Below are 144,179 nucleotides of genomic sequence, written 5' to 3' on the forward strand. Positions count from 1 at the left end.
TGGATCTCCTCAGTCATATCCAGAATATTCATGCCAGCAAAACTGTACTGAAGTTGGAATTCTTCACATGATTTATCTGGATGCATGTGGGTATCTCAGCCAAAAAAAGGCTTCAAGTGAGCTCCACTTGAAAACCCCATAGTACAAAGTTTGGGAGCCATTGGCTGTAATTTTTCCAGTTTCTGCTGAGATATGCATTTCTATTAATCTCAAAAAGATGACAAGCCATGCTTCATTCACTCATGAAACACTGTTGAATGCAAAGCAGTCATAGCATCCTCCATTTTTACTAACCAGGAAAACAAAATGCCGTAAATCAACAAAGCAATCATGCTCAGTGTATATCACAGCTCATATTCTAGCGCATACCCACATATGTGACAAGTATGCATATTTCTGACATTTGTTATAAATAATACCCAGCACAATAAAGCCGGGATCTTTATTTTTCAGATGGCATCATATAAATATCAGTTCTGAAAATTATAAAATAAGCACTTGCAGAATAGAAAGCAGGTAGGCTTCATTTCAAGAACAACACATGTGCCCCATATGTCCAACTTTATAGGGCTGGATTTTGTGCAAACTGGAATTTTTTCCTAGTCATTTGGAAAACATTGCATCATAAAAATGGCAAAGTCAGCATATTAGCAATAAAACAGCTAAACTTTATTAGGGCATATCACCTCGTTTCATTGAATAAAGGCTGGGCTATAGGTGAAAGGGAGTTGGAACAGAGAAGTTTGTAGAAAGTTTTCAAGTTGATGACCTAATCCAGTAATGTCATCAGATACACAGAAATAATGCTAACAGTTTAACACACTAGGATCGTCTATACCCATGATTCCGGTTTAATTTTGTTTCATTAGCCCTGGGATATACTATGCTAATAGTCTCATTTTACTACACAGTACTATTGAAAGTCAGTGTAAATCTGTTCAAAGTTGGGTATGGAAAGGACCTGACTTTCAAGGGCTCAATAAATGCATGGGGCTGTCATCTGCACATGGGACATGCAAATTTAAATTGACAGAGTGGGGGGGGGGGAATGATGCTGAGACTGTATATGTAATACAGGGTATACAAGATGGACACCAACATCTCTTTACCCCCTTTTATGGCTTATTCACAAAGTGACTTGTAGTACTAGGGCAGCCTAATCCTAACTGGTGAGCTCAAAGGGGTTTGGAGCCAGCGTGACCTCTGTGCTGGTGTTACTGCTACTTGCACCGGAGAGCCAGCATGGTGTAGTGGTTAAGAGCAGTGGTTTGGAGCGGTGGACTCTGATTTGGAGAACCGGCTTTTATTCCCCACTCCTCCACATGAGTGGCAGACTGTAATCTGGTGTACTGGATTTGTTTCCCCACTTCTACACATGAAGCCAGCTGGGTGACCTTGGGCTAGTCACAGCTCTCTTAGAGCTCTCTCAGCCCCACCTACCTCACAGGGTGTCTGTTGTGGGGAGGGGAAGAGAAAATGATTGTAAGCCAGTTTGATTCTCCCTTAAATGGTAGAGAAAGTCGGCATATAAACCTCCTCCTCCTCCTCCTCCTCCTCCTCCTTCTTCTGTGGAACCAACAGCAATGCAGGGGCACTTATGCTGGTTTGGGGGAGCCACGCAGCAACGCAAGCCTTGGGCACCTGGTGGAGCCTCGACTACTGCTTTTTCCTGGTGCCAGCATCTAAGGAAGCATTCCTGAGGACAGAGCTGATGTCCAAAAACCCTTTTGGCCCTGGAATGCCACTTTTTGGAGGCACAAAATTATGCCTGCAAAAAGGAAGACGTAGCCCAGTGAAACTCTATGGAGAGTTCCACCGGATTTTCTTGGAAAAGGCATTTTCTTGGAAAAGGCATTTTCTTGGAAAAGGCTCAGGAGATGGTGCAGCTGTGCCGGGCCCAGGATAAGTACCCCCCCCCCTCAGTTAGGATTGCACAAGAAAGTTGACCATCCAAGAATCAGAATATTGAGCTTAGAGTCAAATCCCTGATTTGGATGCCACTATCTCTCCTCCTCACCTACCATACACTATCAAGAACTCCTAAGACTTCCCTAATTATATCTAGATTAGATTACTGCAATGCACTCTTTGTGGGGCTGCCCTTGAAAAGTGTTCAGAAACTTGAACTGGTGAAGAATGCTGCAGCCAGGATTTTGACTGGAGTGGGTTGTAGGGACCATATCACTGCAGTCTCAGCCCATCTACACTGGCTCCAAATCTGTTTCTGGGCACAATTTAAGGTGCTGGTCTTGACCTTCAGAGCCCTATATTGCTTGAGAACATCTTACCTGAAGGACAGCTAACTCCTTTATGATCCTACTTGACTGCTATGGCCATCCTCTGAGGCTCTGCCTTCCAATATTAGGTGGGTGACAACCTTGGAGGGGGACTTTTTGGTCATGGCAACAAAACACTGTAACTATCTCCCCAGAGAGACTTGCCTGTACCTTTCTGTTTCCATCTTCCACCAGCAGGTGAAGATTTTTTTGTTTCACTTGGCATTCCTTCAGTGATGCTTCCTTCCTAATTAATATTTTATATGTTTTTAGCATTGGTTTTAGTTGTTTTAATTATGTGTTCTTGTTTGATTTTAATTGTTTTTAACATGTGTTTTATTATGCATGCTTTTTCATTTGTTAGAGGGAGAAATAAAAGGCTCCTTTAATTTGTTAGCCCCCTTGGTGGCCCTGATGAGGACAGGAAGGTGGGGTATAAATTTTGTAAATAAATAAAAGTAAATTAATTCTTTTATTCTTAGTGTTTATATTCCAGGGACCAAATCTCGGTGATCCTTGCTCAGATTAAGCAACAACCCCCGACCATTTTTGTGATTAACATAAAATTTCATTTTGTAACATTGAGCACTTTGGGAGACGCTTTCAGTAACTTCAATAGGCTTAGCATAGTGTCTCGTACCATGGAAAACCAGGTTTATTGAGCAATGCTTTATTCTGCACATTTGAGAAGTTATTAAAGGGATAATTTACTATCAAATGCAGTCTATTTTTTGGACCCCACATGTTTCAGAAAGGGAAAAGGTATTGTTTTATTAAAACTCAAGGAGACAACTTGAAGCCAAGAAAGTACGTGTTACTTGCATGTGTAATGCCAAAGTCACTGTAGAGAGTATGCTTCTTCTTTAACCTCTTTTAATGTTAAAAATCCATAAGAAAATGTCTTCAATCAAACAGATTTCAAACTAAAGCTACTTCCATTATCCAGCGTGGTGTAGTGATTAAGAGCGGTGGTTTGGAACGGTGGAGTCTGATCTGGAGAACCGGGTTTGATTCCCCACTCCTCCACATGAGTGGCGGAGGCTAATCTGGTGAACTGGATTTGTTTCCCCACTCCTACACACAAAGCCAGCTGGGTGACCTTGGGCTAGTCACACTCTCTCAGCCTCACCTACCTCACAGGGTGTCTGTTGTGGGGAGGGGAAGGGAAGGTGATTGTAAGCCGGTTTGAGTCTCCCTTAAGTGGCAGAGAAAGTCAGCATATAAAAACCAACTCTTCTTCGTCTTCTTCTTAGAACAGATTATCATACCAAACAGTTTTTAAATGATCCACTAACACAGGATGAAGTAGACAAGACAGATATGGACATTCAGTGCCACTGAACAAATACTAGAGTATTCTGCTAGTTGTTCATTTTTCTCTACCTTTAGGAGTAGGAAGAAAAACATTGGTTGATCTCAATGGACTGTAACTCTGCTCAGGATGGTACCATAAGTACGCTGATGAAGCTGGCCTATCCCCACTAGAATTGCTGTGTCTCAGGCCCTGAAAGGTTTTGGAGCTCAAACCTCAGGGTAAAAGTTGAAATCTCAGGGCTATCAGCTAACTCACATACTGGATAGCATCTTTTAAAACTTCTTTGCATGTCTGCTCATGATAACTAGTGTCCTTGTACACTGGTAGTGTTGCCAACCTCCAGGTACTAGCTGGAGTTCTCCTGCTATTACAACTGATATACAGCCAATAGGGATCAGTTCACCTGGAGAAAACGGCTGCTTTGGCAATTGGATTCCATGGCATTGAAGTCCCTCCCCTCCCCAAACCCCACCCTCCTCAGGCTCCACCCCAAACACCAGCAGTGGTGAAGAGGGACCTGGCAACCCTCTACACTGGAGATGGGAAGCAATAACCTAACTACGTTTGATATTTAGCACCAGCTAATCTCTGTGTTACTATTGTTTTGTATTCAACAAGGTTTGCAGCTTATCTGGCTATTGCCGTAATAATAAAATCATTCATTCATTCTATTGTTTTGTATTCAAAGAATCTCAGGATGATAGAACGGCCTAAAAATCTAATAAATTATCATCATCATCATCAAGAAATATCCAATGAGTAATTTATTTAATACTAAAAACTTGGTAGCAAAAATGTGTTAATTATTTTTGAATCAGTACGAAGCATATGAAACTCATGTGTCCAGACTCTTCTGCGTCCTTTCTCACTGACAGCACACAACCTTTTATGTTTCTAGGACCTCAATATAGGAGTCCCCCGCCCCTTCTTCCTCCTTACCACCTCAAAGCCTAGCTCTCAGATGCCTGCCTTCAAAAGCCCCATATTTCAGCTTCTGGTAGCACACAATGCCGCTTGTCCCTGAGCGGTACGAAACAAACCGCTCAAAAAATATACTTGGGCGAGAGAGTCCACAAAGAATGAGAGAGGCCTAGTTCCAAAACACTCTGAATGGTTTGCCAAACTTTCCCTGTCATTATTCCTTCCACTGTAATTTGTGCTGAAGGGAGACTATTTGCTACTGAGTCTGTGTGTATCAATTTGGACCTGAGACAGCAGTGCTCAAGTGAACATTTAAATTTCAAGGCAGTTTACATTCCAGAACCTTTGACAAGGCCCCAACATTAGCCTTTCTGTCTTTTATTGCTTGCCCAAAATAATGGACAACAAATTAACGGATACGTTAGGTAAAGCCCTGGATATTTCCAGTTCCAGTTCTGCAGCATCCAGATGTGCCTTGGGATCCAATAAAGCTTTCAGGAGAATAGCAGACAGATACTTTCTGCTTCACTGTGTAGAAAGCAAGATTTTAAAAATCTCAGGGTTTATCAACCTTTAAAGTGTTTAACACTTCAGGTGAAATCAATGGAACTTACATGTGCTTAAATTTGGTTGGCTACATCCTTAACGTACTGGCAGTACACACATAGGAATTAATGATTGTCCACTATGCATGCTATGCATGCTTTTGTACTAATTAGCATGCTGTTACACAGAAGAATATAAAGCTTACTAGCCTACAACAGTTTTACTAGCCTGTCCTTTCATATTTAGATTCTTCAGTTGTGGCACACCAGCCGCTGAAAAGCAGAAGTAAAACAAATATATATTTATTTTTTCACTGTACAAGTTTCCCTGCCTGACTGATTAGGAGAAAATATTGCTTGCTGGCCAAGCTAATGGATGCACATGAGCTTGAATTCACAGATATCTCTAGAGAGGCTCAAAAGCTACAAAACTGTGTCCAGTTATGTTCACTTAGGCCTGCCAAAGTACACTATCATAAACATCTGTAATTAAGTGCGGGAGTGTAGCCAAAAAAATCAGCAACGCGATACCTTTTATCAGAGAGACTTCTTATTATTGAAAAAGAATGCAACCTTTCCAGCTTCTTACTTTTCTTCTATCACGGATCTCAACTCAAAGTGGCATATATTTCATTTGCAGAAGGTCTCCCATCAGCCTCACAGCATGTGCCTTCTGACCACATACACTACTGGTATTAAATAACTATAAATATCTTGTAAAGGGTGATGTATTTTCTGTTTCACAGCATTTATAAAGTCTATTTTTTTAAAAAATATGTTGAAATGTACATTTGGAAGAACAAAATAATTATACTTATTATATGGTGTACACAAGGGTAAGCTTATTATATGGTGTACACAACGGTAAGCTATGTTAAAAACATAGGGCCTGGAATGTTTCAAAAATTCAAACACAGTTGATGATATGCTCATTATAAATGACCAATACAAGACCATATGCATTTCAGCCTATTGGGCATTACTTAGTTGCCATAAATGCAAAACATTATTATTAAAAACTTATCTGGAAATAAACCTTACAAATTGGTTCTTGTAGGTTATCCGGGCTGTGTAACCGTGGTCTGGGAATTTTCCTGAACAGATTTCCTGAACAGGAAATCAGCAGTGGCTGAACATGGACTGACACAAACAGGTCACAGGGTCTTATTCCAAGACACTGAAAGACTGGACAATTGTACCAACTATTTTGTCAGATTGCACAGAGAAGCCATTGAAATTCATAAACATCAGCACAACTTTAACAGAAAAGAGGAGAGTTTAAGAATGAATAAGGCTTGGCTTCCTGTTCTAAAAAACTCCAGACTAACAAAGACAACATTCAACAATAGCCATGCAGATTAGTTTTGGATTACACACATTAACAGATCACTTCAGGATACAATGGTTCCATATTAACATACCACTCTTTAGCACATTATCTTGATACTTACAGGACAATGATTAGCACATTACTTTTGCAGGACAATACTCAGCTCAAACCCAACCCCTTTCTGACTATATATTACTCTTCCTACACCCTTGACACTGAGAGACACTGTCCTTCAGTGTTACTACTCTGAAGATGCCTGCCACAGTTGCTGGCGAAACGTCAGGAAAGAAAATTCCCAGACCACGGTTACACAGCCCGGATAACCTACAAGAACCAATGAACTCTGACCGTGAAAGCCTTCGACAATATTTTAAAACCTTACAAAGTATTTTTAATCTGAAAAAAAAAAAAAACCTTAAAAGGAGCGAGAAAAAAGAGAGCCTAATTAATATGACCAATATCATTACAATAACAAAAAATGTTTGGAAATTTTTGGGGAAAATTTTAAAATCATTGAATATAGCCCATATATACCTTATGTCTTGTGTGACCTGATGTTCACTATTAACACAAACCATGGGTTTTGCAACATGGAAACTTGCTCACACAAAAATCTAGATGACAAAAATATATCCATAAACTATGCTATAATGGGGGGGGGGACTTAAACCCTCCCCACAGCAGAAATATGAATGAATAACCAATTAGAACTAACCTGGTATGACCTGAGGTATGTGGGTCTGCCCTTCAACGGCTGCGCTCATTCCTCCAAGATCGGGGACAGATGAAGGCACTAGGGGAGAGTTTCAGCACTGTACCCTGAAGTATGTTAGGTCCCTCAGGGGTGATTCCCTCCCCAATGCTGCTTAACATCTATATGCACCCCCTTGCCCAGCTATATCTGCTGATGGACAGCTGGCCAGATACCATCCCAGATACTCTGGCCAGGTGTCTGGAGGCTGTTGGTGAAGTGGCTTAAACAATGCTGGCTGAAATTAAATCCATCAAAGAAGGTCCTGTGGCTAGGTGGTGGGGGGTGGAGATGGGACACCTGCTTCCAGCTCTTGACGGGGTGCAACTAACACCAACACCTACAGTGAAGAGCTTGGGCATAGTGCTGGATGCCTCCTTATCAATGGAAGGCCAGGGCAAAAATGTAGCCAAAATGGTCAGTTAATGCTATAGTTTTAATTGATTTTATGACTTAAATGTACCTATCACAATAGGTAGTCTGCTGTAGCAGTAGGAAAGAGCAAGAGTCCAGTAGCACCTTAAAGACTAATGAGCTTTCATGAGTCTCAGCTCACTTCTTAAGAAATGTATCTATGTCGGATGTGAGCCACTCTGGGCCCTGCCTTAGCAGAGAAAGGTCAGGATATAAGTCTAAATAAATAAATAAACAAACCAATGTTTTCTGGATGTGTGTAACATTAACCATTGTATTTGGTACTAACACACTAATTAAGTCAGCTATTATATGAAACGAAAGGATGATGTAATACCTCCCATGTGATACATCTTACAAGGAGGGGGAGGGAAGACAGAGGGAGAAAGAAAAAATGGAATGGACAAATGCTAATCTGAAAGCCGCAAGCCTAATCATACACAGCACGTCCAATCTGCTGATTCATTCAGACCTTGAGGTGTCAACATTTGTAGATGGTGAATCCAAAAACACTTCTCTTTTCTTGTAGACGTCTTGGTAGTTGTGGAAGATCCTGCTGTAAGTTCTCCATAGCTGTTTCTCTGTGTGGCCAAAGCTAAGATAGTGCTTGTGTAGTGGAGCATTCAGTCTCTTTAATTTTGTGCAGCTCTTGTGCTAGCTGATTCTTACCTTAACAGGTCTGGTAGTCATTCTGACATACATTAAATTATGGGGACACTGAATAACATAAATTACCCCCTTTGAATTACAGTTGTCGAATGAGTTTACATAGAAAGTCCTGGTATTGCATGACTTCTGGAAAGTTCTTTTTGTTTCTGCGCTCCCACACATAATGCAGTGGCCACATGCAATAAAACCTTTTGGTGCTGTCCTACCCCTCTTACTTGTATTATCTGTTATCTTAGGCAGTATGCTGCTCACTAACCTATCTTGGAGGTTTTCCGCTCTTTTAGCTGTAAAAAGGAGAGGATTTTGGCACCTGGGGATGTTAGACAAGAGGTGTCAATGTTTTATTATAATTTCCTGAACCGGTTTATATGTGGTATTATATGTCAGGGGAATTATCATTCTATCCCTACTTTGTTCTTGGGGGCAAGCAATTGGTGTGTTGTTGGTCCTGAACTATGCTCGTTCTAATATTCTTGAAGTGTAACCCCATCCTGCAAGTTGGTTCATTAGTACCCCAGCCTGTTTTGAAAGTCAACAACTGCGAAGCAATTCCTTTTTAATCTTAATAAATGAGAATATGGTAAATTCCTTTTTAAATGATATAGATGGAAACTATCTCCTGCTAAATAGGAATTGGCATCTGTGGGCTTTCTGTAGACATCTGTGTGCAGGGTAATTCCAATTATTCTGATTTCCACATCCAGAAAATCACTTCAGATTTATCAAAGGTCATTTCAAATGTAATTGTGCTATGTATGGTATTGATGAACTGGCCAAAATTAATAAGAGATTCCGTGGTTTCCTTCCAAATCATTAAGATATCATCCAGGAATCTTTTATAAATGATAATATGTTTTCTATAGATGTTATTACCTTGGAGAATGTATTTGTTCTCCAATCTGTCCATTAACAAGTTGGCCAATTCAGATGCAAATTTGTACCCCATCGCTGTGCCTGAAATTTGTTTAAAAGAATTCTTATTGGAATTTTTTTCTTTAACTCAGCAATGTGACAAAGAAAGGATATTGGGGGATTGGGGTGTTGATCTCTTTTTCCTAACTCCTCCCAAAGTACCTGCAGATGTTATTATTTTGTTACAGGTTTTATAGTTCCCAGCTCAGCCATTATTGATGGGAATTAATATTTTCAAGTGTTATGTTCAATGTAATAGCACAGAATGTTAAGAGCATCTGGCTCTTTACAAGGAAATATAACAGCAAAGGATAAGAATTACCTGTGTAAGGATTGTATTGATGAGGTATATGTTACAGATATATCTACTTGATCTAAAGGGCTATATTGAAACATAAACATGATTCTTTTTCAGGTTCAGCAAGCAATAATAGATCCAAATGATCACTTTATTATTTTGATAGTGAAAAGCTATCTAATAATATTGTTATAATTAAAGTGTTTGGTCTAAATATGGACTCTCCGATGTTGTTTTTTGCCACCAAGTCACAGCTGACTCATGGTGACCTCATAGGGTTCTCAAGGCAAGAGATGTTCAGAGGTGGTTTGCCGTTGCCTGCCTCTGCATCACAACCTTAATATTCCTTGAAGGTCTCCCATTCAAATACTAGCCAGGGTCAGACACGTTTCACCAATATTTCAGCTACTTGGTAAATGTTACATTTGACTATCTGCTGGTGCAGTGCAATTTTAATGACATACTAGACACAACCTTAGATCAAAGCACACCCCCATGCAAAGAATATCCTTTGTAAGATCTATGCTCAAAGGCTATATGGCTGAATTAGGTTAGATTGATCCTTAGTGCATCTTGCACCCAAGGTAGAGAGATTATACTTTTATTTCTTCTGTGCATTATAATTGTTTCCAGTTAGACTGTTTTCTTTTTTCAGCTGGCCTGATGCCCCAGATTACTGCCTGTGATAGATGGTATTGTTATTTCTGACCACACCCCCAGTCAGTTTCCAGACTGGGTTAGACCACCCAGTTTATGGCATTGTAATGTTTCTCTTCTTAATGAATCTATTGTGAGGTGTTTAGTTGTGTTCAGGAGAAAGGCATACAGATATTTTAATTTAATTAACATAAATGAAATCCCTCTCTGCAGTCTGAAATCTTCTGTCTTTCACAGAAACACTTTCATCACCTCATCAATTGCCCACGTGAACTAGCGCAACACAAAAGCAAGCTGTGAAGCAGTGAAGCCAGGCTTTGTCAGAGATGAGGTCAGGAACAGATAAAAGACAGAAGTAAGCACAAGATAAGAGAATCAACCAATATTTGGACCAGAGCATAAAGGAGACAAACAGATCATGGTTAGGGTCCAAGTCTAAAACAGAACCAGACATTACAGACAAGGAAGGATAGCAGCACATAGTACAACAGAGTAGTAAAGATTTTAAAAAAATATTCCAGGGGAACAAGCAAAGTATATTGCTCATAATGGAAATTAATCATAGGTCATGCCACAGCATGGATGACAGACAATGAATCAGACATCCAAGACACAACATTGCCAGTGATTGATGGTCTTATGGGAATCATTTGTCATACTGAATTTCCCCACAGACTCTTCTCAGCAACTGATACAGGAGGCCATAAACCTAAGTTATGGAGGCCCTTTAAATAACTAATTCAGAGAGTTGTAGTCCTGTCTAAGGGTTTATTGTATCTGCTATTGTGCTATTACTGCTAGCATTATTGAAGAAAAAGTTAGGATTTTTTCCCTGCAATGATTAGTGAATGTACTAATCACTGTTCTCTATATGCTTCATACAGAATATTTTTCATTGCATATTTTCCGTTGTCTACTCAAAATGGATTGAAGGCATTGCTTTCATTAAAGTTCTTTTCCCACAACAGTATACATGAAAATGTCTTGGTAGACTATCAGTATTGATTGGCAGAGGTTGTCTAAACTCTTGTGTTACCGAAACTGCTCTTTGATTGGGGAAATTAGCATGAGCAGCGGCACTAATTTATTTATATAGCAGAATCACCCAATGTATACCAGGGTTGTTTTCAGTGAATCTCAGAATAACGACAGACCAAGGATTTCCAGAAGAAAAGTGTTTATATATTCATTCATTCAGTGCTGCAATACATACATACAAGAAACTAAGAATAAAAGGAGGTAGGATTCGAGACATTTCTCAAGAAGAGGATATTGTTGATTGGGTGATACGTTACCGATCTAGAAGTGAAGATGTCCAAAATCCGTGGCATAGAGGTACAAAATGAAATATAGCTGGGAATGGGAGACGGATGTATCGGAGACTTGAGCCAGCCAAGTCACCGGAGAGGAGGGGTGTGTGTGGAGCTCCGCAAAACTCAACACACACGATATAAGGAGAGGTAGGGCAGGACCAAGAAGAACCTTACTGCTCTGTCGGGGAGGGCAAAATATACCCTTCTCTGGGGGGGGGGGGTTGAGATTCCCCAGATGGCTCCTATCTACAACAAAAGGGATCAAAGACTTCAGCTACAGAGAGTGGGCAAAGTGGCAATTTGTAAACTAAGCTGGTACCAATGATTTACATATCTCCGGGATGTCTTGACTCGATCTTCTCATGTTCGACAGTACCTCAGGAAGGTGTGAATCTTTACACTCCAGGGGTGCAGCAGAGGAGTATTGATGCAGATTGCAGTGGATGATTTTCTCTCAGGATACTGGGGGGGGGGACTGCATGAGAGAGAGTGACGGTATGCTCTCGCTTCAGTGTAATGGCTTCCCTTTGGATCAGGAGACAGTCAGGATCATGGCTTCCCTTTGGCTGGTTCTGCAGGGGTGACCCGATCTCTTGTCCTGGACAGCCTGGTTATGCAGCAGAGCGCTAGCCCAGAGCAGTGGGCTATAAACACTTAGACAGTACAGTGAGTCTCTGATGTGGTTGCCATGACCAGGGCGGGAGGTCAGGCAGTGCATATGGCAACACTCGAGCCTTTTACCTAAGCTACCACCTCATCCTTTTAAACAGGACTGTGTAGTGGTTAGAGTATTTGACTAGGATCTGGGAGACCCAGGTTCAAATCTCCACTCTGCCATGGGTGATATTGAGCTAGTCACATGTGTGTGTTAAGTGCCGTCAAGTCTCTTCTGACTCATGGTGACCCTATGAATCAATGTCCTCCAAAATGTCCTATCTTTGACAGCCTTGCTCAGATCTTGCAAACTGAGGACTGTGGCTTCCTTTATTGAGTCAGTGCATCTCTTGTTGGGTCTTCCTCTTTTCCTGCTGCCCTCAACTTTTCCTAGCATGACTGTCTTTTCTAGTGACTCTTGTCTCATTATATGACCAAAATGATGAGTATGCTAGTCACGTACTCACAGCCCAACCCATCTCACACGGTTGTTGTGAGGATAAAATGGAGGATGGGAGAATGATGTAAGTTGCTTTGGGTCCCCATTTGGGGTTGCCAGGTCCCTCTTTGCCACCGGTGGGAGGTTTTGGGGGCGGAGCCTGAGGAGAGCGGGGTTGGGGGAGGGGAGGGGCTTCAATGCCAGAGTCCAATTGCCAAAGCAGCCATTTTCTCCAGGTGAACATATCTCTAGCGGCTGGAGATCAGTTGTAACAGCAGGAGATCTCCAGCTACTACATGGAGGTTGGCAACCCTATCCCCATTGGAGAGAACGGTGGGGTATTAATGAAGTTAATAAGTTAACTAAAATGCCAGGATTTGAATGTGGGACTTTCTGCAGACAAAGCAGGGCTCTCACACTGAGTTATAGCCCTTCGGTTAAGATCGTGCCAAAGGCTGCGGTGATGTCTGAATTAGGCAGCAGTTGTTTAATATTGTAGACAAACAGCCAATTCCTCAGCTACTGAGCCACAGACCTAATAGTAGCTCTGCAGTCTATAGCAGAAAAATGTTTTTGAAGCGTCAAAGAGTTCCGTAGGACTTTAAGGTTAATAAATGCTTTGCAGCTTTTGTGGGCAAGTGGCTATTAGCCCCAGAGAGCTCCATCAGTGTGCAGACTTTCACCTGATGGCTACTGAAGCGATTCATATAATAAATTAGCTCCTGGTTCACACATGAGCAGGTTTAAATCGTACATTGTACCAGGAAGCATGAGTTCTCAGTTATGTTCTAAGCAAACTTCAGGGACAGCAGAATAACACAGTGTTGGTGCTGTTGAATGAGAGCACTGTTACATGACTCATTAAAAGCCTGTGGAAAGGTCCACAGTGAGTGTTAGGGAAATAAACATAGAGCTGGCTACGGCCATTATTTCTTCACCTGATTTTAACACCATCTGACATGTAGAAATTTATCATAATATTTGTTAAAGGGGGAGAAAAATTTTAACTGGGTTTTTTTAATTGATGAAACTATATGTTTGCTGGTCATGTTCTTCATTTGTATAATGTGCCCTATTTTAAAGTTTTATTCAGGATGGCATTCCATTAGTTTCGTTTTCTGCCTATCCACAGTTTTAAATTGTGATTTTAATTCGTCTTTTATGTATTTTTATGTTCTTTTTACATTGTAAGCCACCTTGAGTTCTGTAAGATAGAAAGGCAGCTAATAAATGTTTTAAACAAATGAAGAGGGATAAAATTGTGAAATGAACTCATCTGGGTAGATTTATTAAACTGCATTTCAAGTCTATTAAAGACAGAGATAGATGTTTAAGGGATGCACACATGGACTTTCATGATACAGTGACTTCTTTGTGTGTGTGATTACTTGACCAAGAACCTACACAAAACTGTGAAGGATTTAGCCTTACACAAGTGATGCAGCTAATTCCATTCCTGACTACCCCATTGTATCTTGGCATCATAAAGTTTACAAATGTTGCTGTGTCATGAACATGCATCTTGCTACAATGTGGGCAGGCACGTGGAACAAATCAAGCATGACTAAAGGGTTGCATGATTCACAAAGCATTTAACTTCAGAGGTATCCCATCCCAAAGAGAATTCACAGAGCTCTATGGGACTGCTCCATAAGTAGTTTGGATTTTTCATGATGGAATGTAACTCAACAGCAATTTCTTATCACAAAACCAATTCCAGATCAGACCAATTCATGAGTTCCTAAGCCTGTTTCTGGGTCAAGGAGATACATTAAAAAAAAAAAAACTCAAAGGGAAATTATTGGTGAGTAGCATCTGGCAAAGATATCCTAGAGACTTTCCAGAGAAAATGCAGTCATCTAGCTGCCAGCCTAACTCCATTTTGCCTTGAATTTATTAGTTAAAATATTGACCTTTTTATTACTTCTCTGATCCTCGAAGGAGCTAACAATAATGTGCAAGGTTCCATTTAACACACACACATTGACTTTTCCCAACAACTGTGTGACATAGTAAGTCTGAGATTGAGTCTAAGATCACTCAATGTGTTAGGAAGGTGCTTCCATTTTGCTTCTGCTCCATAACCCCCACCACACACCCCACCACACTGCCCAGTCCCAGTGCCAAGATCAGCGTCTGTGTTTGGCACTAGGATGAGGCATTAAACAGACAGCAGAGGAAGCAGGTCTGCACCTAATTCAATTGAACTAAATGGAGTATGCCCTGACCTGGATGGCCCAGGCTAGCCTGATCTCGTCAGATCTCAAAAGCTAAGCAGGGTCAACCCTGGTTAGTATTTGGATGGGAGACCACCAAGGAATACCAGGGTTGCTGTGCAGAGGAAGGCACTGGCAAACCACCTCTATTAGTCTCTTGCCATGAAAACCCCAAAAAGGGGTCGCCATAAGTAGGCTGCGACTTGACGGCACTTTACACACACACACAAATGGAGTATAATTGATATCCCAGGGTGGAATCTCACTTCGCCCCGCGTTTATCAATCAAGGACCTCCAATAATTAATCAGTGTGCCTTTAGTCACTTGCAGAAACTGTCATATTAGCTTTGCCATTGTTCAAGCACAGGAACTATCCCCATATATGGGTATGCCTTAGTTTTGTTTCCTGCCTTGGGCTATTTGACCAGCAGGTCCAAATTAATTATTAGGCTGAGACTGGCCCAAACACTCACCCCTCTCCACCTTTTACTTTATTTGGAATTATTCCCAAGAATTTTCTCCACCACCACCCTTAACCAGTCAGTTTCCATACCTGTTCTCCAAGTTTAGCAATTTAAATAACCTATTTTGACTTTTGCACTCTGTTGCTACATTATAATTGGGCACAGTATCCTTACCCAAATTGTGTTTTCTTGCTCAGAGACCTGGCTGTGCACACACTTGATAACTTCAGGCAGTCTGGATTTGTGGAGCTGGCTAGGTCCTAAGCAGTTGCACTGATGCATGGCTTTGCCTAAAGGAGGAATCCTTTAGAATTATTTGCTTCTTGGATATTTTGACCCTGTCCAGCATGCTTGCACCCTTCACTTGGACCTTCAAGGATCAGTAGCATTCAAGGATCATTGCATTCTCACTCTTTGGCCTCTCACTTCCTTCTTAACACACATACACATAATAAATGAAGATGTCTTATACTGAGACCAATGGTTTATCAAGGGCAGCATTATCTATTCTGACAGGCAGGCAGCTCTCAAAGGTTTCAGGCAGAGGCCTTTCATATCACCTGCTGCCTGATTCTTTTAACTTGAGATACCAGGAAGTGAACCGAGAACCTTTTGCATACTAAGTAGATGGCTGCCTCTGAGCCATGGTTTCTCCCTGAGTGGAGCAACTTGCTTATTGGTTGGATGCCTGGAGTCACATGCTATTTCGTGAGTGTTTAGTACTGGACATTGACAGTGAGTGCTTCATATCATTTTGATTGCTTACAATTTGCTAATTCCCTGCCCCAGAGATTCCTCTACACAGGTCCTGTGTCTCTGAAAAATTCTTGGGGTCAGCAGGGGCTGCAGGAACAGATGAAAATTCCACATTCCATGCGCAGAGCAGTAGGACACATGGTAACAGTAGCTGATGGCCCAGTGAGGATTTAAATCCAGATCTTCATGGTACTTGTTCAACACACTAATCACTATCCCACACTGGAAATTCTTTCTGTACTGGCCCAATATAGAGCCAATTTCTCAGAAGTATCCTTAGCAAACAGTGAGGTTCAATTAATCATATATCATCTGATTATGGTCAGCAAATGTGATAACCAAGGACCAATATATCTTTATGACAGATCTATGACATGATCCTAGCCTGAGTTCTCTAATTTCTTCTTCTCCATCACCATCATCATTACTACCACCATCTCCTAACTGTAGCAGGCAGATCCATTCTGGGTTTCAGTTTTATACTGGAACAGAAAGTAGGAGGTATTTTGTGTCTGCAGAACCTTTTAAGTACAAAACTTCAGTATTATTTCTCATGGTCTCAGTGCCCAGCGACACCACAATCTCATAAAGTCCATTTCTGTGAGCTGTGTAAGAGACGATACTAATCATAGATATCCAGCCATGGGTCTTCAGATAGCCCAGCACCTACTATCTTCTGGTAACTTCTAACTAGTGGCCTAAGATTTGCATTACATAGGCAAACACTGTTCAGTGAAAGCACTGAACCTCAAGAACCCAGTATGAAGCCATACTGAAAGTCAATTTATGAGGACCATGGGATATCTTTTAACCATGCACACACCTCTTCAGCCTAAAGTGGTTCACTCCGAGAAAAGAAGAAGAGCTGGTTTTTATATGCCGACTTTCTCTACCACTTAAGACAGAATCAACCCGACTTACAATCACCTTCCCTTATCCACAACAGACACCCTTTGAGGTAGGTGAGGCTGTGAGAATGTGACTAGCCCAAGGTCACCCAGCTGGCTTCATGTGTAGGAGTGGGGAAACAAATCCGGTTCACCAGATTAGCCTCCGCCAGTCATGAGGAAGAATAGGGAATCAAACCCGGTTCCCTAGATCAGAGTCCACCGCTCCAAACCACTGTTCTTAACTACTACATCATGCTGGCTCTCCTCCTATCAAGGCAAGATGCAGAAGGGAAAGAAGGGGAAGAGAGAAAAAATTGCATCCGTTCGCAGTAAACAATATTGTCTCAATCATTAATATACACACATAGTACCAAAATTATACCTACTACAGCTGATTCAGAATATTGGTTTCTATTCTATTTTTGCTCGATAAAAAAGTAATCAGATATATTTTTATGCATATTAGACAGCCGGTCTAAATAAGATAGTATTAAAGATACTATCAATTTCTCTAAAGTCAATTTCTCTAAAGATAATCGTCGTTAAGGTGTTTATACATAAAGAGAACTTTTGCTCACATGAAAAGGAGAAAGATTAAGCTAGAGTTAAATATTTGAATACATATAGATAAACCATGGTAACCATTTCTCATTAAATTGCTCGACATTTTGCGTGTCGTCTAAGTTCATCAAGTAAGTCATCTTAGCCATATATGCATATTCCAGCACCTTTTCTTTCCATTCGTCTATTTCTGGCAGAGCCATTTGTTTCCATCTCCTTGCAAGAACTACTCTTGCTGCCATTGTGGCATGTTTAAGCAAGTCTTTATATGTTGCTGGTCTGATGGTACTATGCTCAATAGAAAAAGTTTTGGATCCAGGCTGAGTTTTAAATTGAGCATTGCCTGTATCTCGCCACGGATCTTTTTCCAATACATTTGTAGTTTCGGGCACATCCACCATACCATTCCTTAAAACAAAACAAAAACTTTTTTTAAAAAAAAGGCAAGATGCTTTGCTATGACTCGATCACAGCACATTCATAATGCTGCCATGATCATGTCCCAGCCTACCATTTGAGTATATTTGCCACAAAGTCATTAGGGTCCTTTAGGACCTTAATGTGAGGGTCTCTGTCTTTGTGTCTCTGCTTTCCATCACCTGCTGTGTTATCAGTGAACTCGTAAAAGCAGTTCACACCTTCTGGTCTCAGGCGCCAGGCCTGATGGCCCATGTATCTTCCCCCCCCCCGCTGTTCTTCCTGCCAGTACTCCCTCAGGCCGATGCGGCCTTGGAAGTGTGATAGCCGCCCAGACTTCCTGGGATCTGTCTGATGTTTTGTATTATGCCAAGCTTGTAACTTCCCATAACAATAAGTGTGAACCCCAGTGCCCCAGTGCCCTGGAGTCAATATATTCTGTAAACCCGTATAGCCCCTCACTTGCAACTTTCTACCTGTGCCTGTCTCATCTCCTGAAGGCTTCAATAAATCGATTGTTTCTGTATCAACGTCTGAGCAACTGATTTGGAGAAGCAAACTCAGAGAGGGGGATCTCTCACATTAAGTTGCAAGTCCTTGCCTCTCGGACTGCAGCTGTACCGCTTTGGACAGAATGTCAGCCGACGAGGACACCACCCCTAACCCCGATGCCCCCAAGGAACCGGACGAGCCGGAGAAGCCGGACCCTAAAGAGGAGGGAGCCAAGCCAAAGAAACCGAAGGGTCGCGCCCCCGACCAAGATCGGGACGGACGTCCCCGGGGGCTCACTTATTGGCTGGACTCTCCCAAGGGCTGGTCGCTCTCGCGGACTGCGGCGAAGGATCGCCGGTTGGCCTTCCCCAGCACGGGACTCGAAGGGGACCCGGCCCGCAAAGAGGCCCTCATGGAGGAAGAACGAAAACAGTGGCAGGAAGACCGCCGGGCTATGCAGGAGCAGATGGAGATCATGCAACGCGTAATGGGTGAGATGGCCACGACCCTAGATGCGCTGAAATTGCAACCTCCAGCCGGTGCTCCCCCAGACGGGGCGCCAGTAGTTCCGCCCGCAACCCCTGCCCCCCCGGCCCGTCGGGACCTGAAAGTCACGTATGACGGGTCGGGAGACCAGTTGACCTTTTTTATGGTCCAAGTAGACATTTTTATGCGGGAACAAGGCCGAACCTTCGTTTCTGAGGAGTCCCGGGTGCAGTACGTGGCTTCCTTACTGCAAGGGGAGGCGGCTGCCTGGATGGTGTTGCAGTATGAACTCCGCTCGCCGGTGCTGCGAACCCTGGACGAGTTCATGGTAGCACTCCGAAACCGTTTTGAGGACCCGACTCTAGGTGAGCGGGCTAAAGCCTCCCTGATGCAACTGCGCCAAGGGACTAAGTCGGTGGCGCAGTATGCAAGTGAGTTCCAGTCACTGGCTAGCCGAATTCTGGACTGGAGTGAGGCTACCTTGGTACAATGTTTCAGGGAGGGTCTCAACCCAGACCTCCAACATTGGGCCTTCATGCAAGGGAACCCCCCGGATGTGGAAGGTTGGGTTCGCCATGCTGCTGACATCGAGAATCGCAAACAACTCCTGAACTTGTCCAAGCAACGGATTGGGCGAGACCCCAGGCCCCGGGGTGACCGTGGCCGGGAACTCCGGCAAGGGGGTGGCGGGGTCCTCTCGGCCGCGGAACGCCGCAAGCGGTTCGAGGCCGGCGTCTGCCTGATCTGCGGGGGAAAGGGTCACTTTGCATCGCAATGCCCCTCTCGCTCAGGCCGTCCGACCCCTCCCCGCCAAACCCAGGCCGAGCCGACGAAACCGGCCGCCGACAGCCAGCCTCGCCGCAGAAGTGGACCACTGAGCCGGCGCTCCGGCGCACCCTCCGCTCTCCACGCACGTCCCCAGGATGGGGCATCCGACTCTACGGTCCCATCGGGGTCCCGGATTACAAATACCGTCTTTGATTCGGACGGCTCCCCGGAGGCCACTACCCCGTCCCCCTCTTCCAGCGAGGAGGAAGAGTGGGAACAGCCGGCAAAAAACGCCGTCGGTCTGCTGTAGAGGGGGCTCCGCAGCAGACCGTCCCTATCGTTGTGCAAGGAGCTCCACCGATGGTAAGCGCCCAAGAGGACAATGTATTTGTGCGTGTCCATCTGTCCCTACCCAAAGGGGGTCCCCCGTTAGAGGTCCCCGCGTTGGTCGACTCGGGGTGTGCCCGCACCATGATAAATGAGGAAACTGCCAAGAAGTTGGGTGTCCGGCGCAAGCGGCTTCCGGGACCTCTCCGTTTTTCCCAAATGGACGGGAGTGACTTTAAACGGGGCCCGGTGACCCACAGAACTGCAGCCGTGATTATGTCCGTGGGGGAACATTGGGAACGGTTGTATTTCACTATCGCCCCTATTGTAACCCCTGTGGTGTTAGGGATGAACTGGTTAAGGGGGCACAATCCCTCCATTGATTGGGTTAAACGGGTGCTTTCCTTCCCCGAAAACCCCTGTGGGTTGCATGACAAGGAACGGGTACTCAGGACTCCAGCCGCCGCACTGGTAGGGTCCCCCGCCCCAGTCTCTCCTCAATTACCCTCTGAGTACTCGCAATTTACTGATGTTTTTGATGTTAGAGAGTGCGACGAACTGCCTCCCCACAGAGAAACGGACTGTGCCATCGAGATTGTAGGGGAAGGCAAACTGTCTAAGGGAAAGGTTTACCCCATGAGCCCTAGTGAAAAGACAGTGTTGCGAGACTATCTGGATGTCAATCTGGCGAGGGGTTTCATACGCCCCTCCAAGGCTCCTTATTCAGCCCCAGCTTTCTTTGTAAAGAAAAAGACGGGAGATTTAAGACTGTGTATTGACTTTCGCAGACTGAACGCAGTCACCCAGTCTAATGCTTACCCCCTCCCTCTTATTCCTGACCTTCTAGCACAATTAAAGGAGGGCCGAATCTTCACCAAACTGGACTTGGTAGAAGCCTACCACCGCATTCGCATCAAAGAAGGAGACGAACCCAAAACGGCCTTTTCCAGTTGTTTTGGGATGTTTGAGTACCTAGTCATGCCGTTCGGACTTTCGGGGGCTCCGAGTGTCTTTATGCAATTAATTAATGAGGTTTTGCATGATTTGCTGTTTCGGGGGGTGGTGGTATTTCTCGATGACATCCTTATTTACTCTGAAACCATGGAAGACCATGTGCGCCTAGTGCGAGAGGTGCTCCAGCGGCTGCGGGAGCACAAACTGTATGCTAAGGTGTCCAAATGTGAATTCCACCAACCCTCCATTACATTTCTGGGGTATGTGATCTCCCACCAAGGGTTGGAAATGGACCCCGCCAAGGTCCAGGCAGTGCGGGACTGGGAACCCCCCACTACCCGCCGCCAACTTCAGCAGTTTTTGGGGTTTGCCAATTTTTACCGGAACTTCATTCCTAACTTTGCCCAAGTTGCGCTTCCCCTCACTGCCCTGTTGCGTACCAAGGACAAGGGGGCTAGCGCCGCGCTTCCCTCAGCCCGTTTGCAATGGTCCCCCCAATGCCAGCTAGCTTTTGAACGTTTGAAGCTACTTTTTTCATCCGAACCCGTTTTGGCTCACCCAGATTGCACCAAGCCTTTTGTGGTGCAAGTGGATGCCTCGGATGTAGCCATGGGCGGGGCCCTATTGCAGAGGGATGAGGGGGGAAGGTTGAGACCATGCGCCTACTTCTCCAAGAAGTTTTCCCAGTCTGAAATCAACTGGGCCATTTGGGAGAAGGAGGCAGCAGCGGTCAAACATGCCCTTACCATATGGCGACACTTCTTGGAAGGGGCCGAACTGCCATTCGAAGTGTGTACCGATCACAAGAATCTTGAGGCCCTCAAGGGGGCTAGAAAACTCAATGCCAAACAGGTTCGGTGGGCCCAATTTTTCGCTAAGTTCCGGTTCACTCTCAGACATGTCCCTGGCAAAGAAAATGCCCTAGCCGACGCTTTGTCACGACTTCCCCAGTATCGCAACGATTTCGATCGCCCAGTCGACTCCCTGTTCACTCCCGAGCAGCGAGGGGAAGTTCCTAGCTTAGCCGTCACCACCCGGTCCCAAGCCCGACCACCGGAGACCCCCCCTACACTCAAAGGCATCCCGGAAGCCTTCCAACAGCGACTCCGGGACGCCTCCTTGCAGGAGGAGGAGCATCATCTCCTCCCCACTGGTCTGGAACGTACCAACACTTGGTGGGTGCAAGGGGGGAAACTGTACGTCCCCTCCTCTCTTCGCAAGGAAGTATTGGGACTTGTACATGGTGCCAGGCTAGCGGGTCATTTTGGTTTCATAAAAACGCTTCACCTGGTTCGAAGACAATTCTGGTGGCCCGGTATGAGATCTGATGTAGAGTTGTATGTGCGCAGCTGCCCCACCTGCGCCACAGCCAAGAAACGGATGGGAAAACCCCCAGGGCTTCTCAAACCGCTTGAGAGCCCCTCCCGTCCCTGGGAAGTCATCGCCATGGATTTTATCACCGACCTACCTCCGAGTCGGGGAAAAACGGTTCTTTGGGTTATCACAGACCTCTTTTCCAAACAGGTTCACTTCGTTCCATGTGCAGGCCTTCCTTCAGCCCAGGGCTTAGCTAAACTGTTCATCACACACGTCCTCAGGCTACACTCGATCCCGAGGAAGGTCCTCTCCGACCGGGGGGTCCAGTTTGTTGCCAAATTCTGGCGGGCCTTCCTAAAGTTAATGGGAGTGGAAGAGCAGGGCCTTTCTTCCGCCTATCACCCCCAAACGGATGGTCAAACAGAACGAGTAAATGCGGTGGTAGAATGTTATTTGCGTTGCTATGTAAATTTCCACCAGGACGACTGGGTCGACCTGCTGCCATTTGCCGAATATGCGTATAACAATGCGCCTCATTCCTCTACCGGCTTTAGTCCCTTCCAAGTTATATACGGGACGGATTTCGGCCCTTTCGGTTCTGCCCCCGTCTCGCCAGAGCTCCAGTCTACCCCTGACCTTCAGGAGTGGATTCAGGTGGTCAAATCCACCTGGCCATGGTTGCTCAAAAATCTGGAAAGGGCAAAAAGCAAGTACAAGGAACAAGCAGACAAACACCGGTCTCCGGGATGGGAACTCAAGGTGGGGGAGCAAGTCTATCTGTCCACCAAAAACCTCCGCTCTCTTCGCCCCTGCAAAAAACTGAGCGACCGTTATGTGGGACCTTTCCCCATTACCAGAGTAATCAACGAGGTTACTGTGGAACTGGACCTCCCAAAAACTTTGAAAGGAGTCCATCCAGTCTTTCATATAAGCCTCCTCAAACCCTATGTGGCAGCCCCCCAGTTCCACCCCCCTCCCGCACACGAGATTCCTACCGTAGTAGGAGGGGACACCCATTTGGAAATATCCAAGGTTTTAGACTCCAAATGGAAGAAAGGGAAACTGTTTTACTTTGTTCGCTGGAAAAACCTTGGCTCCGCTCATGACGAATGGGTGGCCGCACCCCACATGGCGGCTCCTCGCTTAGTCCGGGAATTCCACCTTGCTTATCCCGATAAGCCTCGTCCTCTCGGGGACCCCGGGGGGGGGCCTTAAGGGGGGCAGAATGTGAGGGTCTCTGTCTTTGTGTCTCTGCTTTCCATCACCTGCTGTGTTATCAGTGAACTCGTAAAAGCAGTTCACACCTTCTGGTCTCAGGCGCCAGGCCTGATGGCCCATGTATCTTCCCCCCCCCCGCTGTTCTTCCTGCCAGTACTCCCTCAGGCCGATGCGGCCTTGGAAGTGTGATAGCCGCCCAGACTTCCTGGGATCTGTCTGATGTTTTGTATTATGCCAAGCTTGTAACTTCCCATAACAATAAGTGTGAACCCCAGTGCCCCAGTGCCCTGGAGTCAATATATTCTGTAAACCCGTATAGCCCCTCACTTGCAACTTTCTACCTGTGCCTGTCTCATCTCCTGAAGGCTTCAATAAATCGATTGTTTCTGTATCAACGTCTGAGCAACTGATTTGGAGAAGCAAACTCAGAGAGGGGGATCTCTCACACTTATAAGATGTAAATATAATATTCAAACACCAGACACTGAAATAGAAGTTCTAATTCTGAATAGAGCCTTTGTCAAACTGCCATAACTCCAAAAGGACCAGGCAAGGACAGAAAAGCAAGCACAGCCTTTTTAATCTGTGTAGCCAAGTCCCGAAGAACTGTTTTAAATATAAGGAAGCATGAGGTCACTTTTCCTGGCAGACAAGCATGCACAACTTCCGTCAACTTCAGTAGCTATATTAGTGTCCTGGGGAGAAACTGGGCACCGACTTCAGTGGTGTCACACTGGGGACAAACCAGATTCAGCACAGCACATTTTGCTCTTATCTACGCTATTGTGCATGTGCCAAAAAAACTGTACTTGCATGATCAAATTGTGTATGCCCACAACAGCTGTACACTGGGATTAAGCTGCTAGATTATGTACATTTCTGTTTACATACATGCACTACTTTCCTACCCAAAAAAAAAAAAAAAATTCAGAGGAAATTCACTATAAAAATCGGTTTCCATTGATGTCTTAAAAAATCCTGACTTTGGAACAGAGCCTGCTGTAAACGCTCAGGTCTTCATGTGAGTGTGACACATGCAGACCTGTTTCCTTTGATATATCCTATACCGGCTAGTGAACTGCAAATCACTTAAACCAGTTTCTTTCTATTTAGCCCAATGGAAATGTGTCATAGACTGCAGCCACATTCTAAAAGCCAAGGAAAATAGCTGTGTGTAAACTAAGTATCAATTATGCTTTAGAGTAGGAGGCATTGCTTGCTCAGCTGTGCCAGTTGTCTCCTGCAAAACCCCATCAGGGAAATTAAGAATTCTGGAAAGAAAAACAACTCACAGCAATGTCATGACTGCCACTTTTAGCCACCTACTCCTTAATATTCCTCTCCGCTGCTCTACAGTTTCCAACAGACTGAAGAAACTGGGTCTTTGTATTATTTCAGGGCCTATATTTGTGCAGCTGCACAGCTTCATGGGAGTGAGTAGTAGCAATAGTAGCAATTTTATTACCGTGGGGATTAGAAGCCCTAGCCAGGGCCCCACTGTACTGGCGCAAACGTGCGTGGGCTCTGAGCCTTGAAAAAGGTTCATAATCTAAACCAAAAACAAGAGACAACAGGTGGCTATGACAGATGGAGAGCACAAGGCAACATTGAGACGCTGCAGCCTTAGCATGCCAGCTACTTAACTGTTCTTTCACTAAGGATCAGTGCAAGGGTATTGCTAGCTCTGTTATTCTTAGCTGGGATATCTAGCAGTTTTCTAACATTTCCAAAATATCGCACATTCTGAGTTTGTGAGTCAATTCATCATACAGTTCCAGAATATCAAGGCTAAATCAAGGTAAAATCTCACCTTTTTTTTCTTCATTTTTCAATAGTCGTTCTACGAACCCCACTAACAATAGTGTCCTATAGCAACCCCTCAAAGGGAAAAACTCACAAACATACTGAGGTGGCTGTAGTTTTTAAAAAAATTACTTCTGCTACTTTCTTTAAAGACCATATTGTTTTAAAATTGTGACATGCCGGGGATTTAATAGCCTTAGGGCCTGTATAATCGAACATTTATCACTCTACGTGGAAGGCGTAACTTCTACTTTCTGTCAAAACTCTTCTAGAAGAAAACACGTTATCCTGTAACCCACAGATATTTCCCCATCTTTTCCCACAGATACTTTCACATTGTATGTGTGTGGAGGTGGGGGTGGTATTCCTATCTAGAGAGATGTCCACCATCTAGCTCCAGGTGTGCCAGCTGACATGGCCCCTCTGTTCACCAACTGCCACCATCTTGCCTTGATAAGAGGAAGGGAAAAACAGAACATTATCAGATAACCTGACTGAGAAGAAGATAAAAGTTGCAGATATCAGCAGGTATTTAAACTGTAAATGAATCTGTAACAGTATGTACAGCCAGTATTTTTACTGTACATTGCATGGTGCACTTATTTATGCATCAGTTTAGTGGAGTGATTCCTAAATGAAATAAATTTACTTGGTACAGCTCCAAACAAGCAAGAGTAACAGTGTATAATGGATACTAATTCCTTATGCAACTTTCAATTTCGCAGCCTGATCCTTTGCATGTTTACTTGGAAGTAAATCCAAGAAGGGCTTATTGACATATAATGCATAAAAATAGGATGCTCTGTAGTCAAATGAATTAGGCAATCAATTTGGAGGAAATCAGAATGGTCAATGTGGCCATATTTTGGAATTCAGCTGTCCGTTCCTAGCCCAGAGTAGGGTAATTGTTTTAAGTAGCTTTTGGCCAGGAAAAACTGTAATTACTTTACTGCAGCACAGTGCAAGTCAGTGTCACTCACCTGGCAGACATTCCTGCACCACACAGCTATTGATGGGACACGAACCCGCAACACATCTGTCAAAGAAACCTAGTGTTGTGCCTCTGTCCACTTTGGGGGAGGGGCTAAACAGCATATACTATCTTCTGCTGTTTTCAAACACTACGCAAGAAATGGTTAGTTCCAGTAGGAAATGCAAACTGATAATTCTCCTGTTATTTTTGCGAAGGTTACCAAATGTTCCTTCCTTTGTGAGAATTTCTGCCAGGAAACCAAGTCTACCAAACCGATTTGTTCCTGATTTATCCCTTGGTTAGCTGCCCAAATAATTTACCTTTTCTCCTATAATAAACCCTACGTTTCTTCCTATTCTTGTTCAATACTAACATCCTGTTAGGAGATATGTGTTTTACTGTAACCCATCTACTGTGACTCCTGGATTCAGTGACACCCGCTAACAGCTGCCCTGGCATCTGCCAAGTGTTTTTTGAAAGTGTGTGGGGTCAGGCAGGGGTTTTGCCCACCAGGGCTTCTGATGAGCCCTTTGGGATCTGATTGGCTCGGCAGATTCAAATATAAATTGCCTTGGCAGCAGCTGCCGGCGCATGATCTTCAATGCATGACTGAAGGTAAGGTGTGTGGAAGCAAGAAAATATTTGTAAACAATATGTTCATTTAAAAAGCCATCCTGTTAAGCAGAGTTTTGTGTTTGAAATGTTGAAGAGTTTCTATGAAAGTTACATATATCCTCACTCCCTGACATTTTGCTGTTGGCCCCACCTCCTGTGGTGGCCATTTTGTGGTTGCATCCACCACACTGTGTCAGAAGTCCAAAGGTGCCTGCAGGATCAAAAGGTTGGGGATCCCTATATTGGATGGTGGGCTACATCTATCATGGAGGGCTTAAAGTTGTGCAGTTCATCACTATAATATTACACTTCCTTTGCAACAGGGGATTTGCTTTTCATCCGGACTTGGCATGGCGTTCTGGCCCAACGTCAAGCCCTGCGCCGGTTCCAGACAGTCAAGCGGCTAGCCAGTCAGCACACATATCCTCCAAGACAGCTACAAGATCAACTACAACCTACCAGGAGATGCTACTGCTTAAGAAGCAGGTGTGGAAGTGAGCACCACAACCACAGCGCAAAGAATGTGGGCCTGTGAACAGGAGCCCCACAGACCCTCAGCTGCCTTCCCAAAGGCCTGAATCACAAAGGAGAATGAACAACTGCCCCATACCACATTACTGAGACTCAGCTGGCAGCCCAGATGGGTGTGGGCCAGGCTAGGGAAACACAGGGAAGGGGCATAAGGCTGGGATCAAACCAGTGGAAAGGCAACAGGGGTGAGTGGTGTGGGAACCACCAAAAGGCTATGTCATGGATCTGCTGGCTGACACCTCCTCAGACGAGGAGGAGGTGGACGAAGTCAATCCAAGCCCTAGGCTGGTAACAGAGGACAACTTGCAGGAAGAAGTTATAACAGAGGAGCTGTCACAAGCAGAAGTTGTAGCACTGTTCTGTCAACCCTCCAGCTCAGGAACTCAAGCCATGCCTCAAACCCAGCAGCAGTCAGCCTCACCTTTAGGGTCCTTTTAGAACAAAGGGGGACACATTTACAACAAGAAATCCAAGACAAATAAACATAGATCAATCCCTGACAGCAGCGCTGAGGCAGATGGATTACCTGGCTTGGAATGCCAGAACAACCTAATTAACTGCAACTGGTTTATCTATCCCAGAGAGATAATTCCCTAACCAAGCAGCCAGCAACAAGAACCTTGCATGGGAGCAACACATCACCATCCATTGTGTTCCTGCCTTTGTAGCTGTGCTATACTTTGGACTCTTTGCAAACATGACTTTCTGGATTTGCCCTCTGCTGTTTCGACGCTTTGGATTCAGAATTATTTGACCTTGGACTACATCCACTGACCATGTCTCCTGCCATAGTCAGCTACCTGACTCTGGACAGCCTAGCACCCAGGGGGGAAGGGAAAAGTCAGGGATACAAGGGAGCAAGGTGGGCAGAGAATGGGTAGAGGATAAAAAGGAAGTCCCAAGAACAGGCCACGGAGGAAATTGGAGCTGGCGATTCCAGGTTGTGGAGGAATTGAGACCAGTCAGGAGGTGGAGGAATCAGGTGGCACAACCCCCTCCCATTCTGAGGCCTGCAGGAACTTTCCTCCAGAAGTAGGGCAAGACAGCAGACCAACAGCCATTGCAGGTAGAGCAGGCAGAGCCTCACACTTTCCCCTTAAAAATAAATGTTTTGAATGAAGTAACTCAGCACAGGCTTTTCTAACCAGAGAAATTACCCTCTTTTGTACAATCAGGTTTTGTCTATCTTAACCAATAGATATTCTAGGTTTTGTCTATCTTAACCAATAGATATTCTGCAATCAAATGAGCACTGATGCAGCGGGGTTGTTGTTTTTTCTATAGGCAAATCAAGTTACATCTGTTTTTGATATGATTGTTTGCACTTTGGCCTGGTTATTATTATTTATGTGATACAATCCATATATGATGCAAAGCAGAAACGGGCAGGGCATGTAGGTTTCAGGCTCAGTAACAAGTAAAAATCTCATATCATTGGCTGGATTCCTACAGATCTGAAGTGGCCAGACGGAAGACCAGAAAGGCTGAACCAATGACACAATCCTTTTGCCACAAATGGAAAGAACGTGCTTGCAAAAGAACAGAGAACAGTGGCATCATCTTGCATTCACGGAAGGATGGACGGGGACAAGTGAGATAAAAAGAGTAATTACTGGACATGGATTCCTAAACTAGAAAAATCAGCTTTAAATGCCCTTGTTTCTAAGATAAAGCACAATCCTAAGTAGAGCTATACCCTCCTAAGTGTGGTGATGCTTAGGACTGCACTGTCCATCTAGCATAATGGCTTCAGAGCAATGAGTGCTGTGTCCTCATCACAGGGAGATATGGCAGTGATATTACTCTACAGCAGCAGTCAGCAAACAGTTGAAGGCTAGAAGTCTCGAGTACACAAAATGCAAGCTGTAATTTTGAAGAGCGTGCAACCATTTTTCAGTTCTCATAATTATTTTATTACAATTAGCGTACGGAAAAGGTCATTTTCCAGTTGTTTCTGCCAAGGTTATTATGACATTTAAACCTTATTCTGAGGTTTAAAGGAAGTGTTAGAAAGGCTGCAATCTATTCACATTCCAGAACAGTCACAGTGAATTTTCAGGCTTTAAAAAAAAAAAAAAGTAAACGGGGTTGGCTTGAAACCCTCAGATCAGTTAGGCTGCCTATAGATGGCAGCATCCCAGTCTGTGGTCGCTTAATTTAGCAGAAACCAGAATGGAACATACAGACACCCAACACAACACATTTGGACTGTTCTCATTCATTTGAATTTTCCAAATGTTGGCGTTTACCAATGACGGGCTTCAGAGAACAAACAAAGCTAGCTGATACTGAAGCAGACCCTTAATATGTCCAGGTCAGAACTGCTAGATTCATGTTCAGTAACACCTTAGAGAGCAACACGGTTTTCAGAGTAAAAGCTTTCAAGAGTCAAAGTGCTTTTCTCCATGGTTCTGTCCCCATGTGTGTGTGTATAAAGTGCCATCGAGTCACAGCAGACTTAAAGAGACCCCTGGTGAGGTTTTCAAGGGAAGTGATTAAGGAGAGGTGGTTGGACATTGCCTTCCTCTGCAGAGTCTTCCTTGGAGGTCTCCCTTCCAAGTACTAACCCAGCTTAGCTTCCGAGATCTGATGAGATCTGTACTATACCATTCCATATCCCATCTGGCCCCATACTACTTTGGTTTATCCCCAATTTCCACATACATCTTTGTGCCTTTAGTTTACACTTCAGGTTTTTTGTTTCTCCCCAGGTTTTTTTCCCCAGTTCTCTTGAGATGACTTTTACCCCAATGTTTTTCTAGAAGCCAATTCTGAGTTGGCTTTTCCCCCCCGAGCATATTTCTGTTGGGTTTGTCCCACCCACTCCTACCCACCTACAGCCTACTATTTGGTTATTGGAGTGTAGTGGTCACATTGCTCTCTCCTCCCCCAACCCTGAAGATGACTGATTTTTATTTCATTTTTAAAAAAATGGAACCAAAATATCAATATATTATTGGAGTGTTGTAACAATAGGCACAGCAGGTTCTCCAAATTTGCAGCTTTCTTTAAAAAAAAAAAAGCTATTCTCTATCCCTTTCCTTTGCAGAGATATACCTTTTTCCTTATATCTCTGCAAAGGAAGCAGTTAAAGACTTACTATCCAGCGATATATTATAATTTGTCTTTTTTTTAAAGGGAGAGTGTTGTGACACCACCCATGATGACAGCACCCTCCCTTGAAAATCCTCATTACTGAAAGCAAGTGCAGAAGAAAATAAACTGACCCCACAACTGTGAAAATGGAGAGGAAGGGCAGATGTGTGGAAGAACCATACCCAAACTTATTCTAGTGCTAGTGGATCAACCGCCAAGACAATCAGAAGTTGAGCACGTGAAAAAGCTCAATGCTATCGTCGTCAGATACTGTATCTGACAAAGGAAGATTGGACTCTCTAAAGCCTATACCCCCAAAATCATGTTGGTCTCTAAGATGCTACTGGACAGACCAACACAGCTAACCTCTAGAACTATCCGCAGATCAGATCTGTCTACTCTGACTAAAAGTGGGTCTCCAGGGTCTCAAGCGGAGCTTTCATGTCACTCATCTGATCCTTTTAACTGGAGATATTCAGGATTGAATCTGGAACCTTCTGCCTGCCAAACAGGCTCAGAGAGGTCCACAGTTCCTAATTAACTTAAAGGGCTCAATGTTCTAACCCAGACCATACTCCTACCAACAAGAGAGATGGTCATGTTAAACTGAAATCTCACAGAAGCTGCCCGTTTGTATGAAGCGCTTGTTCCATGGCTTTGTCACTTGGATTTTATCCTGCCACCAGAACCTTTTGCCTAAGGGAGTTGTCTGCTCGCACCTATCCATGCCTTGGAAGTATAGGCTATATGCAAACAGAAAGTCTACGGAATGATTTTTAAACCTTTTTTTTAAAAAAAAGAGGGAAAGCAATTTGACGAGACAGTTTCCCAACTTCTAACCTCAGTGCGCACATACTAAATCCTGCTGTTTCTGTAGATGTCTGCCTTCAAAATACATTTCCTGGCGTCCCTTGGAATTTCTTCAGGAAATACTGCGGACATTTCTTTCCAAACTAAAGTAGCATGGCAAGAACGTTCCCTTGTTCAACGATCTGCTGGGATTCCCACCCCCCCCCGCCCTCCTTTCCTATAAACCTCAGCTTCGGAGGGTGTGTTTTTTTTTTTTCCTTTCCTCCACCTGACTTGACGAAAGGGCCGAGTCCCAGAGAGATGATCCTGCCGCTTTAATAATGACACTGCGCGGGACGCCAGGCTTCTTTCCAAACTTGGTATTTGGACTCCGGCATCCGTGATGGGACCGGGCGGTGTAATTTGAGACCGGAGAGCAAACCAGCCGCCAGCGCGATCTTAGGGCCAAAAACCCAAGCTCCCTCCTTACCACCAATCCAGATGTAGTGGGGGGGGGGAGAGAGAGAGTAGTAGCAAGCGGTCGCAGCAGCTCCAGTCAATCTAGCTCAACCCCGGCTCTCTATTTCTCCCCCCACCCCACCCCCGTTTTGCTTGTAAATTTGAATAGCTTGGAAGAGAGAAGAGGGTGGAAAGGAGGGGGGGGGAAAGGGGGTAGAGGTGGCCGGGAGAAGCCGCCGAGAAATAAATCAGAAGCAACTCCCTGTGCAGAAGAGAGGGTTGCCGGAGAGCTCCGTCGAGGGGAAAGGGGGGCTCTCGGTTTTAGGGAGCTGGGCAGGGGCTCCCCCCCCCAGCCCCGATGAGACCCCCCCAGAGGACTTGAGCTGCCTCCTTCGGGAGGGGGGGCGAGCCCCAAAGCAAAGGGGGGGCTGCTCTCCGTCTCGCCCGCCGTCGGGATGCGGCTGCGGCTGAGCTGGGTGTGGCTGCTGAGCTGCCTGGCCGGGGCGGGCCGCGGCCGCTTCGAGGGCCCGCTGCAGCCGGAGATGTCCAACGGGACGCTGCACCACTACTTCGTGCCCGACGGCGACTACGAGGAGAACGACGACCCGGAGCGGTGCCAGCTGCTCTTCCGGGTGAGCGGGGGCCCGCGCTGCGCGGCGGGGCGGCCGGCCGGCCCCGGCCTGAGCCTGCGGGAGGAGCTGACCCTGCTGGGGCGGCAGGTGGAGGACGCGGCGCGGGCGCTGGACGGCCTCCGCCGCAGCATCTCCTACGACCTGGACGGCGAGGAGAGCTACGGCCGCTACCTGCGCCGCGAGGCCACGCAGCTGGGCGACGCCTACGCCAGCTCGGACCAGGCGCTGGGCGAGCTGGAGGGCAAGTTCCGGCAGGGGCAGGAGGCCGAGGGGGGCCGCCCGGGGGGCCACTTCCTGGGCATGCTGGGGCGCGCGCGCGGCCTCCTCCGCGAGACCCTGGCCCTCGCGGCCGGCCTGCGGGAGCAGCACGAGCTGCTGGCGCTCGCCGTGCGCAGCCACGGCACGCGCCTCGGCCGCCTCCGGGCCCAGTACCTGCAGGGCTGAGGCGCCGCCGCAGGGCGCCCCTGGCGGCGGGGGGAGGAAGCCACTCTCCTCCTCCTCCTCCTCCTCCTCCCCCCCAGCCGGCCTTCCTGTCGTCGGCCGGGCAGCTGCTGCACCCGGGGACTTCATCGACTCGTGCCATTTGCATCAGCTTCCGAGGAACCGCAGCCAACCGCGCAGGAGTTTTTCATCTGATCTGATCTTTTTTGCTTTTTTTTTAAATGATGCACTCGTCGCTCACGCCCGCAGCAAGCGCCATCTCGGAAGAGGCATTCCCTCCTGTTAGGGCGAAATACCCGTGGGGAGGCTTTGCCTTGGGGCGAAAACGCGTGGTCGCTTGATCCTCCTTTCATCCCTGTTTTCGCCAGGATCGGATGCACGTTCGGTGAAACCGCACGCGTTCGATCCAGGCTGAAACAGGGATTAAAGGAGGATCAAGCGACCACGCGTTTTCGCCCCAAGGATTTGCCGCTCTCTTAAATGCGCGTCTTCCCCAGCCACGTTCTGCGAACTCGACAATCAGCCTCTCCCCCTCCGTGCAGAGTTTTGAGAATTCAGATGGGGGAAAGGTGCATCTCGAGAGCGGCGCATCCAAGGCAAAGCCTCCCGTGCGTTTTCGCCCTTCTTCTCCGAAGCTGGCCTTCCTTTTGTCCTTGATGCCGCTGCTAGACTCCTGGAACTGCATCGACTTGTGACATTTGCATCAGCTTCCGAGTGACTTCAGCCAACCTTTCTGAAGTTTTTCATCTTATTTTTTTTCCTTTTTTTTAATGTTGCAGTGAAACAGGGGTTCGCGGGGGAGAGGGAGACCCGAGATCGTTATCCAGAAAACATCTGCAGCTGCTGACTCAGAGGCCCTAATGGGCAGAAATCTCTTGAGTCCCGATTATACTGGGGAAGAGATGTTTATCCAAATTCAAGTTACGACGATACATCAACAAGTTGTGCATATCTGGTTGTATTACAGACAGAAAGGCGACTCGGCACAGTTGCAGTTTCATCCAGTTTCTCCTATCATGGTTTATCGTTCACTCTGACGCTCCAGGACTCTTAGCCCAGTCACCCAGGGCACAGAGCAGGCTTGTAGCTAGGCAGAAATTCCTTCCCTGGCAGTCTAGAAGCCAATGATTACCGGGAGATCTCTGGGGTACTGTCACATTAATGATGCACTCATCGGTCACGCATGTAGCAAGCGCCATCTCGGAAGAGGCATTCCCTCCTGTTAGGGTGAAATACTCATGGGGAGGTTTTGCCTCGGATTTGCTTCTCTCTTAAATACGCGTTTTCCCCAACCACGTTCTGCGAACTCAACAATCAGCCTCTCCCCCTCCATGCAGAGTTTTGAGAATTCAGAAGGGCGAAAGGTGCATCTCAAGAGCGGCGCATCCAAGGCAAATCCTCCCATGCGTTTTCGCCCTTCTTCTCCAAAGGTGGTCTTCCTGTTGTCCTTGATGCCGCTGCTAGACTCCAGGAATTTCATCGACTTGTGACATTTGTATAAGCTTCCGAGTAACTTAAGCCAACCGTTCTGAAGGGGGGGGAGTATTTCTTCTCTTTTTTTAAAATGATGCACTCCTCAGTCATAACACAGCAAGCGCCATCTCGGAAGAGGCATTCCCTCCTGTGTAAGAGAGGAGGAGTAATGCTTCTTCTCAGATGGCACTGACATCCCGTGAATGTCTATTAAAACAATTAACAATTTTTTAGGGGATGAATCACGGGCCTCAATCTATCGAAAGGTTTTTTAATCAGTGGTCGTATATACCTACAGTTGCAATCCTATGCAGAGTTTCTTCAGTCTACACTCATTAGGGTTGCCAGCCTCCAGGTACTAATTGGAGATCGGCTATTACAACTGATCTCCAGCCGATAGAGATCAGTTCACCTGGGGAAAATGGCCGCTCTGGCAATTGGACTCTATGGCACAGAAGTCCCTCCCCAAACCCTGCCCTCCTTAGGCTCCGCCCCAAAAACCTCCCCCAGTGGCGAAGAGAGATCTGGCAACCCTAACACTCATTGATGTCTGTGGATTTTAGGCTGTGCATAGGGTTGCAACTTTATTACTATTGTTACTATTATAAATTGTTTGTCATCAGTGGTCTAATCATTCATGTGTAGCACTTTGAAATACTGAGTCCAGGATTTGATCCACCATCTTGATATGGGCTGGAAGCCCCCTTCAGCGGAGAGAGGCAGTGGTTTGCCATAGGGGACAAATTTGGGGGGATTATTAAAATAACTTATTTAGTTAAGTATTTTTAATCCTCATGATGGGTGCCACATCTGCCAGGGATAAGTATGACCAAAATGTTCTGCCTCCTGTATCTGCCACCTTTCTGACAAGCAGCAGTTCAACATGTGACTTTCCCTTACTGCTGTATCACTGCCAGTAAAAGCTTCAGTTACTGGATTTCCACCTGCCTTGAAAGGCATGATAGGCCTATGAAGAAAAAGGGGGATGCTTTTATTGTGTTCATCCCCACAAATAAACTAAGAAGCAGGTAATTTTGATGTTCCTTTCCCAGCTGGAGGTATAAAAACGGAAAGAATGACTTGATTTTTAAAGACTGTATATTGTCATAGCCAAATGTAGCCCAGTTTTAAATAACTTGAGGTCCCAAAAGTTTTATTTATTGTGATGGTATAATAATGTATGTAGCATTTTCCATATTAAAGAGTTTTAGCAGCCTTACTGGTTACAATCCAGCAACATTAACCCATTGATTTTTTTCTATGCTGGTTTGTGATCAGTATGTTAACTTTCTCAGTATCCTAGGAAATAAGTGAGTGAGGTCAACAGAGAGCGATTTGCCTGCAGTTTTTGCACGTTGCTCTCTGCTTCCTCCCCACCTCAGATTTGTGGAACCTCCTCGAATATATGTAAGATGCCATAGTATTACAAAAAATCTTGAAATTATTAATAATAATTTGTATAGCATGTCTAACTTTACATACCACACCTCTAATAAATATAGAACAGACTACCATGGCTGCTTCCACAACAAGGATTTTTCATGTTTCAGCTACCCAACGGGAGTAGTTTTTCATGTTTCCACATGATGTCATTCTCTGTTTGCCTACGGACCATTAACAGCCCATTCCTCCCCCTCTCCAAATGCTTTATTTTAAACCTGTAAAAAAATGATGTTTCCTTGGCAAGATGCTATGCAGCAGGAGCAGTTTCTTCTTGTGTCTGAAGGGAAAACAGCTCATTGAATTTCAATCAAGTGCAAGTCAGTAACCATTCATTTGTGAATGATTGCAAGGAGCTAGTCCCCAGAAAAAGTTAACAGAAGAGAATCGCCCGCCTTTTAGACAGAGGGGAGGAGATTTATTTTAAGGTTATAAGGGTATTGCATTATTCCTATGCAGTTTTATTCATGCTCATGTTTAAAGAGAGAGAGAGAATCACTCTCTACTTAGCCTGCCTTTCAGGGAGTGGGGAGGGAATTGTCACCAGTGTCTGCAAATATGCTTAAAAAAATTAAATAGGTATTGTGTTATTTCTATGCAGTGTTACCCATCTTACTCAAAATAATAATAAAAAAAACAAGGTGGGTGGAGAATACTGAGGGTCACATGAGAAGACAGTGGGGGATGGGCTTCAGTGCTCATCAGCTTTGAAAGAGAAACCACAGCTAATAGTGGAGATAAAATAGATTGCCTTGGACTGTCTGGAATCTCTGTTGCAAGAATCACATTGGTGTTCGACTACCATGGAAAATCACCCTGGTATGGAAGCCACTGACCTGGATGGCCCAGGCTAGCCAGATCTCAGAAGCTAAGCAGGGTCAGCCCTGGTTAGTATTTGGATGGGAGACCACCAAGGAAGTCCAGGGTTGCTGTGCAGAGGAAGGCACTGGCAAACCACCTCTGTTAGTCTCTTGCCTTGAAAACCCCATAAGGGGTTGCCATAAGTCAGCTGCAACTTGACGGCGCTTTACACACACACACATGGAAGCCACCCATAGTGTGTCGCCAAATGTAAAATTATTCAGAAGAAATCAGGGAATCTATTATATCAATTATAGATTTGTATTACTGGCTTTTCAAAACAGGCTTTTTTAAGCTAAGATGTTTCTTGCAACTATAAGCACTCCCCCCACCCCAAACTATCAAATTTGACCCACCCCCCTCCCCAACCTTCCCCTTCCCTCTTCTTTCTGCAAGAATTATTGTAAATGCTGCAGAGGGATTTGGTATAGTTGGAAGCTACTGTTGAGCCTAGCTTGGCTTTCTCCCAGATTTAACTCGCCCGCCATGTGGGAGAGATCTCCACTGAACTGCCAGCAACCAACACTGGAGTCAGCCACACTCTTCAAGCTAGGAGTGCCAAATCTGAATTTGAAAAGTAAGGGATGCTTCATAGCTGTGGTGGCCACAAAGGGGGAGTTCTGTTGGAGCTGGGGCTCTCTAATAGTAATAGTCCAAAGAATTCTAAAATAACATTTATTTCATTATACAGAGTGTCAGTATTCCAGTGCTTAGAAATGAGGGACAGAAATAAAGCAGGAAGGTTGTAGAAATCCTCTCTCTGTGTGTGATTGTATGTGTGCCGTCAAGTCACAGCTGACGTATGACAACCCCAAAGGGTTTTCAAGGCAAGAGATGTTCAGAGGTAGTTTTGTGTTCTTTGATAAAGGGAAACTTTTAGGAACAAAGTATAATAGTAGGTGTTATACCACCTCCAAGAGAAGGTGATAGAACTGTTGTTTCTTGCTTGGCACCAGGATTGTAAGACATTCATATTCTGGTAAAAAGTGAGATTCAAATTGTTTAGACTTCCAGGGGACTTGGTGGACATCCTAGCACCAGCAGGCTGAGGGAGGCTCAGAAACTCAGAAGACAGAGCAGGACAGGCAAAGAAAGCATCCACAGAAAAAAGTAGAGCATCCCCTTCCTTGGGATGGCCTGATATCCTGTCTCCCTGTTTCACCTTGCAGCTACTTGAACCAAAAAGAGAGAGGAGTTCCCATCAGTAATACTGGAGTAACTTTCCCTAGATTTACATACTTGGAAACCTCTCCCCTTTCTGTCTGCATCATCACATATCACTATCAAAGGCTGTTTCCCAGCAGCAGCAGCTCTTCCCTTTTATGACTCTGTGTACCAGAGTTGTCAGATTAAGCCTTTATCGAATTCTACAGAACTGCAAGTCTATGGAAATAGATACATGCATTATGTGCCACAGAACTATTTCATGTGGAATAAAAGACACTCCTGTAAATAAAAAAACACCATAGACTGCTTATGTTCATCTTCTGAAAGTCCACAGAATATACTATATACTTCATGACAATTCTTGCTTACTTTGCATGCACTCTTCACCTTTCTGAAATCTTCCGGTTTTCCAGGCCCTTCATCACTCACAACTCTTCACAACAAACCTTAAACTTCCAGCTCACACCCTTCATTCCCAAATGAACCCAATGCAATAAACACATGGTTCATTCCAGCTCCTTCTATCCACTTTATAGTACTTCCCCCTTTCGATTGGTACACAAATAGGATTTTATTATAGCCTTTTGGTGATTTAATAAATTTAAAAGTGCAATTTAAAAGGTTTGGGTATTAAATCATTTTAAAAGTCAGCTGGACTATTCAGACTATAAGATGTTTTATATTTCCATATATCAGAAGCCAACTCTCAGGATGAGAGCAATTTTTTCTTGCATGGTTCTATTTTGTGATTCAGAAACATGATGTGATCTCTTGTAAGAGTGCAGAAGCCTGGCTCTTCCTTTCCCCCCTTAATTATCACATTTTCCCCAAGTGGGACAGTTGGCCTGGCTGAAATATAAAACAAACCTCTTGACATACAATAGCTTATCCAGTGTGAGACAGCTCCCCTTCATTGAAAAAAGTGTTTCAAATCTTTCCTAATTTGCCCTAGTCTAATATTATCAAAGTAAAGCTTATCACAGTGGTTGATTTCACTTTGCTTGCTTAGTAAACACCACCCTAATCTCCCCAAACCTTTTAGTCAGCTGAGTTTCTTATCAAATTAAAACCATCTTCCCACTGATAACATTAGAAAACACTGTTGACTACTGTCAATGAATACATAAGATGTATGGGGAATTTTGCCTGATTTTTCAAAGGATGCTACACTGAAGATCCATGATATATTCAGTTTCTAAAAGGGACCCACAACTTTGCTTTCAAAGATGGCCTTTATTAAATTTACTTTCTGATTTTTTTTATTTCTCAAAAGTACACATTGTAAATTGTATGCAATACATATATATGATGTTGAAGTCTAGAGGTATTAAGTATTCTAATATTTAAGAACTGTTTTGTATTCCATTGTGTATCTTTAATTGCAGGTGATGTATCCTTACCATTTTAGACTTTCTATTGGTATGTTTTAACACCTCCCCAAATATTAATCCACTACAATGCTTATGGATAAACCAAGAAAGCTTGGGTCTATGTTCAAGTGTGTGTGTGTATGTGTATATATTTGTACACTTGTTCTGGTTTGCTTTTGTTTGTTTGATAGGCTTTTCAGGTGTGGATCTTCTGTAGCTCGCTTCAGCCAGTACACTTAACTAGTATGGGTTGCAATCCTTTGCATACTTTCTGACGGAGAAAGAAAAATCAATAGTGACAGCAATAATGTGTTTGATTAATGGGACTGAAGCAGTTTACCTCTGCAACCTTGAACCTTTTTTTGGATGAGTATACCAGGAAGAGATTTGAATGAAATTTCCTCAAGGACTTCAGTCCTAAACATATTTTTTGTGAGAAGGTTACTTTGTAAGAATGCTAGAATTGCAGGCTAAACCAGTAAAAAGAGATTGTTTGTTCCGAAATACTAGTAATATTGTTACCTCTATACTTTTGCTAGCTTTTGTTTCATAAAATGATTTATTCTAGACAATAGCAAAAGGATGTGGCAGTAAACTTATTGAAAACAAACCATTTTCTATTTAATTATAAATTGGAGGAGATATTAGATACTACATTATAAGCAGGACAGTGACTTTCAAATTGTTTTACTAAATAAAGGGGAAAACCTGAAATGTTTCTTTTCTTTTCTTTTTAGCATTTTCATTTTAATCATAGCTTTTTGAAAGATTCTCTTCCTTGACACCACTGAGAGGATTTGAGAGGCCTACCTAGCAAGAGCTTGCTGTCAACTACAATAAGTCAGTTTACCTCCGTTGTGGTCAGCGTTACAAACATGACAGTCCTTAATGCAGCTTAAGGACTAGCAAGAGCTTTCTGTCAGTTAAAATAAGCCAGTTTGTTTCCATTGTGGGTCAGACAGGCTGGTGTAAGGAAAAGTGTTTCTTATGGTTAATTTACAAAGTTATACATTTCCGCAGACCTGGAAGAATCCTCTGAGTAAACATAGTGGCAATGGTGTCTGCATTGTGCTGCTTTTGTGATGGGCATATGGGCCAACCCCTTCACTATTAGATATAGTTACAGAGGCATCTTTTCAATTACTTTGTAAATTAACCAAAAGAAACACTTTCCTTACATCAGCCTGAAGAGAACATAAAATTGTTGGAATAGGCAATGTCTGGTGTACAAAGAAGAGAGAAGGAAACCCTGCAGGGAGCAGTAAGAGGGCAGTTAGATAGTCAGCACCTTCCCTCCTGTTAAATGTCATTCCTTGTCTGTCTCCAGATTACTACTCTTAGGGCAATATGCTCCTTCTTCTCAGAAGTTCCTCTCTCACTCTTGCTCTCTCAGCTAGTCATGTAGTGAGGACCCTATCTCTCTCTCCTCTTCACTATCAAGTATATTAGTTCATGAATAATCCTTTATCTGCTCTTTAATCAGGTTGTGCACCTTTGCTGTGAGGTTTTGCCTTGGATTTGCCGCTCTCATTTTCCCCATCTGAATTCTCAAAACTGTCCTTTATTTTATTAAATGTATATCCTGCCCTCCCCAGCAAATGCCAGGCTCATTCTACACTCTTTAAGATGTAGTTGGTTAGGGTTTGCCTTTTGAAGCAGCAACTCTCTTTGAGAGCTTCTCCCTGAAAATCGTGTTGGTCTGCTAAGGATGGCACCATTAATTGACCAATTGCATAGATAGGTTTTGAAAGTGCCACATCTGTCGCAGGATCCGTCTGAGTCACAAGATGGTAATCTTGGGGAAGTTGATGATGGTTCAGTTATGTGTTTCCCGCTGAAATCCACAAATTTCACAGATGAATCATATGCACTTCTCCATGCAAACTGTAAGAGCATGTTCCTATGGTTTTAAGTGTTACACATTGCATATTCATAGAGGTACCTTCCCATGTAAAGCTACCTGCATATTTAAAACAAACAAAAAAGACACTTTGTCCACGCACGGGAGGTTTTGCCTTGGATTTGCCGCTGTCTAGATGCACATTTTCCCCATCTGAGTTCTCAAAACTCAATAATCAGCCCCCAAGCACAGCTTTGAGAATTCAGATGGGGAAAATGAAAGCGACAAATCCAAGGCAAAACCTCCCATGCATAAATAGCTAATATCCAGACCTACATTAGGAGCTTTAAGAGAGGCCATTTGAGAGGCCATATTCTTAAACGGGGTGATCAGGTCCTGACTAAAAATATAGTATATGAACAATACCTCTAAAGGTAAAGGTCCCCTGTGCAAGCACCAGGTCATTCCTGACCCATTGGTGACGTCACATCCCGACGTTTCCAAGGCAGACTTTGTTTGCGGGGTGGTTTGCCAGTGCCTTCCCCAGTCATCTTCCCTTTATCCCCAGCAAGCTGGGTCCTCATTTTACTGACCTCGGAAGGATGGAAGGCTGAGTCAACCTTGAGCTGGCAACCTGAAACCAACTTCCGTCGGGTTCGAACTCAGGTCATGAGCAGAGCTTTTGACTGCAGTACTGCAGCTTAACACTCTGCTCCATGGGGCTCCTACATACATACATACATACATACATACATACATACATACATACATATATGTATACACACACACACACACATATATATATATACACACACACGCACCTCTACATCTATTAAATATATGAACTATGCAGCTGTCTCAACAGCATAACTTACAAGGTTCAGAATATCTAATCAGTTTACTATGCAATACGTTTTGTTCACTGCAAGAAAAAAGTACCCGTGTTCAGAACCGTATTATTAACATAATAAAGCATTTTAATGCTGACTGTTATATAGAACCCTACATCTTTATGCCCTCGAAAGGTCATTTTGTTCATACTTTTCCCAAGGTATCCAATTTTTGAAATTTCTCTTTCAAAAAAGAACGGTTTCAGATGGCACTAAAGTGTTATTAGTGCGAATGAAATACCAGCTATGATTATAAATAATGAAGCAAGAGTGTTGTAATTTACCTCTGACAGAAGCGTCTGCAGTTTTTCAAACCATGAAAATGTGGCTGTGCCTGCAGACAGTAAAATAAATTTATTTCTTTAGCCTCTTCCCTTACTTTGATCTTTTCCCAGCCAAATAAGAAGAAAACTGGGGCCTAAGTTTATTTCTTTGAAACACAGAGAAGCCTTGCTTGTATTAAAAGTGAATCAGACACATGGTTTTTCAAACACTGCTTAACATAAGGGCCAAACTACATGTGTTGCTGGAGTTCCGTGACATGAAAAAGCAGTTGCAGGAACCCAGTCTGGATTGGGGCTGTGGCCCGTCGGAAAGGGATTTAATTCTTCCTTGTGTCATTTCAATGATCCAAAATATCCTGCCACCAGGGTTGCTGTGCAGAGGAAGGCACTGGCAAACCACCTCTGTTAGTCTCTTGCCATGAAAACCCCAAAAGGGGTCCCCATAAGTCGGCTGCGACTTGACGGCACTTTATACACACAGGATGCTGTAAGCAGAATATAACAGAGAGCCAGTGTAGTATAGTGGTTAGAGTGCCATACTAATATCTTGGAGACCCAGGTTCAAACCCCCACTCTGCCATGGAAGCTCACTGGGTGACCTTGGGGCCTTCACGTACCCTCAGGCTAACTCTACCTCACAGGGAACATTCTGAGGATAAAATGGTGAAGAAGAGGAGAATGATGTAAGCTGCTGTGGGTCCCCATTGAGTAGGAAGGTGGAGTATAAATAAAATAAATAATAAACAAACCACAATACGAGTACCTGTCTTTTTTTGCCTACCAAGGCTTTGTGCCATCATGGGGGGGAGGGGGTTTCCAATCAGAGAAATGGTGTAGGGAAAGAGTTAAATCCCTGTTTCCTCAGCACCAGAGCCCCCAATGCAAGTCAGGCTCTTCATGTCTACTTCTTAGAGACAAATCATTGTAAAACAACATGAAATGGAGCCATAGAGATGGGAAGTGACAACCATGACTCTTCTCTAATATAAGAAAAGAACTGGCTCTTTGTCTACGGCTTTAGCCAATTGCTGCATAATTCAAAAATCATAGAACCTCATAGTTTTACCAAATGTTAAATTTAGCAACTAGGATTTAAGATTTTATCTGTCACATTCCCAAAAGTTTAAGATTATTAAATTATAAATTATATGATAGGCCTTAAAACGTTCAGCATAACCTGTCCATAAAAGGATCCCATTCATTCACGGCCACTGGATGCTCTTCCAAAGAAAGTACTAGACACCACGATGTGCAACATGATCATTGTTGGGGACATAATCATTTTGTAGGATAAAATGTGTCACTATGTGCAATCCTGTGGGTACATCTGAGGCTTCCTAGTGGCAATTTTGCTATTGCCCCTGCTTGAAAATGTGTTATGGTGATTACACACTGATTCTGGGAAGCTGAGACCAGGTAGTACATTATGTAACCAATGTAGTCTTGGACCAGTGAGCTGGGTATTCAGATGCAATCCCTCCTTTTTCAACCATGAAGGTCACTGGCAGCACAATCCTAAACAGAGGTACTCCAGTATAAGCCCATTGATTTGAATTTATTTAGATCAAAGTAACTGCACAGGATTACACTGGGGGTGGGTCGCTGGACCAGTTACTGACTCTCAACCTGATCTACTTTCTGGGTTTATATTTACTAAGGATGAACTAGAAGAGTAGAGAAACCACGTACACCACCCTGAGTACCTAGAGGAAGGAAAATCAAAATGTAATAAATAAAATTATGTGCACAACTGTGGGCACATGTATAGCTGAAGATAGCTTGGACCTGTGTCAAAAGCTAGTGTGGGATTAAATACCCTTAAAATCAAAATCCTTCAGTTTAAATGGTTTGTAATGATGGAAAGCCTGGAAATGGAAGGAACAAGTAAATTAACTTAATGGTACATGTTTCTGTAAAATGATATTGTGACAGTAACAGAAACATGAAATACGTCGTTAAGGAAACTAGTTCCAGATTTTCATTATAATTACTTTGGAAATTACTATTTTAAAGTTCCATTTTATAGGCATTCAGAAAATAGAAGAATAATGTCAACTAGTCATGTTTTTGTTGAGTTATTATGTAATCTAGAAAGGAGTATGCTTTATTTCAGTTAGACAACCCTTTCCACTTGGACCTCATGCAGTACCCATTATACATTTCATAGGATGCATCAATCAAGCAAACACTACTGAATACTTTACTTGCACAGGGAATAATTCTGTTTTAGGATTAGATTGGCAGCTGCAAACTATGTCCAGGTGTCCATTTTCATGCCATTCTTCTTGCATCTGTCAAAAACTATTTTTAATTTAATTTGAGAGTGCATTCCATTGTTTAAAATCACCACTTTTTCTCCAATAATTTACAGTTACACAAAGGGTAAGAAGCACAATGATACTGAGCAATTTATTAACTAGGTGATTTTAGCCAAGGTATTACCTCTAAGCCTCAACCCCACCCCAAGTCTGCAGTATAAAGGTAAGGATATTTATGTGCCTAGCAAGATTGTTATAGATTACTAATATAATGTCAATGAAGTCCTTGAACACACTATATAAATGCTAATTATTATTACTTGCACAATACTGTTCATATGCTGGATGTCTTAAAATTAACATATCTACACACTATCAGTATCCATTTTACTGATATACCCCCCAGGTCCCTTTGATGTGATACTACCAGCTTGTTTTCAGCTGTTTTGCTGCGTTATTTTTAATGATGTTATTATATGATCAATGTGTGTAACACTTTAAAGAGTACATGGTCTCTATCCTAAAAATCTTACCATCCATCGGGCACAAAGAAGAGATAAAAACAATGATACAGTTACACGTATGTACTTAGCCTTCGGTTCAATAGGGGTGGGGGCTACAGGGATGTAATAAAGGGTACATCAGAACAACAGCCACAAAAATAACCTACATCATTCAGTTAGATCATTTCTCCATAAATAGATTAGACCATTTTGAGGGCTTGAGCCCCAGAACCTAACAACGCAGGAACTCTGTTCCAAAAAATATAAATGGATTTTCTATCTTTGCCTAAATGTACATGTGTATAAGCCATATATATATTTCCACTGAAAAGGGACAAAGTGGACATCATCTACTTTTCAGCTTAAAAAATGGCTGCTAGATTCACCCTGGCCAAACTGCATCATAATTTGAGAACTCCTGCTTTCCACAGCCTCAGCTAACAGACTGAAGTTATGCACAAAACAGAAGGGCTGAACATGTTTGATCTCTCTAACAACTTGGCAAGGAGCAAAAATCCGTGAGAGGAAAGATGAAAAATGGATATGGAACATAATTTTAAAAGGAATTAAATACTACTTTCTTTGGCCTTTGGAACAGAATTAGGCACATTGTTTTCATGGATTACAGCACTGATTTGGCGCTTGGAGTCTCTTATAGAATAAAGCTACCAACACAAATATTCAGTTTCCCATATGTCACAAAACTCAGTTTGAGTTCATTCGTCATTCTGATTGCCAAAACGGTTGTAAAAACCTAATTCACAAACCAGCCTTTTAACTTTTTTATTACTTTTGCTAATAATTATTTCCATCAAACTAGCCAATATTTATTTCAAGAAATGTATTTATTTATAAGATTTATACCCCGCCTTTCTGCCCTCATCAGGGCATACTTAATAAAGATGCTGGCTTGATAACATTTTAAGATGGCAGTTCTCACATGTACTTTTTCTAGTATTGAGCTGCTGCTGGACAAAGCAATGTTACACTTGGTGGTGTGGATATTTGGACAGATAGTTTGCTGTTTGTTACGTCTGCATTTATGTAAAGCCACAGTAGTTTGTTTGCTGTGAAATCCAAGCCATCTCGTGTATATATAAGAAAAAGAGAATTGTGAAGTCACAACCAATGAATTCTCAACTGCATATTCATGACATGATCACAAGCCTGTGATGTTTACAAATATGACAAACATTTTTGCATTTTGCAAATCTTTTTAATTCAGTGGACATATGCTCTTCATATTTGTAGCTATACTATATAATGATCTCCCTGGACAACTAAATCATATCTAGCTTAAAACCTGTTGCAATCTGAATATAGTATAAGCCTCAAAGCATCGGATTTCCAGAGTTATCTTCAGAGGTCACATTGGGACACATTTAATGTGGACACTTTCATGAATCCTTATAGCAAGTGACAGCACCTGCTCTGTGAAAGTAACATAGCGTTGAAGTAATCAGTCATGGGGTAACAGCTCTTACTGATGACAGCTTCAGAGTCCTTTTTATGCTTGACCAATTCCTTCAAACATTAGAATGAGGCTTTATTTGATGCCATTTTAGATGGTGTTTTTTTCTTCTTTACATCATACCTACATCCAAATATATATCCATAAGCATGCCAGTTCTGACAACTCGAGATAGTAGGCCAATGCTAAGATCTTTGCTTTCCATTTTTCCCAGTGTTTCCACTACAGTAACCTTCTCAATCAGCAAGATAACAAACAGTAGGGACAGAAAATGAACCTCCAATCTATCTGTCCAGTACTGTCAAGAGATGCATTCCACACACTATGTAAAACAGAATTGTTCAGGAGGGCATTTTTATAAAAGTGATGAGGCTATATGGTAACAGAATGGCTCAGATGTTTCAAGGAAGGGAACAGGACTGTGGACTTTACTACTGTATATAGTATATGCCTCCATGCTTTCCGTTTTATCATGTTTTGACTGGATAAGTGCAGCAAATAAATTATCTATCTATCTGGTATATGCCTCTGTTGCTGTATGTATTATTTTGTTTTCAGTGCACTATTTATGCAAATCCATTTACTGTTTAGCATGTCATGTTTAATACTTGTGCTTTGTTCAGACAGCTGCAGTCTCAGTCCTATTATAATGTTCATTAGATGTCTTATCCTATTGATTGCATTTACACTGTAATCTGCCTTGAGTCTCAGAGAGGAAGGCAGACTATAAATCATATAAATAAAAATACTTCTGCCCCTTTCTCCAAAACTTTGTGAAAAATCAATAAAAGTGATGAATCTCATTCCAGTACCTTCTTTTCTTTTTAGGATGACAACTATGGGAATCACTGAAGGAGGAACAATCTACTTGTAGTCATTCCTCATGATTTTCTGTTTATACTCTCCAGCTTCAAGGATCCAGTGGCTTTACTCTCCAACATGAACTTCAACAAGATGAGTGGATGGAGATGTGCTGTTCTTCTCCTTTTGACAAAAACCTCTTTGCCTGAGTGTTTTAGCATCTTTTCCACAGCTCAAAAAAACTGCTCATTTTGAAAGATGACAGAAGATTGTGACAGCATCCTCTACTCTCCACTGGAGGAGTCTTAAGAATAATAGTTCTTTTGGAAAAGACTACAGAAGAGAAGAATTACTAAGGCATTTTCATAATGGCATCTAAAATCAGTATTTGAATCTACCATGACTATAAAATGAATGTAAGGGCCACATTAATTAGAACATATTTTGACTTGAAATATTGGTTAGCTGTAGCTTTCCTGTATTTAAAACATAGGTGAAGAGTTGGAGGTCTAAATGTATCTTAAAAGGCAAAGGTCCCCTGTGCAAGCATTGGGTCATTCCTGATCCATGGGGTGATGTCACATCCCAGCGTTTACAATGTATCTTACCTCTCCCATCAATGCGCCTATAACTTTCTTAGGTTGTTTTCATAGGATACTTAAAGCATGCCTGAGCCTTTGCTGAACAATTTGTGTGCACATGTGAACTATCTATAAAGCATATTTTTATTCTGCCCTTCCTCCAAGGAATTCAAAGCTGCACACACAGTTCTCTCTCCTCAAGTGAGGTAAAGCAGGATGAGAGGGACTGACCTGAGGTTATCTAGGAAGCTTCATGGCTGAATGAGAATTGGAGCCCTGGTCTTCCTGTAAGTAGACTCAGCAAATACTCTAACCACTTCACCACAGTGAGAACCAAAAAGGGAATACAGAACAGTTTGAACTTGATTAAAACTGACAAAAGTGTTACAATGAAGTTACAAAGATGGAAATGCAAAAAACAATTTAAGCCGCCTTCATGTATAAAATGGCCTTCCTGATCCTGCAAATAACTAGATATAAACTAAGTTGTCTATAGGAATCTGGCTTGATCCTAATTATTTGTAAAATATTATTATTATGTAGAAATATGTCATGATCTTCAGCAGGCAAATAGATTGTACCAACATTTCGAGAAGATATATTCAAACATATACACAAGGCATTAAATAGAAAGAGCAAGAGTTCAGTAGCACTTTAAAGACTAACAAAATTTCTAGCAGGCTATATGCTTTCGTGAGCCACAGCTCACTTCTTCAGATACTGCTAGAAGAGTGAATTAGACACACAATGGCAATATAAATGTCAAAAGTAAGTAAATGACATTAGCATTGGTAATGAGACAGGAATCCCAGATCTCTGTTCAGTCCAGGAGAATGCATTGTCTTGAGTTTCATTATTAGTTGTAATTAGATTAGAAAGAGAGTCTGTAATTCAGCAGACTCTCTAATCTTCCTTTGAAATCCCTTTCTAAGAGAACTGCTACTCTTAAATCAGCAACTGAATGTCCCGGAAGGTTAAAATGGAAGCTCCACTGGTTTCTGAATGTTGTGTTTTCTGCTGTCATACTTCTGTCCATTCAATCTTTTTCGCAGGGACTGGCCCACTTGTCCAATGTAGGGTGTGGAAGGGCATTCATTGCTGGCATGTGACATTAAGGTTACACATCTTTGGGTGGCTAAAACTAATTTTTCCCAAGACCCAAATTAATATCCTGCATCAGTCTTAAAGCTTTCTAAAGTCTGCTGCATTGTTTGTTGCTAACAGGAAGAAAGTAGATTTCTTTGAAATGTGATGTTGGAGGAGTGTTACAGATACCATGGACTGCCAAAAAAATAAATCAGTGTGTTATAGATCAAATGAAGCCAGAACTGACCCTAGAAGCGAAAATGACTAAACTGAGGCTATTGTACTTTGGTCCCATTATGAGAAGACAAGAGTCACTGGAAAAGACAATCATGCTAGGAAAAGGCAGGAGGAAAAGAGGAAGACCCAACAAGAGATAGATTGACTCTAGAAAGGAAGCCATGACCCTCAATTTGCAAGACCTGAGCAAGGCTGTTAAAGATAGGATGTTTTGGAGGACATTGATGCATAGGGTCGCCATGAGTCCGAAGCGACTTGACGGCACTTAACACACAAACACAGATGTAGGTAGTTCCATGGTTACTGGAAACTGTTAGGACATGACATGGTGATGTTCCGAGGCTTGACTGATAATACTACACACCCATCCATTTCAGAGCTAATATCTTTGTAGATTGCCAATAGTCTGTAACAGGTGAGGATGGATGCGTCCAGCACAAATTCATGCACTGTCACAGCATAATTTGCTTTTGTGGCAAGCCAGCAACAGGGGGTGCCTTATTGATACCATTTGACATATAGATCATCAATGAATTCATGAACCTGAATTTAGTTTCTAATAGGAGAGGTGCAGAAGCTAAAATAGCCAACTGCCTGGAGAAAAAAAAAAGTCCTGCTGCTTTAATGGAATTCATGAAGAACTTCAGCTGTCCATTTCTACACACACTGTTAAACGGACAGGACATTTTTGTCCAGGTCTGCTGGGGACCCTCTGTAGGAAAAGGCAGGAGGAAAAGAGGGAAGACCCCACAAGAGATGGATCGGCTCTAGAAAGGAAGCCCCGGCCCTCAGTTTGCAAGACCTGAGCAAGGCTGTCAAAGATAGGACGTTTTGGAGGACGCTGATTCACAGGGCGGCCATGAGTCGGAAGCAACCTGACGGTGCTTAACCAGGGCCGGATTTAGGTTTGATGAGGCCCTAAGCTATTGAAGGTAATGGGGCCCTTTATACGTCCAGATAACAGGTACAACAGCTTGACCTACATTCAACTGTGCTGCACTGCAGTCTGCAGCTGCATGCTACATGTTGCCATGCAACCAGTCCATGCAGAACGTAGGCACCCTATATACAGAAATGAGCAAACCAGTGATATTTTAGGGAGCAGGCTAGCAGGCGGGGCCCATTACTGACATCATAGGAGCCTACACAACACAAAACATTGTTGCTGTATGTAGGTTTTATTTCATTTGTTTTTTTATCTTATATTTTGGAAATGTGCATTGTAGCGGCAAACTGGGGTCCCTGGGGGGGGGGGGGGAAAGAGACCTGAGACCGTTATCAAGAAAAAACAGTTTTATTCCAGCTTGTCACCCAGTGGCTTTAGCAAGCAAAATTAACTGGGCCCCGATTATACTGGGGCGCACACTTTTAACCAAAATCGATGCCTCGAGAGGACGTGTCAATATTCCACGCCTATCAGGTTGTTTAACATTGTCTGGAGCCTCTAAAGCTCTGGCCGTTTATTCCGGTTTTCGATATCATACAGCGTTCACCGTGACTTTCCCTGACATTTCACCTAGTAGCATACACACAGAGCTAGCTAGCTTGTATCCAGGCAGACTTCTCCCCCTGCTGTCTTAATACATTTCAATACATGTACAGAAAGGAAAAGAGGTTATTACACACTGTTAAATCAAACTGCTTAAGCCAGGGGTGGGGAACGTCAGGCCCGGGGGCCGTATAAGGCCCGCGGAATCATTTGGTCTGGCCCTTCATGGGTCCTCGCAGATCTCTAGCTCAGAAGGATGCTGCCCTGCCTGAATCTCTCGGGCCCAGCTGGGAACAGCAGAGCTCCAAAGCGAGTCGCTCTGTGTGGCAGACCCTCAGAGCCGTCTCCGGTCGCACCTCCTGGCTAAATGTCTGACCAAATATAGCAGGCTAATTTTTAAGTTGATAATTTTGTATGGCCTGCAAATGATGTTATAATTATCCAAATGGCCCTTGGCAGAAAAAAGGTCCCCCATCCCTGGCTTCAGTGGATCTTCCATATTCAGGGGAAATCTATCTTGCTGTCTCAGCATCCAGGGTTTTTTTTGGGGGGGGGGTTGGGGGGGCAAGAGAGTGGGGCCCTAAGCTATAGCTTGTTTAGTTTATACGTCAATCCGGCCCTGCGCTTAACGCCAGCACAACTGTCGAATAACCTGCTTCTGGCAGCACGCCTGTGGCCTTTTGTGCCGGGAGGGGGAGGGGGAGGGGGGGCGCTTTCCCTTCCTTTCCAGTCCCGCTCAGGCACACCTTCCCAAACGACGCGCCCCCCGCCGTCCACTCCCCTCCGGCCACGGCTCTGGGTGGGCGAGGCCGACCTTCCTGCCATCATTGGCTTGCCGACCCCGCCCGCGCCGGCTCCCCTTCCTCCTGCCCTTTCCGAGCCGAGCCCGCCAGGGCAGCACCTGGGCCGCTCGTCATTAAGGCGGAGGCCCGGCAGGTAAGGAAGAAGCCGCCCCCTTGTCCCCCCGTCGGGGCATCGCTGCGCGGGTCGGGAGGCGGCTCTCGGGGAAAGCCGCCTCGGCCGCGCGTCCTCCTCCCCTCTTTCCTTCGCCTGGGCCGGGAGCGAGGAGGCGGGGGCCGCTCCTCGGACCGAGCCTTGCGGCCGGCGCGACCTGGGAGGTGGAGGACGAAGCGGCTTTGGCAAAGGCGCCTCTGCAAACAGGCACCCCCTCTCTCCCTCCCTCCCTCCCCCGGGGGGGGGAATCTTTCTGGACAGGACCCCCGGAGAGGGCGGTGAGGGCGACGTGCCAACGCCTTGGAGAGGGTGCAATCGTCCTTCCATAGATAGGCGTCTCCGCGAAAGGCCTGCTGGGTTAGGGAAACCAGCCATATTAGGCTGCGGGTCAAAGCCGGCGTGGTTCGATGCACGCGCGCTCGTGCCTTTGCTGGGAAGCCCCGCGTCAAAAACCTCGCCCGTGAGTCCCATGAAAGACAATCGAGAGGAGGTTGGATGGATTACAGCTCGTTTGTTTGGCCGAAGAACAGAACTGGATGCCCAGACTCCCCCTAAAACACATGTAGGGGTCTGGCAAGGGGCAAGCAGTTAGCTTTATAGACTTTAGGCAACTACGCATAACGTTAAAGGTTACTTTACAAACATGTGAGAGTCCATTCTTCATTGTCTTAACATTAACGATACAATGTTGGGAAATACCTGGCTATTTAGGAGGCAGGACTTGAGGGGAGGGACTTCAATACCATAGAGTCCAGTTGCCAAAGTGGCCATTTTCTCCATGTGAATTGATCACTGTCACCGGAAGGTCAGTTGTAATAGCAGGAGATCTCCAGCCATCACCTGGAGGCTGGCAACTGTAGCTAGATCTGTTTTGCGTTAATCCTGCTTTGCCCATCTAGGATAACCCTATATCTTGTTAACGTTTCAGCGCGCCCCACCTTTGCAGAGGTGAATTACTTTAGCTGTGCTTCTGTGTTTTGAAAACGATCTGTAATACCATGGCTCACCCTGCACTCGATTAGGGTTGCCAACCTCCAGGTACTAGCTGGAGAGCTCATGCTATTACAGCTGATCTCCAGCCAAAAGAGATCAGTTCACCTGGAGAAAATGGCCGCTTTGGCAATTGGACTCTGTGGCATTGAAGTCCCTCCCCTCTCTAGACCCTGCCCTCCTCAGGCTCCACCCCAAAACCTCCTGCCGATGGCAAAGAGGGACCTGGCAACTAGGGTTGCCAACCTTCAGGTAATAGTAGAAGATCTCCTGCTATTACTGTTGTGATCCAAAATTGTCTGTAGAGTCCAATGAAAGAAAATTGAGAGGAGGTTGGATGAATTACAGCTCGTTTGTTTGGCCAAAGAACAGAACTGGATGCCCAGACTCCCCGTAAAACACATGCAGGAGTCTGGCACCCCCCCCCCCCGAGGCAAGCAGCTTTATAGACTTTAGGCAACTACGTATAACGTTAAAGGTTACTTTACAAACACGTGAGAGTACATTCTTCATTGTCTTAACATTAACGATACATATTTCAGCAGTCAGCAGTTCCCAAGCAATAGCGCGTCTGTACTTTCCTTCAGATAAGATTCATTTGCGAACAGGAAAAGAGGGAGGGAGAACAGCCTGGGAGAAGGGCATCTGATCGGGAGGTGCCTGCATGAGTGTGTGTGTGTGTGTATGCTTGCGTGCTTGGTGCTACTGTTGCAATGCGGAAAGGGGAGAGTGGGCTGTGTGTGACTAGGATCTTCGTGCAAGAAAGGAAGGGGGCGAGGGAGAAGCGGCTTGCTTTGCGTGTTAGCTTTTGCGTGCATCTGAACGATGCAGGTATGATTTCTCAGGCACAACATTACAACTGATCTCCAGTCGATAGAGATCAGTTCGCCTGGAGAAAATGTCTGCTTTGGCAATTGGACTCTATAGCATTTAAGTCCCTCCCCTCCCAACCCCGCCCTCCTCAGGCTTCACCCCAAAAGTCTCCTGCCGTTGGTGAAGCCATTTTGAGCAGCCTTCTGGCGCAGTCAGACTAAATATTTTCATTACATTGCTATTATTGCATCTACAAAGATAAATGATTTATTATTTATGAAGATGCCAGCTGATGAAGCTGCAATTTTGCAGTGAAAACGCTAGTGAACATACAGACGGCGTTACTGTTGACTTTTCCATCTCATGTCCAGCTTTCCTCATGTTATTCCTTGAAGAAACACCTAGAGATAAGACTTTCACTCATTTTGAAAGAGACTTACCTTGAAAGAGACTTTTCATTTTCCATTTTGGATACACTTGTATATATTTTTCATTTACGTTTTCACTTGTTTGTAGATGTATAAGTTTCACAATATATGTTTGCATAGTTTGCTTGTGCATTGTTTGATTTTGTTTGTTTGAGCCCAGTACTAGAGTTGTTCTAATCACCTGGAGGCTGGCAACTGTAACTAGATCTGTTTTGCGTTAATCCTGCTTTTCCCATCTATTAACATTTGAGAGTTCTCATCCACTTGGAGTTGATTGATTACTGTTTTGATTCAATATTGTGTCAAATTAACCTCTGTTTTGTACCATTGTCCTTCAGGTTTCTGACAGACTTGGAGAGCTTGGGAAACTGCTCCTTAAGATGCCACTAGACTCCTGTTTTATTACTTCAATGTTATAATCAAGCAATTTTTGTCCTTGAATTTGTGAGTGTTCAAGATAGGAAGCAAAAGAATAATTTTCAGACAATTTTACCACCCATTCTACTGCTTATGTGCCCTTGAAAATGATAAACTCTTCCTTTCCTCTTTGCTGAATTTCCTTTGCACAGGTTATGCCTTGGTTAAGACAGCTGACCCTGTGATAGTTTAGACCAGTGGTTCTCAACCTTCCTAATGCCGCAACCCTTTAATACAGTTCCTCATGTTTCCTCCTTTCCTCTTTGCTGAATTTCCTTTGCACAGGTTATGCCTTGGTTAAGACAGCTGACCCTGTGATAGTTTAGACCAGTGGTTCTCAACCTTCCTAATGCCGCAACCCTTTAATACAGTTCCTCATATTGTGGTGACCCCCAACCATAAAATTATTTTCGTTGCTATTTCATACCTGTAATTTTGCTACTGTTATGAATCGTAATGTAAATATCTGATATGCAGGATGTATTTCCATCACATAGGGAGACATTTTAGATGTTACGTTAGGTTTGCGTAAGGCAGCTAATTGTGCTCATGAACATTCAGCAATTCAGGGGAACCATATGCTCCGCCTGGGATCATTGGAGAAGCCAATACAGTAAATAAAAACAAAATACACCAATAGGAAAGAAACACCCAACCCCAATTCGTTCACAATCAAAATCTCCCTGCCCTTGGAAGGAGTGAGCCGTGAAGAAGGTGAGCTGTGACTCACGAAAGCCCATATACCCTGCCAGAAATGTTAGTCTTTAAGGTGCTAGATTCTTGCTCTTTTCTACTGCTACAGACAGACTAAGACCCATCCCGATCTTTCTCCTTGGAAGTTTTGCAAACGCACAAAGCTGCCTTCTACTGAATCAGTAGAAAAGAGCAAGAGTCCAGTAGCACCTTAAAGACTAACAAAAATATTTTCTGGCAGGGTATGAGCTTTCATGAGCCACAGTTCACTTCTTCAGATTCTACTGAATCAGATCCTCAGTATTGTCCGCTCAGACTGGAAGCGGCTCTCCAGGGTCTTAGGTCAAGGCCTTTCACATCACCGAAATGCTGATCCTTTAACTCAGCTGTTTCGTAACTGTGCTCCATGGAGCACTTGGTGCTCCGCGAAACATCTCCTAGTGCTCCGTGAAGAGACTGGAAAGAAAAATGCTACTGTCATTGATAGGTGAAAATTAATGACTAATTTCTCTCTTAAAAAGTGCTCCATGATGCAAAAGGTTTGGGAACTACTGCTTTAACTGGGCATTGAACCTGGGACCTTCTGCATGCCAAGCAGATGCTCTACCACTGAGCCATGTTTTGCTCTTCCTTCCTGAAGTACCGAGACTTTGAACAGAATGTCCTGAGGGGTTGCAACGTCCCCTTTTGTGAATGCTGCCATCGCCCCCCCACCCCCAAAGGCAGTTTTCAATGCAGAAACCGCGGCAGGGAAGAGAAGGCAGAAACCAAGCACAAAAGCTGAGCCCAACCTAAGCCTCTCTCACGGAGCCCGCAATGGCTCCCCCTCAGACAAGAGACCCTGGGGAGGGGGAGGAAATGCCGGAAGGCTCCAATTTGCCCAACTGAGCCTCCTCAGGGGGCGAAACTCATTCCCGGCATCCCCAGCGCAGAGCAGCCTCCCGTCGCCCACGCTGCATGAGGAAGAACCCACCATGGCTCCCGCCAGCTGCGCAAGAGGGGATGAGGGAGGGAAGGGGGGGAAGGAACGTTGGCCTCACGTGACACGGCGTGGCCAATGGCGAGGTGGGCTTCGGGCCTGGTGGGGCGGGAGGGGGAAAGAGTGAGAGAGCAAGTTGCTGACTGAGGCGGCTTCTTCCCTTTCCTCGTCTGGGGAGCCTGAGAAGGGGGGTGGGAGGGGGAAGAGCCCTGCGCGGGGTCCGAGGGAGTTTTCCGATGGTCTTAGGCGACCCCTGAGAAAGGGTCGTTCGACCCCCAAAGGGGTCGCGACCCACAGGTTGAGAACTGCTGGTTTAGACAGATTGCAATGTAGGGAAATGCAAGCCTTACAGCCTGTTTGCAGTAATTACTTTGGGTCCACCCTGGGACATATGAAGGAATAATGAATAAATGAACATTTTTGAGCACACAGAAAAGTGTCTTCAACACTGAGTAGTTGATTAGAGAATAAGGTTTTCAAGTGAAAGGATACGATTTCCAAGCAGGCTTGATCTCTTTGTTAGGGTCCCTAGCAAACCTGGAGAAAAACATCCTGTCCATTTAAGAGAGTGTATAGAAATGGGCAGCTGAAGATCTTCATGGCATGGAGGTAAATAACAGCCCATTACACCTTCATTAAAAGAGCAGGACATTTTTTTTTCTCCAGACAGTTGGCTCTTCTAGCTTCTGCACCTCTCAGAAACTAAATTCAGGTTCATGAATTTATTGATCTTCATTGATGATCCACGTGCCAAAGGGTATCAATAAGGCACCCCCTGTTGTCGGCTCACCAAAAAAGCAAATGATGTTGAACACATGAAGCTGGCTTATAATGAATCAGACCCTTGGTCCATCAAAGTCAGTATTGTCTACTCAGACCGGCAGCAGCTCTCCAGGGTCTCAGGCAGGGGTCTTTCACATCACCTACCTGCCTGGTCCCTTTAACTGGAGAGGCCGGGGATTGAACCTGGGACCTTCTGCATGCCAAGCAGATGCTCTTACCACTGAGCCACAGTGCCTCCCCTAATGCATGAATTTGTGCTGGACGCATCCAGCCTCACCTGTGATAGAGTGTTGGCAACCTACAAGGCTATTAGCTCTGAAATGGATGGGTGGGTCCTATTATCAGTCAAGCCTTGGAACATCACCCATGTCATGTCCTAACAGTTTCCAGTAACCGTAAAACTATACATCTAAACGACCTAATTTATGCTAATAAAATGCATGGACTATATTTACTGCAGGTTATATTTTAACACAAAAGGGACTTCTTGTGCCCTTTGGTTTGAGTGTCTTCTTAGGGCAAGAAACTGTATAAGATAAGTTGTTTGCAGTGCAAGACTATAATGCAAAATCCTTTTATTTCATAGAAGTTCTGGTAGAGTCAGTATAACTGTTCCACAACAAGTGGGTTAAGGATTACCTTTAACTCTGTAAAATTATACAAACAATGATTAGGATCACAAGCTATGTAATACTCTGATCCTAAACAACTTAAAATTACAACCCTATGCATATTTTAATCTATTTAAAGGCTACGTTTGCCCATGAAAACTGCACAAGTTGGCATACAATATTGAAACATAAAACATTAAGATTAAATGTAGACCGTTCATCTTAATCACACAGCTAAAGCAGATATAAACAGCATCTTAAAACAAACATTTACTTATGCACACTTATATGGAAACTAATGGTTCCATCATGCTAATACGTGTGATTGGGATTGGGGTATGAATGGTCAGGGTTGGATTTACTTTCATGTAAGCTACCTTTATATACCCATTCTAAATGTGCCTTATTGGAGGGACTGTTCATGTATTCATGATTGTTGCTTGGGATGATATGAACTGAGCAGAAAGGCACATGATGCAGCTGTGCACTTGTACTTTGTTGTGTAATGTGAGGACATTTTTCTTTGCTGACCCCATCAGCAGTTGGCTTGTGCTGTAAAAGTGTGAGATTCAATTTATTTCTGTTTAAATACAGTATAACTAACCATAAGATTATTCATACCTATAACAAAACTTGACGTTCAACTGTTCTCTTATAAAATAAAATTCCACAGTCAATTGAGTCTGGGCTGCCTTTGCATACTCAAGGCATAGGTGGTCTCCCAGGTCAGTATGGTTCTGATCTAATGAGAGTAAGAAATTCTATAGTAGTCTAAGCTTGCCAAGCGGAGCCTTGTAGAGGATTTCGTCTTGAAGAAATTTATAGCTACTGCAGAAGGAATATTTAAAGCATATTTCAAGAGAACATTTAAAATCTCACCTCATATATTTTGCATTCTCACTTTCTTTATTAGTCATATTTTGGCATCCTAGCTGCATTTTTTAAAACTTTACCCATAACATTGTGTATTTTGTATTAAAGTTAATGTGTTTGTGTGTGTGTGTGTGTGTGCAGGGCTACCAACACATGAAATATGCTAGTTGATTAACCATTTGGCTTTTAATTATTTAATTATTTGTTTTATTGGATTTTTTGGCAGCTCTTCCCGACTAGGTTGGGCTTAACTGATTGATTGTATATATAGCTGCATATTAGCAACCCCTTAAAATATAGATGCCTTGTTAAAGATATCAAGCAAAATAAAGTAACCATACAATTTACAAATTACAAAACATTGTCTTTCTTCAGCTTGAGCTTCTGGAATATAGTATTACAAAGCCAAAATGATTCCAGAAATGACATGTTCAGATCCCATCTGACTTATGGAAGATCCACAACAGAGTGACATTGATTTGAGTTGAGCACTGTGAGCTTCAGTAAACTGTAGTTCTGGTGGCTAGAAGGAATGAGATGGTGGTTCTACCCAAGAATGCTAAGTATCTCCCTGCTTTGGATTTACCAGGAGCAACCATTTTAAAGCTCCTTTTCATCAAAATTGGCACTGGGAAAAGAACACTAACATATGTGAGGCTGATTGAAGAAGGATGACACAACAGATTTGAAAATATGATTAAAACTTGTAACTAATTACTAATCAAATTAACAAACTCTTGTCATTCTAGAATACTCTGTGTTTGTTTTTTACAGTATAGAATAAACCTCCAGATAAATATGTTTAGGATCGATCACACTATTGGAATATTATTTCTGTTGTTGATAGTGTGGAAGCCACTATAGCACAGCTCTTTCCAATGTTACTCAGGTGATACAGGAAGCCCTGAACACATAAAGCTGCCTTATGCTGAATCAGACCCTTGCTCCATCTAAGTCAGTATTGTCTACTCAGATCGGCAGCAGGTCTCCAGGGTCTCAGGCAGAGGTCTTTCACATCACCTACCTGCCTAGTCCCTTTAACTGGAGATCTTGGGGATTGAACCTTGGACCTTCTACATGCCAAGCAGATGCTCTGCAAACTGAGCCATGGCCCCTCCCCTGAGACACATGGTGTGACACCGCTTCTCCACTCACACAGATTACCTACCACCATCTACACCTCTCTCTCTCAGGTTCAGGGTTACAAGTAGGTCACACATTACTACCCTTCTTGTCTCTTAAAATCTCTTGGGAGCCATGACCATTTCCAGTGGTGGATCTGCATTTTTGGGACCCTGAAGCTTGAACTCTTATGGGGGGCTCCTTCACAATCAGCAACAATAGGGCAACATCCAACAAAGTCCAAAGGGTCTTGCTGCCCTTACAAGGACCTCGAGGTCCAAATGGAGGAGAACAGGGTGGTGGGGTGTCCTTGAAAATGGGCCAGTAGACTGGCCTCGCCGCCAGCGTAAGTGCATGTAAATCCGTGATTACACGCACGTACGCTGGTGGTGAGGTCACACCTCCTCCTAAGAGGTTTCGACCAGAAACCTCAGGAATGCGCTGTTAGTGATAGAATCATAAGCCAATGGGTTGAAGTACTTAATATTGACCTTAGAATATGCACTAATACCCATTTCATATGACCTCAAAATGTCCCTGTAATTGGTCGAATTTCAAAATTTTCTCAGGGGCTTGCAGCTCCTGAACCCCCAGCTGTATGGGCTTACTGAGCTCTCCAGAATCATAGCCTACATTTTGACAGCTGGATCCTCGAATTCTATCACTAACACCGCATTCCTGAGGTTTCTGGTCGAAACCTCTTAGGAGGAGGTGTGACCTTGCCGCCAGCATAAGTGCGTGTAATCACGGATTTACATGCACTTACGCTGGCGGCGAGGCCAGTCCCGCTGGCGGCCGAGCACCACAGGACCGTGCCTCACCCCTCTGCCAGTGTGGCCTCTCTGTGGTGCAGGCCATGGCATAGAGTGGCCGCGCCGGCACAGGGGGGCGTTCCGGGGGTGTTCTGGGGGGAGGAGCCGCCAGTTAGGCAGCTGCCTATCCTGTTTTGGCCCTGGCTGCCGGCGGCAAGAACAGCACTGCTGCACCTGCTTTTGAGCAGGCACAGCCTCGATGTTTTCAATGGGATGAAAGGCCCCGTTAAAACAAAACAAAACAACAAGCCTCAAAACAGCTTTTTTTTTGTTTTCCGGCATACGCGAAACAGCTTAGGAAGAGGCGCAGCTGCCGCTGTGCCTCTTCCTTGACGTCTCTGTAAGCCATCAGCTCAGGAATGGGCTGTAAAATAGCCTTATTTTATTATAATAATAATAATTTATTAGGTCTATGACCGCAGTCTTGGACCAAGGAAAGAGGGAGGGAGGGGAACACAAAGGAAGGATAGGAAACATAAACGTAGTAAACATAGTAAATACAAGACAATATTAAATTAACAGTGCTAAAAACCAGGCGTCAGCCCGATAGATAAAATTCCTAGCTAAAATAAACTAGGGGCGGAGCGAACTGACTAAAAGTTGCCAGAGGTAGGCATTGAAAGTTCTTTCTTCTTAAGTGCAACCACTCTGGCCAAAAAACGAGCCACACTCAACGTTACCAAACCATTGTTTAAATCGCCAAGCAAAAATGGCAACACCCAGGCATGTGAAGGGAGGTTCAAGCTAGTAAGAATTGGAGTAATAAAAACCTCTCTGTCCTGAGACCAGCGAGGACAACGGAGCATCAAGTGGTCCAAAGTTTCAATTTCGCCCGTATTGCATAAGCAGAGACGATCTGGGTAAGGTATCCCACTAAATCTGCCCAACATGACCATAGATGGAAGGATAGCCTTATTTTAATAAACACTTTAGAAACTCCATTGATTTTGTTAAAAAAAAATCACTCATTAAAAAAAAAAGTTCTTTCGGGGCCCCTCTAGGATTAGGGGCCCTGAAGCTTAAGCTTCTTTATTTTCATAGTAGATCTGCCACTGACCATTTCATCTCTCAGGTCCTCTCTGTCACAGAGACATCAGCAGACAGGGTAGCCCAACACCTTTTAATAGCAGGCCCTCGCTCAATCACTTCACTGAGTTATTGGGGTTGGGGAGGCCTGTAACCAGATTTTTTTTGTTAGGGGGCAATTTTTTTTTTATTAAGGGGTATGGAGGAGAGCAGCCCATTATGTGTCTGTACAGAACTGCCATGCTTATACTTCTAAATAATTAAATAAGTCAAGTGATATATAGGTTGAGTATCCCTTATCCAAACATCTGTTATCCAGACTGATCAGAAAAGGGGACGTTTTGAGCCAGCATGCAGGCATTACTCACAGGCCCTCTGCAGCGCCATTGATGGTTCAATGTACACAAAATTGTTAAAAATATTGTGTATAAAATATCTGTATAAAACATAAATGAATTTCATGTTTAGACTTGGGTCCCATCCCCACGATATCTCATGTATTTGCAAAAATTCCAACATATTCCAAAATATGGAAAGATCCGAAATATGGACCACTTCTGGTCCCAAGCAGAAGGGTTATTCAACTGTCTCACCCAAAAATATTTCAGGTTTATTACAAATATATTTACTTGTAGAATATATTGACTACTTTAGCAGGTAACAGACAACCCAAATTTTCAAAGCATATGGTCCCTCTTTGAAATAAATTCTGAGAAGTGAAAGTTGGTGGGAGACAGGGACAAATAATGAATCAAAATACATAACCTGAAGTTGGGAACTGTGATGCTGAACTTGGGGTTCCTCAATGTAATCAGAAATTTCAGCATACTTAAAACCTACAAAATTAAAGGTCTCTGTACCGATGTAGCAATGCATTCCTAAAGAGAGTTACTCCAGTCTAAGCCCATTCATTTCAGTGGAATGCACTGTTAGTTACCTTACCTAATTTCCCTCCTCTTCATCAGGATAGATCTTAATTTTAAAGGTGGGGGAGGGGGAGAGAAAGATGTATTTCTGCCTGTCACACAGTTACCACCTGAGGGGAGAGGGAGAGTTATTGGAATATTGAGTTGCAATGTAAACACTTTGACTCTGTGATATAGAACAATTCCCAACTAGTATATTGGGTCTGTACACAGAAATCTCAGTTTTGAAGCTTACTGCATGGCTTTTGGCAATTCTCCAACTCAAAGAGTTGTTGGTAGGGCAAAATGAAAATGGTACAATAGCCTCTATTGTGCAGCAGAGTGGGGTAAATTAAAAAAAAAGAAATTGTCTAACTTCTAAATCTTAACAGAGTAATATAGAGAAAGTTAATATTTTAGGCTGTATTTCTTGATTGCTTTCAATATAAGGCCAACTCAGAGTAAGACACCCATAGTGAGGCATAGTGGTGTGTGCATGTGGAAATGACTTGCAAGGTGGACTCTATGGCAAATCACCCATAGTAATTTTATGCCAGGAGTTACAATTGGAAGCTGTTTGGGTAGCATAATTTACGTAAGGGAAGAACAGAATTGTTTAAACCAGAGGTGTCCAATCTTTTGGCTTCCCTGGGCCACATTAGAAGAAGAAGAATTGTCTTGGGCCACACATAAAATACACTAACACTAACGATAGCTGATTCATAATGTTTTAAGTAAGTTTACGATTTTGTGTTGGGCTGCATTCATAGCCGTCCTGGGCCGCATGTGGCTCGGGGGCCGCAGTTTGGACAAGCCTGATTTAAACCATGTGAAACAGGCAGTGTACTTGTAGTGGGTTTCTGATTCAATTGATAGCTATGAAGGAAAACTGATTTACAGTTGAATCTATTCTCCCTGTGCTTTACAATGCAGATGTGATCGCCATTTTAGATTTTCCAGTGACTCTTGGCTTAAGACACTTGGATTTTTCATTTCATGCAATGACAGCTGTAAATTCAGTATTTGTGTAGAGTTGTGAAGGGTAAGGGTACCTAAAGAAAAAATTGCAATGTTAGGGTATGAATTCCCCAAGCAGCAGTGTAACATGTAACAAGAGCCTAAATTTCCAGTATCTTGAGGCCTGTGAGAGAACACGTCCCTGAAAACCTTGTTCAGTGTTGGGGGAATAAACAAGATTATGGACCGAGACCAGATACAACCGTTTGTCTGGTACAATGTGCTGAAAGGGGGAGGGGGCAATAGGGAAAGGGATCAGAAAGTAGAGTCTTCCTTCAAATTTTAGTGTACTAACATTTTCTCTGATGTGCTTTATTTTGCAGCAGTTGTTCAGTGCCTGCGATTGAAAATCTTGGTTCTGTCAGCTGCCTCTAATTGGGGTCCAAGTTGATGTGCTCCTTTTTTTTATTTAGTTGGTCTAAACTTTGAAAACAATGTCAGAACATTTGTGCTAGAGGGAACAAAGGATCGAGAGTGGAAGGAACACCGCTTGGAACACTGTCCTTTTCATTTCTAGCCTTTCAACTTTGTGCTTTTATCTTACAGAGCCATCCTGAAAAGCACATTCATGGTGCAAAGGCCTTTATGTGCCAGAGATTAAACAAGGGAAGGCAAAGATGTGGACAGCTCTGGCGAAATACTTGTTAAGGACCAAAGGCCATCAAGACTATTTTCATACTCTGCTACAAGCACAGAAGAGCAGAAGCATTCATCAAAAGCATTTCTCTCTGAGCAGGAGGCCTTGGCAACATTCAACTGGGACAGCACAGGCAGTTCAGCCCTTCAACCCAAGTGCACCCATCCAGAAAGTGGAAACTCTGAATATGAATCAGTTGGTCTGTGTTCACTGGGAAGACGGGAGTCAGAGCCTTTATCCTTCTGTGTGGTTACGAGACAATTGCCAGTGCCCTGACTGTTTTTTGCACTCTGCCAAGGCACGCAAATTGCCGCTTGAAAATCTGGATGTCAATATTGTGGCCAAGAATGTCACTGTGACCGAACAAAAAAAGGTAACTTTCAGTTTTGTCAGAAAAAAGAAGATAATGTTTTCTCATTATAACACATAAAATGAAATACGTACAATCATGTCACTGTGTTCATAATAATACTTAAGACTTTCTGTTTCTTACACAAATTGTCTTACAGAGTAGAGCTGTTGATTCGGTTCGGCCCGAACTGAAAATCAGCCGAATTTCCCCTGATTCGGTGGTTTTTAGTTCGGGAGGAACCGAACTCAAAACTGGTGGGCAACCGGGGAGCCGAATTCAGCGAGTTCGGGAGTTCACGAATAAATCCGGCAAATTCGGGGCCGTCAGTAAGCACCATAACCGTCAGTAAGCAGCATTCTCCTCCCCCGGCCAATCAGTGGCCAAGCTGGGTCTTCTTCTGGCCAATCAGTCAAGATTGAGTATTGGAGGAATCAGCTGATGTGCGGCCCGGCTGGGGAGAGAGAGAGAGAGAGGGAAATCCTCGTGTGTGTGGGGGGGTGCTTGTGCACATTCGCTCCTTTCTGTGGCTGCAGGGGGCGTATCTTTTGGGGTACAGACACAAAACTTTCAGCAGAGATTCATACAAGCCTTCTTAAGAGATCACCCAAGTTTTGTAAACATTGGGTCAGGGGGTCGCGAGATATGGGCTTCCCCCCTTTTTTCTTTTCATGGCTGCAGGGGGCGCATTTTTGGGGGTACAGACTCCAAACTTTCAGTGGAGCTTCAGATGAAGCTTCTTAAGACACCCCCCAAGTTTTGTAAACATTGGGTCAGGGGGTCTCGAGATATGGGCTCCCCCCTTTTCCCTCCCCCCTTTTCCATTTACGTGGCTGCAGGGGGCGCTTTTTTGGGGATACAGCCCCCAAACTTTCAGCATAGCTTCAGACAATCATTCTTAAGATACCACCCAAGTTTTGTAAAGATGGGTTCAGTGGGGGCAGAAATATTGGCTCCCCCCTTTTCTCTTTCCGTGGCTGCAGGGGGCACATTTTTGGGGATGCAGATCCCAAACTTTGAGCGGAGCTTCAGACAAGCCTTTTTAAGAGACCACCCAAGTTTTGTAAATATTGGGTCAGGGGGTCCCGAGATATGGGCTTTCCCCTTTCCCCTTTTCCCTATTGGGATGAATGGATCACCCCAGCCTGGTATGCATCTCCAGAGCAAAACGTCCGTGCCTGAATGGAATCATCTTGGATTACCCAGTCCTCCTCCCACCCCTCCTGATAGAACAGAAGACAGCCACAGTAAGACCCCTTTGGGGGCTTTAATCTATAATTTTTCTCCTGTGTGTCTGTGTGTGTGTGGGGGAAACAGAATCTGTGTGTGTGTGGGGAGGGAGCAGTTTCTGTGGGGGGGGGAAGCCAAAGGGGGCTTTTGCCGGTTCTGCCTGGGGTGTGTATTCCCCCTCGAGTCTCTCTCTCCCTGGTTTGAGGGGGAGTGTCAGTTGTGTGTCTGTTTTCCCTCATTCATAAGAGCGGTTAGGTCTATTTGGATGCTTGCTCAAAACTGGTTTTCAAATGGTGACTTAAAGAATGCATTTGCCTGGTCCCCAGTCTGATGCAAAAGGGGAAATTCCACCCCTCCTGCTCATTATGCATAGCTAGCCTCTGTTGCTTTCCATGGTTTGCAAACTCCCAGGTGTCAGGTGTTGCTTTGCACAGTTGCAAAGGTGTTGCTTACAAGGTTGTGTTGCTGTGCAGTCGTGTTGTTTTGCATTACTGTTGCAATGCTTTGCAAACTTAGCTGTTTGTCGGGGCTGGAAGCTTTGTGTGTGGGCGGCAAGCTCTGCTCAGACATGCTCATTAAGGGTGGGGGGACCCCTTTCGGGGCCCATATCTCAGCCCCCCCGACCCAATCTTTACAAAACTTGGGGGATCTTTCAAGAAATGTCCTTTGAAGCTCTGCTGAAAGTTTGGGACCTCTAACCCCAAAAATGCCCCCCCCCAGAGCTGCGGAAAGGCTCGGTTGTGTTTTTAATGGCTTTATTCGGCCGAATTTTTTTCCCAAACTTTGAATTCCCGCCAAATTGAACGGACCCGAAGTGGGGGAGTTCGGACTTCGGCATATCCCGAATCTAAGCGGGCTGAATTCGGCCGAATCCGAACTATACCGAATTTTTTTTAATTCAACAGCCCTACTTCAGAGTTAAGATACTAACAAAAATGTCAGACACTTTAGTGACATGAAGACTTTTCTGACTCCCTACCTCCAAAAGCTAACAAAGCAAATAACATGGCTTCCAGATTTTTTGATGAGTAAGTTTTCTTTAATCTGTTTTCAGTGTATGTTTCATTGTTTTTATGGACTAAGGTGTACATTATATGGCCAGACAACCACAACAGTGAATTTGAGCCTGAATGGTTGAAGAAGAGATGTTTTTCTGAGCAAGCAAGAACAAAAATACAAGATGAATTATTTCTGTCAGGTAGGGATTCATACCATCTCTATGAAAAAAATCATTCATTTATTTATTTAAATATTTTATTACGATTAAAAAACAAACCAAATATAAACAAGGATCTAAAATGCAAATTACTGAATACGGAACTGCTATCAACATCAAATTATACAAGCGCAAATGTAACTTCTCATTCTGGGCAGAAAAACATTCAATTTCTCAAACTTTCCTAACATTTGGCCATGTAACAAACAGGTTAGTTTACATAGATAAATGCACTCCACTAATTTCTCCAATCACTCCTCTTTGGGATTATATTCTTTAAATTTTGGGTGAGTATTAACTTTGCCAATGTTACAGCATTGAGCACAAATTCATTGACTTCTTTAGGAAGAAAATCCATGCAATTCAACAGGAAAAACGTTGGGGATACTTTGAACGAGCACCGTAGCCTGGCAACCAGCAGGAGGGTTGGGGGGCAGGGATATGGGGGTCATGTGACTTTGGTTACATCACCTATGTCACTTCCGTATATAACCCAGAAGAGACAATGTGTAGCTCTAGGAATTGGCAGAAACTCTTTGGTAAACTTTATCCTCACAACAACCCTGTGAGCTAGGTTAGGCTGGGAGTATGCGACTGGCCCAAGATCACACAGTGAGCTTCTGTGGCAGAGTGGAGATTCACTTCAGGGTCTTGCAGAGTCTAGCCTGAAACTGTAACCACTACACCACACTGGCTTTCATGTAGTGGCAGTGGCTGCTGTTGCATAGTTACGAGCAGCCAAGCCTGCTAGTGGTTGCTGCAATGGGTGTACTGTTGCTAAGTTTACCATTTGCCGGGTGACGGTGGGCAATCTCCTACCCCTGTTCTTAGAACTATGACCTTGATCATTTGAGGCGCAGGAGATAAAATTGGGGTGGGGGCGTTGATGGTGATGCTCTAGGAATTTTTCTAGACCTGGAAGCGATATCAGATTCAGTGACCCTCCATCTGGAAGTGACATCACAGCCACCATGCCACTCTAGGAGTTTCCCTGATTTCTATAGTAAAGCCCATAGAGACTGGGAAAATCCCTAAAGCAGGGGTGGGAAACCTTTTTTTCGCCAAGGGCCATTTAGATAATTATAACATCATTTGCAGGCCATACAAAATTATCAACTTAAAAATTAGCCGACCAAGCCCCAATCAGGCAGCTGCCCCCCCAGCATGGGCAAGCAGGCAGGCATCCAACCAGTGGTGCACTCGCCCACCTAATGGCACAGGATGGTTTGTTGCACCAGCTGGGTGTAGCCATCCAGCTGCACGCCGGAATTGCTCCTGCTCCACATGATTGATAATTGTGTATGGCTCTTGAATGATGTTATAATTATCTAAATGGCCCTTGGCGGAAAAAAGGTTCCCCACCCCTGCTTTAGGGATTTTCCCAGTCTCTATGGTGGCAGAGGATGGTCTGTTGCACCAGCTGGGTGTAGCTGTCCAGCCACATGCCGGAGTTGCTCCTGCTCTACATGGTCGGGGCCGGATTCTACAGCCGGCTCCTGCTACCTTCACCTGCAGGGGTGAAATGAGGACACACTGGCTAAGAACTGCCTCCCCCTTTGCACATTCTGGCCCTGCCCCCTTTAATCACTCCATTGTCGCCACCTCCTCCCCCAGCCCTCTTGTAGTACAGAGGGAATACGTTTCTCCACGGCCCGGGTGGGAAAGGGTTAACACAGTTTCTTGGGCAGTCCTAACAGTTCCATAGCTAACAACTCCTCGGCAAGGTGGAAAAAAAGGTTCCTTTTCTCAGCAAAACAAACTCACACCCGCCTTGAATAGAGGCTATTTTTGTCTGTGTGAGGGGGCGGATCGCCAGTCTTAGATCCTTCTAAGCTAGAGATCTGCCAGGACCCACAAAGGGCCCGACCAAATTATTTCACGGGCCTTAAACGGCCCCCAGGCCTGACGTTACCCACCCCTGCCCTAAAGCATCACCTAAAAGTGATGTCACATTCCCCTGAAACGCCACCCTCCTCAAACACAGGCCCAAAAATCTCCTCGTATTTGCTATAGCAGGGCTGGCAATCATGCACTCTCAGTTGATGGCTTGTGACAGTGAAGCCCAATAGCAGTGCAGTGCATGGGCAGAGTTTGTGTCCATTTAAAATGCTACTAAAAGTTTAAAACTATGTGAAAGATTTTTGAACAGGTAGAGTAGAAACATATTTTCACATTTGGTCAGTAAACTTTGAAAAATCCTGAAAACAGGACTTATACCAGAGTTACGACTCTGCATTATGCAAACACAAACACACACAGCAATATGCTCAAATTAATAATCTGCTATTACACTGTTATTCAGAGGAGAGTTCTGCATTTTCGTTTTGCTGTGTCCTTAAGGTGGGGGAGTGGAGGTGGAGTTCTTAGGAAATTAGAACACAAGAGCTGTTTTGTTCCCTTGACAGAGCTGCTCACAATTCAGTATGCTGGTTCTCCCTTGAGAGAGATGAAGAAAAGAGTTCATAAATGTTTTAATTGAATAACATAAACTGGCTCTGGATAACCTGGGCATTAACACCATGTTTTTAAACAAGAGTTCTAGGCAAGGAAATAGTTGCTTAAAGTGAGGAGCTTTGTGGGATTTTTCTCAGATTTTGCACTCAGATGGAAGCTTGAATTATGCAGTTCAAGTTTGAGATGGCGAGAACCAAACAGTGCCCTCGCCCTACCAGCCTTATAGCATTGATCTTTGTCTGCTTACGTAAGCATGGAGAATATTGTATCCTATCATTCCACTGGAAAAAAGTCTGAAGCCTTCTTTCACACTAAGGAGCCTTTTTCTCCCATAGTAATGCTCTGCCTCGGGTAAAAAAGGCACTTCTGCTAGAGGATGGCTGTTTAGACTGGAGGAGTTCTTCAGACTTTGCCAAGTAGAGTGGCAGTATTCGAGCCAGAATTTTGACAAGTTTACATTGCACTAATAGCTCCTGAAAACAGTTACATTTTAGCCACTATGGAAAATGAAAATTTCTGGTGAATTTTTGTGGTATGAATTTTCTATAATTTCTAGATAAAATATAGATCATCTTTGCTTTTCCTGGAATCTTTGTACCATTTGCATCAATATTTGGCTTTCTAAAGAATTTTCACAGTAATTACTCTGACATTTTATTATTTACTGCTTCTACCTATGGTTATATGCAGGTAATTGCTTTTCGCAGAGCCAGAGTTCTGTAGAGCTATCAACTCCTGTAGCATGTATGTTGAGGGCGGGGGATATGTTCCTTGATGGGCTCTAGTCAAATTGGTTTGGGAAGCTGTTGTAGCATTTCAGGGACTGTTAGTGAATTTGAGAATGTGGACTTCTCAAACCCAGCTGTGTGTGTGTGTGTGTGTGATGATGATGATTTTGCCATCAAGTCACAGCTGAGTTATGGTGACCCTGTAGGGTTTTCAAGGCAAGAGACATTCGGAGGTGGTTTGCCATTGCCTGCCTCTGTGTGGGCTAAGAGAGTTCTGAGAGAACTGTGACTGGCCTAAGGTCACCCAACAGGCTTCATGTGGAGGAGTGGGGAATCGAACCCTATTCTCCAGGTTAGAGACTGCTGCTCTTAAACACTACACCACGCTGACTTTCCAAACCAATCTTCCCCAGTTTAAAAACTGAGCCCCATTACAAACCAATGCCAAGCCTCTCTGAAGTCCATAACCAGCATATAATAGGTTCATTTCCAATCTATACTTGTTGCCAGTCCTAACCCCCTTCTTCTCTCTGCCTCTTGCCCAAGTCTATGAGACTCAGGCCTTCAATTTCCCTATGACAGGCAAACCCAGGACATCTATTTTCCCCTAGCAAGACACATATTTTTCCTCATTCTACTGGCTTTGCCAGTTAGGACAGTCCCCCCCCCTTTTTTTTTACTCTGTTCTTTTAAGTTTGTTCGTTCTTTAGAACTTGACATCTTCAGATGTATCTTTTCCTAGACTGTACCACTTTGAGCTGTAGATGAGGTAATCCTGTGCGTTTGAAAACTGCCCATATATAAAAACAGTGTCAAGGAAAAAGAAGTATTCTTCTTGACATTCTAGTATTTGTATTCTTCAGTCACCATTGGGCAGATGGTATCCAGAAGAGCAGGAAACCTTGATATAATCAGTTTATCTAACAAATATAATCAGTTTAGGTAATCAGTTGATATAATCAGTTTATCTAATGACTGACACACTCTACTTGTGAAATGTGATTGATAAGTCCACAAACCAGGCAGTTTCCTGGAAAGTTCTCGCTCCCCCCTTCTTCCCTCTCCCTCCCTCCTGCTTTCTCTCTCTCTCTCTCTCTCTCTCTCTCTCTCTCTCTCTCTCTCACACACACACACACACACACACACACACACACACACACACCCCTTCTCAAAGTGCTTAGATCTGTTTTTCATCAGCAGTGACAAAACTGATTTTGAAAGACATGAATGAGCTCTTTTGAACTTCTTTCTGTAATCTAAGCTATTCACGTTTCCTGCAAATTGTTTGCAAAATAAATACATTTTCAAACAAGTATTTTAGAGCAGCCTTGGAAGTGAGATGTAAGTTGGAGCAGTCGTGCCTTTTTAGCATATCTTAACAATTTCAACCCTGCTGTGCAGTAGTAAAATGGAAATAATGCCAAGCTTGGTTAAGTAATAGAAGCAATGTATCCTGCTGAAATGGTAGAATAATGAATAACGTGAGTGGTACAGTTTACCACCAGGATACACCAGGAAGCCATCCCTGTTTAGAGTTGCGGCTTAATAGATGTTCAAGCTCCAACTCCCATTTGATTTTTTTAAAGGAGTATGTATGCGACGAAACATAAACTCACGGGTAAGTACAGAAACAAAAACCTCGGGGGGCACAAAAACCATGGATTCCGATGTCTGTACACTAATGCGTAGAGTATGGGAAACAAGCAGGAAGAACTCAAAGCCCTAATACAGGAAGGGGATTTTGACCTAATGCAAGATCCAATAAATTCCTGACTTGTCTTGCTTCATATTCCAGAAAGCGGACAGGGAAACAAGGGGATCCACTATCTTAGATTTGATTCTCACCAGCAGGGAAGAACTGGTTGATGAGGTTAAAGTATTAGGCACCTGGGTAGCAGTGACCATGTAATCTTGGAATTTACAATCTTGGGGAAAGGAAAAACTGTACAGAGTCAGACATATAGGTTGAACTTTAGGAAAGCAAATTTTAACAAACTTAAACTTATGCTGGGTAGAATCCCATGGTCAGAAATACTTGAGAAGGGAATTCAGGAAGGGTGGGAGTTTTAAAAAATGAAATACTGAAGGCGTAATCACAAACCATTCCTATGAGAAGGAAAAATGGTAGGAGCCTAAAGAGGCCAGGGTGGCTCCATAAACAGCTTTTTAAAGATTTGAGAAATAAAAATGACTCATTTTGGAAGTGGAAGGAGGGCCTTATAACTAAAGATGAATATAAACAAACAACTAGTGCTTGTAGGTAGAGTGTTAGGAAAGCTAAAGCTCAGTATGAGTTAGGCTAGCGAGATATGCTAAACACAACAACAACAAAAAGGGATTCTTTTCCCGTGTACAGAGTAAGATTAAGAACAAGGACATGATAAGCCCATTGCAGGGACCAGAAAGTGAAATTGTAACAGGAGATGAAGAGAAGTCAGAACTGCTCAATTCCTACTTTTCCTCAGTCTTTTCTTGTGAGGGAAATGGTGCTCAGCATGGCATAAACAGAATGCATGATGAGGGAAGAAAGTTGCAGCCTAGGATTGGCATTGGAGTCATGCACAAAGACCTAGTTTGTTTAAATGAAACGAAGTCCTCAGGGCCAGATTAATTGCATCTAAAGGTACTTAAACAACTTGCAGATGTAATTTCTGAGCCTCTGTCCATTATTTTTGAGAATTCTTGGAGAACAGGGGAGGTGCCAGAAGACTGGAGGTGGGCAAATGTTGTCCCCATCTTCAAGAAGGGGAAAAAGGAGGATCCAAGTAACTACCGACCCATCAGCTTGATGTCTATACTGGGAAAAATCTTCAAACAAATCATCAAACATTCAGTCCTTGAGCATTTAGAAAGGATGGGTCTGATTACTAAGAGCCAGCATGGGTTTCTCAAGAACAAGTCATGTCAGACTAATCTCATGTCAAGAGCCAGACTCTCGTACCAGACTCTAGCCGCTTGTACGGGCTAAGCCAAAAGAGAACCAACACAGTACCTCACAAGTATAAGGTACTTCACCTAGGCAGAAACAACATAAGGCACAGGTACAGGATGGGAGAGAGTTGGCTTGACAACAGTACATGTGAAAGAGATCTGGGAGTCTTAGTGGACCACAAACTGAACATGAGTCAACAGTGTGATATGGCGGCTAAGAAGGCCAATGCAATTCTGGACTGCATCAATAGGAGTATTGTGTAAGGAAAGTAATACTACCACTGTATTCTACATTGGTCAGACCTCACTTGGAATACTGTGTCCAGTTTTGGGCTCCACAATTTAAGAAGGATGTTGACAAGTTGGAGCATGTCCAGAGGAGGGCAACCAGAATGGTCAAAGGTCTGGAATCCATGCCCTGTGAGGAGAGACTTAGGGAGTTGGGTTTGTTTAGTTTTGAGAAGAGAAGGTTGAGGGGAGACATGATAGCCATGTTTAAATATTTGATGTCATTTTGATGAGGGAACTAGCTTGTTCTCTGTTGCTCCAGAGACTAGGACATGGAGTAATGGATTTAAACTAATAGAAAAGCGATTCCACCTAAACATTAGGAAGAACTTCCTGATGGTGAGGGCTGTTTGATGGTGGAATGCACTGCCTCGGAGGGTGGTAGAGTCCCCGTCTTTGGAGGTCTTTAAGCAGAGGCTGGATGGCCATCTGTCGAGAGTGCTTTGATTGTGGGATCCTTCATGGTGGGGGGAGGGTTGGGGTCACTGGGGATGTGCGGGGGAGGTAGTTGTTAATTTCCTGCATTGGGCAGGGGGTTGGACTAGATGACCCTGGTGGTCCCTTCCAACTCTATGATTCTATGATTCTACCCATGTGGACAATGGTTTTTCATGCTGTAGAAAAGCATATGCAATATTCTAGGGAATTGTGGTGTTGGAATCAGTGGCCTTAAAGCCAGGAAGGACAGTAGAATTGTCTGTTTTGGGTACGATCACACTTCCTCTGAAGAAGTAGTTTGCAGCTTGGGAGTGAACCTGGACCCTCAAGTGGAAGCTGTGACCAGAAGTGTATCATTTGATTGATATGTCAGCTCCATCTCTCCCAATAATAAATGGACCTTGCCACTACTGAGGATGCCAGGGACTAGTGTAATACATCATACATGAAACGGTCCTTGAAGACAGTTCAGAAAATGCAGTTGACCCGATATGTGGGAGCCAGATTGGTTGGTGATAGCATATAATTTCAATCTTACAAGAGTCCACTGAATACCAGTTCGTTACTGGGGTAAATTCAAGCTAGTTATTATCTTTAAAGCTCATTGTGGTTTGGATACCTTGAGGAGTCTCTGATCTACTGTGGTTGTCACCTCCATCAGAGGCCAAACTGTCAGTAACAGCTAATAGCATTTCTACATCTGTGGTTCTGCATCTGTGGAATCTAACTATCTGCAGCTTGCCAAGTCCAAGAGGTTCCATTTGCCAGGTCCCATTTAGGCACGTTGTTAAATCATTTTAGTTTATGTGGACATTCAATGTAATAGAAGTCTACTTGTGCAATGTTTTATTTTTCTCTTCTAATGGAGAAAAGCTGCCGATCCCATTACTATTACAACTTTATTACAGTTGATGGTTTAAATTGTATTTTTATTTTTTTTAAAAAAATTGCTGTTTTCACTTTAAGAATGATCATGAACTGAAAAATGGATAATACATTTCAAAATAAATACACAAACAATTTTGATTGGAACTAATTTGCACTGGTATATTTCAGTGTGGCAGACTTGATACCACCCAGTCACTAGCCACCACTCAAGTATTTAAAGTCAAGGTTTAGCAAAGTAGTTAAACAGAATCACAGAACCATTGAGTAGTAATGTTGGAAAGAGCCCCAGTGGAACATCTAGTCCACTGATCAACAACTAATTTTGCTCACAGATTACTTTGTATATGGGCAAGGGGGTCAATATCGCAGGCAGTCATCCAACTCTATCTACACTATTCATTTTTTGCTTCAAGATTTGTAACTAGTGGGATGGGGTGGAAGCATCCCTCAGGACATCACATATGGCCCAGAGACCACCAATTGTTGACCCCTAGTCTAGATCCATCTTCTGCACTGGAACAGGAATTCAAATCTCATTGTCACAAAACTGTCTGGTTTTCTTTCAAATTTCCCAAGTAATAGAAATGGAACTTGGGAACATAATCAATATGAAGTCAACATCTTTTTTCTCTTTCCCCCAGTCCATTTCCCGATGGTGATTTTTCATCATGTAGAATGCTGCAAATGAGGCTTTCTGGAAAGGCAAGGAAAATCATGATAGCTTTATCATCATAATCCAAGCATATGTTTTCTAGTATTAGAGAAATACCAAACAAATCAATTTTTCCAACATAGCATACATACTGTGTGTGTGTGTGTGTGTGTGTGTGTGTGTGTGTGTGTGTGTGTGTCTGCCTCAACGGCAATTTTGAAGTCCATCCTGAAGGTACTGAAGACATGGGTGAGATGGCAGACTTCCTTTTACTCAGATTTTTGGTGGCTGGCTAGATTATAAGTATTTTTGATTTTAAATGGAACATTGTAAAAAAACTAACTCTTGGCCCAACGCTGATCAATTGTTCTTGGAACATTAATATGTTTCTATAGGCAATAAAGGCTTTGTTATGCAGCACTCATGGGGTTGCTGGTTAATCAGATGTGCCAGGTGCTCAGACTTTTGCTCTACTCTGTCTCCTATCCAGAGGAATTTGCAGTGATCAAGCCCCACCCCGGGCTTTTCTACATCAGGTTTTTTGTCTGTCCTGGGCGCATCTCTCACAGAGATATTTCCATGAGGGAAGGGGCTACATATTTACTTTGGGGGAAAAATTAAAGCTGGGAATTCAGAGAATCTGCTAAGCCTATTGTTACAATGCTTCAGCAATATATCGACATTTTAGTGCAATTTTTTAATAACAATAACAACTCACAATATATTACAATAAATATACAATTAAAGCGTATAATTTTAAACCAACTGTTCAGTTTAGTTTAACAAGATGACATCCTAACTGCTCCTTAGAAAATAACAAGAATGTCCTCCATGGTGAGGATAGTCTAAAGTGAATCTCAGGAGACCAACATCAACCAGAAAGTCCCAGGTCCTCCAAAAGATAAAAATAGGTAAAGGGAACAAGGAATAAGGGAAAAGGACAAAGGAGGGAAAGGCAAAAAAATAAGGGGGGGGGAGAAAAGAAAGGGGAAGTGGAAGCAAAGAGTGAAGGGTGGGAAAACAAAAGTTAACTGATAGAGTGGTAAAAAAAATAGTAGAAAAAATTATCCACTCCAATCCAAACCAAGATACTATCATCCTGTACATATTTTTGGTATCTGACATTTAAAACATGGGGAACAGGAATTATGAGTCCTGGGTTACATTTGCACAAAAATTCCCACATGCTATTAGTGCATACAAATTAATATGAAGTCAATCTTATCCCAAGATGGCCTACTAGAAAATGTCCTCTTTACAAAGGAGCTAGTTCTTGAATAAAGTCTACGGTCAGAAAACTATTGCCTTTAATGACATAATAAAATACAAATAGTCAAGCAGGGGCTTTAAGGTGTGCTCAGGCACAGTTTTGGAAAGCTGGCAACATGATCTCCCAGAACCTTTACCAATTCTGAGGCAAATTCTGCCATCTCAATCTCATCTGTGTCCCCTGGCTTCAATAGCTCTCCCCCATCTATAATATTACATTCTGCACCTGATGACTTGTTAAGAATATCCTCCTTTGCTGTTGTAATAGAGGGAAGCGTAGAAGTTGGAGTAACAAGGCAGGTGGACGACTTTTTCTCTGGTGACGGTGTTCTATTGGACTGTGGAGTATTCATGGTGGAACTATTTAATAGCTCTGTCCAGTCCATCAGATCATGCTGTGGGGCATCCTTCTGCTTATCCTCTGATGCACTTGCCTTCTCTTGTGCTATTTTTTTAAAAAAGGGGGGTGTGTTGTGACACTACCATTGATGACAACACCCTCCCTTGAAAATCCTCATTATTGAAGGCCCATGCAGAAGAAAATAAGCTGATTCCACAACTGTGGAAATGCAGAGGGAGGGCAGTCATGCAGAAGAGCCTTGTCCAAACCGATACCGATGCTTATGGATTGACTTCCAAGAAAATCAGGAGTAAGTCAAGTGTGCAGAAAAGCCCCCCTCCCCACCATTGGGAATGCCGTTCCAACAGCCCCAATTGCTGGTGGGACTCTTCCCCCCAAGCCATGGAACGGTCATAGGCAGGCAAGCAAGCCAGCTGCCTGGAGGCTGATAAGCAAACCAGCTGCCTGGCAGCCTCCAGCAGAGCTGGCTTCTGACGTCTTGAGGCAGACAGAGGGGAAAGGAGCACCCAAGGATGATATCATCTGGCAGCACCACCTGTCAGAAACCCAGATATGACTGGGGGCCTCAAGCTGGCTGTCTTGAGCGGTAGGAATGGGGGGTGCATATGTCTGAAGTAGAGATATGGTGGCTGAGCAGGAAGAGCTTGTCCTCTGGATGATGCTAGTTAACTGAGTGTTCTGGATATTCTAGCTTTTACAGTAGTACCCTGGACAAATTAGAGTCATGAAATATTTATGGGGACAGTAAGACACACTAGAAAAGAAAGCATACAGCTCGCACTGACAATTGTCACAGGACTTGTACTCAGGCTATGGTGTTGTTGGTCTTTTGTAGGCTTGCTTTTGCAGTGTGAAGGTGTTTTTACAGTCAAGGTAATTTTATCTCAACCAGTTTCCCCCCCATGAGGAATCAAAAGCATTCTCTGCTTTAAAAAAAAAAAGCCCCTTCTCCACTCACACAGAGTGCCTACCACCCTCAACAACCTCTCTTCCACAGGTTCTGAGTTACATGTAAGTCACTTTGCATGTCTCTTTTAAAATCTCTAGAGAACCCTGACAATTTCATACCTCAGGTCCTTTCTCACTCACTCTCAAAGACATCAGCAGACAGGGTGGCCCAGCCCACTTTAACAACAGACCTTTCAGTGAGTTATTGGCGTTGGGGCTCATACACTGTTCCATTCACACATTGCCACCATTTATTCATATCTTATAACATATAGACTGAGATCTTCACTGGTGTGTTTGTGTGATTCTTTCCCTGACATATGAGGCCCAGAGGGTTGAACAAACAAGGAATTAACTTTTATTTATGGCGTGGATGCAACACTGAAGAAAGTAAGGTCGAGGTTACAACATTTTGCTTCCATGGAACTTTTGAACTGTTCCCCTGTTCCAGCATCTTGGATCTTGTGTTACAAATGGACTCTTTTTAGTCAGCTAGCTTTAAGCTGATCTTTGCCTCAGCTTCACTCAATCAGACCTCTTCTTTTTCCTCTCAACTCCCTAGCTGCCAACTCCCAACTGCTCTCTTAACTGCTCTTTTCCAACTGTCTCTCCCCAACATTCCATCAGCTCTCATTGGTCATTCTAGGTGAGGCGGAATCTAACCTGTCCATCACACCCTTTCTTGATGTGACTGTAATATATTGACTCCAGAGAAGACTGGGTGATATGTGCTAGAATAAATTCACTAAAAAAATTACTAAGGTGTTACATTTCTTTTACATTTCTTTTCAAGGATCACACTTTTTTTTCATTTTATGAATATTTTTAAAAATTCAGTAACGTGTCAGTCATGCCACAACTTCTTGAAAATACAAAGTCAACTATAAAGATGGTCTGTGTGGATGGTTTATATTAGGATGTGTGTTTTGTGTTTCTTGGATTCTCCCTCCAACAGGCTTAAGCCAGAGGAATCATACTTGCTAGTTGTGGTTGGAAAATGCAAACCTTGCAAATGTAGGAAATTGTTGTTACTACTTTTGGCAGTCATCTTTTGCTGACTGGATTGTGATGTATACCTGCCATGAAAACACACATGTGAAATAACAGACTTTTTAACAAATCTTGGGTGACTATGGCTTAAGGGGAAGGTAGCAAGGTCGGAAAAGCTTCTGATGTGCTTTCCCAAGGGAAAGTTGTGTCCCTGAGCTGCATTCAATAACTGAATTGGAGACATTTTCTTCTGCCATATCATTTCTGGATTTAAGAACGTTCCAAGGACAAAGTCTAGACACGTAGCTTCAGCTCAGGATTTTTTGTTTGCTTGTGAACTATCCTCTGAACAGATCAGGAGAGGAGAGATATGGGGCTGAGTTCTCAGGAAGTGTTTTACATGAACCGTGCTTTTGGGTCTGAGTTTGGGTGGAACTGAGGAAAGACATTGAGGATTATGGCAGTTGTGCTGCATCCGGACCTCCCAATAAGATGGAGCCTTTAGTCATTCAAAAACTTGCACCTTCTATCTATTGGCCTGGAGTTTGCAATTTGTTGGAACTTTCAAGCTCACAGTTCCGTAACCACATATGTTAACTACACCAGCTTGTGGCTAGCCAGTTTGAACTTCAGACTATGATTCCAAAGATTCCTCCATATTTTATCATTTACTTATGACTAAATTTGACTTTTATAATATAAGGGAAACCTTTCTGTTAAGTACGCCCTTTTTCAAACCAGGGAATGAGTTTTTGGCTTTAAATACACTGATCAAGGCAAAGACAAACTGGCATCCAGTCCTTTTGTTCTTTCTCCTCACCTGCCTTCCATGGGACAAACTCTTGCTACAGCAGGTGGAGAAAAGATAGTAAAGAATGGGTGGAGCCTTTTCTACCACGTTACCAGTGCTTTGAAAGGTAAATGCTGGTTCTTTAGATTCATGCCAAACAGTCCTACTACTTACATCATTCCATTTGCCCATATCTCATTAATTGCTCAACATACATCACATTCCAAAGCTGGATGAAAGGAAGACAAATGGGAAAAAACTAAATTAAGGCAAGCTGAGAATATCAGAGTTCAAAAAAGAAGAGTGGAGAAGAGGGAAGAATTAAAAAAATAGGAGAGAAAGAGGGTTGTACCTCATTTCCTAATTATTTTTTCCATTGTCCAGTAGAACTTTAGGGAGTCATTCTAAATATGCAACATCGACTTCCTGTATCTTGCTGCTAAGGCAATTTTATCTTTTACTAGTTTACTTCCTTTCAGTGGTGAAAAGCTCTCTTGCTCAACAGCTCTCAACATGAACTCCCAGAATTTTTTGAAACAAAGGTTAGCATTCCTAATTGCTCTTTAAACCATCACATTGTCACATCTGAATGCCATCTTTGGTGATGCCATTATCTCTGAGAGTCTTCTTACATGACCTTTCTGGGCATGGTGGCCGCTTATGCTGACAGTAACCTAGCGCTACTGTAGGCAGAAGCAGTCATGGAAGGAATGACAGCAAACACACAACCTTCTCAGCACACCTGTTTGAACAGTATAAACTGGGTATTTATTGTTTGTGTATGAAGTGCCGTCAAGTCACACCTGACTTATGGTGACCCCGTAGGGTTTTCAAAACAAGAGACTAAAAGAGGTGGTTTGCCATCGCCTTTCTCTGCATAGTGACCCTGGAATTCCTGGTGGTCTCCCATCCAAATACTAACCAAGGTCAACCCTGCCTAGCTTCTGAGATCAGATGAGATTGGGTTAGCCTGGGCCACCCAGGTCACGGTGGTTATTTAACAGGGAGTGCTAAAACTCAGTCTATGAAATTCTGCATGCATAGTTAAGTGCTTCCACTCATGCTAGTGTTGAGTTGCCATCAACAGCTGCAGCACCAGGAAAGGTCATGTTGAGAAGACCTCAGTAAGAGTTGCATTTATCGCCTAGCGAAGACAATGCTGCCAAGACTACTATGCCTGCATTTTGTTTGCATTGCTCCCTACCATTTGGGCTAGCACACAAACAAGGACATTTACATGTCTCTTCCAAAACACATTTGATAACAGCAGATTCACAAATAAAGCTCCCTTGTATTAAATCAGACCATTGGTCCATCTCAGTCAGTATTTTCAACTCAGATTGGCAGCTGCTGTCCAAAGTCTCATTCAGAGGTACTAGTGTCACAGGTCAACAGACAAGCCAACAAAGCTTAGCACTGCCAGAGCTGGAATGCAGGACAATAACAAGAAACAGAGAGAAGCAAGGAGGCAGCCAGGGTTCTGGACAGCTTAAGCCCAGTCTGCAGTGGTGTACAAGCTGGTATTGCAGAGCTTTGAACCAACATAGGCTAGATCCCAAATTAGGAGTTTTATAGAGAACTGATAGCCACACCCTTTCTGATTCCAGAGCAGGATTCCTGATACTGCCAAGGTGTAGAGTGCAGTGTTCTCTTTCTGAGTAGGACTGGCTTACAGGATGACCTGTGCTGCCAGGTGTATGCTTCTCTACCTGGTCCAGGCTTCTCAGGCCTGCAGTCTTTCTTTGCTTCTGGAGTCGTGGAGGAGAATGAGGCAGACAGGTCCTCTTAAAGGGTTCCTGATGCAGTACTTCCACTGGATGCATAATGAACCTGCTGTTGTGTGGTGGGCATGGGGTTTCTCTCTGGAGAGTTTGAAGTGTTTAGAGCCTAGGGTGCCACTGGATATCATGGGGAAACTTCTTTGAGGAGTCTTAATCCCCTGTCAAGGCTTGTCCCAAGGCTGGTCCTGACATTATGTCCCAAACATTTCTTGGTGACAAGAAATTAGTAGGGATGGCGTTTTTGTTATGTGTGGGTTTAGTGTGACATGCAGTTGGAAAGGAATATATACCAAGGACATCAGAGTAAAGTAAAAGATACAGTAGCTGCCAAACCCCTAGAAGTGTTAACGATAAATTCTTTGTGATTTTGTGATTCATTTCTTGCTTTTTAATTTGGCCAATTACAGCCTCCTTTCTCCAGCCACGAAAAGGTGAGATGATGCCTTGTAGAAATGCCTAGTTCAATTGATCCTCACAGAATGTACTTGATAATCTATACATATTCAGCTTTTCAAGGGAAGAATAATGGTATCAGCAAGATAATATTCCACAAGGTGCTTATATGTGTAATGATTAGCATGTCTTTATCTGGGGAAATGAATGTTAAAATACAAATGGTTCCATTCTACAGCTCTTACAAAAACCCAATAAGCAATTTTAAGCATACAGTTCTTAGAATCTTCCCTTAGCTATTCTATATGGCAGTAACTAAGAAGAAAATGACAGGAATTATTATAAGTGTATTTTTAAAGTAATCTTGGATAGTATGCTCTGTTTCCCAAAACACAATTTGCATTTTTCTGCATCATCTTTTCGGTGTCAGTATCAGAGATGAGCCTTTGGGATACATGCATGAATAATGGGATCATTTAAATTATTATTATTTTGTTAGGCCTTCTCCTTCTTAAACTGGTCTAACTCTGTGGAAATTCTTGGGTTTTATAAGAACAGCATGATACAATTTGTTCATGATGTGAAAGCTCCCTGAGTTACCTGATAAAACCCTAATCCAGTGCTAGGAAGTGATTTTTTTTTCCTGTCCGTAGTCTACTTTGAAGCAATGCCTGAGCATTAATGAAGGCATTATTGTAATCAGCATACCATAAATAAACAGAAGCAACTGAGATGTAGGCAGAAAACTGTAAGCAAGCTTTAAAGTGCAATCCTAATCAAATTTACTCATTTCTAAGCTCATTTGCATCAATGAACAGAGAAGGGTGTTTAAAGAACAATCCTAAGCAGATTTACTCAGAAGTAAGTCCCATTTTATTAAATGAGACATACTGCCAGGAAAATGTTCTTAGTATTGCAGTCCTAGTTTTGGATAAGTTCAAGTATAAATGTAAAAAAAAAACCCTGAATTTTAAGAAAGTTTGTTATAGCACTGCCATCGACTCGTCAGTTATTCTCCCACACCTTGTTATGAGGAAAGGGCATTATGCGTTTGGCATACATACCTAGTAGAATTGTTTATAACCACAGTCATCCTTTGTGTGGAACCAGTGATATCAGTGCTTCTGAGCTAAAATGAAATGCAACATGCATTTGCAAAACAGTGGCTCAGGTTCTCAGTTACATAAAAGACAAAGTTGGCTAGAAACTGCATTGATTAATAAGTTGCTTTTGCCAATTAGCTTTGTTCAATATGAGGCTGAGAATAAGCTTCTCTTCCAGTCTTCCTGATAAGCCATTTTCTATATTCGTGTGCCCTGCTGTGGTTTTCCTGCTTACTTTCCTAAGCTGAGGAGCAGACCGCAGCCCTTAGTACAAGCTCGACTGTATGTCTGGACAGTCCCTGAGTCATTGTGCTTCTGTTCAACAGTGCTCCAAAACAGTGTTCCAAAACAGTGCCCTGCTGCCTGTGCCACTTGTTGGCTCAAGCCACAGGTTGCTTATCCATGCTCTATGTAGTGTGTAGCCATACACTTTGCTTGGTATCTACTGCTGTATTTGTGAGCTTTTTACAATGTGTAACTAGTGCATACAGCTATACTTACCAAATCAAATTAAGTGGAAACATAGAAAATGACATTTTTAGTGACTTCAAAACTAGTGTCTTTAGTGTCTTCAAAACTAGAGAGTGTGGTGTAGTGGTTAAGAGTGGTGGTTTGGAGTGGTGGAGTGTGATCTGGAGAACTGGGTTTGATTCCCCACTCCTCCACATGAGTGGCAGAGGCTAATCTGGTGAACTGGATTTGTTTGCCCGCTCCTACACAAGAAGCCTGCTGGGTGACCTTGGGCTAGTCACACCCTCTCAGCCCCACCCACCTCACAGGGTGTCAGTCGTGAGGAGGGGAAGGGAAGGTGGTTGTAAGCCGGTTTGATTCTCCCTTAAGCGGCAGAGAAAGTCGGCATATAAAACTCTTCTTCTCCTTCTTCTTGCTGCCGATGCAGACCCACACCCACACCTGTGCACTTCCCCTGCCACCTGTCTGTATGCCTTCCTTGCCTGTTCATTTGCCACCAGCTGTGCTTCCGCCTCCCAACACTGATGGGGAAGTGCATGCAGGTGGTGGGGCTCCTGGTAGCCACAGCAGTGAGCTCCAGCCAGTGCAGTCAGGGAAAGGGCATGAATGTGGTGCAGGCAGCTGCGAGTTCATGTAGTGAAAAGGCTTGTGAGCAGGGGAACAATTGGCAATCAGCGGTGGAACATGCAATCAGTGGTGCCCAGGGCCCTCCAAATCCTGAAACCGCAGCTGGTTATATGCATGGTCTAGCACAGTGATTCCCAACCTGGGGTACGTGTACCCCCAGAGGTATGAACCAGGGCATTTAGGGGTACGTGAAAAAAAATGAATAATGGCGGGAATAAAAATTTGAAATAACAGCAGCTATATTAGTTGCAAACATGTTGGTAATATGAAGGGTACAATTTATAGAAATGAACTGCCAACAGGTACGCAAGTGAAAAAGGGTTGGGAAACACTGGCCTCTGGCACACAGTGAAAGAGCTTAGTTGCTTCTGTTGTACCTGCAACACCTCATCTGCTTTGCAATTATTGTTTTATTGTAGGTAGTTACAATAAACACTTTTTATTTCTTGAATTTGTGAACTCGCTTGACTAAATTGTCATTCCAGAAAGAATGTGTATCATTACATAAGTTGCTGGACCAATTAGGCCCATAAATGGGTTTGTGCTTGCAAATCTTCATGTGGAGAGGAGTGATTCTATACCAGAGCTAAAAACAGTGTGCCCTCTGAGTAAAGAATGAAGCCTGCAGCTAGATTAATGCACTAGATCAGTCTGCCTTTGGTTAGTTCTGTAACCCAAGACTCAAATGGACTGTGTAGATTTGGTTTAAAAGATTGTATCTGTTTACACAATAGGCAGGATTATATACACATTTTAAAAGAGCAAAGTTCTTTCTTGGCAAGTTTCCCACGTGTTACTTTTGAAACTTGTACTCTCTATACATTAAGAGTGGACATTTTCCCCCCTTTTGGCAGATGTTACTGCCTTTTGTGAACCACCAGACAACTGAGCAGATGCATTGTTTCATGGGATGCTGACAGCATGCTGCCACAGCAGTACGAGAGAATTTTCATTTGGAATTTAGTTGTTCAGCTTTGCATATGTTCTGGTGGTATACCACTGAAGCTTTGCTGTGTGGTGGGAAAAATAATGTAGCAACTGCCCTTTGATAGCTTCGTGATCACAAGGCATGTTTAGCGGACAATAGGAACTGATATTATGGGGTTTTTTCATACAATATTTTGGTAAGTCCTTGGATTCGTTGGAAGTTGCCTAAATTAGAAGATCAGAAATGGCAGGCAGGATCAAGTGAAAGACAACTTTTCCACTGCACTACCACTCTGGGAGTGTTCTGATTCATGCTGTCTCAGTTCATACAGGGCAACAGTATGTCCAAACGGATCTGACTAGTGACTTGCACAAACTATGAAACTAGCATTTCTGCAGGTACAGGGATTTCCACTTTGAAGCTCAAAATGCCCTCCCCATTCCTGTTCCTGGGGGTCCCACGTCCCCCAGGAACAGGATTTCAGGAGCATTTCGGGATACTACAGGAAGAGGAAGTAAGAAAGTCATGCTGTGCTGGTGTAAATTGTTATTAAAGAGGCTGTTGGACTGGGTTGAGAGTAATGACATCCTTGGCTGGGAACAGATTGCTTTAGAAGGGGTTGGTCTGTCATGGACCACTGTTTAGTGCTCTCCCATCTAGCCAAGAAATATTCCTCCCCCCAAAATGGCACCCTTTATGCGGGTTTTATGGATCTTAAGGGAGCTTTTGATACCATCCCGAGGGAGAGGCTATGGCTGAAACTATCACATCCTACTATGGATAGGAGGTTACTATGGCTTATTCAGCAATTTCATACTGACCTCACAGCTTAGGTTCGCTGTGGCAACCAAGGAGAACTAACCGAGCCCTTTGAACTGGTCAAGGGAGTTAGACAAGGTTGCCTCCTTGCTTCTCTCTTGTTTAATCTATACCTGAATGATTTGGCAACCAATTTCTCAGAGTTTTGCCACCCCCCAAAGCTTGCAAGTCATCCCACCCTAATTCTACTCTATGCTGACGATGCAGTTCTCCTGTCCCGCACAAGAATTGGTTTGAAAAGGTCTTTGCAAACTTTTTCTGAGTACTGCTCTAGGGAAGGTCTTAAAATAAACCATCATAAATCTAAGATTATGATCTTCACTAAGAGGAGAAAAATGCCTCTTTTTCACTGGGTATTAGATGGCTTTGAGGTTGACCAAGTCAAGGAGTTTATTTACCTAGGCATTCTGTTTTCCTATAACCTAAATTGGAATGCCCATCAAAAAGCAGTGTCCAACAAAATTAAACCTGGGGTTGGTGCTATTGTCAACTTTTTTCACACCAAAGGTGGCAAATATATTCCAGGGGCTATTCAGGTTTTTAACCTGAAAATTACCCCAATTATCCTCTTTGGTGTTGTCATCTGGATAACAGTCATCAATGAATCTATAGATCATCCACTGCTTCAGTTCTTACGAAAACTCCTAAATGCCCCTCGATGTGTTGCTGGCGTTACTCTTCGTTCCGAGTTTGGCCAAATGTCACTTGAAGCTAGGGCATGGTGGGCCGCCTTTAAACTACACCTTAAACTGTGCTTTAGCACTGAGAGGTTCCTAGCTTCTCTGAAGCATGACCCTTTTAGATCCTCATGGTAAAAAATCTTAGATGAAAAACTGTCGTGGTTGGGCTTCTCGCAGGATATGTTAACAGATCTTGAGAAAACTGAAGCTTTTACCAAAATTAAAAAGCACATTAAAGAGCTCGATTATAACAGCACTACTTTTCGTGCTCGTCGCGTCTGTTCATCCCAGTTCTTCGGAATACCCCCTCCACATGGTCTGCCTGCCTATACATATTATCTATTAAGCAAGGACATGTTGGATATAATAGCTGGCTAAATCTCCTGTTACCACACAGTATTTCAACACACAGCCACAAAAATTCCTTTTGTTATTTTTATAAATATTTTTCTTATGCTCACATAGACAAGTACTTCCAGTTCACAGAGTCATCATTATAAACAAAGTAACCTTGTAATATTACAACTAACACAAGTTTATCAAATAACTATAAAGAGACAGGATCGAATTACTGTTCATCAGAGTCACACAAGTCTCTACAGCAACACATTCACTTGCTGCGATCCTCTGTGTTGTGTAAGCACTGGGCTCCTCCGTAGTCAGCTGATGGCGGCTGACCAATAATGTCTCTTTCTCTCTTTCTCAAGGCTGTATCGTTGTCCGTGTGCAGCAAGCACCGTGATAAAAATCACAGCCAGAGGTTATGTCAACAATATGACAAGCCACCGGTTTAAGCTTTGTTTCGCTGGTGATTGCTTCATCAGATTAATAATTTCTACATCTAAAACACAACATTACAATTATACAACATCACAGTTATGAAAATATTTCTAAACATTAAAATTTAATTTCATATTATAATTCCTTATTAATCTTACCCGACCACCATTTTGTGGTTCACACATCCCAATCTGTCAGCCTTGTAGGCACCTATAACTGCTAACAAGCATATACCTTATTATAAGGATCACAGAGTAAGCACCAGGTGCCTTCATTCAGTTTTTCAGTATCAGGTAAGTATTCTGAAAAACTTATCACTCTTACTTTAAAGGGCTCCTAATAATTTATACAATCCTAGTGTTCTTGTGCAATACAGCTAATGTTTGGTATCTTTTATTTCAGATACAGCAATAACTCATGATCTATTCCTTCAATGATCTTGATAGTTCCTCTGCTGCCCTTTTAAAGTTCTTATCCTCAGTAGAATTTTTTTTTAACCTAACAAATTGGTTTTAAGGCAAACTATTCTTAAGATGTGAGGGGTGGAATGAACCATGTGCATGTAATTTAACAGGAGGCGCGATTTATCCATATGTTCAACTCTGTTCACCCTTTTGGATTAAACTCTTCCCTAGACCTTACCTGTTTTTTATATTTTTTTATAATTTGGAATAGATCATGAGTTATTGCTGTATCTGAAATAAAAGATACCAAACATTAGCTGTATTGCACAAGAACACAATCCTAGTATAAATTATTAGGAGCCCTTTATAGTAAGAGTGATAGGTTTTTCAGAATACTTACCTGATATTGAAAAACTGAATGTAGGCACCTGGTGCTTACTCTGTGATCCTTATAATAAGGTATAAGCTTGTTAGTAATCATATGTCTTCTCTAGACCTTATCTGTTTTATAATTTGGTATAGATTATAAGTAATTGCTGTATCTGAGAAAAAATATATCAAACATTAACTGTATTGCACAAAAATACTAGAATTGTATAAATGTTTAGGAGCCTTATATAGTAAGAGTGATAAGTTTTTCAGAATACTTACCTGATATTGAAAAACTGAATGTAAGCACCTGGTACTTACTCTGTGATCCTTATAATAAGGTATATGCTTGTTAGCAGTTATAGGTGCCTACAAGGCTGACAGATTGGGATGTGTGAACCACAAAATGGTGGTCGGGTAAGATTAATAAGGAATTATAATATGAAATTAAATTTTAATGTTTAGAAATATTTTCATAACTGTGATGTATAATTGTAATGTTGTGTTTTAGATGTAGAAATTATTAATCTGATGAAGCAATCACCAGCGAAACAAAGCTTAAACCGGTGGCTTGTCATATCTGGCTGTGATTTTTACCACGGTGCTCGCTGCACACGGACAACGATACAGCCTTGAGAAAGAGAGAAAGAGACATTATTGGTCAGCCGCCATCAGCTGACTATGGAGGAGCCCAGTGCTTATACAACACAGAGGATCGCAGCAAGTGAATGTGTTGCTGTAGAGGCTTGTGTGACTCTGATGAACAGTAATTCGATCCTGTCTCTTTATAGTTATTTGATAAGCTTGTGTTAGTTGTGATATTACAAGGTTACTTTGTTTATAATGATGATTCTGTGAACTGAAAGTACTTATTTATAAAAATAACAAAAGGAATTTTTGTGTCAGTATACATATTATCTGACAACTCCTCGTCTCTGTAGAGCTTTTTGCCTGGCTAGATTGAATGCTAACCCTTCTATGGTAATGCAGGGCAGAGTTCTGAATATACCATACTCAGACAGGATCTGCCCTTGCTCTTCTGGCTCTATTGACTCATTAGCCCATGCCCTTTTGGAATGCCGCTTTTACGAGGAACTTCAATCGCACTATATTTCCCCCCTTTTAATATACAAATCCAGTGCCTCTGTGACTGACATAATACCTTTTTTACTAAGCGATAGGGACCCCAAGGCTACATTGTCAGTGGCAAGATTTGTTTCAATCCTTATATCCTTCCAACACTAGATATATGCTGCTCAAGATCAATTGATCAAGGAGCTTCTAAGGGATAAAAGGAAAAAGGTGTAAATTGTTGCCAGTATGGAACCGCTAGTCTGGATGCTTGTCTTGATCCAAGCCTGTGTGTCCACCCAGGAGCATGTGGTTGAATTGTCTGTTACATGCGGTGTGGAAGACAAATTGATATGGAAAGCATTCCCTAAAAGTGAGAAACCAGAATATAAAATAGACCACAATGAGGAGGAAGGAGAATAAAATGTTTGAACAGCTTGAGGCCTGCAAGATAGGAAGGGAAAAAAAATCCATCATACCTTAGACATGGGGTATAAAATGCATAAAATGTGTTTTATTTGTTAGTATAAGGCAGGATTAGGTGTAGTTCATATTCTCCTGGAATGTCATTTTTATAAGAATCTAAGATCAAGATATATTATTCCTCTTATAACAGATCAGACTAGTGACTCTGTGTCTAATACCCTATTTATTAAGTGACAGTGATCCTAAGGTTACATTGGCAGTGGCAAAATTTATCTCAGTCCTTATATCCCTTAAACAATAGATTTAGAATTATGCTGCTCAAGATTTATGAATCAAAGAGCTTCTAAGGAAGGAAAGGAAACAAAATAAATTCCCCAGTTTCTTAAGTATATTTTGTTCAAAAGGTCCATGGATTGACTTTGGTTCTTAATACTGAAATAAATAAAATTTTGGCTTTGATTTGTTTATTATTTAATTTTTGCAGAACATCAGTATTGGGGTTCTGATCTACAACTCCCAACTATGACTTTTGAAGAGGTTTTATACTGTGATGAAAGTGCATACAAGTGGTTGGTCACCCTTAAAAAGGTGGGAATTGTGCTGCTTACAGGAGCTGCTAGTAGCCAGGGAGAGCTGCTTAAACTTGGACAACGGATTGGTTTCCTTCGCCTCACATTTTATGGGTAAGTTACAGCTTTTCAGGACTCTGTCCCTTGGCAGCTATGTTATACATTTTGCTTTTTGCCATTTGAATATGCAACAGCTTTGTTGGGTAGAGGGGTATTTATTAACACGAATACAGAATTTTCTTCATATTAATAAGAGCATTCTGTGGATAGGAGGAGATATGGCTAGGGATGTGTATTTGGATATATCCAGTCTGAACATATATATTTTCTGGATATATTTGGGTCTGTAGATGGTATCTGGGATTTTCCAGGACACCAGAAAATGGGTCCCCAAAAAATCGTGGAAATGTTTGGGAAGAGCCATGAGTATTGAGAGCCAGCATTTTATTGTTTTTCTGGCTCTATCACATTCTTTTATTTTTTTCTATTTCTTCTTTTTCCTCTGTTTTTGTTGCTGATGCCAACATCATTTTGGTTTTCTTTTTATTCACTGTATATCCAGAGAAGGTTCCAAATCTATATATCAAAGAAGTTTTTGGTTTCGGTACTGATATAATGACGTCATCTGTGTAGCTTTTCATTTTATACTCTTCTTGTCAACTTTTATTCTGCAAATCCTCTTATCTTGCCTAATTTTTGTAGCTAACATCTCCATTCCTAGAATACATAAAATAGGTGATATTGGGACTTGCCATATCCCTTTTGCTATATCAATCTTCTCTGTCATAATCCCATTTATTAGAATTCTTGCTTGCTGTTTAGTATAAATACTTTGGATCCAATTCAAAAATTCTGTTCCACAGTTCATATTTTGAAGTACTGTCGCAAGGAATGACCAAGATATATTGTCAAAAGCTTTTTCTGTGTCTAAAAACATAAACACGGTTTTTCTCTTTTTCTTCTCACATATTCTATTGAATTTATTACATATTACGTTGTCTTTCATGTATCTTCGAGGCACAAATTCTGTCTGATCATCATGAATTAGTTTTGATACACATTTTCTTAGTCTTTCTGTCATGATAGTTGGAAAGATTTTATAATCCACATTTAACAACGAAATCGGTATGTGCTGTTGGGTCATTTCCTTCTTTATATATTAATGATGTATGCACTTCTTGCCACATAGGTGGGATATTTCTCCTCTCTTGTATTTCATTCATTACCTGTTGTAGAGCTATTGCTAGAATTTCTTAAAAGCATTTTGTAATACGTTGCAGTCAGTCCATCAGGTCAAGGTGTTTTATCCTTTTTCATTTTTATAGCATAATTAATTTCTTGTAGCGTTATTGTTTGGTTTTAAATTCACCTATTTTTAAATTGGTTTTGTTAGTCTTGCAGCATTGTATTCTTCATGCAAGTTGGTTAGTTTTAAATTGGTTTTGTTGGTTTTGCAACATTGTATTCTTCATGCAAGTTGTTTTGTGACAGGTTTGAAGGTTTCAGTGGATTCTCAGGTTTGACCATTGCCTATGATTCTTGGGTTATACATTGGCACAGATTCTCTGATTTTACATTTGCTCAGCTTGTAACCATGTTCATATTCAGTTTTGCTTGGATGATTCTCGGGTTTGAAGTGGGGTTGGATTCTTGGGTTGTATATTTGTTGTGTTAGGCTGGCCACATTGTCCCAAGGTTCTGCCAGGATTGCCTGGTTCTGCATTGGTTCATTGGGTGTGTTGGTTCTGCTTTGAGAAGCTTTTGGCTAGGGGTTATTTTGCTTTCTCTTGTGTCTCTGGCTATTCTTTGCCCTGCAGAAAGCATAGAATTACCCACACACATATACACATAGCAAGCAATGGAGGATGGCTGGGGGCACCTTGTTCAGAGGCACATAAAATAGGACCTCTTGGTCCAATTCACTTGAAATTTAGAGGTTATTTAAAGAACATCCACTAACAGCTCCACGACAATTTTGGTGCAATTTGTCAAAAAACAGCCCCTTCAGCCCTCCAGAAATATTCCCTATAGGAATAATGGAGCCAAATAATGTGAGGATCTCTCCACACACACACACCCCAAAAAAATCTGGATCCGAATACCAAACCAGTATTTGGAACCTGGAAAACCAGGAATACCAATTTTTTCGACTCCCAAATATCCGGATCTGAAAAATGCCATTTTTTTTCCAAACTGCACATCTCTAGGTATTGCATGGGAAAATAATGTGCCAGTTGAGAGAAAGAAAAAATAATACTTCGCCTACAGGCTTCTGTGCAGTCCCACATTGGGACTGTGCACACGCAGGCCTGCCTCCAGGAAGATTCCATAGTTTCTAAAGGCTAGAATAGAGGGCGCCGCACTCTCCGCACATGTGCCCATTTTCCTGCTGAAACGGAGCCCTCTAGTGGGCTGTGCCCCCCTATTCCCTCAGTTCTTTCTCTGCCGCCGTTGGGAAAGGACCTCTCTAGCTTCGCTAGTTTCTTCACTAATTTTTGGTGACGTATACGTTCCTTATAGCTCTATTAAGTGTCTAAAATGTTGTCCACTGACACCGCAGTTTTTAAAAAGTGTCAGAAATGCAACGCTAAAATGCCGAAATTGGACAATCACAGTCTGTGTGTTTATTGCCTGGGTGAAACTCATAACCTGGCATCCTGTCGAATTTGTCTTCTGTTTACGCCCAGAGCTAGAAATGCCAGGGCTGATAAGCTTAAGTCTTGGCTATATGAAAAGGCTTTATTGTGCTCAAAGACACCGGTTGGTTCCATGACTGTGGATCCAGTCCCCACGGATTGGAAGCGACGGTCTGACTCATCTGAGTCCAAGGCTCAGAAGAAGAGCTCCTCCAAACCGGGTGGCAAGAAAGCCACGTGCAAGACAAAGCACTTGGAGAAGTCTGCCAAATCCACTAAAACCTCTAAACCCGCAACTGTGGTCTCTTCAGTTCCAAGCAACATGGATCCCATTGTTTTGGAGAACCTGGCCACTCCACCTCCTCCTCGAACTCCTTCACCTCATTTGGGGTCAGAGTCCCCTGGTTCCCATGTGGTTTTCCCGGAGTTCTCCATGTCTGACTTGTAGTTGGCAAAATATATGTTCTTACCTCCTTCTATGCCTTTGGCTCCAACCCAGCCTTCTACTTCAGCACAGGCACTTGGATCCATGCCAACTCAACAGCCCTCGGGTCCACATCCTTGGTGGCCCCAGCAGTGGCCTATGCAGAATCCTGCTCATTGGAACCCTTATTTTATGCCATGGTTCCCACCTACTTTTCATCAATAGTTGGCACCATGGCCGGTGCTGTTCCAGTCCCAAGGGCATCCTCCGGTTCCAGGTCCAGCTGGAGAGTCTCAATTTTCTTCTTACGGCAGTGGATCGGACTCTGATAAAGATTCAGCCCAGTGCCGCTCTGATGTTGGTTCCGAGGCTCCCTCAGATCCATCCCCTGATGAGACCTTCAGTGGTATTCTGCCTGGCTCACCTAATGAGGATGTTTGGGGCTTTACTGAACAAATGCTGCGTATGGCTAAATCCTTAGAGATTGACATTACTTCATCTGCTACTAAGCCTAAGGAGAAAATTTTGGCGCCAATCTATTCTGAGGCTCCTTTGACAGTTTCTCTGCCAGTTTTGTCAGACTTTATGGACAATGCTAAAAGAGTTAGGGAGAATCCCTCCACTTGTTCATCCGCTTCATGGAAAGTAGAGAACATTTACAAGATTCAACCGTCTGAATGTTAGAGTATTGCAATACATGAGTACTCAACCTTTTCAAGCTTGCAGATACCTTTGGAATTCTAACACAGGGTGGTGGGGGCAACTACAAAATGGCTGCCACAGGAGGTGGAGCCAGTCACAAAATGTCATGGTCATTTATATGAAACCCAGACTAGTTTGGTATTCTCATGATGATGCACTTATTCTAAGAAAGCAGTGTGTCATGTGAAAGTGGCTTAATACATTACCCCCTCTCCCCAGTCAGTGATGTCATGTGACTCAGCAGGCTTACCATGTTGTTTGGTAGCCTAGGCCTATACCAAGGGTGTCAAACATAAGGCCCATGGGTCAGATCCGGCCCCTTGAGAGCTCTTATCTGGCTCGCAAGCCAACTGAGGCAGCCACCACCACCCCACTCTTGATCTGGCTAATAAGGCATGGCCCGGCCCAACCAAGTGGCACTGTCATATCCGGCACTTGTAACAATTGAGTTCAACACCCATGGCCTATGCAGTCTGATGTACCCCACTTGCCAAGCTACTAATCCTTGTGTTATCTCCCATAATCTTTCCTGCTGTGTCTTCTTCTGCCTGTGCTTCCTGAGAATTATGTAAACATGAGGTTTTGGGCAACCAGGATGACTCCCTCTCTCCAGGTCTTGCATAAATCCCAAGGTTGCCCTGACTTGTTGCAAAACAAATGCTTGGACAACCATTGTGAAAACATACACTGGAATTCTCATGATTGATTATCTTATGTAATTTGGAAAGTGGAGGAGGGGCTAAGGAAAATAACATCCCATATTTAACTGTTACCATCTGTAACTACACCATATCTGTCACTTTTCCTTAACTTGAAAAGCTACAAAAAGGACGTCCAGGGGCTTCCAGCCAAAGAAGACCCCTAATGTTTTCCCCTTTTGGCTAGGATAATAAGAGTTCCAGCAGAACGTCCGTCTTATTTTGAGCCCTGCAGCCCAAAAGTTAACTAACTGGGAAATAAGAAGTGCATCTTCTCCTTTGTCTGAAACAACTTGAAATAAATAGAAGGAAAAAATATATTCAGAATCTTGGCTTGGAAGAGCCACATTCTTTCCACATTAGAACACAGAAGCAGCAATGATTTACTTGCCTCTGATAAACCTTTTTTTATACAAGGCCACATGTGAGTTGCATTGGCACATGCAGCATTGACTGAACAAACAATGGTGAAGACGGGGGAAATATCCCCATCCATTGGTTCTTTCTGAGACTGAGAATAAAGAAGAGCCTTCAGTATCATTAGTCAGTTGCTTGCTAATTAAGAGAGCTGTAGGGAATGTTTCAGCCAAGTAATAAGTGAATGGTAGGAGGAAAACAAAATAAACCCCAAAACCCATCATGCTATGCTGAAATTGGCAGCAACAAAAATTAAAATTTGGGAAGCTGCCACTTTGGAAAGCTATAGAAAAACTCCTCAAATTAGTCCTTGATGTGCTCTTTCATGTCATTTCTACAGTGAATTTATATTATGAATTATGTTAGCAATTTGTAGAAAGGACACTATCAACACCACAAACTTTCCAGCCCTGACCAAACAATCCTGTTTAAAGGGGGTAAAAATTCCATAAGTTAAAAAAAAAAGAATTGCCTACATGAATGTGTACAGTTGAGGTGGATCTATGCAGTTATAATGACATTTTACAAACCTTAGTTGCAAGATTGGTTAAAACCAAGATTTTGATTTCTGAACATATGATGAAACCAGATACTATGTATAAATATTAAGCTGCTGGCTGACTACTGTTGTTTTAGGCTAGTAGCCTGGAATAGTGGGCTAATGTTTCCTCTGGGGGAGCTTGTTGTTAGCACATGGATTCCTGATCGATGGGACATGGGCATTTCTGTGTGGACACAACATCTTGAATGCTTCTTCATAGAAAAGGTACTTGCCTCACCTTGGAAACCTTTCCATTCTGCTGATTGTACACAAGGGCTTCACATACACCGCATAGCCCATGCTGCTCCTGTGCCAGCCCCTCAGCCATATGGAAACTCTGTTGGCTGAAAAGCAATAAAACTGTGGTGGACAAATTATCATATGGAAGTATTCTAAATGGGTTCAATTCAACACTTGTGGCCAATTTTGGTGTCTCTCCAACATTAATGCTTCCTTGTGCCTACTGTCATTGTGCTTCTCTCCCTGTTTTTCAACAGTTTTCTGTCTTTCTGCATTGGCTTTGTCCTGCCTTTGCACTAAATGTTGCTGTTACCTCATTGGGATTCCTACCCTTTTTAGAATAACTGATACGTTTTATGGAATTCTGGTAGTGAAAGGTATATACGATCTCCATGTAAGGCTTACCTCTAAACTTCTGGATTTGTTTGGACTATTCAGTTGTTAAGACCTTTTCTTCCTTCCTCACTACTATCAAAGAAAACCTTTTTTCAAAGAGTTGGGTCTGCTTCCCAAAATTAGCACTTCCGATAGCCAGCAAAAGTAATTACTACAGCACTGCCTTTAGCAACACGAGCAATTCTCTCTTCACTTGGCATGCGACTAGCCAAATCAAGTGGCAAACTTTTCCCGGACCATATTGCTTCAGGCTATGACTGTTATGAGTAGTGGAGGTGATTGCATGTTTGAGTTCTCCCCCATCAGAAAAAAAGATTCTATGTATCTCGAGGAGGTTTGTGTAAGGGGCATTTTTCACGGTAGATTTTGCTTGTGTTTTGCCACAGACTAAAAAAAAACACGATTTAAATGTTTTTTTCATGGCCACGATTTATCCCTGTCAATCTCGATGTAGTTTTGGTTTTTCATGGGAACAAAGCACGCTGTATTTGACAATGGTTTGGTCTGTCCCTTTTGCAGGAGGCCTCCCCTTCCAACAGGCTCATTGTTTATGCCTGCCCCCAGCTCCGCCCCAACTCCGCCTAGCAGATTACCTCGTGCAGTTCACCAGCCCCAGCACAAAAATCAAGCACCAGTCCCTCTGGTCTCCTCCATTTTTCTTCCACCCTCGCTGTGTTCTGCTTTTGGAACAGTCAGATTCCAAATCGGGGGCGGGGGCAAGGCAGCACTTTCCTCAAAGCTTCCCTCTATTTTCTATAGGTGTGGAACCCATTGCCCTTTAATGATAGACAGGATTGGGGGGGGGGGGCAGGAATTGCATCCATGTGCCCAGAGAAGTGTTTAGCTGAAAGTGGGAATGGCAGGGGGGGGAGAGGAAAGAAGGCCCCTGGCTTGCTTGCCGGCCATGATCCGGCCACATTGCATCGTGAGAGAGGAGGGAGATAAGAGCAGGCTGGCCGCCCCTCTTCAGAAGAGTGATGGGAGGGAGTTTTGCCTTGGGTTTTCTGCTCTCAGGATGCACATTTTTCCCATCCGAATTCTCAAAAATCCCCCCTCCCCACTGTGGTAGAGGGGCATGGCGAGGGGGGAGAGGAAAGAAGGCCCCTGGCTTGCGCGCCGGCCATGATCCGGCCACAGTGCATCGAGAGAGAGGAGGGAGATAAGAGCAGGCTGGCCGCCCCTCTTCAGAAGAGTGATGGGAGGGAGTTTTGCCTTGGGTTTCCGCTCTCAGGATGCACATTTTTCCCATCCGAATTCTCAAAAATCCCCCCTCCCCGCTGGGGTAGAGGGGCATGGCAGGGGGGAGAGGAAAGAAGGCCCCTGGCTTGCGCGCCGGCCATGATCCAGCCACAGTGCATCGAGAGAGAGGAGGGAGATAAGAGCAGGCTGACCGCCCCTCTTCAGAAGAGTGATGGGAGGGAGTTTTGCCTTGGGTTTTCCGCTCTCAGGATGCACATTTTTCCCATCCGATTTCTCAAAAATCCCCCCTCCCCGCTGGGGTAGAGGGGCCAACAGCCCCTTCCCTTGAACATCCCCCCCACGGGTCCAGTTGCCCTAGACCGAGCTGCCACCACCACCACCCACAGCACACGAGGAGCACATGGCGTGGCCCCGCCGGTCTCCCCCTGGAGCCGTCCATCTGACGTCCCCCTGGGCTTGGAGGTGTGGGCCCAGCTCCAAGGCCCATCCCGGGCATGGGGAGGGGAAGGCGTGCCACCTGCCTGCCCGCCAGCCTCCGGGACGGAGGGAGAGAAGTGCCAGGACTCTAGACAGGCAGGCAGGCAGCAAAAGGGGCGGTATTCTTGTCCAAGCGCGAAACTCCCCCAGCCAATCACCGTTCTTGGGGGAGGAGAAAGGAGATGTCACGGGGAGAGACAGCGGGACCGAAGCAAACATTTTTTCATGGGCATCCGAGCAACAAAACACGCTTCTACTGGAAAGTACGGCTCAGAAGTGGTTTGGTTTGCCGCTGACATAACACGGCTTTTATACCTCTATCAGGGAAAAGCCGTATCTGCAGTGAATAACCAAAATCCGACACAAATCAGCGTCAAAACAGCAGCAAATCTCCGTGAAAAATTCCCCTAAGAAAGAAGGGTTCAATTTAGTCCCTCCACAACATGTTAGTTTTCTACATGGGGAATTTGCAATCATGTAGGTACAGTACAATGTAGAAGATTTATCATTTGATTCTGATAATTGTATAATGTGAACCGTGGCCTTACAAGTAGCTTGCAGGTTCCATTGTCCTGCAAGTTGGGCTGAATTCTAATTGAGACACTGGGAGAGGGGTCTTAAGTCTCCCCCCCACACACACACACACCTGGGCTGTTCTTCTGGGAGATCTTAGGAGGACATGAGGAAACTGTAATATATAATTGAAATGCTTACATGATAATAAGTAAACATGTTAACCCTTTGTTTAGTGATTTTTTTATAGGATTATAGGTTGTTGTTTTTTTGCTGACAGGAGGAGTTGGGAATCTAAGGAATAGAATTAATTTGGAAACACTGTTTCTGCCAACAGGCTTCAGAGCATTGTGTATATGTGTTTAAGTAAGCTGGCCTTTGTAGAGCTGTGAGAAAATCAGCAGCAATGTCAGTAGCTGTTTGGAGAAGAACCAACTCTAGATTCAGTCCTCCTTTATTCCCTTTCCAGACCAAACAGCAGATTAGCACAGATACATCAGAGAGGGCTAACATGTCCAATCCTGCCTACTACATAAGTGCACAATTAGATGGGAGGATGTCCCAGTGGCTGCAATCCTGAGAAATATGACCCTAATCTAGGAAAGGCAGTGGCTCTATGGTAGAGTATTAGGTTTACATGGAGAAGGTCACAGGTTCAGTCCTCTGTCTTTCCAGTTAAAAGGATCAGGTAGTAGGTGATAAGAAATAACTCTTTATGTATGTATGTATGTATGTATGTATGTATGTATGTATGTATATGTATGTATGCATGTATGCATGTATGTATGTATTTAAAACAAGGGAGACAAGAAAGGGAAAAAACTCAAAATCTAACATTTCATTAAAAAGGAATTTTATATATATTTATAAATATTCATAAAGTTGTGAGGTCCTCAGTGCATTGATTTACAAGAGGTGGGCATTTATCTCTCCATTTTTGTAATACAATATTAGGTGTAGGGTCCGTTTTCATTGACCATCAGTTAGCTTCCAAGAGTTGGGCAGATAGTTTAAATGTACATAAACATCCTCAAAATGTACATAAACATCCTCAAAAATCAATAAACATTCTAATACAGAATTGATATGAAGAATAACTTCCAGAAAAAAATGAACGTCTGGACATGCCCAAAGCAGATGTTTAAGGGACACATCCTATGAGTTACAATGCCGACTGATATGATACTTTACTCAATCCTTTGGTAAAGAGTCTCTGTGGTGTCCAGTATTTTTTTTGCTGAGTAAGTCATAACTTAAGTTCCATGAAGAGAGCAGGTATAAAGTTTAAGGTCATATCCATTGCTTTGGCAAAATAAGGCAATCTAGCCCATTATTCCATTCATTCCTGAAACCCTGCCTATCATATTTATTAATTGACACCAACTTTGCTTGGATTTGTTCTGCTGTGATTCTCTGGTTTAACATTGAACGGTTGAGCGTGCACTGCCACAGAGATACTGGGTTCCACTAGGCTTCTACACATTGCAGTGGGTTCTGCTGGGCTTGAAAAGTGCCCCCTCCCCACCTTGAGTTTCCACTGTAGAGATTCTCTGGTTTGATTTTGGTTTTGTTTGGCTTGGCACATTGCCTTGTGATTCGACTGGGATTTCTGGGTTCTTCAATGGTTCTGTTGAGCTTATTGCTAGTTCTTCCATGGGAGGCTTTTGACCAGTAATTTGCTGCTTGCAGGCATGGCTTTTGCCCTAGAAGCTGCTTGAAGGGGTTTTTTTTCTCCTCTGTGAGAAATAATGGAGGATGGCAGGGGGCACCCTGTTCAGGGGGGCATCAAATTGGACCACATGGTCCAATGTATTTCAAATGTAAGGGTTATTTAAAGGACATGCACCAGCAGCTCCGCTGCTATTTTGGTGCCTGTGCCTTTAAACACCCACCCCCAGCCACCCGGAAATTTTCCCCATAGAGAATAATGGACCCGAAAAATTGGGAAACCCAAAAAAATCCAAATACCATACTGGTATTTGGTATTTGGGAATACCGTGGGGTTTTTTTGCACAACCCTGCACATAACCAACGTCTAGTATTTCTCAAGGAAAACAATGAGTACTTCAGTTAAAAACTTTGATCTGGTTCTTACAATGATTACATTAGAATTACATGATCTATTTCTTGGCAATTCAGCTATCGTTTATGTTTAAGTCTGCATGGCTTTGAAAACCTGTAATTAAATGGTAATTGCTAATATTTGCTCTTTGTATACCACTCCAGTCCAAAGGACTAATAAGCACTAATAATCATCAGTAAGAATGGGAACAGTTCATGGCTACAACCTATAAAAGATAAATTATTCTTATAGGGAAAAGACCAAAAATCTCACAACTCTCAAACTGGCATATTTATTGAAGGAAAAAATTGTTCAGTCTCTTCCAATAATACAATGTCAATAAGTGGGAAAAACAGAACAGATCTTTTTATTGTCTCAGTCAAAATGAATATCTTTTGGTAGACATGAATGTTCTTTCATCTCTACATTATTATTTTAGCACACTTAAACATGACTTACGTTGGGTTTCTTAAGCCTGTAGTTGGATGTCACAAACCAACTGGAGTTTTTTTGGGATAGGAATGCATCTGATTTATTCGTTGGTTCAAATGTTCTTTGATATCTCTTGTTCAAGTAGCTGATAAAGTAAGAGACCCTTTCTCAAAGCATTCAGCAGTTCATTCCAATCTGAAGTTCCAGGTGAAGACTTTCACCTAGTGAAGTGAATGATATTCACCAACCGTAGATGGAAGTTGGGCTGTATAAACTCCTCCTTGGGGTATCAGCTATCCCTAGTTGACAAAAATATTCCCTTCCTGTCCACAGGTTTTGTATAAAATCTGCCATTCTCCAGGTTTCTTCCCCTGCCCCTGCTACTGTGCCTTCCATCGTACTTTCTTTCAGAAACGTTTGCTTTAATCACAGCCTGCCTACCATGTTCATCTCTAGTTTTGTATTTGGACACATTAATATATTTTTTTAATCTCCTTGTATGCAAAGAATATCCCTATGGAAAAATCCTCATATGACATGATGTATGAACAGATTAAGAAGGGTTTTTTAAAAATTGTATGTTAAATTCTACAAAATACCATTTTTATCCTACTCTTTCGGTAGGACTTCTCCTAAGCAAGGAAGTAACAAGGATCAAATTGCTTGGGAAACACTAAATTGCTTTGGAGCCTTTTTAATCAAAGAGACCAAAAGCGTAATGGCCATGATGATGTCACGCCAGCTGAGTGTGGTGGAAATGTGGTTGAGGTTTTCATATTTCCGTAATGAGCTCACTGAGTACATAAAACACTAACCATCAGATGGGTTTCCCCTAAACAGTTAAATAGTCTTTTACATATCATTTATTTATCTTAGCAGAATTTTCAAAAACCTGCCTGTAGTATCGGTCCTATGTTGCCTAAATTAAAACTTTATATGCATAATATAAGTGATTCATGCACAACAGAGGTGTTTTACAAAAGAATTTTTATGTCTGCTTTTCCAACGGAGTAGGATCTTGAACACTGGGTCTGTACCTCTTTACCAAATTAGTGAGTGTCCACATCTTTCATTTTAAATCACTTTTATGACTATTGTTTGATCACTTATTGTCCATATATTGACATGTACTTCTTAGACAAATGTCTGATCTATGTATATATTATGTTTCTTGTTGTTGACACACAAAAATTAAAACGACTGGAGCCTGCGGTTTTTAGTCTTGGCCTCTGCTCCATGTTTTGCCACTGAAAGCATATTTGGACTACATTGTAATGTGTCATCTTGCACATGCCCTTGTCTTTCAACTATTTTATAGTCTGACATTTGTTGCTGTTGTCAGCAGGATTCTCTTGTTTATGTTAGTTCAGCCATCCTGAACATCTGAAAGGAATCGGGGAGCAGAAGCTGGGCCATTCTTTCTTTGGGTGGGAGACAGACAAAAAGTATCAGCATCTTCAACTGAAACATTTGTTCTGTCCTGAAAGGCAGTTTTATGAAGGGACCCTTGGACTTGTCCCAAACTTTCACTGAAGAAGAAATCCAATCCAAATCAACAAGGAAACCCAAATTTAGCCATTATAAGAATGCTTATAATCTGTTGTTTAGTGACCTGGAGCTTAATCCAACCTCTGCTATGGGCACCAGAGCTATGGACCCTCCTCAGACTCAGTGAACCCTTTCCCCAGCCAACCCTCAGATGGAAACAAGTGATGGAGAGAACAGGCTCTGCATACCACATTACAGAAGTCCTATTTTCCTCCTCGGGGCCCTGCACAAAGACTGCTAATGCTGGAACATTTTGGATACATTGTTTATAATTTTTGCACTATTTACCTCCAAGGCCACGCAAAAGAAAACAACCATTTAAGAGAAAAAAATGGAGAAGGAGAAGTGGAAATACTGATAGCATTCCATATGCCTTGCCTCCTTCCATTCTTTGAGTGATCATTGCTGGAAGTGTAAATCCAAGGACAATATCAAAGGTGTTGCCTCTACAATTGATTCCTTCTGTTCATGTGTTTCTAAAGGAGTCATTTCAAAACAGGGGTAGGCTCTGGTGACTCACATGGGTATTAATGTTACCACCGGCCATTGTTTTTTAAAGAACTCTGATATCCAGGGTTTTATAGACAGACTTGTTATAATTACCCCTCTCTTTTCTGTCTCTCTTTCTCCCTATTCTTTCGCAGTCATACATGGCAAGTACAAGACAAAATGGATGCTAACAATGTGGCTTACACAACTGAAAAGCTCAGTTTTCACACTGATTATCCTGTTCTACAACATCCACCTGGGGTAAGAGAAAACAAAGGGCAAAGGGAAGGTGAGAAGGAGGGAGGGCCATTGTTTGTATGTAGAACGATCTAAAATAAAGACCACATAGAGTACATACTCGGTGAGACACAGATGGAACCATCTACATGTAGACACAGTTCTGAAGCATAACGTGTTGTTTTATTATTGATTTGAGTTTCAGCCTTCTCTACATTGTAAGCTCAGACTGGATTCATTTGCTGAAAGGAGCTCTTGGCTGCTTCCACTGTGCTACAACAACAAGCCTCAATGACCAGTGGAGGCTAAAGTTTTAAATACTTACTTTAATGATATTGTTCACATGGCCAATTTGACCCTTAACAATGTCACACTGAGATCAAAATAAGAAAAAAGAAAAAGTAACTATCTAACTAGCCCATAAAGAAATTAATATTTTTTAATCTTAATTGTCTGAGAAAGAAATTTGACAACTGCCAATGTAATATTAAAATCCCCCCTGCTAAAATAACCCTCAAATTGTCCAATTTGGAGACAGATTCCCGGATAAAAGGCTTTATCCATCTATCTCTAGCCTCACTGAGCAAGTCACGGCTAAATAAAGCATGCTGAAGAGTGTCTATTTGGCCAGAACCACATTGACATACTCTCTCGCAATACGGTACCCTGTTTAAATGACCCGTTAATTCCCCTGATGGAATGGCATTCCATCAAGCCAACATAAATAGTCGTCTGTATCGTAGGATTATCAGAAAATCAAAATACATTGGGAGCTGCCAATTACCCAAGGCTAAAGTTTTACCACTCAACATCACCTGAATCTTTTGAGTTCAGCTTCAGTTAGCACACTTGCATTGACCCATGCACAGGACTTGCGTGTTCATATTAACTGGGGTTTCTGTTAAAGACGTCAGGATGCAGCTTGGTATTATTAGTGTAATGACCTAACTCTGAATCTTCACCTAACTCTGAATCTTCATGTGATCTCAATCAGCTGCCTCAGATTTACACTGAACCAGAGTGGAAACAAGAGTGAATGTTGCAGCCCTGCTGCTGTAATAACCTACTGAACTTACAACATTCTGACTCCATGACAAAATTCCTGCCATCCCGTCTTCATTTGCAACAACAGCAGATTAATGTTGAAGTGTGCATGCTGTAGGAAACATTTGCTCAGGGCCCTCAGACAATTATTAATGAATTGAGCAGGCTAGCATCATGCGCCCCTGAACAGGTGCCAGATCGTTCACGCTAATGTGTTGTTTTGAAAATTCATTTAGGAGCTGTAGAAGGCAAATATGGCACCGAAGCAGGGAGGGTATTCCTCAGATGGAAAACAAATGCAAGTTACCTCACTATCTCACTTGGGCCAAAAATCACACAGTCCCATATGATGTTACTCACCGTCTTTTCAATTTGGAACTGCCTGTATGAAATAAAAATTGCATTAAAACATTTTGGGAACCATCTACCAGCTACATGTTCTCACTACATACTTGCGTATGTCTGCCCTGGTTACGTGATATTTTAAAATGGAGACATTTTATAAAGAGTAGCAAAACAAAAAAAACACTCCAATAAAAAAGTTCCACATTTCCCATTTCCCAAAACCACAGGAAGTAACAGAGCAGTCTTTTACAGTCAATTGTCTTGTGAGGAGACTTACCCAAATTTTATAATATGTTTGCTTACTTAACAAATGTATCTGATGAGCTTGAGAGAAGCAGGCAAACACCAAAAGAGTATCCCTCAAGTCCCCCAACAACATCCCCCCCGAAGCAAACAGCATGTTTTTAGAATATAGCCCCCTAATGCTGAGAAATGTCCTGCAGACATATAGCAACCACCCCCCACCCCAAAAAAAAAAACCACACACCCTTCATCCTGGCTCCATTCCCTGGAGATCTGTGTACAGTGGCAGCAGAGCTCATGGCAGATGATGGGATAGATGGAGGCTATAGTCACAGTTATTTATTTAACATTAGTAATTACATCTTATATTGTTATATGTGTGCATTTGGTCAGTCGACACACAGGGCATACAGTTACCATGAAGCTCTTTTGGTTGACGGCAATTGTGAATGTGGCTCTCCTCAAGCCAAGGAGTACTGCTAATGTACAATTTAGAGGAGCCTGGCTGATGGTCACTGCATCTTGGGGGAAAGACATGTGAAAGCTGGTGTTTGAACCCATTTTCAGGCCCTGCCCCCATTGTTGTTTCTGTCTCTCCCTCACACACACATTCCACAGGCAGACAGAACACTGATGTTAGCTGCAAGACGCCATTCTGAGATACAGGATTGTTGCCTGATCACCAATGCCCATTAACTATCCCAACACTATTCGACGATTGGTTTTAAAAATTCATAGAAGTCTCTCTGCTCGTAAGATTTTTCTTGTAGAAATAACTCCCCTCAACACACACACACCTATGAAGCTTGAGAACTCCATTTCTTTTACAGAGGGAGGAGAGAATAAACAGAGTTTGAAGAGGTAAGAGGAAGAAGCAAAGGTTTCAGTTGGTGAAAACAAATGAATCCAAAAGTCCAGACCAAAGCCCGCAATATACCTATTCTGCAGTGGTCCCATTGACAATAGTAGCACTGCCTTTGGATAAAGTGGTCTGTGGCTTGCAAACTGGTGGTCTCTGAGTCCCCCCCCCCAGTTTCTGGAAGCCAGTCCCATTGAATTCAAAGGGAGCGACTTCAGTGTATGCCTGATTTCTCCGTTTAGTTAGCATAGTTACAATCACTGCCTCTTGATAGCTATCTTTTTTTTTTTCCTGGAACAGCTGCCAAAGACAGGTCAAACACTAAGGTTGCCAACTCTGGGCTGGGGAATTCCTGGAGATCCCCAGAGCCTGGGAAGGTTGCTCAGCATGGATGGGGTGCCATAGAACCCACCCTCGGAAGCGGCTGTTTTCTCCCGGGGCATTGATCTCTGTAGCCTGGAGAACAGTTGTAATCCTGGGAGAACTCCAGGCCCCACCTGGAAGCACTCCTATAATGGTTATGGCCAAAATAACCCAACTGTTTACTGCACTTACTGTTGATGCTCTCCAGCCTGAAAGCACTTGAGAGAGAAAAACTGTGCATTTGCCTGCATGTATATAATGTAGATGATTTGGGCCTGCCTCACAGCACTTTTATTAAAGTATCCTGTCTGTTGAATTATGGAACAGTCCTGGTGTACCGGAGAAATAAAGCATTGCTACATGTAACATATTTTCATTGCAGTTTGCAGCTCATGCCATCCCAATGGCAATTTACAACAAGAAAAAGCAGAGTAATAAATTAGAGCAGTTCTTCAGTGGAACAGGCTTCCTCGGGAGGTGGTAAGCTCTCCTTCCCTGGAGGTTTGGCTAGATGGCCATCTGTCAGCAGTGCTGATTCTATAACCTTAGGCAGATCATGAGAGGGAGGGCACCTTGGCCATCTTCTGGACATGAAGGTCACTAGTGGTGTGAGGAGGAGGTAGCTCAGAATTTCCTGCATTGTGCAGGGGGTTGGACTAGATGACCCTGGTGTTCCCTTCCAACTCTATGATTCTATGAAATCAGAGTTCAAATGAAATACAATGAGCATGAATTATGATGCACCTAGGCCTGCCGCCTGCTCCTATTATAATTTAGCATTAATGTGTTACAGATTCAGTTCCTGCACTGTATCAAGCAAACGCCCACTGGAGGGGAGAGTGAAGTTGTAGATGGATTTCATGTAGCAAACAAGTTGAAGGAGCGGAATCCTCAAGCGTTCCAAATCTTGACCTCCACTCTTGTCGATTTCACAGACACTGGGGCAGATTACTGTGATTTCTCCATGCAGTGCAAGCAAAGAATACTTGAGTAAGTAACAGGGCACGATCTGATTATACGCTACTGCCTGTAGCAGCACGCGCCTTCTAGCTGTTTTACTTTGAATTACAGGTTAGCAGAGCAAGAATCTTGTTGCATTGCTCAAATAGCAAAAATCCATAGGTCAGTCACTGCCACCTTGTGGAATTAAAAATCAGTTTTCAAAGGAGAATCCTGGGTGCTGCCCTGATCTCCTTGGAGGCAGGGTGGGATAAAAATGTAATGGAGAGATATATAGAGATAGTTTTTAAAGATTCATTTGCTGTTTTGTAATGTACTATGGGGTACGTGAGAGCTCTTTTGTGTCAAATTATGCCTACTTTATCATAGCATAACCCTCTGCACTACACTTCATTGTAATAAAGAAATGTTTTTTATTTTATTTTAAATTTGTTTTACATCAAGCTGCTCAGGATTGAATGTCAAGATAATACATTTTATTCATTATTTCTCAACAGCATAGATGATAGGGGCCAGGTAGTTCGTATCAATTTTAACAACGCAACCAGAGACACAATATTGGACATACCTGCTGAAAAAGTTAAGCCATTTTATGCTGCTCTCAAGGACTTTGTTAATCTGCTAAATAGTGCGGAGAATAAGTACACCTACAAAATGAAACCAGGTAAGTAAAATAACTTTAAGACTGGCACGTGTACAGGTACATCTGAAATATTCTGATTCATTAAAAGGTTTTACCCCGAAGTGTGTGTGTGTGTGTGTGTAAAGTGCCTTCAAGTCGCAGTCGACTTATGGCGGCCCCTTTTGGGATTTTCATGGCAAGAGACTAACAGAGGTGGTTTGCCAGTGCCTTCCTTTTAAAAAATCCAAAGTATATGCCCCCAAAAAACCACACCCTAATTCTGTTTGAACTCTTACTGATCCTCCTCCCTAACTGTGTTTGTTTGTATGTCTATATGTTCTTATTATATTGTTCAATATTTTATATACATTTCAAATTCTGTTTTAATGCCTTGATGTTCTCTTCTCTGAGGATCAGAGGACATCTGATCAGCGGGTGTTTCCTTTTCCTATGCTCAGGGAGAGGCAGGATATCAAACCTTTTGCTGCCTGCCCTCTGCTGGAAAACGCCCTGAACTGTCAATTCTCCTCCTGCCTCAGAGGGAGAAGCAGCGTTGGAGCGAGCTCCGTAGCTAGGCCTTACAACTTACTCCTTTAATCTTCTACTTTCAACCTTACCATCCTATATTTCTGTCTCCTAACAACTGTTCCCCTCCGTTCATTGTGTTCCCTTCCTCCCGTGGCCGCCTTTGTCCTTTTGTGCTCCGTTTCCCCCCCCCCCCTCCTCCTGTGCCTCCATATTTTCCCTCTCTGAGGAAAATGGCGGCGTCGCCAGAGCAGTCTGGGGAGGAACTCCTCTCAGGAGATGAGGCAGTGGCAACGGAGCTCCTTCCCTCCCGCCGGCACAAGCCAGCAGAAAACTGCAGAGGGAAGGGCAAGCGGCGCCAGGAGACTCCCGCCGCGGCGGCCAAATCAAAGAGGAAGCCGGCAGAGGACGACGGAGAAAAAGGCGCGAAAAAGACGCGCGCCGAGAAAACAACCGCGGAGCCTCCCCGTTCGTCCCTGATGGGTGACGAGGGTGAGAGCGCAGAGCCCGCCCGTATTGCCAGCTCCAAGGGAGAATCGGCTACGTGCAGTGCAGGCGGTAATGTACAAACCTCCCTTCCCCTTTTAACGGCGGGGGGGGGCAGTGAGCAGGGGATGCTTGAGCTTATGAGAAGGGCTTTAAGAGAGGAATTTGCCCTCCTTGGGGAATCGTCTTCCAGGGGGCCATTGAGTTCAAGGGCATCCTCCCCATCTAGAGGCTCTGTGCGTTCAGAGCCTACAGCCCAAGGTTCCAGCTCTGCCTGGCCAACAAAGGCAGCCAGAAAGGCACCCCCACCCCCCAATTCCAAGACAGTTCACCAGCATTTCTCTTCCGAAGATGAGGAGAGAGAAGAAGGACAGTTCTCCTCAGAAGAGGAGCAAGAAGGGGGGGCCCAGGGCCAAGATCTCCACCCACGTTTATTCAAGGCAGAAGACTACCAGTCCTTCTTATGTAAAGTCATGGCAGCCCTTGACCTCCATGAAGATGAGGACACTGAAATTATTAAAAGCAAAACTAAATTCAGGGGTTCTAAGGAGTTTTTTGCCAGATTACAGTCTAAACCACTTTCAGTGCCTTTCCCTGAGTATTTTGAAGACTTAATTAAGGCAGAGTGGCAAAAACCCATGTCAACTAAGCAGGTGCCAGCTTCAATAAAAAAGTTGTATACCCTGGAACCCAGAGCCATGACCTTATTGCAAGTACCCCTGGTAGAAGCCCCTGTGACAGATCTACAATCCTCGGGCTTAATATCAGAGGACGGGGCAGGTAGCATAAAAGATCCCCTAGATAGAAAAATTGATTATGCCACAAAAAAGGCGCATGAGACTGCAGCTCTGTCTATCCAGGCATCAGCCACAGCAGCCCTGGTGGCAAGAGCTAGTATAATGTGGATTAGGAAGATCATTGACTTGCTTCCACAGGAAAACAAGAGAGTGCTGGATGGCCTAAACAGGCTCCTAAAAGCCTCCAACTTCATGGCCGATGCTACCCTGGACTCTATGTCCTTCACAGCAAAATCTTTGGCAGCGTCCTTGGCGGCTAGAAGGGCAGCCTGGATTAGATCCTGGTCGGCTGACGCAGGGTCAAAATCCATACTTCTGGGATACCCCTTTGAGGGAGGTCGTCTCTTTGGTCCCAAGCTAGATGACATCCTCATAGAGACCAAAGACAAGAAGAAAGCATTACCTGAGTACCTCAAGAAAGATGGAAAACCATCATTTTCACATTCCTTTCGGACCTTTCGGACCTCCCACTTCATGGCTAGCCCCAGATCCGATGGACGAAGAGGCGGCTGGAGTTCAGGCCGAGGATCCTTCAGGAGAGGTTCAAGATTCGGAAAGGGATCTGCCTTCCAGAACCAAGGTCCAGAGAAGTCACCACGATTTGGTGACAAACAAAACAAGCAATGACTCTTCAGCAATTCCAGTAGGGGGCAGACTTATTTATTTTGCAAACATCTGGGACTCTCCTCACACAGATGCCTGGGTGCAACAACTAATTCGCCAAGGCTACAGCATAGAATTTCTAAGACCCCCTCCAAATCGTTACGTTATATCTCCGATCTCTCGAAGACCAGACAAAGCCCTTCGGACCCAGGCAGCCATCCAACACCTCTTAGAGATCCAGGCAATAGAACACGTCCCAACCTCAGAGCGGCGAGAAGGGGTGTACTCCTTTTTCTTTACAGTGCCCAAAAGAAATGGAGATTGGAGGGCAATATTGGATCTGAAGTATGTCAACCGCTTTGTCTGCAAAAAACACTTCCGGATGGAGACACTCCGCTCCATTGTGGAGGCTCTACGACCTCGGGCATACCTTACATCTATCGACCTGACGGAGGCGTATCTTCACATCTTGATACACCCATCCCATCGCAGATACCTCCATTTCACCTACGGTCAACTACACCTTGTTGTTGTTCAGACCTTGATCCACCACGGCTTCTTGATGAACATGTCAAAGAGTCTAACTACACCTGTTCAATCAATACACCATCTGGGAGCCATCATCGACACTTCGCAAAACAAGATGTTCCTTCCTCAGGACAAGATCTCCAAACTGATCACCCTAGCCAAAACCACCATGTTGGCGAGAACGACGGGTCTCTCTTCTCTAGTAAGTCTCCAAGGCCTTATGGTGGCCTGTATAGGTCTGGTACCATGGACTCGTCTACACATGAGGTCTCTTCAATGGTTCCTGAAACCTTACCAGGTACAGATCTCCCAAAAGAGAAACCCTCGCATGGCTCTGTCCCAACAAGTCAGGAGCAGCCTCAAGTGGGGGGTACGCCGAGAAAACCTGGCCAAAGGACTCTCGTACATACAAGACTCCGCGATTCAGATTTTTACGGACGCGAGCTTAGAAGGCTGGGGAGCAACTATACAGCATCACATAGCGCAGGGTCAGTGGACAACGTCGGAGACTCGTCTCCATATCAACAAACTAGAGTTGAGGACCATCCACAAAGCTCTTCTTCAGTTCCAGCCAATGATAGAGAACAGACACATCCTCATCAGAACGGACAACGTGTCTGCGAAAGCGTATATAAACAGGCAAGGAGGGTCTCGTTCCTCCTCCCTCCACGCAGAGCCCCTAATCATCCTCAACTGGGCGGAAAAACATCTCGCCTCAATAAGGGCGGAACACATAAAAGGTGTCCTAAACTTGCAAGTAGACTGGCTGAGCAGACAGACGGTGGACGAAGGAGAATGGACTATAAAAAGGGAAATCTTTCACCTCATCCATGCGAGATTCGGTCGTCCGTCAGTGGATCTGTTCGCCTCATCGAAGAAACGACAACTACAGAGATTCTTCTCCAGGTACAATCACCCAGAGGCGGAGGGCGTCGATGCCTTAGAGACTCCTTGGCCAGGGGAGACACTATATGCCTTCCCGCCCCTCCCAATACTCCCCAAGGTTATCCGGAAGATTCGAACAGAGCAGGCCCACGTCATCCTGATCGCGCCTCACTGGCCTCGCCGTCCTTGGTTCCCAGCGCTGAGAGAACTATCCATTCAAGAACCATGGGAGCTCCCAGAACCCAGGGATCTTCTTCAACAAGGCCCCATTTTGCACCCGGACCCGGCGTGGTTAAAACTGACCGATTGGGACTTGAAAGGCAGCGGATGCTGAGCTGGGGATACTCAGAACAGGTAGTGTCCACCATGTTAGAAGCCAGAAAATTGTCAACAAAACGCATATACAACTTTACCTGGAAGATGTTTGTGCGCTGGTGTGCTAGAAAGCGACTGGATCCCCTAACCATTACAACAGCTGACCTTCTACGCTTTCTACAAGATGGTTTGGACCTTAAACTAAAGGCGTCCACTCTTCGCAGACAGGTCGCGGCCATAGCCACTGTACTCACCCATCTAGATGGCTATCCCACGACTCGACACCCTCACGTCACCACCTTCCTAAAAGGGGTTTCCTACATATCTCCGCCTACTGTACACAGGTTCCCTACCTGGCGTCTGAACTTAGTTCTAAACGCCCTGACTAAACCACCGTTCGAACCTTTGAGAGAGGTCGCCTTAGCCTTCCTACGTATGAAGGTTTTCTCGTCGCAGTCACCTCAGCGAGACGAGTTTCGGAGTTGGGTGCTCTTTCTTCCAGGGACAGCCTTTGCGTATTCCACGCAGACAAAGTGGTCCTTAGGCCGGACCCAACTTTTATACCAAAGGTGAACTCCGGTTTTCACAGGCAACAAGAGCTAATCTTACCATCTTTTTGCCCCAATCCGACGCATCCAAGAGAAAAGAACTGGCACACCTTGGATCTGAGGAGAGGACTCCGAATTTATCTTAAGCGGACTAAGCCCTTCAGACGCTCAGAGGCCCTTTTTGTGTCAATTTCTCCACCCAACAAGGGATCCAAGATGTCTAATCCAAGCATTAGCAAGTGCCTCAAACAATGCATTCAACTCTGCTACAAACATTCTGGCATGTCCTCTCCGCAGGGGATTACAGCGCACTCGGTGCGTAGCACAGCGACTTCAGCGGCCTTTGATGCGCAAGCATCAGTGGAAGAAATCTGCAGAGCGGCCACTTGGTCAAGCCCCTCCACATTCGTCAGGCACTACAAAATCAACACCTATGCCTCTGCGGATGCGGCCTTTGGGAGAAAAGTCCTGCAGCAAGTAGCGAAGGATCCTTAATCCCACCCAGATAACACAGCTTTTGAAAATCCCGCTGATCAGATGTCCTCTGATCCTCAGAGAAGAGAACGGAGCCTTGGCTTACCTGTGAGGGCTCCTTCTTTCTCTGAGGGAAGAGGACATCTTGCCCACCCAGGGTGAAGAATATTAATAAAAGGATCACGATGCGCTAACTTCAAAAGTACAGTAACCATCCACTCTGTCCTGAGTGTTATTACCCAGTGTTCTAACAATCACTGTTTTTTCACGTTACGTTACCTGTTGTTACGTATTTACAGCCAATTATTCTTGCATGTTTTTCTGCATTACGTGTTATGTTATTGTATTACTTGTTATGTGCTTCCTGTCTCTTTTCACTGCTATGGAAGTCCTCGAATTGACAGTTCAGGGCGTTTTCCAGCAGAGGGCAGGCAGCAAAAGGTTTGATATCCTGCCTCTCCCTGAGCATAGGAAAAGGAAACACCCGCTGATCAGATGTCCTCTTCCCTCAGAGAAAGAAGGAGCCCTCACAGGTAAGCCAAGGCTCCGTTCTCTACCTTAGGAGCCCTATTTGAGTGGCATGGCTGCATATGAATGTTTTACATAAATGAATAACAGCGCATTCCTGAAATGCTCTGGTGGCACTTACCAAAGCCCCTAGGAGGCTGATGAAGGCCTCCACCGGCGCAGGGGCCCACACCACCAGCGCCCAGACAGCATACGCCGGCATAAGTGGCCCCAGTGCCGGCGTGCAGGCCCGGTCGCTGGTCCCAGATGACAACTCAGCAGTGTTGGGCCTGGCCGCCACTGCAGCCTTTTGCCGACCTCTGGCCGCCGGCACAGGCCGCGGCGGCGAGCCAGGAGGCTTTCCGGCACCCCAGGAGGCATTCCCAGGGCGTAATGGCACTGGCCGGGGGGCGGGGCCGACATTAGTCGGCCTCCCGAGCCATTTCAGCTCGGGAACACTCTTTTTGTTTTTCTAAAGATACACCAGCTTTTTGCTGGCGTATCTTCTATAGGGTTGCACAGGTTTTTGGCGCCGTGTAGAGGTTTCCTAAGCCCAGCGCAGGCATTCTTTTCAGGAATGCTCTGTAAGACTCTTTGCATATTCGATGCCTAGAGGAGACTATTGATCTTATATTCATAGCATTCATATCATTGGTTAATTTTTGGATTTCCAGAATGGGACCGGAGGATGCCTGCCCATAACTAAGGAATAACAGGGGGTTTCTATGCTAGAAATGTAGCATCACAAGAATACTATATGTTCATTAATGTTTTGTTCCAAGTTTTACTAGTTACAAAATTTGATGGCAACTCTAGGGTTTGTAGTCTTTTTTTATCTCACAACGACATGGTGAAGTCCTGTTTCAACCTGGATTTCATAACTCGAATCAGTTCCAGATTAATCTTCATCTCACCACACGTCATGCCATACCTGGTGTCGCACCATGAAATTAACCTCCAACTAACCCAGAATGTGTCTGAGCTCACCCAGTCTTATTGTACTCATCACTAATTGCATTCTCTTCATGCTTTTTGTAGGTGAAATAGTGGTATTTGACAACTGGCGTTTACTTCACGGCCGACAGAGTTACCAGGCAGGAACAGAAATATCCCGGCACCTTGAAGGAGCCTATGCAGACTGGGATGTGGTAATGTCAAGACTACGGATCCTGCAGAAGAGTGTCCTGAATAGGATGTAATCTTTGAAGGCTGGACTACTAGGGAATCATGCCTCTGTGCAAGTGTGAGAATAGGCTAGGCAGTCTTTTCCCAGAGCATAATGGCTCTCTTGTCTTTCCCAACTGCCTGCAGGAAGGTCCCAGTTGATAGAGCTCTAGCTAGTCTATTAGAACCCTGGCTGATCTCTGGTACAGGATTAACTGGGCCTCTGTGGTTGACATGAACTTTGACACCAGCGTTCATAATTATATGATTTGAAAAATGAATTTGTCCAGCTTGTATGTTCAGATACATTATGAATCATTTCCCCCCGAAACATTCTACTCCAGCTTGGAATATAGAATGAGATACTGCACATCTATCTTCAGTGTTCAGCAAACCACACTTCCAAAAGCCAGCTTCTTTTGAAGCTCATGCACAAAAGTTATTGAATGTTAAGCCATTGGTCTCAATCAAACTCACATCAATGGCTGTGAAACTAGCTGATCTGTAGGAGCATGTTTAGAATATTTTTAATGGCAGCTCTTTACTTATAATGAAACTATCATGAATTCCTGTAGAATGATTAGAGCTACATATCCAGCTGCTTTGTAATCACATGCACAGAAATTCTATAAAGTTAAACCCTTACTGTCAGGGAAACTCTCATTGATTGTTGTGAACCACATGATCAGGGTCGCCTGTGTGGTAACTTCACAGAGTCGCTTGTCAGTCATCTCTTGAAAATATTCTGGGGCACTATTTCCCATCCAGATCTATAATTCTTTTGTTCCTAGGTGTGTTGTGGGGTGGGGGTTGAATGTCCAAGTGGCTCTCAGCCATGTCTGGTGCTGAAAAATATAATAGACAATGGACAGTACATCAGCATGCATTATGAACTGGGTAAGGATTCTTGGAAAACAGACAAGCATTCTCTGAACACTTGCTGAGAGAGCTGTTCAGATATCCTCATTGGTAGGAGTACCTCATTAGTGGAATGCCTTCCCTTGTGAAGACTGCTGGATCAGATTGCTGCTGGACTAGTAGAAGCCGGTCAAAGCCATTTGGTTTCAATGGGCTTTTGAAGGATAACAATCTTTCTAGTGTTCTGTCTCTGCTGACAGTTTCTATCCTTCTATAATGCTTTTTTATTTGATCCTTAGAAAGATTTTTGATTTTTAACATGGATTATTTTTTGACGATTTTTAACATGGATTATTTTTTGACGTTATTATTTTCCTAGAAGGAATGGCAGGCTGAAAGTGATTATGGTGACAGCAGCAACAACATTACAACCTCTGTTGAGGTTTTTAAAGTAGCCACGCTTGGGTCTTCATGTTGCTGTTACATTTGCAGCAGCACATCTTCTAATCAAGAAGTAATGGACATCTAAAGCCCATGTTGATACGACTTTTAAAAAATGAAACTTGAATAAATACAATACAGGGTTCACTATTTAGTATATAAAAGGTATAACATGGTGCAGCCAGGAATGACCAAGGCCACAGTGAACATACCTTACTTGTACTACTGTAATAGGCCTGGGATCTTCCATAAAGCAGAGGGTTGTAGTTGTAGCATACAATTGCATTGTAAAACCAAGTAAATGATTTTATGTAATAAAGTATTGGAGGTTATGTGTTATTTTGTTATAAATTATAATCCCATTTGTTTCAGTTTCAGAGATATGGTATCACACGGCAGTTTCAGAAGATACTAAGGAGTTACAGAGTCAGATTTGTTTCAGTCATGTGCCAAACTTTATTTATTTACTTCATTTATACCCTACTTTTCTCCCCAGTAGAGACCCAAAGTGGCTTACAACCTTCTCTCCTTCTCCATTTTATCCAGAGTCCATCATAGAGTCAGGATGCAAACCTGGGTCTTCCAGATCCTAGACTTACACTCTCTAATCAGGACACAATGCCGGGTCTCAAACCTTATACAAGGTATATCACTTGCTGCATAGACATAAAAGCTGCACACAAATTCAAAACCCACCTTTTGAATTATAAACAAATAGTTTTAAAGTATGGAGATTATCTCAAAATAAAAATGGTCATTACAGTCAGTGAGTTTGCATTGGAAGCATATTATTTGTAAGTTTCGCAGCAACCCTAGCTGTTGCTATGGCTTTCTTGGAAGTCATAACAAGCAACTCTGTGTTCTTCAACTGTACACCTGAATTTCTTCAGGGAGAGGATGGTTCCAAGATGGATTCCACTGATATTTTCACTTGCAGCAAAAAGTAATTGGGTGAAAACGCACGGTCGCTTTATCCTCCTTTAATCCCTGTTTCAGCCAGGATTCAGCCTGGATCGAACACATGCGTTTCGCTTAATGTGCGTTCGATCCTGGCTAAAACAGGGATTAAAGGAGGATAAAGCAACCATGCGTTTTCGCCCATTGATTCAAGCATAATGTTTCCATTTCAGTTGCAAAAATTTCCAAACTTCTGAACAGTCACATTGTGGGGTTTTTTTTTTTTTACTTGTTTCCTTCCATTTTTCTATGTACCAGAAGTGTTTTCTTAACCTGGACAGAGGAAATGAGTCACTGGAAACAACAAAATGATGCTTGTCAAAATTATGAAGAGATGCCCAAATGCATCATACATTTTAACTTGCATTTATAAGGTATGCATAACTTTCCTTCCAAGTTCTTAGTAAGTTTCCATTGTGATTGTTAGCCCAAAATCATTTCAGCATATGCAGCCTAGTAATCTTTGGTCCAGATTCATTTAAATAAATGTGATTGTAATTCCCAGTGACCAATTCCAAATATCTAGATTTGCAGCTGCTATGATCCCAAGAAAGCTTACTTGGAATAAGTTTTGCTTAAATAAGTAGGACCTACCTCTTAGCCTTATGACTGACATATACACATGAAGCTCCTTTACACCAAGTCAGTCCATGTAGCTCAGCACTTTCTACTCTGATTGAAAGCAGGTGCCCAGGATCACAGGTCCTTCTCAAAACCTTTTACCTGAGATCCTTTAACTGGAATGCCAGGGATTGAAACTGGGACCTTCTTTTTGCAAAACACATGCCTTGCTACTTAGCTGCAATCCTGGCCTAATATGGTACCTTTGGATTGTATCCTACCATTCATCTCAGCTAATGGTTTCTGATGGAATGGTTTCTCTTACATCAGAGAAAGGCTATACATCCCAGAGGAGGGAAGTCAGCATGGAACAGCCCAATCTTGTCAGATCTCGAAAGCTAAGCAGGGTCAGTACTTGGAAGGGAGACCTCCAAGGAAGACTTTGGAGAGGAAGGCAATGGCAAACCACCTCTACTTCTTACTTGCCTTGAAAACCCCTTGCTGGCCTTGCTATAAGTTGGCTGACTTGATGGCACTTTACAGACACACATCAATGCCAGAAGAAGGCACTACCATTAACTGAATGGCAGGATACAACTCATCTGTTAGTATATAATTGATTTCAATCTTCCTTGTACCACTATTAACTTAGAAAATACAATGTCCTAACTAACATAGTAAAGTTATTTTTACCCCATCAGGAGGACACTCTTATCCAGAAAGAATGCAAAAAAGATTAAGCCCATTCCCTTCAGTTTGGGATTGTAATGTAAATCCCCTTTAAAACAAAGGCTGCAGTCCAAAGGAATTGCAGTCCAAGTGATCACTCAAAACGAATATGGAAATTGGCCAAGTCCAAATGCTATTACTGTGTATCCTCCATTCAAGAAGTCGCACTGAAATGAGTGGATGGATTCCTTGGGTGAGGAATGCCTCACATCTGTGAAAAGCATCTGTCTGGTCCACTAGGATCAGTAAGACATCTATGATTTTCTGGACTGTGTTTAGATACACATCCTAATCTTTTCCTTCTCAGGTAAGGTAATGCTTGCATAATAATATGGATTTGGGAATTCAGGCTCATCCCTCTAAAACAGTAAACAGTGCCTTTTTCCCTCCTTGAATTTTGGCATCACACTGGGGTTTGATATAATACAGAATGAGCTAATATGACACATCACAAACCCAGGCTTTTAATTGCTACTTGATCTGTTAATGTTTCCTTTGTTTTCCATCCAGAAAATCTAGTGTTTATTTTTGAGATTAAAGGGAAAATGCAATAGTATTATGCATTTAACTGCAAGTCAGCTGTTCTGTAATGTTTCCTATGTTGCAACAGCCCTTTCCTAGAGCAAATCTTTAGATTTAATTCAGCCATTTCATTTTGGAAAACATTTTTTTTTGCTTTTAGCTCCACCACGTTCTTTGTTCCTGTGTTTATTCCTTAATAGCATCTCGTTTGGGACCAATTAGCCCATTGGATTCTTGCCTAATCACAAAAACCCATTGCCTAGTGTAGTGATGTCTCGCACAGATGCCAAAACAAAGGTAATGGTGGAGGAAGTTTTTCAGAGGCCATCATCAAAAGGTTTTAGCAAAACTTATGGACATGCTCCATTGCGATAAGATTTGCATTTGTTCTAAATAAAAAAACCATTAGGCTACATGAAGGGAGGTTCTGGCTCAGCCAAAGCTGCACAAAGATTGCTTTTGGCAGTATATTCTTTGTAACGGGAATTCATCCAATGGTGTTCTTTCCGAGTGGGCCTTGGTACTAGCAATGCCTCAGGGCTGCTTTCGCAAATGCTACATCACAGTGTGGAACAGATCATAGCAAATTTGCCCTGTTGTATTTTTCAGAGGACTTTGTCACACTACGTGTTCCAGGACCCTAAGAAAATATTAGATAATCTAGTCCTCTGTCTTGCTTCCTACAGGCGCTACCTTTAAAAACCTTTGTCTGTTTATTTATATACATTTATACCCCACCTTTCTCCCCAACTGGAACTCAAAACAGCTTATCCTCACAACAACCTTGGGTTGCCAGCTCTGGATTAGGCTCCTCAGGTGTGTGTGTGTGTTGTTGTTGTTGTTGTTTTTAGTTATCTGTGTAAGGCTGCTGAATGAAATCATCTAGAGCAGTGGTTCTCAACCTTTTTCCGACTGTGGCCCCCTTCCGACTTTGTTTCCTTCCTGTGACCCCCTGTCCTACTGGTAGAAAGGTAGTTATTTAAATGTTTTGATGGTAAATAGCCAAGGAACAAAGAAGCATAAACAGCCACACAAAATGCACACAGCAATTTTCACCTGTGCCCCCCTTGAAATATCCTGCCCCCCCGGGGGGGGCATGTGGCCCTAGGTTGAGAATCACTGATCTAGAGCTTCGCGGCTGAATGTCAGAAATACATGCTGAAGACATCCAGTTTGACCTAAATTTGTGCTGGATGCTGTGCTGAAGTGGGTGAGGGAGAAAAGGCTGAAATGGAATCCATATAAAAGTAGAGACCAGGGTGTTTGGCAATGCTAATGTTCTGGAGGGAGCTGAGCTACCTATTTTGGATTCAATTTGGATAACCAGTCAGGTAAAGGGCCTAGGGTTGCTCTTGGACCAGATAATACCACTGGAAAGAAATAGGTAGGCCTTGGTGCTCGTTCATCTACATTTGGTTCATCGATGGTCCTCTCTTCTAGACTAGAAAGACCTAACCATGCCAATCCATCTCTCTGTAACTTTTAAGTTGAATTACTTCAATGTGCAATACACTGGGCTATCCCAGAGGGCAACCCTGAAACTCCGATGGGTGCAAAATGCTTCTGTCCACTTGTTTGTTGGAGCTGAACATTGCTCACAGATTCAACTGATTTTGAAAGCTACACCACACTGGCTTCCAGACTGCTTCTGGGCCCGATTTAAGGTGCTGGTTCTTACCAATTAATATCATACCTGAATAGGGTTGCCAGCTCCAGGTTGAAAAATACCTGGAGATTTGGAGGGTGGAGCCCAAGGAGGGCGGTGTTTGGAGAGGGACTTCAATGCCATTTAGTCCAATTGCCTAAGCGGCCATTTTTCTCCAGGGGAACTGATCTCTGTCACCTGGAGATCAGTTGTAATAGCGGGAGATCTCCAGCTACCACGTGGAGGCTGACAACCCTATACCTAAAGGACATCTCTTAACATATTAGCCCATATACCAACTCATATACTTCTAGCAGGCCTTGCTGATGGTACCCTCTGCTTGTTTGGTCCATATGCCAGCAGTCAGAGCCTGTACCTTCTCTGTTGTGGTCCCCACCTGATGGAATTGTCTGCCAGAGGAGGTACATAGAACTCCCATATAGAGCATGCAGGACGGTGCTGTCCCACATGGACTTTTTGCTCATATTGTTTTTTCTCTTGATCTGGATTGGTGAGGCATGGCCCAGCCCAACCAAGTGACATATCATATCCAGCCCTCGTAACAATTGAGTTTGACACCCCCAGTCTAAGGTATGGGTATTGGGAGCCTTCCCCCAATAGTCTCTCTATACTCCAATATGTTACATGCCTAGCTGATCCTAACCAAAGAAGAGCCTATATGCTGGCTAGTTTAAATGTTCTCCCATCTGCCATGCTGCATGGGAGATTTAATAAAGATCTCTATCAGCTGAAGATCAGTTGTAATATCAGGAGATCTCCCACTAGTACCTGGAGGTTGGCAACCCTACATGAGCTCTATAGAATAGGAAGCAGAAAGGGGGGACCAAGAAAAAGAATACTCTTGGGCTTTTTATAATTGTTTTAAATTTTGATACCCCATTGTAGGATTGGCTGATTAATTTCTGGGTTAAGGTTCCTATGGATTCCTACTGGGGAGAAGTCCTACCTAAACCATTCCACTATGGGTAGGGTTGCCAGGTCCCTCTTCACCACCGGTGGGAAGTTTTTGGGGTGGAGTCTGATGAGGGCAGGATCTGGGGAAGGGAGGGACTTAAATGCCATAGAGTCCAATTGTCAAAGTGGTAATTTTCTCCAGGTGAACTGATCTCTGTCAGCTGGAGACCAGTTGTGATAGTAGATCTCCAGCTAGTACCTGGGGGGTGACAACCCTAACTGGGGGTGGGTGTTATAAGCTGATCTCTTAAAGCAATAATCACTGTTGATTGCTATCTGGTTTAGAAGATCAAGTCAACCTCTGGCACCCTGCTGAGTTTCTAGGTCAACTGGCCATGCTAATCATGTTTCTGGCCCAATGCAAACATAGCTCAGGTGGCAGGCACACAGGTGTACATGCACAGAGACACACAAGAAAAGAGTGAGGTTGACAAACATCAGAAAAGGGATTGCTTTGAAGAAAAGTTGGATAGATGATATGGGATGGAATATTGGATCCCCTTTTCCATGGCGGTTTCCATCCCATGCTGCTATGGTTTGTGTGGATTTCATGCAGCCAAATGGGTACTGTTCATCACATTACTGTAGTGCATTTTTATTCTGCTCTGTCTCCAAGGTGGGTCAGGGTGGCACGTATGGTTCTCTCCCATATATGGCTGTCAAGTAATCCCTACTTCAATAAAAGGATTCTAATTAAGCAATACAAAGATTGCAGCTCAAGTTTCTCAGAACAATTCCTCTTCAAAAGTACTGTCCAGGAAAACATGCTGAATAGCTTACATATGCCTTGATTTAGCCTCCAACTGGTTAGTTGGAAGGGCAATTCTATTGTTTTAAGGATTTGTATCCTCTATTGTGTGGCTGCTAAAGGCAGATGGTAAAGCAGGGTTTCCATCTAGTGGCTTAATGGGGTAATGGTACAGTCTACAAACAAGTTGTTGATGGGACTGAATAATGTTTTGTTCCAGTATTATTGCTGCCTTCAAAGTTTCACAGCTGAAAATAGGGACATATTGCGATTTCCCCTAAACCCATGTTAGGGATCACCGCCAAGCCCCATGCCCCAATGCACACACGATATTGCTGAAAGCCTTCTCTGTCTATTGTATTCATTTTATTCTGCAATAGATAATCCTCCACTGATTTAGAAGTCTGCTTTGCATGGGGCTTTCCCTGTCCATGTCTATGCAGGTCTACTAGAGACAAGAGAAAGCCACCCCAAAACTGAGAGTCTAACAGTGCAATCCCAAGGAGAGTTACTCTAGACTAAACCCATTCATTTCAACTGGCTTAGAGTAGAGTAACTCTGCATAGCACATCCCTCCTCTGGCTCCCATACTTTATTCTCATAGGGCCATTTATGCTTGGTAATTAGCAGCGTGTTCCAGGCTGAAGTACCCCGCAGCTTTTCTTTTCTTTTTAGTTTTGCACGCTGAACCGTCATTTAGGAAATGACTGCGAAGCCGGCACATACCTACTTTGCATTTTTAAGAGCCCCTTTAATGCGACCTTTTGTGTTTGCTCCGCCCTCGCAGTGAAGAATCCCCTCAAAGAAGCTTGCAAAATTCACAGCCGCACGTTAGCTATGCAAACAGGTTGCTGATGGAAGGAACAAAGGAACAGGCGAGTGGGGGGGGTGGAATTTCTCCTTTTGCGTGACTGTGAATAAGCATTTTACAGGTCGCATTTAAAAAAACAGCTTTGAGCGAGCATCAAAACTGACCCTGCATAAATGGCCAGTAGGAGTTCTCAAGTCATCTCTAGATGACTTGAGGAAGTGTCCTGACACTAGAGAGGGACATCAACCGGGGCAGGCTCCACAGAATGCATGGAGGGTTGCCAACTGCGGCTTGGGAAATTCCTGGAGGTGTGGGGCCATGCCTGGGGAAGGCAGAGTTTGGGGTGGAGAGGAAGTTCAGTGGGGATGGGATGCCACAGAGTTTGTACTGCAAAGCTGCCATTCCCTCCAAGGGAATTGATCTCAGTACTCTGGAGATCAGCTGTAATCCCAGGAGAACTCTAAGCCCCACCTGGATGTTAGTAACCCTGCATGGTTAATAGTTTCTGTGTTCCTCACTTTGCATGGAAAATTCAACCTGTGCTGGTCACCAACTAGAATCGGCCCAATCGCTTTAGTCCAGCAACAGAATCTAGGTAAGCGATGCCTCTACAAAAAGCACATAATCTAGGGCTGTCACTTATTTAAGGAAATCTTAGTTGATTAATCATTTGAGTCTTTACTGATTAATCAACTGTAGCTACATAATATTACATATGTCTAAAACAACAGTGGATGAAAAAATATTATTTTTACATGATGCTTCCACATTATAGCTTACAATTGCTATTGTTTATACACAAAGCATTTCCACCTGGGTGGAAGAAAAAGAGGGATGCCCATTGTGAGAAAGCACCTGTCACCTGCAATTTTTGTAAGTATTTGTTTTTAAAATAGTGGGGTTTTTTTTCAAATCTACCCAGTTAATTGGGGGCATATTTTTAATCAATCAAAATATTGTTAAATTAATTTATCCCTCCTATTGACAAATCAGTTAAACGTTGCAGGCAGCTTTTTTGTTTGTTTGTTTGTTTGTTTGTTTACAGACGAAACTCTTCAGATTTGATATTCAGTAGTCTCAAAAACTCAGCAGGGAATCTGTAGTGGAAAGGGGGATTGGCAAAAACTTGTCCCCTCTACCAAGGGCTGTTTCATTTGTAGAAATGTGCTGGTGGGGAAAGCACCTTCGGATCCAACATAATATCTTGCGAATCTAGAAGGGGTTATATTTCCTCAGTGAGCTTTCAGAGTTTGCAGCTTGGAAACTGATACGAAGTGCTGAGATAATCAGCCACTGGCATACAACAGATAAAGTGAAAGTGGAGAATTGATACAATTGTGAAGTCAAGGAATTGGGCACCGCTGGGGACCCGTGCATTTAAGCTGTCCTATCAGATACGCATCTTCACAACATCATTTGCGATGAACCTGATACTGAAGTGGTATAGTAATTGATGTTAATTCTGAGATTTAAAAAGGCAGAATTTTTTTTATGACTATGGAATAGTTACAGTATAAGACAAAGGAATGAGAGAGAGACAGAGAGAGAGATCCCTAGTGCAACAAAGTTAATTTTCTCATGGATCTACAGTACCATAAAGTAAGATTGCTCCACATAAATCACTGCACGACTCTTACCAGTATCTTCCTGCGTAAAGTTAATTATATTCCCATTGCTTTAAGAATCTAGCCTGTAGCACTTGAGCATGTATGAGAGTCAAACAAGACATTTATTTGAGCATGTTTCTGCCCTATTCACATATTAATAGGAGGGGTCTGAGGTTAACACTGAAAAGAACCAATGGATGGAAAGAATTGAACCCAGGGCGGTGTGGCAGCTGAGTGTCAGACTCAGACCTGGGAAACCTAGGTTGGGAAGAGAGCAACCATTGTGATGTACCATAGGAGATAATGTGGGTGAAGGTTCGTCTTCTCTCACCCATACATCCATTTTAATGGTGCGTCTTGGGGGCATGTACACTGCATGGCTTCAAAGTGCATCTAGTGCAAGTGAAACCAACATGTCAAACTGCTGTCTGCCAGACCATTTTGATCAAAGTCACCATAAAGATGATTGAAACCCCACTTCTAGGAAAGGAAAATGAGACACTGGTTTTACAAAGATGAAGAAGGAAAAGTAGGAGTTGGTTTTTGTACCCCACTTTTCTGTCTCAATACTGAACTTGGCAAGCGAAGGGGTCTGACTCCCGGTATAAGGCAGCTTTATGTAAAAGGAGGGTTCAGTGTTTATGGCCTCACTATAGATGACATTTTCTTTGTATCCTCCCTGGATCTGCCATGAGGACTTTTAATTCAATGTGCTTTGTGAGTTCAGTGCTCAGAACTCATTTTCCAGGTGCATGTGGGGCAGGGGGGAATTCAGATCAGGACCACAGCATGTGAGGCAAAGGGTGTAAGCCCCCCCCCCCCCCATGCTGGTTTCCTGACTTGGAACAGCTTTGGAGAGCAATCAGTAGTCATTAGTATATGCAAGTTTACACAGCAGGATAAACAGTGGCTGATTCTGTATTGAAATAAATATTGATTGATTCCTTTCCTCTAGTCTTTGACTTCGGGACATCTTCTCACTCTACAGCCTGTCTCCATGTGAGATTTAAATCCCAGCCAGATTTCCCCTGATTTACAGAAGCTAAATTGCAAATTGTTTCATTCCCATGAGCAACTGAAACTCCATGCCAGCACATTAATGAAGAAGAAGGAGGAGGAGGAGGTGAAGGAGGAGGAAGAGGTGAAGGAGGAGAAGAGTTGGTCTTTATATGCCGACTTTCTCTACCACTTAAGGGAGAATCAAACCGGTTTGCAATAGTGTGCAATGTTTCACTGCCATAAGTACAATGCAACACTGATTGAGTCACATCTCCTCCCTATTCTTTACGTAGACTTCTATACAAATTGTGCTGCTGTCGGATTTTTCACTGGAAAGATATGTAGAAGATTGACAGCTCCCAGCATTGCATCATGGAAACCAACCAGCATAAATCTGCCTGTGTTTATCATACAAGAGAAGCTAAGCGTACTTAATCAATACTAGTCTCCTCAGATCAGACTAATGGCAGCTGTTAACCCACCCATACGAGAGAGGTGGATTACAGCTGCAAAAGAGTCGAAACAAAACAGAACAAAAACGAGCCACCTTGGCACAAAATGGAGCAGAAACCCAACTCTATCAGATTACTACAAGCTGATGTAAATGTTAGATTTATTCTACCTGTCTTTTTTTGTAATCTGCCGTTGCAGTTTTAATTCTTTACAGGAAGTCAGACATCATCTCTTTGAGCAGACTATCAGCTGTCTATTCCCCCCCCCCCAAAATTAACCAAATATTGATGTCGTGTTAGATGTTATCTCTGCAAGTCTGTACTTTCTTGCACGTGAAACTGTGTCAACGCTGGCCTCCATTTTCCTCTTTTGTACTCTGGCTGACACTGTGTCAACAAACAGGTATTTGCACACACGAAAGAAGTGTTGACCACAGCACTTTAAAACATGTTTTTTTTTTAAGTTGGAAGGTCAATAGAAATTACCCTTTTACCCTGTCTAACAATATTTGAGCTTTGTGGGAAGAACAAGACATTAAACTATAGCCTGAAAAGTCAATATTTAACACTCTGTTGCAACCTGTAAATGTGAAGTGTCACAGAAAAGTCAGTTAGATATAACACTCATTAACTATAAGCTGAAATTATTTTTCAATACAACTTGAATCAGTAGGGGTATCTATATTTAATTATTTGGATATTTATATCCCATTCTTCTCTAATGGGGTCCCAAAGCACCTTCCAATATCATCCTCCTTTCTTTCATTTTATCCTTATAACAACCCTGTGAGGTAGGTGAGCTAAGAGAAAATGACTAGCCCAAGATCACCCAGCGAGCTTCCATAGAAGAATGGAGATTTGAACCCAGTTTTCTCAGATCCTAGTCAGATACTCTAACCACAGTTCAAAGCTGTCAAGGATTTTGCTTTTATACCTATACAAACCCCTACATATCGCTTTCAATATTGCTGTAGTCTAGTAGTCCCACTCTATGCTGCTACAGCACCAAACTGGACTCCAACTAAACACCAGTATTGGGGAATGAGAGGAGATTCATAAGACCAATGGTACCATGGCGCATAAATTGAGAAGAAGTTTGCCACAGTTATCTTAAATATGCCATACAGTGTTAAACCAGTAGTGTTGCCAACCTCCAGGTACTAGCTGGGGATCTCCTGCTATTACAACTGATTTCCAGCCGATAGAGATCAGTTCACCTGGAGAAAATGGCTGCTTTTGGCCATTGGACTCTATGACATTGGTTCCAGTTGTGCAGAGTTGAAGATAGCAGGGTGTATCCAACCACTTTGTAAAGTGGGATTTTCCTGCTTTGCCCTCTGTCCATGGGTCAGTAGGCCCTCTGAAACCACACAGGGGACAAAGGAAGGCTCTTCAGTGAGGCTCTTCTGCTGCTGCTGCTCCATCAGATGAACGGCATGTTTGGATATACGCCAGCATATACTTTTATGCCATTCACATCCTTCATCCCAAATTAAAGAAAGGCTTTGGGTTGGATCTCAAGAGTCCCTGACACTGATGCCCACTTTCCCATATGTTTTCTCCATATGGCTTAATGAAAAAAAGATACTAGTCTGGAAAGAGAACTTCCAGCAATAATATATCACATTGTGGACGTTCCTGACACCTCTGGCTAGATGGCTCAGAGGCCATTCAGGATGTTAAATTCCACTGGCTTGTTCTGGCTTGTGCCAAGTCTGTCACCGTCTTAGGAAAGATTCCAGGGTGCACTAAGTGCTTGTTGACACCATACAGCTCTCATGCCTTAGACCTGCCAGGCAGCTTTGCTATCTAGCTTTTAAAAGTCAAAGAAGAAAAATCTTTCATATTCTTCTTAAGTTGCTGGGCAGACATTTAGGGATTGCCAAAATAGCCAGATTAACAATGATATGACTTTGTATTATGACATTGTATTATGCTTCCTAGTGATAGTCGCATGACTTGGGCATAAAGCCCATGGGTATTTCAGTGGAACTGACTTCTACAAAATGGGCCCCAACCCCCAAACGCTCTCATGCAGTACCCAGTACTCTATGTCCATCGACGTACGCAAGAATTTCCTTCCTCTCTGAAAAGATTAACAGTGCAATCCTAAACAGAGTGACACTTTATTTATTTTTGCTGTCAAGTCACGGCTGGTTTTTGGCAACTCTGTAGGGTTTCCAAGGCAAGAGATGTTCAGAGGTGGTTTGCCATTGCCTGCCTCTGCATAATGAGTCTGGTATTCCTTGGTGGTCTCCCCTCCAAATATTGACCCAGGCTGACCCTGCTTAGCTTCTGAGATCTGATGAGATCACACTAGCCTGGGCTATCCAGGTCATGGGAAACTAAACGGTGTCACGTCAGTCCTGCAAGAGTGATGGGTGTGTGGAAATATGTTTCTGCGCATATTCTTTCTGGGTTTCATTCCATGTACTATGCATAAAGAGTGAGGTGACAAAACCCTGCATCCATTACAACCAAGAACATGGCACTAACAGTACAGTTCTAAGCTGAACGGCATCCTTTAATTCCCATTGGCACAAGTACAACTCAGCATAGAGCTGCAAAGTTAGTGCCATACCGTTGGTTGTACTGGATGTGGGGTTTTGTCACCTCACTGTTTATGAAATCTAGAAAGACTATGCGCAGAAACATATTTCCACACACCCATCACTCCTAGCTGGAGATCTCCTGTTATTACAACTGATCTCCAGCTGATAGAGATCAGTTCACCTGGAGAAAATGGCCACTTTGGCAATTGGACTCTATGGCATTGGTCCCTCCCCTCCCCAAACCCCACCCTTGTCAGGCTCCGCCCCAAAAATCTCCAGGTATTTCCCAACCTGGAGCTGGCCAACCCCACTCTTGCAGGATTGAAATGACAGCGTTTAGTTTTAGGATGTACATCAAGTTGGAAAACACTTTAAGTGTTCCAACAGAACTTCCACTGCCAAAGAGCTGAACTGTGACAAAATGGCATGATTAAACCACCATCAGAGCTTGGTATTTACTAGCGGAGCTTGCCAGAAAAACAGCAAGAGGTGTTTTAAATGGGAAAAATGACCACATATACGTGACTGCTAATAGAGAGCTTGCTAACTCTCAAAGCAAGCTGCATGGCAAAAATGTGCCATTGCGCTTTGTTTGTGGAGACTCTTACGCAAATTGTGACTTTCGACTGTTTAATCTATGGCCTTTCCTGGAGCAAAAGCCGACGGAGGAGGAAGAGCCATTCTTGGTGCTGCTTTCCAGGAAGTTGGGGTATATTGACCTTGGCTCTCACTCCAGATGATTTGCTGTCAAGTCAAATTAAGGCAGCACAAAAACAACAAAGCAGTTGATTTGCTTGCAAGTTTGCTCAGTCACTGATAGCATTCAGACCCAGAAAAGAGCAGCTGTGTTTACATCCACACAGTCCACCCTCTCCATTCTAATTAATTCATGGCCCATCGATCACCCTGTGAATGCATTTACAGTGCCATGCACTCTCTGAGACAAGAATGGGTCCCTGCAATTATAATTCAGAAGTGATGTTCAAACCTCAGGGCAAAACCTAGCAGACAGCAAAGGGGCTTTTGACAAAGTATTCCCCCATTTGGGGCAGAATTTCACATTTTGGAACAGGATTAGGGTTGCCAGCCTCCAGGTACTAGCTGGAAATCTCCTGCTATTACAACTGATCTCCAGCTGATAGAGATCAGTTCACTTGGAGAAAATGGCCGCTTTGGCAATTGGACTCTATGGCATTGAAGCCCCTCCCCAAACCCCACCCTCCTCAGGCTCCACCTTAAAAATCTCCAGGTATTTTCCAACCCGGAGCTGGCAACTCTAAACCGGAGGTATCCTTGCCAGATTGGTCTATACTGTTAAAATCAACCACGCTGCTCACGTTGCAAAAGGGAAGCCACATCAGTGTACTGCAGAAAAAATAACAGTGTTGTACCATCTTAAGTTCATCTGTGTTGTAGCATAAACTTTTGTACAGTACAACCCATCTTTTCAGGTACATGAAATGTTTGTCTTAGCAGCTAGCTAACTAGTTAGATGTTCATCAGGAGTTTCAAGTGTTATCATATCTATGGCTGTTACCGCACTAGGTATTCCCAGCGATGTATCAAGAGTTTGAAACTGTTATAAAAAATACTGTTCGCACTTTGTTTGGCCCCTTTAGCTGTGAACGTCTTCCAATCATTTTTTTAAGCCGTGGCATCCAAAAACCCTTTTAAAGCGATGTTTTTTTATAACATTTCCGAACTCTTGATACATTGCTGGGAATACCTAGTGCGGTAACAGCCAGTGTGTTCATCATAAAGTTGCCAATTCTGGGTTGGGAAATACCTGGAACTTTGGGGAGAGGAGCCTGAGGAGGAAGGGGTTTGGGGAGGAGAGGGATTTCAATGGGGGTATAATTCTGTCTTTCCTTCCTCCTACTAACAAAAATTCCTAATACCAAGGGGATTTCCCCCCTTATTCAATAAACAATACTATTACAAAAACACATATAAAACTCTGTACTGTAGTCAACAGCAAAAGGCAGAATTAGAAAGGCCTCTTTCAGCACCAACAAACTAAACAATAAATTGCTATGGGGGGGGGGGTCTAGAATTTATCTTCTTTTCACCACTGGAGGGCATTCTTGCACTTACTTAATCTACTTGCTAAGGTTCCTAAAGCTGATCAGTTCCACAGAAAAACATTATAATCGGACAAAACTTTGCTGCAAATTAAGATATGTAATTTTTTTCCTGTCAGTCATCTATTCATACCTTGTTTTTGTCTCCTCCATTTTATCCTCACAACATAACCGTGAGATAAACTAAAATGAAGGATGGTGACTGGCCAAAGGTCATCTAGTGAGCTTCATGGCTAAGTGAGGATTTGAATCCGAGTTTCTGTCACCAGGTTGGCTCCTCCAAGGAACTTAACGCACATATTGTTATCCTCATAGCAATCCTGTAAGGCTTAGGCTGGCCCAGGGTCACCCTGTGCGCTGAGTGGTGATCCAAACCTGGGTTTCCTCAGCCTTAGTCCAACTAATATATTACTCTGGTTCTCCAACAGTCTTTCCAAAGGCTTCAAGACTGTCCCTTCCTCCCCTCCTGCCTCTTCTTTCCTTTCTAATTGTTGACCTGTACAGCTCATGTTTTAGTTGCTGATGAAGCCAAAAATATGGCTGATAAATTTCCAGGTATATTTTAATCTTGACTTTATTGAGATAGTATGCAATCCTCAAGTTTAGAAAATTAATCTAAATATAAATCAATCTGCTCACAGGTCTAATGTAGTGAGACAGGACGGGGAAAATTTCTGCTTCAATACAAGCTTGCTATGTGTGTGTTAAGGTAGTAGGGGGAAAGTCATGGAAAGTCATGGTGAACGATAACAGGAACTGGATGGAACCGCTGAGCTCTTAGGCTCCAGTCTATGTAAAACAACCAGGTAAGCACAGAATGTTGACGTGCCCATGGATTTGGGATAAATGTCTTTTCCCCATACAATCGGGGCTCAGTGATTTTTTGCTTGCTAAAGTAGCTGAGCCGCAGCTGCGAATAAAACTGTTTTTCTTGACAACGGTCTTGGGTCTCCCCCCCCCCCGCGAACCCCATTTTCCCGTAACAATAGAGCTGCCAGATTCAGTATGGAATGTATTTTCAGAAACCAAACGGGAACTGAGAAAGGGCAACTGCGGCTCTCTCTTCCCTGCAGCTACACTTGTCAAAATGGTCTTTTACTGGTTGGGCAATTCCTCACTGAGCTGTCGGGAATTTTAGCATAGCGAAGTGCACACATTCTTCATGCCAGAAAGTGCCTGGCATAGGGCCCCATTACATAGCTGAAAGTTTACTTATCCTCCCTTCCTCAGTTCTCTTCTCAAAGCCCACCTGTGTATCCTATAGTTTATCCCTTAATCCTTATTTCCAGCTGTAGCCAAGCTTTAAATACTTGTAACTGCATCTGTGCACAATGTTCCCTCTATCTCCTCACACCCTTAGACTGCAATGTTCCACACCACCCACAAGCAGAAAGAAGTTTGAGGGGGAACATTTCCCAGGTTAATGAGGGTGCATTGGAGACACAGGAGAAATCCAGTTCAAAAATATGGTTTATTTCAACTATGGTTACTTTGTGTAACCAAAATTCAGCTCACACAGAAATCCCTCAAAGCCTAATTTGATCTGTAGCAGGAGGGAGCATTACAGTATTCCTTGGAAAGGAGATGAAGCCAGGACACTCAAGTTCAGACTAACTGTGGTAAATAAACAAACTTCAAATGATGGCTTCAGATCCCAGCTGATGGACCCTAACTGAGGGGGTTACCGCACTTTGTATTCCCAGCAATGTATTAAGAGTTTGAAAATGTTATAAAAAACATTGCTTTAAAAGGGGTTTTGGATACCACGGCTAATAAATGGTTGGAAGACGTTTTCACAGCTAAAGGGGCCAAACAAAGTGCGAACAGTATTTTTTATAACGTTTTCAAACTCTTAATACATTGCTGGGAATACAAGTGCCTGACTACAGTTAGGAGAAAGGCCTGTGTTCAGATGATAACACCATGATAACCATCATTTAATGAAACCATTGTATTGATTTATGTCTGAACTACCTGTTGGGGGTGAGAGATCTCTTGTTGCCCACTGCTCTGGTGGCCAGTGGGACAAAAATAAATAATCACAATTGGTGCAATGCCATTATTTCATTTCTAGGAAAAACCTGGACATGACATCACTCCACTCTAGGAATTGCCAGAAGCTGTATGGTAAAACCATAGAGGTTCTAGTGATTCCTAGACCAGAGTGACACTTCTGGGTTTTCCCTGGAAGAGATGTAATGCCATTTGCCAACAGCACCCCTCCCATGTCCCCTCCCACAGGCACCCTGTAGTTGCCTGCTGTTGTCTGCCAACCCTAGCCTTATTTACTGTGGAGTGACTGTGGTACTCTAAGGAACGTGTCTTGGCTGCTGATTTATTTCTGCACAGAATTCAACAGGGTATTTCAAGAGCCAACTATGCCAGAAGACACCAGAATAAACTTGCTCAGTCACTAACATCTTATTCTGGGGCCTGCTTTGTGTTTCTGAGCTTCTGGAGCCATTTTTTAATCATCAGGTGGGACAAAGAGTAAAGAAATGCCACCAGTTATTGGTGAGTGAATTTACATTGCACAGCAGTGCACATGTGAAACAAATTGCATAGGTATCCTTGAGGCACTAAACATGACAATTTTTCTGACACCTCAGATCAGCTTGGAAAGTTTCAGAGAGTTTTAAGCTGTCATGTTGTTTGGAGTATTTTCTCGAAAAACAATAAAGATATCTCCAGGTAAGGGGTAATATGAGATTGGAAATATTTTTTTGAGTAAAACATCAATATTTGTGAGAAGTGAGCAAACACTAAATCAGATATATCCCATCAGAATCATGTGGAGTTCTGGTTTTGGAACTACAACAGTCATCAAATGAGAGGGGCGCTTTGTTGATGGAATTCATCCCGTCATTTGTTGTATGTGTGGAAAATGTTTAAGCATGGTGGATGGTGAAACATGAACTTGTTTAACTGGTCTGGATTAAGCAGCTCAAACACAGTAACACCAGCCAAGTATAACTCCATAAGAAAGCAAAATAGCATGTCAAAGTACATTTGGCAACGGAGAATACCATGAACGAGGTTCAAAGAGAACACCTTTTGTATTCAAGGACAGCTCGTACGACTTTGCATACTCCTAAAGGCCAACATAGTAGAACTGTACAGTTTTAAATCACAATGGATCCACATAGGCTTACCAAATGCCCACCTATGTTGAGTAAACTCCTGCCCCCACTCTCAATTGCTGGTGCTTGATCAACTGAATAGTGGGAGAAAAAATGGGGAGGGGGGCAACATCATCACAGATGGTATGATATCACTTCCAAGAAGGGTTGCCAGCTCTGGGTTGAGAAATACATAGTAACGCACGGGATGCACTAGGGTTGCCAGGCATGGTCTGGAGAGGGAAACATGGAGGCACTCGTGGCAATGGCATCCCTTCTGTGGGAAACCTGGAAGCTAGATCATGCCTCTCTAGGAATCACTGGATGTGGGGCTTTGTCACCTCACTGTTTATGAAATCCAGAAACAATAGAGTTTCTTGTGATTCATAGAGCAGATTGACATCACTTCCAGGTGTTCACTGGAACTGATGTCATGCCATCACCAACAGCTTTTTCAACATCATTTTTCTCCCACAGGCTACAGGAGTGGCAGTGGGAAACAGGAGCTGGGGGATCCCCTGCCGGGAAACTGGGAACCCTGCTGGGAAACCGCTTCAGGCCTCACAAATTGAGATCCACTATTGCCCTAGAAACTTTCCTACTCTTTAAAGATCTCATCCTCCAAAACAGCTTGCAATGCAGTTGTTAATATGCACAGTCTTGTTATCAGCATCCCATTTTATGCTACACAGAGAAAGTAAACATGACCTCAAACACAGCCTCCGCTTTCTAATGCCTGGCTTCAAAAAGGTATGTTGAAGCAAGAGTGAGCAATGAAATAATTTTGAAGCACTCCATTAAGCCATGTCCAGATGCAAAATGTCACAGGGCAATGCTATAAACATGTATTTAAGCCAGGAAAGCCTACTGGTGATTTTGCATATTTAGCATTCTGGCCCAACTATTTATTTGTTATGACTTTATCACACTGACCATGCCTTCATGACAGCTGTTTTCCCCACAGAGGGCATCTCTCTCTTCTCTCTCTCTCTCTCTCTCTCTCTCTCTCTCTCTCTCTCTCTCTCTCTCTCTCTCTCTCTCTCTCTCTCTCTCTCTCTCTCTCTCAGGGTTGCCAACCTCCAGGTGGTAGCTAGAGATTTCCTGCTATTACAACTGATCTCCAGTTGATAGAGATCAGTTCACCTGGAGAAAATGGCCACTTTGGCAATTGGACACTAGGGCATTGAAGTCTCTCCCCTCCCCAGACCCCACCCTCCTCAGGCTCTGCCCCAAAAACCTGCCACCAATGGTGAAGAGGGACCTAGCAGCCCTACTCTCTCTCTCACACACAAGCTCACACCAGACCAGAAGGGCTGTTGTTTTTAACTGGCAACTGAATACCATTATATTGATATATTGTTGTAATAATATATGCAAGAGGCTCTCTGAATCCCCAGATTCCATTAAAAAAAATCTCTAGCCCCTTCTCTACAGAAATAAAAAACTGAAAAAGCCCCCATGGCTCTTTGTGCTAGTCCCAATACATATGTGAATATTTTCAAGCATTATAATGGGGAGCAGAGATCAGTCACAATTAGGGTTTCCAACTGCCAGGTAGTAGCAGGAGATCTCCTGCTAATTCAACTGATCTCCAGCCGATAGAGATCAGATCACCTGGAGAAAAATGGCCACTTTGGCAATTGAACTCTATGGCATTGAAGTACCTCCCCTCCTCAAACCCCGCCCTCCTCCGACTCCACCCCAAAAATCTCCCGCTGGTGGCGAAGAGGGACCTGGCAACCCTAGTCACAATGTGGAGACACCCCTTTCTGCATCATCCCCGTAGTAGGCTTATTGTGCCTGATGATCCTTCTTCACTTTATTTCTAGAGCTGTCATCAAGCAGCAGCAGCACAATCTCTACAGGCAACATGTGACCTGAGCCACGAGGAATGCAGGCTGCCTCACATTTCCTACAAGAAGGGACATGCTATAAAATGATCGTGTTGTATCTTGGAGGGATGTGGAAAGAAAAAAGAAAAGAGAGGCTCAAAAGCTGCTCTAAATTAGTGCTCTCACAGCAGACACTTGTGCAAGAGGTAGGCCAGCATAGAAACATCTGAACTGGAAACATCTGAACCTGCTGGAAAAGATCTGTAACTGAGCATCTGCCTCTGCTTTTTCTTTTTGCATGTAATTTAAGCCTGCCCTGACCTGGATGGCCCAGGCTAACTTGATTTTGTCAAATCTTGGAAGTTAAGCAGGGTTGGCCCTGGTTACAACTTGGATGGGAGACCACCAAGGAAGTCCAGGGTTGCTACACAGAGGCAGGCAATGGCAAACCGCCGCTATTTGTCTCTTGCCTTGAAAACCTTATCTGCTCACCATATGTCAGCTTTGACTTGACAGCACTTGCCATCAATTTAAGACTATTAGCAGAAACTTACAGGGAAATCCTGGTACCCCCAAGCGGCACATCTGGGAATGCAACCCCCTTTAAAATGGGCTGGCAAGTTACTCCGAAACTGGCTACATTATTGACCAAGAGCATTGCAGTCTTATCTAGGTAAAGCTTTAGTTTAAATGGCTCTTATCCTGTCCATTACTCCCTCCAGTCATCTATTCAAAACATCCACCACCTAACCTAATTAATTTTTTCCATCAAGTCACGGCTGGCTTATGGCGATCCCTTAGGGATTTTCAAGGCAAGAGATGTTCAGAGGTGGTCTCCACATGATGACCCTGGTATTCCATGGAGGTCTCCCATCCAAATACTAGCCAGGGCCAACCCTGCTTTGCTTCTGAGATCTGATGAGATCAGGCTACCTTGGAGCTACCCAGATAAGGAAAAAGCTAGCCATCATATTTTTATTCCATTCTTTTGCCAATGAGTGCAAGGTAGCATAGCTCAAGACAGTGCTAAGGCAGCCACCTTGAATCCCAATGAGAAGAAAGGGAATACAAGTTTTAAAATGTAGTTTTCCCTCTTCCACTTTATCCTTACATCAATCTATTAAATAGGTCGGGCAGAGAAAGATATTAAGGGACTGGCTCAATCAGCTTCACAGCTAAGTGGGGATTTGAACTTGGGTTTTCCCACAGCTTGGCCTAAAATAGAGTTGAGTGCTATCTTCATAATGATACCTCATGCCAAATCCCAGGATAACCTCTCCCAGCAATTTCTTGTAGATGTGCTATGGAGTCATGCAGGGTTCTCTTTTCTGCTTTTTAACAAGTGCTACAGAGCCAATCAGTTGCCCCTAGGGCCAGCTTCTAATCCCAATTGGACAGATTAAATGGAACCACTGGAGCATGGTACCCCAATACCTTCCTTGGCTAACTGGTCCGGAAGGACAACGTGGTCAGGGGCTGAGCTCTGAAAGAGGGCCAATAAAAAATAACAGGGCTGCATTCCCTGTGCCTCTTACCAGGCATCCATGAGGGTAACCAAAGCTCTTTCAGTTCCAAAGAAGCATCTGAAGCCAGATTGTAATTTGTTAAGATAAAACAGCCAGTGTGGAACAACAAAGTCTCAGGCTTTTATCTGGGAAACCCAGGTTAGAATACCCACACTACCATAGAAGCTCATTGAATGAACTTGGTCCAGTCACACTCTCTGTCTAACCTACTTCAGATAGTTGTTATGAGGATAAAATAGAAGAGGGATGGATGATGCTGTATGCCACTTTGGGCTTGGTTTCCATTGGGGAGAAAAGTGGGATAGAAATAGGGCTGTTGATTCGGTTCGGCCCGAACTGAAAAAACAGCCGAATTTCCCCTGATTCGGTGGTTTTTAGCTCGGGACGAACCGAACTCAGAAATGGCGGGCAACCGGGGGGGGGGGCAAATTCAGCGAGTTCGGGAGTTCACGAATAAATCCGGCAAATTCGGCCGTCAGTAAGCAGCATAACCGTCAGTAAGCAGCATTCTCCTCCCCCGGCCAATCGGTGGCCAAGCTGGGTCTCCTTCTGGCCAATCAGTCAGGATTGAGTACTGGAGGAATCAGCTGATGTGCGGTCCGGCCGGGGAGAGAGAGAGAGAGAGGGAAATCCTCGTGTGTGTGTGTGGGGGGTGCTTGTGCACATTCGCTTTCTGTGGCTGCAGGGGCATATTTTTTGGGGTACAGACACAAAACTTTCAGCAGAGATTCAGACAAGCCTTCTTAAGAGACTGCCCAAGTTTTGTAAACATTGGGTCAGGGGGTCCCGAGATATGGGCTCCCCCCTTTTTTCTTTCCATGGCTGCAAGGGGCGCATTTTTGGGGGTACAAACCCCAAACTTTCAGGGGAGCTTCAGATGATCCTTCTTAAGATACCCCCCAAGTTTTGTAAATATTGAGTCAGGGGGTCTTGAGATATGGGCTCCACCCCTTTTCCCTCCCCCCTTTTCCATTTCTGTGGCTGCAGGGGGTGCTTTTTTGGGGATACAGCCCCCAAACTTTCAGCATAACTTCAGACAATCCTTCTTAAGATACCACCCAAGTTTTGTAAAGATGGGTTCAGTGGGGGCAGAAATATCGGCTCCCCCCTTTTCTCTTTCCGTGGCTGCAGGGGGCGCATTTTTGGGGGTGCAGATCCCAAACTTTGAGCGGAGCTTCAGACAAGGCTTCTTAAGAGACCACCCAAGTTTTGTAAACATTGGGTCAGGGGGTCCCGAGATATGGGCTTTCCCCTTTTCCCTATTGGGATGAATGGATCAGCTGATCCTGTGCATCTCCAGAGCAAAACGTCCCGTGCCTAATTGGAATCGTCTTGGATTACAAGTCCTCCCCAGCCCCTCCTGATGGAACAGAAGACAGCCACAGTAAGACCCCTTTGGGGGCTTTAATCTATAATTTTTCTCCTGTGTGTGTGTGGGGGGGAGCAGAGTCTGTGTGTGTGTGGGGAGGGAGCAGTTTCTGTGGGTGGGGGGGAAGCCAAAGGGGGCTTTTGCCGGTTCTGCCTGGGGGTGTGTTCCCCCTCGAGTCTCTCTCTCCCTGGTTTGAGGGGGGGGTTTCAGTTGTGTGTCTTCAGGTTTTCCCTCATTCATAAGAGCGGTTAGGTCTAATTGGATGCTTGCTCAAAACTTGTTTTCAAATGGTGACTTAAAGAATGCATTTGGAGTCCGATGCAAAAGGGGAAATTCCACCCCTGCTCATTATGCATAGCTAGCTGCCTCTGTCTCTTTCCATGGTTTGCAAACTCCCAGGTGTCAGGTGTTGCTTTGCACAGTTGCAAAGGTGTTGCTTACAAGGTTGTGTTGCTTTTGCAGTCATGTTGCTTGCAGTTGTGTTGCAATGCTTTGCAAACTTATCAGTTGTTTGTCGGGGCTGGGAGCTTTGTGCGTGGGCGGCAAGCTCTGCTCAGAGATGCACATTAAGGGTGGGGGGACCCCTTTCGGGGCCCATATCTCAGCCCCCCCTGACCCAATCTTTACAAAACTTGGGGGGTCTTTCAAGAAGCGTCCTTTGAAGCTCCGCTCAAAGTTTGGGACCTCTACCCCCAAAAATGCCCCCCAGAGCCGCGGAAAGGCGCGGTTGTGTTTTTAATGGCTTTATTCGGCCGAATTTTTTTCCCGAACTTTGAATTCCCGCCGAATTGCACAGACCCGAAGTGGGGGAGTTCGGACTTCGGCATATGCCGAATCTAAACGGGCCGAATTCAGCTGAATCCGAACTATACCAAAAAAATTTAATTCAACAGCCCTAGATAGAAATATCTAAATAAATAAATTCCTCTCATCCAGGATAGCCTAGAGTTGCCTAGCCACCATTCGCTGAAAACCCTTATCAGAAGAGGGAATATTTGCTACAGTGATTGTTAAGATCATTCAGATCCAAGGAATAAGTGTTTCAGGAAGGGGTTCTCAACACTTCCTTCAAAGCAGCTGGCAAGATCTTCTCCTTTAATGGTTCACAGCTTCCTGGACCTGCCCAAGTAATCCCCTTCAGCTCGATGTAATAAGCCATGAAGATGGTTGAACTCCAGTGTGGAAGGCTGGAACTCTTGAAGCAACTTTTCCACATCCTCAGTCCCCATTAACTGAAAGTTGTGCTAGCAACTGTAAATGGACAAAGCTTTGATACCAATCTGGGACCGCACTTGCACTCTCAAATTGGTGTAGTCCCAGTCTCGGTGGATGCAAGTGAGTTGATCTGTAAAATGCTTTGTTTATCCTCGCTAAAATATTATTCGAATCCTGGGGTAAAACAAGCAGATTGGTATGGGGGAGTTGCAGTAGGAAAATTGCAAGCAGGGAAAAGGTTAATCCCACTTCACTTCCTCTGCTTCTCAGTATGGTCAAGGGGAGGGAACTCCTGAAATGGCTTTTATTTACCAAAAATGGCCACTGGGGATTTGTTACATGCATTTCATGTAATGTATCCTTCACTCCTGACTTGAATGGAGAGATCTGCACACACAGGAAGCCGGAACACAGGGCTCTGGAGAGGGACAAAAATATTTTCCGCTATTACAAAAGAAATAAAACACCCCTTTCCATCTAGAGCATAATCGGCAAGTCACACATATGTATGAAAACAATCACAGCAGACATAGCAGCTAAATCCCTTTTCTTCCCATATATAATGAGAGCGGTTGAAAATAGCTCATGCATAGTAATTTACCAATTTTACCACAGTAAAAACTCCAGTGTACTACAAAAAATTCTGTAGTATTACATTTTAGCAATAAGGCAATTCATGAGCCAGACAAGCAGAAAGAATCCAGAAGGGTATTCAAGTTAGTCACAGCAAAATTAGCAACCAGTATTGGGCATCTTAAAGACAAAAGCTCAGATTGAAATAAATGTTGTTAGGCTTTAAGTCTGGACTTCCATTTTATTTTGCTTCAACAAACCGAAAATGTTACCCCTTTGAAGCCTTAAAGACCAATATGTTTACTGTGGTATAAAGCATGTGGTCTCAAAGGCTTATGTCATAATAAATATGCTAGACTTTAAGACTATTACACAAGACTCACTTGTTTTTACTAGGAGAGAGGTGTCAGTTGACAGAATAAATACATGGAGGGGGCCAAACAAGATAAGATAAGCCAGCTGCTTTAACCCTGCCATCCCCCTTAGGTGGAATGTATGAGTTGTAAAGACAACATAGCCAGAGAATGCAGCTTGTGAGCATTGTAACTCTGGTGTGACCTCTGAACACAAAAGAAACAAATTTAGCACTATCACTTGAAATCAACTGATTCTGATTGCTCATAGAACAAGATTTCCAAACTGGATCAATCCAAGGATAAGTGTATTAGGAATGGTTATGTCTTTATGTATAGTTATTTATTTAATAATAGAGTGTTTGCATTGCATTTTACAGTCAAAATACTCCAAGGATGTGCAATAGCACATTAAAAGAAATAGGGACTCAACACAGTTTACAACAAAACCATTTCAAAACGGGCAGCAAGCAAACATCAAACAAACTGAAAACGTGACAAAAGCCAGAAAATTCCACAGCGAACAAAAAAGTGTATGATCAATCCCTGCAGAAAGGATACAGGAATGAGTCAACTAATCTTCCTTGGCTTGCCATTACAGAAGATGCACTTGGGGGTTGAAAAGACCCTTTTACGTGCCACCGTTGCTCTTCTTTTAGTGAAAGGCAGATAGGAAAGGCTATCTGATCTCCTGGCAAGGGGTGTGCATCTGGGAGTGGGAATATTGTATGAGAATCCCCACACACACACACACACACAAGATCGGAGTTCTTCATTTTATTCTTCAGAAATCAAAAGTACCAATTATATCCATCCAGTTTGATATCAAGGCAGGGTCTCTTGATTAAGGCATGAATTCCCATTGGCATTTTTGAGAGGAAGTAGCCTGAAGGCTCCAGGAGAACATTATTCCCCACCCTCCTTGAGCTCCTCACACCCACAGCCATAATCAAGACCCAAATGTACATGGGAAATAATCAAAGTACTCAGAATAACCTTCACAATACAGCTTTCCAGATGATTCAGTCATAAACCCAGGAAGGCTCATTAGCCCATCTTCTGGTCATCCTTGGCAGGTATGAATGATGTCTGCTAACCCTCCTAATCAATCATCCCTCCGCCTGACTCCATTATATCACTTTGGATATTCCCCATTCACCAAAGAAAGTTTGAGCTGTCCTATGATCCTGACTCTCATCACAATGGGGTCTCAGATCCTACAGCTGTGCTGATGAGAGTGCAGCCCAAAATCCACCAATGGCTAGCCACATCCTGCACTTTTTATCCAATGCCATTGCAAATCTTAATTCTGCATCAACATTAACCAATAGGAATGCTCCCCTATTGGCACCCAGGTAAACCTAGATGTATTTTCATAGTTGGTTCCCATCCAAGACCTTGTTCCAGCACCATGATCCAAAATCACTGGACCCTTCTTCAAGACTGGCAGAGTATGTTCTTCCTTCTCCCATTTTGCTTCCTGAATTTAACCACATCCTTCTACTTGCTCTCCATTCCTTAGCTCCTCCAAACTCCCTTTCTTGGATAGTATGCTGTATGGCTAGCTGGTCCTTCCCCATGGCATCCACCCCACCTGGCTAGAGACCAGGCATCCTTCCTACCCAAAATTGACCACTCAAACTAAGAGGTATAAGGCACCTCAGGAGGCAGAACTTCCAGTTCTAAACTGGAAGTGCCGTGCACGGTATGCACACACGTGTGCACGTTTGCCCACCGACCCTCAGGTGGTCGGCGGGCAGAGGGGTAAATGGCCGGGGGGTTGTCCTCCACCAGCGGGCACCTGGCAACCCTACTGATTAGAGTAACAGTAACGGGAGGGAGATAAGCCGGGTTTTCCTTAGGGTTGCCAGGTCCCTCTTTGCCACAGGTGGGAGATTTTTGGGGCAGAGCCTGAGGAGGGGAGGGGAGGAACTTCATTGCCATAGAGTCAAATGGCCAAAGTGGCCATTTTCTCCAGGTGAACTGATCTCTATCAGCTGGAGATCAGTTGTAATAGCAGGAGATCTCCTAGTACCTTTAGGTTGGCAACCATAGTTTTCCTGCAGCATAGGCACTCTGCCCAATAGACAATCTTTACTGTCAGACTCAGTTCAAGGCACAGCAGCGGGGTCAGTAAAAAACAAAACAAAAAGATGTGATGTAATGACGCTGCACTGGTGGCACCCCCCATGTCCCTGCCCTCCCCCCCATCTCCCACTGAATTCCAGCCATCAGCCGGCAGCCCAATGTGTGCATTCTCCATGAGAGCATTCTCAACTTGCTTGTCTGACCTTCCTGCAGAATGCCTGAATAATCTCTTTCCATGCTCTTTCTCCTGTCTACGCCATTGTGCTGCAGTGACTCCCATGTTGCAAACATATTATGAAGATTAAGCTGAAACAATGTTCTCTTTGATTCATTTGGCCATAGATATTTAACATAGCTCACCTGATGTCAGAGGTAAGTCCAACTAATCAATGGATGTCACTCTTATTCCCTTTAAAAATGCACATGGGTAGATGGGTAGAAGACATCCAGTTGTCACACTCTAAAAATACACTTATGCAAGGTCGTTTGCATGAACTTTGCAAAGGAATAGTTGTGGCATTTCCTCTTTTTGTAGTAGTGTAGTGGTTAAGAGCATGGTGGTTTGGAGCAGTGGACTCTGATCTGGAGAACCGGGTTTGATTCCCCACTCCTCCACATGAGCGGCGGAGGCTAATCTGGTGAACTGGATTTGTTTCCCCACTCCTACACACGAAGCCAGCTGGGTGACTCTGAGCAAGTTACAGCTCTTTTAGAGCTCTCTCATCCCCACCTACCTCACAGGGTATCTGTTGTGGGAAGTGGAAGGGGAATGTAAGCCGGTTCGAGTCTCCCTTAAGTGGTAGAGAAAGTCGGCATATAAAAACCAACTCTTCTTCTTCATCATCATCTCAAATTATTATAAAGCAAGTGGATTTTTCACTCTCTCCAGAAGTAGTAAATAGCAAGTGTAAATAGCAAGTAGTAAATAGCAATAAAATTAACGCCAAATTTAAAAATTCCATATAGTTCGGGCCACTATGAGGTGCTACTGCACCAAGGAATTCTTCAGAACTTTTGACTTTTGTGATGAAAATGGAATAAGTGTCTAGCTCCTGCTAGAGAGCTTTTGTGTCTACTGTGTTCATTCAGAATCTGAGTTTTCAAATCATCTCTTGCATCTCTTACATTTCTGGGAGATTAAGAAACAGCTATCCTTCACCTCCGTTCACCTTTAGCTTTCTTTCCTTTCTAACATTCATGTGCTCATGATGAGCACACACCCAGAAAAAGCAACTCATGTCATGCTGTTTAATTAAAGCCTGATTTTATCAACTGCATTTATTTCATGAGGAGCCCAGCCCATTGGTTTAATTATAAGCGCCAAACAAATTTCATCTCGCAGAAGTGTTGGTTGGAAATTATCCATTTAGAAGATCAAAAACACCGGGTCCCCAGAAAACAAAAGGATATGAAAATGAAAACTGAACTAGAAACCATATATTGCATTTTAAATAATTTGTTAACCACGTTTACAAATTCTAGTGGGATAGCAACGTGTTGCGGGAAAAGCAAAAAGGGAAACTTGTGGCATCTTAAAATAGATTCATTGGGATGAACTTTTGAGGGCTAGGGCATGCTTCATCAGAGGTGCAAAATGAAACCTCCGTCTGCAGTAAAACTGCAAAAACCTATGACACAATAACAGCACCATTCTAAACAAGGTTACACATTTCTAAGCCCTTTGACTTAAATGGCATTGTAAATCTTTCTGCCTGTGTGCAAGGGCTTTTCTGCATGCTGAGCTTACTCCTGATTTTCTTGGCAGTTGATCCACAAGCTTAGGAATCGATTTGGGCATGGTTCTTCTGTGCGTCTGCCTCTCCCTCCATTTTGTTCCTGTGACTTGTTAGTTTGCAGTTTGTTGAGATGTTCTAGGACTTCCTGCCTTGTTACCACTATTTGCCCCAGTTCCTCATTCTCCCCTCCCTAAAACTTTTGTTCAGGAGAAGGTATCTGCCCTATATCTTCAACAATGAAGACAGATGAGAAGAATTCATTCAGTTTCTCAGCAATTGCTTTATCGTCTCTTATTGTTCCTTTACTCCCATTGTCATCCAATGGTCCAACTACTTCCCTAGCTGGTTTCCTACACTTAACATACTTAAAGAATTTCTTATTGTTGGTTTCTATGTGTTTAGATAAACTTTTTTGCATCTCGAATTGTTCACTTGCATTTCCTTGTTCCTTGTTCACTTGCATTTGTGCAAGTTTGTGTTTGCTTTTGTTTGCCTCATTTGGGCAATCCTTCCAGTTTCTGAAGGAAGCCTTTTTTTTCTCTAATAGCTTCTTTCACCATACCCATTAACCATGGTGGTAACCTCTTGGACTTAATACCACCTTTCCTGACCTGCAGTATACAATCTAGCTGAGCCTCTAGTATTGTGGACTAGAGTAACCCCAAGCCTTTTCCAGAGATTTAACC

At 43.4% G+C, this 144,179-nt stretch overlaps 2 protein-coding genes across 2 annotated transcripts; both read left to right on the forward strand.

The window, feature by feature from the left end:
• Positions 1-32,082: 32,082 nt before the first annotated feature.
• Positions 32,083-32,703, forward strand: FIBIN (fin bud initiation factor homolog). The gene has a single exon (XM_056852119.1). The coding sequence runs from the start codon at positions 32,083-32,085 to the stop codon at positions 32,701-32,703; it is 621 nt and encodes a 206-aa protein (XP_056708097.1).
• Positions 32,704-63,491: 30,788 nt separating this feature from the next.
• BBOX1 (gamma-butyrobetaine hydroxylase 1) lies at positions 63,492-113,826 on the forward strand. Its single transcript, XM_056851477.1, has 7 exons — positions 63,492-63,884; positions 66,174-66,288; positions 89,380-89,578; positions 102,395-102,500; positions 106,124-106,320; positions 106,788-106,954; positions 113,619-113,826. Exons 1-7 carry the CDS (start codon positions 63,492-63,494, stop codon positions 113,777-113,779), a joined length of 1,338 nt encoding a protein of 445 aa, XP_056707455.1. The 3' UTR covers positions 113,780-113,826.
• The last annotated feature ends 30,353 nt before the right edge of the window (positions 113,827-144,179 follow it).

The sequence above is a fragment of the Euleptes europaea genome, chromosome 6, assembly GCF_029931775.1.
Source record: "Euleptes europaea isolate rEulEur1 chromosome 6, rEulEur1.hap1, whole genome shotgun sequence".
NCBI classification, from domain to species: domain Eukaryota; kingdom Metazoa; phylum Chordata; class Lepidosauria; order Squamata; family Sphaerodactylidae; genus Euleptes; species Euleptes europaea.

Coding starts and splice junctions, on each gene's coding strand:
- BBOX1 (XM_056851477.1), top strand. CDS start 63,492: ATGTGGACAGCTCTGGCGAAATACTTGTTAAGGACCAAAGGCCATCAA. Junction 63,885..66,173: donor CTGTGACCGAACAAAAAAAG/GTAACTTTCAGT, acceptor TTATGGACTAAG/GTGTACATTATATGGCCAGA. Junction 106,321..106,787: donor TGCAAGCAAAGAATACTTGA/GTAAGTAACAGG, acceptor ATTTCTCAACAG/CATAGATGATAGGGGCCAGG.
- FIBIN (XM_056852119.1), top strand. CDS start 32,083: ATGCGGCTGCGGCTGAGCTGGGTGTGGCTGCTGAGCTGCCTGGCCGGG.